General features: G+C 41.4%; 4 protein-coding genes across 5 annotated transcripts in view; 3 read left to right on the top strand and 1 right to left on the bottom strand.

The window, feature by feature from the left end:
- Positions 1 to 11,727, top strand: part of LOC142960030 (roundabout homolog 2-like) — a 72,642-nt gene extending 60,915 nt beyond the window's left edge. Inside the window, exons 15-23 of the mRNA XM_076101609.1 lie at positions 2,570 to 2,694; positions 2,797 to 2,968; positions 3,994 to 4,164; positions 5,390 to 5,429; positions 6,991 to 7,118; positions 7,761 to 8,033; positions 8,852 to 9,014; positions 10,252 to 10,509; positions 11,326 to 11,727. Coding sequence (XP_075957724.1) covers positions 2,570 to 2,694; positions 2,797 to 2,968; positions 3,994 to 4,164; positions 5,390 to 5,429; positions 6,991 to 7,118; positions 7,761 to 8,033; positions 8,852 to 9,014; positions 10,252 to 10,509; positions 11,326 to 11,554 — 1,559 coding nt within the window. The 3' untranslated portion in view covers positions 11,555 to 11,727. The remainder of the gene's footprint in view (positions 1 to 2,569; positions 2,695 to 2,796; positions 2,969 to 3,993; positions 4,165 to 5,389; positions 5,430 to 6,990; positions 7,119 to 7,760; positions 8,034 to 8,851; positions 9,015 to 10,251; positions 10,510 to 11,325) is intronic.
- A 13,067-nt stretch (positions 11,728 to 24,794) lies between these two features.
- On the bottom strand, positions 24,795 to 105,129 carry LOC142959875 (roundabout homolog 1-like). Its single transcript, XM_076101379.1, has 32 exons — positions 104,851 to 105,129; positions 100,394 to 100,531; positions 98,084 to 98,176; positions 76,224 to 76,550; positions 44,172 to 44,329; positions 40,648 to 40,768; positions 39,339 to 39,477; positions 39,108 to 39,235; positions 37,543 to 37,551; positions 37,109 to 37,233; positions 36,838 to 37,009; positions 34,289 to 34,494; positions 34,108 to 34,189; positions 33,839 to 34,007; positions 33,575 to 33,741; positions 33,354 to 33,475; positions 31,863 to 32,097; positions 31,506 to 31,627; positions 31,167 to 31,338; positions 30,704 to 30,901; positions 29,959 to 29,985; positions 29,078 to 29,117; positions 28,734 to 28,888; positions 28,215 to 28,580; positions 28,005 to 28,124; positions 27,774 to 27,912; positions 26,993 to 27,145; positions 26,423 to 26,880; positions 25,492 to 25,632; positions 25,179 to 25,400; positions 24,956 to 25,092; positions 24,795 to 24,809 (listed from the first exon to the last, which is right to left on the bottom strand). Exons 2-32 carry the CDS (start codon positions 100,485 to 100,487, stop codon positions 24,795 to 24,797), a joined length of 4,812 nt encoding a protein of 1,603 aa, XP_075957494.1. The 5' UTR covers positions 100,488 to 100,531; positions 104,851 to 105,129.
- A 5,683-nt stretch (positions 105,130 to 110,812) lies between these two features.
- On the top strand, positions 110,813 to 118,061 carry LOC142960328 (protein phosphatase 1D-like). Of its 2 annotated transcripts, XM_076102134.1 has the most exons (7): positions 110,814 to 111,487; positions 113,072 to 113,300; positions 113,460 to 113,584; positions 113,706 to 113,887; positions 114,038 to 114,265; positions 114,628 to 114,715; positions 115,704 to 115,842. In XM_076102134.1, exons 1-6 carry the CDS (start codon positions 110,986 to 110,988, stop codon positions 114,709 to 114,711), a joined length of 1,350 nt encoding a protein of 449 aa, XP_075958249.1. In that variant the 5' UTR covers positions 110,814 to 110,985; the 3' UTR covers positions 114,712 to 114,715; positions 115,704 to 115,842. The 2 variants fall into 2 exon arrangements, with proteins under 2 accessions (XP_075958250.1, XP_075958249.1); XM_076102135.1 differs by lacking the exon at positions 114,628 to 114,715 and having other exon boundaries at positions 110,813 to 111,487; positions 115,704 to 118,061.
- An 18,866-nt stretch (positions 118,062 to 136,927) lies between these two features.
- On the top strand, positions 136,928 to 141,413 carry LOC142960496 (T-box transcription factor TBX2b-like). Its single transcript, XM_076102352.1, has 7 exons — positions 136,928 to 137,283; positions 137,631 to 137,898; positions 138,108 to 138,254; positions 138,535 to 138,611; positions 138,732 to 138,895; positions 139,627 to 140,156; positions 141,075 to 141,413. The coding sequence occupies exons 1-7, from the start codon at positions 136,928 to 136,930 to the stop codon at positions 141,411 to 141,413; spliced, it is 1,881 nt and encodes a 626-aa protein (XP_075958467.1).
- Positions 141,414 to 144,179: the final 2,766 nt, after the last annotated feature.

The following is a 144,179-nucleotide window of genomic DNA, read 5'->3' as shown; positions in this document are numbered from 1 at the left end:
ATTTGCTTAATTGATGCACTCATTTGCATAGCAGGTTATGTTTACCACTTTTACACCCTGTATAGCAGGACATTGAACAGCTTAAGTGTCTTTTGTTTAATTGTGCAGCTGTGAGTAAAAACTGAAATGTTCCTTAACACATTGGAATCATTAATTGCTTTAAATAACTCTCTAGATACTGTGTTCTTCAATCTTAATAGAAGTATTAGTCACATTTAAGAGCATACTCTTTGACTTTTTCCGCTGTTCTGGCCATTTATTGTGATGTTATCCTGAGTCATTACTGGTATTGTAGCCATTATTCATCCTCGGGGGAGTGTGCTTGTAGATACGGAAATTGCAGAACTACACTTAATGCTTCCTGTCTTTTCCTAATGTAGACCTTTGACGGACTGGGCAAGATCCATCAGTTTGCGGGAACAGCGCCACATGAGTGATATTTGGAAAACAGGAGCTTACTTGCTTGATGGTGCACTCACATTTGCTAACCAAAATATGTATAGTAGAAGTTCTCCTCTAAAAAATCTCCTCTTTAGCGTGATCGTAGTTTGAACTATGTGAAACTGAATGCATATCTCTAAAGCAAAAGTCCGACAGCTTTGTGTCTTTGTATGATTCTTTTTGGAAAATCCAATCCAAATGATAAACTTCCTGGCTGAAGTTTTGTACACTCAGAAATGCTCCCAGACTGGTGGCAGTTTGTGCTCTATTGGATGTGTTTTTTTTTGTCTTTCCCTCAATAAGATTTATGATTGTGTTTTGATTTTGTGAAATTTGGCCTACGAAGATGACGTATTGCCTAAGAAATTATGAGCCAGAGAGTCCCACAGAATGTCTTGGTTTTTCAGAATGTTAGCAGGCAATCCAAATAACATGTAAAGGTTGACTTAATTCCACTACAGTCCACCTGCATCCTGCAGTTTTTTGCCCATGCCTGATGATATCTCAGCATAAATATATTTTATAAGTACAAGGATTTTACATTTGGCTGTCAATAAATGAGTCAGTTTTCTTTCTGAACAGTCGAATCATCACTATATTGTGACAGTACATCCGCATGAGCTGGTTTATCAGCAATTGCCTCATAAAGTCAATGCAGTCCAAATGGCTGAATATAGAGATCCTCAAACTGGGTTGAGTCAATTTGTTGAATGTAATAGAAATAAAGTGCCTCTCATATGGCGGATTTAAATCTTTTGTACAGCCAAGCTGTCAAATATTTTTTGCCGACATGCCATATCTGTTTAGAGCCTCTCTTTTAAGCAGTTAAATCATCCAGGAAGGTTTGTTCCATCTTTTCGACTAAAAACACATCCATTGTTTTGCCATCATTTATTATATGAGTTTACTGAGCCAGATGTTTGGAACTTCTCGGATGTCAGAAGACTGGCAGAGACACTTTTTCTCATACTCCTAATACGGCCTGGCTTTATTTCTCTGATCTACCGATGCAATCACACTGCTTGTTTTCTCACTGAGGCAATGTGCACATGTTCATTGCATTTTTCTCCCAACCATTTCCAGAACTAATTCCATCTGGAGAAGTCATGTTGCTCTCTGGCCAAGTGGCAAACAAGACAATCCCGCCATGGCCCACCTGCTTTGGCTTTTCCGCTCTGACGTGGCACTCTGCGCCTTGCTTACATGAACCCACTGCAGATAGCATTCTCTTTTTTTTTCAGTTCCTTAATTAGGTTCAGAGTCGTTATTTCACTCACTCAGTCAGAACATAATGATAGTTTTAATGGGAATCATAAGAAACTGTGTACTCAGAGTGGTCGTGTAGTCCGTTGAGTGAGAGATGATGATTTGCTCAGTTGCATAGGCATGGTGTTTGCCTCCTGCTGCCTGCATTCTCTTCAAATCAAATTGACAATCTGTGCATGCAGGTTATCAGGCCAGTTTGGTACATTTGGAGAAAAAAAAAATGACCCATTAAAGAGGGAGTTTGAATTTGGCACCATGAGGCAGGCATAACACCACATTTCTGTTGACAAGCCATCTCAGAATCCTCATTAGTGGACATGGAGACTGACTATTTTCATTAAAATAAGATATGCAAAATTGAATGCAGCTACTTTGAATGCATTTACATGTGGTCATTATGGTTCTAGTCCATTATGGGAATAATGTTAGCTGCTGGGCTCAGCCATTTTTCCTTTGCTGAGAAAATGTGTTGTATATGCAATTAGTCGAGTGCAATTTGGACCTCAAATACTAGGTGTGTATATTTTATGATGCCAGTAGGATTATAGAATCTTAAACTCAGTATAATTGAAGAACTGTGCATTGTTTTAGGTTCCAGTGCATCCCCACCCCCCCCCCCCCCCCCACAGTCATTAAGATAGGAAATTAAGATGAAGCGCTCTGGTAGCCATCTGCTACACTGGTTTAGGAAATACTTTGTTGTATGGCTGGCTGTATATGAGTTGAGGTAGTGGGTGAGACAAATCCTTCTTTTAAGATGATTAAAAAATACAGGAGGAAAAAAAAACATGCTAAATAATTTCACTCTTTTATGCATTTCCTTTGTTTCTTTAATATTTTGACCCCCCCCTTGACCCATCAGCACCTGGTGCGCCTCCGCAGCAAGTGACAGTGTTGACAGTAGGCAGCCATAACAGCACGTCCATCAGCGTTTCATGGGACCCTCCTCCCTCCGACCAACAGAACGGCATCATCCAGGAGTACAAGGTGGGATCAAACTCTGCACCTAATAAGCTGTACCAAATTGAATATTTTAGAAATGTACTGTACCTTATAATGAATTCTGTCTGGCGTGTCTGTCTCTGTCAGATCTGGTGTCTGGCCAACGAAACCCGCTTTCATGTCAATAAGTCTGTGGATGCAACCATCCGTTCAGTGGTTGTTGGGGGGCTGCAGACCGGAGTGCAGTACCATGTGGAGGTGGCTGCAGGCACCAGTGCAGGGGTGGGGGTCAAGAGCAAACCGCAGCTCATCATCTTGGGTAATCCACTCTCACACACACACACACACACACACACACCAAGTCTGGGGTCAAATGAAATGACTTCGTAATGGGGGACCATGGTCTCCATCACGGACTGGGGGGTCTGGAAAAAAGGATTTATCAATTTATTAGACTTGAAAAAAGAAGATTGCGCTTTACAACGCAGACGTCTACTGAGAAATCAATTGCGGTTCATTAATAAGCATAGTGTCTGGTAACACTGTGCCAAGTACTGTTAGTCATATCAATAATACTCTTCAATATGTGTCCAGCTGGCGCTGACAAAGTCAACAGTGTTTTTGTTGGAGCTTATCAGCCTATCACATCATATCAAATAGCTAAAGGATGCCCAGAGTATATAAGCCCAGAATCAATATCGGAGCCCAGGCCAGATGCTCTTCATCTGTGACTTTTGACTGATATATAATAACACCCTTAACGCACAGAGAAAAGGAAACACATGCGTGTGGACTGAAGCTTAATGATGGAGGGGGGGGGGGGGGGGGCGGGAGTTCCTGCTGGAGACTGTGAATCTAATTTCACAGCACAGTAGCTGCAACAGAAAATCAAACTCTGTCAGAGCTGCTCCGTCAATCTTGTGTCTTGCAGCTCAAGTTGATAACTGCACTGCTGAATTGATTTACTCTGCCTACATATTGGATGCACTGATGCCGTTTTTTTGTTTTGTTGTGCTTTTACCACAGTTGCCCCCTTGCGTGTTGTATTTCTTTTTTTCCCCTTTTATTCATGGTCTCATCTTTTAGCTTTTCCAGTGGTCCATGTGTCTTTAATGTACGCTGTCTTTATTTTCTTTTTAAAGTGAGCAACAATGAATCTTTTGCTTTTATTTAAAACATCTATTTATTTGTTGTCTTGTTTTGGACCACAGTGGAAATGATATTGATTTCATTTTCATCCCAAATGATTTTAAAACGCAGCAACATAATTGTTTGTTCATTTGTATCTTTTGTGTGCTTGTGTGTGGTTGTGTTTATTTGTATGCGGTGCCCCCCCAGGTGCAGAACTGAGGGACGTAATGACGGGATCGGAGGGCAACAATAGCATCTCAGACGTGGTGAAGCAGCCAGCCTTCATCGCTGGTTTGGGAGGGGCCTGCTGGATTGTTCTCATGGGCTTCAGTGCCTGGTTGTACTGGAGGAGAAAAAAGAGGAAGGGACTTAGCAACTATGCAGGTAAAAAAAAAAAATCAATTTACATGGTCCTGCACCAAGACAGAATCTCAAAAGCACACTAGGTCTCCCCAACAAAAAGCTGATGTCATCACTGATGTGACTCCATTTGAGTTGGCTAAAATGCAGAACAAAGGAAATGCATTCAGCACAGATGGAAATAGGCCCTATTTACTTTAATTTACTGTGCACTGATGTGCATCAACTGTGCTGAGTTCCATCAGCACAGCACCTCAACAGTCTAATACATTCATGCGAAATAAGTAATTGAACATCCCCTTCCACTATCAGACCATGGCTGGTGTTGTTTGCACATTAACATGAGGCGCGTCTAGGTTTACGTATAAAATACTCTTTTATCCCTCTGTGAGTCAAGCATATAGCTGCGTGCCATTATCGTAATGTGCATTGCAGCTTCCATTGCAGTGGCTTGGGGAGAGAGCGCTGTGATTTCCTAATTTAATCGGGATTTACATGATTGAGAGATGCTTCTCTCATCCCTTCTCTCAAATCAAATTGAGTTTAACACCAAAACATCACATTTCGAGTTTACTGAAAATATTGCAATATTTTCACAGGAATGATTGAAATCAAATACTTCAAAACCAGCATTATTAATTACCTTTTGTGTTGTGTTCTGAGGTGTCACATTTTTCAAGTTATGCACCATTTCATGTAAGAAAAACCTCTTGTTCGTCTCTCTTTTAAAGAGAGACGGACAAGAGGTTCCAATTCGTATTCTGGAAAAAAAATAATAAACAAAATGGTGACGGCGCAGATGCCCCAGGTCAAAAAGGGGTCAAATGTGTCACCTTCATTTGAACCGTTTCCCTCAGGGCATTCAGCGTAATTCAGAAGATGATGGAAAGGAGTGGTTAGATGCATTAGCACCCTTAGTTTCATCAAAACATGCGAGTGCAGACATATTGACAAATGAACAAGCAAAGCAAAGATGAAAGGACTAATTTCATAGTTCCACACCTTGTTTTCATGAATTTATATTAATTAATATTAATTAAATTATTTATACTTTATCCACTCTCTTCTTCTTTTTTTAATTGCAGTACAATCCTTCACCTTTACGCGTGCAGGTATGTCTTTACATTATGCATTATTTATTAAAATGTCCCAGTTAAGCTGCCTATATTCAAATTGATGGTGGTGCTGTACATTTTTAGACGAAATAATTGCAATTGTTTTCCCCTGTCCTCCCTCTTTTCTCTACAAGTTACATTCCAAAGAGACAGAGGCCTGATCAGAAATGGAAGGTAAGAATCTAAATTAATAAACCCTATAGCTAGAGCCTTCCCACTGACATTTGTGTGCTACGCAGCATATTGCCTCGTCTGCATTTTTAGTGACAAGAGTCTATTGTAATACCTGTAATGAAGAATTCTTTCATGATGAACGGAATTTGCATACATGTTCCAATATTTCAGTGTATGATTTGCACAGATGTGCACTTGATGAAATCATGTATCACTCCTTTGAAGTGAGTGCTACCAATTAATGCAGGTGAGGGCTTCATTCACTGGCTCTCTCTCCCATTTCAACCGAGGTTGTTGGCAGAGCCAGAGGTCGTGGTAGGAGGGGAGAGGTGATTAATGTGCTGTTTTAAAAAAAAAACTCTTGCCGTACAGTACACTCTGATGGCTTGCATGTGTGGATGGGACAAAAGGACTGCACCTTGAGACTCCACTCAGCAAGCTGTGAGAATTTCCTGACAGCTCAAAAATGCACACAGTGAAGGTTACCTTTTTATCCACCGATAATCAAAGTGAATAAGAGAAGGAAGCGGATTTGCTTTGCCGAAAGTAAAAGAATGAACGTCCTTGTGGTCTTCATTCTTCCCTTTTCCCCCTTTCCGTTTTGTCACACCTAAGCAAGCAGAGAAGCCCAGAGCAAATGGACTAAAAATAAATACTTCCTTGCCGTTTTTGTGTGTACGAGTGCGCTTCACCACATTGCAGACTCGCGTATGTGTTATTGTGTGTTTGGCACGTGTTTCTGAGCAAATGTATGTAAATCTATGTATATGCTTGTGTATTCTAAAATGGAAATTATTGATGTAATTGTTTGAACACCTTTGAGCCATCACCAAGTCAGCTGTGAACAATTCCCTCGGCACTTGGCGAATCAGCGGCAGTGTGAAAATGTACTGTGTAGCCACACATTAAGCAAACATATGTGAACAGGATGCACGGGGCATGTGAATGTTTTGCCATTTTTACAGCTGCTGATGCGAAGTGGTTGTGCAAAAATTGTCTCTTTTTTTTTTTTTGGTCCCTGAATTGCTGCCCACAACTTTCCTACCTTGAAGTCAAAGCCTGCATTCACGACCGTTGTATTTCACTAAGACAAAATGACACGGTAGCTTTCCTAAACCACCTAATGGGCTTCTGCTGTCTCTGTTGCTATGGAGACGGTGCACCAGTGTAGCCGATCTGCCAGAGGCTCTCCATGATTCTCAATTTAAAATGTAAATTTCTGTTGTGCTAAGGCTCTAAAGTGGATTTAGTGTGTATTTAGGCCTGCCTTGCTTCTCCGGGGAGAATTAAGGGTGGTGGAGTGAAGGGGAGAAAGAAAGCTGATTTATAGACTTGCCGTTTTATGTCTCTTTGTTGTTTATTGTCGCCCGTGCGCGGCTGCTCCACAGGCGAGAATATGCTGAATGAGTTTTCGCATCAATTTGTTGTTGATGCAGCAGGAGGAAAATGAGCAATGCTTGTTTCGCTGCAGCCTGGACATTTAACGATGTCAACGGTTCTCTGTCTTACCCCCCCCTCCTCTCCTCTCTTTGTCCACCTCTACAAACCTCTCCTCTCACAGCCGTCCAGGGCTGTTGAAAGCGGGTGACCCAGGCCTCCCCTGGTTGGCTGACTCCTGGCCCTCCACGAGCCTCCCAGCTAACGGCGGCTTAGGGAGTCCGAAGGGCGGCAGCAACTTTGGCCGAGGAGGTAAGAAACATAAACAGGCTCGGCCGGGGTGTTAGGAAATGCAGTTTTAGCAATGCCTGGTCAGACAGTTTTGATGCTCATTCATTGGGAAGCGCAGTGACAGGACATCACACAGAAGCATGCACACACAAACAAACACATACACGCAAATTAAAAGAGCCTTTAAGGGCTGTACTTGACTAATTTGATTTGACACGCCTGATATTTAACTTATATTTTTCATTCTTTCTCCTGCCCTGCCATTGTTCCCTTTTTTCCAAGGATGTATGAGATTGATAGTTTGAGTATATGTGTTTATTGTGCATTTGTGTGTTTGCGTGTTCTCCCAGCTTATTGGAACCCTGGTGAGCTGCAGGCTTTTTGTGTGCGAGACAGTAGAGCTGAAGGTTAGCGCTGTTTGAATATCCCTCATGTGAACACTCTACCGGCTCCCACAGCGTGTTGCATGCTAATTGTGGTAGCAGATAATCACTTTCATTTATATCAAGTCCATTTGAGACCTGTATTTAACTAATACAGAGTGCCAGAGCAGCAGGGAGTGTTAATGACCTTAAAGATCGTTAACTTCATGTCAACTTATCTCTCCATGTTGCCTTTTTTCCCCTTCCCGCCTTGCTTTGTCACCATCCTCTTTTGTCTCAGATGTTTTACCGTCCGCAGCAGTAGAGAAGACGGGCACCATGCTGTCTGATGGTGCTATCTACAGCAGTATTGACTTCATGGGGAAGGCAGGCTACAGCAGCCCAGCGCGAGGCAGTCAGCCCACCCCCTATGCCACCACTCAGATACTCCAGTCCAACAGTTTCCACGAGCTGGCTGTGGACAGGCCAGATCCCCGCTGGAAGGCTTCTCTCCAAGCCCAGCAGGAAATAGCAAACCTGGGCTACTCGCTAACTGACAGACGCCCTGGCACTGGTAAGTGCCCCACTGAAGATAAAGCTCAATTATGTTATTATTTTTCATTTTTTGTGTTGTGATGTTTGCACTCTTGTGTATGTATCGTGAGTCTCTATTGGTGGCAGTGTTTAAAATTCCAGAGAGAGCCCCATTTTGCAATAAAATGACAGGACGTTGTTGTTCTTTTCCTATGAAATCACTACAAGGGAGTTGAAAAACTAAACCAGAGGAAGAGGAAGATGAAAAGGAGGGAATTTATTTCCATATGAACTGAAAATGGACCCCTAGGATAATGTTCTTAATTACTCTTCTGTCTTCATCACAATTCTTCCCCGGGAGCTCATCTAGCCCAGAAATGTCACCCAATCATGACGCATTTCTTTTGGGTTAACTTGATTAGTGATGACGGAAAATCGCCCAGTGTTCTGAGTTATTTATGCCGTGTATATACATTTACTTAAAGTCATGGAGGCATTTCTGTCTGTACTTTGGTAGCTTTGCACAAACAGCCTGTGTGCTCAGCTAAATGTCAGGCTTACCAGAGATAGTAGAGCAAGTGGAGAGGCAACATAAAGTGGTTCGCCGCAGGTTTCGGTGCCTCTTTAAGAAATGTCAACATTTAGAAAAAAAAGCCCTAATGCGCCGCCAGGACACAAAAAGAGAAATAATGAACACTGGGTAGGAGACAGGTTTTAAAAAGTTCAGATAGCAGAGAAAGATAGAAGATGGCTTTTCAAGGTATGTGTTAGTGTGTGTGTAGAATAATATTTGTGCGTACAGGGATTAGCATTATGTAGAGAAGACTAAACTTCCTTTCCTCTTTACCTCCCCAACAGGTGCAAAGGTTGGCAAGAAAAAGAAGGTGAAGGGTGGAACGAAGGCCTCTAAATCAAATGGGTCGTGCTGGGCTAACATGCCCCTGCCTCCACCACCCATGCACCCACTCCCTGGCACTGAGGTTGACCTTGACCGTTACCCCCACGAAAACCACGGAGGAGGGTAAGATACATTCATTTCTCATCAGTCTCTGCCTCGGAACGGATGCACACAAACACAAGAACACACGTCGACAGAAGAAACGCATGCAAACACGGGGGGGGGGGGGGTCACAATATCCTGCACCTGTGCCCCGAGTGTGTGAGTGTGTGGGAGTGTGTGTTTATCTTCAGAGAGCTTGCAGACGAACTTCACATAGTTCACAAAATAGACCTATAGCTGCCTATTTTCCTGATATAGAAAAAAAAATGCATAGATTGGATTGTATTGAGCTGTTACACATTACACTTGCCAACAGAAGAAAAACTGATTATTAACATTTTGATTTAAACTAGAGTCAGATCAGTTTTGGAAAATTTGAAGCAGTAAATTCCTCAGTGCTTGCTATATTGACCGAGAAAGGGGAGACCCGGCGCTATTTTAGCTCCGATTTCTCGCCTCCGCCTCTGGGTAGCGAGGGGGCGTGCTTTAGATGCTGCTCAAAAACAGAACTTCCTTGTTGTCCTCGCGTGCATTGCACACTACCTAAGTTTCCAACAGCGAAAAATGGCATCCCGAAATATGAGTGCAGAGGATGTTATGGACGAGGATACATCTTAGTGTGTTTTAGCTGACGCCGATATTCAGCTGTATTTATTCGAGCCAGAGTATATGGCTGAAGATATAGAACTAAGAGAGGCCAAAGCAGTGGCCCGCAGACTGCGGGGCATCAGAAGCTCACTTGTAATGCATCCTGGTACATGTAGGCAATGCTAGCACAGCTCCGTGAATGCTACATTTACCATCATTTCCCATCACCAGACCACCAAACACAAAAAAAAATCTGTGCAATATCAATACACCGTGCAATACAGCAATTATTCTGTCTGTATGTATAATATTTTTAGTTTTTAGTTATGGTTATATTTTAGTTATTGTGGATTTTAACTTTTTAACTTAGTTCATATTCTTTACTGTTTATTACTTATTTATAATACTTGTTTTGAAACATTGTTTTTTACTATGTCTCTTGTTTGCACTATCCACTATGCTGCTGTAATCCTGTACATTTCCCCACTGCGGGACTAATAAAGGATTATCTTATCTTATCTTATCAACACTAACTGGACATCCACATAAAATATGGAACATTTTCCCTTGAAACTCTTACATGTTTCCTATCTTCTTCAACTATTTGCAATCGACTGTTCAGCAAAGTCAATGTGATCCTTAATATATTAAACATTTGTCCACATGCCAGATATGACAGCAACAGTTGGGCCCCACCAATGTCTGTCCAGACGTACCGCCACCAGAATTTGGACAATGAGGAAGAGGAGGAGAGAGGTCCCACTCCTCCCCTGAGAGGAAGATCCTCCTCACCGGCAAAAACCTCCTTCAGCCAGCCCTCATCTTCCTCTCTTAGCTCAGTCCACCATGATGAAATGCAATCCATTTTGCAGGCCCACTTGGATGAGCTGACCAGAGCTTACCAATACGAGGTGGCAAAGCAGACATGGTAAGGGATTTTTAAAGCTCCAGTTAACAACATTTTGAGACCGCCTTCCTTCTATAATTTGATGTATTTATTTGGCTATAAAAAAAAAAGTCCTGTGTGACTGTTAGATCGCTTCAAAGCTTTATACTGTGCCAATGCATTACAATTTTGTTCAAATATTGTTGCTTTGCACACTAGGAGAGAGATACCTGTAATTTTATTCATTTCATTCTGTTGATAGTTTGGGGTTTTGCATAGCAATGGCCAATGTTTGAGCGCCTAATAACACCCGTATTTACTTGTGTCAGCCAAAACCTGCGGACCGTGTTTCTTGCGAGCGATAAAAACGGCCCTCGATTGGTTGCACCTTTGATGGAGCATTGGGAAACTTGACAAGGCGGAGGCGACACGTGTTGGAGGGTAATGACTAGGTTTAGTCTAACATGCAGTTCTGACATCGGTAAATAGAGTTGGTAATTATGCATGCATCTTCTCGATGGCGGAATGTGAGCCATCATGGAGGACAGCTGTGGGGGAGATAACAGGCATGTTGGTGACAGCCCTGCCCATCCAGATATCCTTTATCCAGCCCAATTACAACTCCATTGTGTTAGCACAACACACACCAGCGCTGAGAAAGCGATCAGTGAAATCACTGCAGGCATTCATAGTCTCTTGCACATTGCATCTCTACCTTTCTTAATATGCACTGATTCTACATGATTCTACAAAGTTGTTTTGCAGTATTTATGCTCATTATCTGACCTCCATTGCTTTTTTTTTTTTTTTTAATCTGTTTTGTTCACTAATATACAGTAATTCCCCACAATGAATTAGGCACATGAAGGGCAGTCCAAACGTGTCGACCACCCCCATCCCTCCCGTGGACTTCATGTCCAGTACACTGGGCTCTGATTTGGGACCAACTCTCCTTTCTGAAGAAGATGAGGACTTGGAGGAGGAGGAAAGATACGCTGCGGTGTCAAAGAATTTGTGTGGCTTTGAATACACTCCTGGTCACAGCGTAGACAACCTTGAGGGCTCAGGTATTTCTCACATATGTTGAAACAAGTCTGACCGAAGGCAATGCTTTTGAATCAGTAGACCACCAGTGCATTGACCGTAAAAATTGTCTTTTTGTAAGGTAAAAATACCATATTGTTTTGAATTAATAGCTGGCATTTTATGTACTGTTGTTAAAGGTGCACCACATTTAGGAACATGGCTGTCTACCCAAATGTCAATATGTCAAATAGCTGTGGATTAATAGTGCAGACAGACTGCTTTTTCGCCTTCTATATGAAGCTGTTGAGACTGCAGCCCCTTGGCCCCTAGAAATTTCATCAATATAAGACGATTTTTACAGTACACAGTTTAACTCCCATGACAATGTCATGTTTCGCAGAATTGTCCAATATCAACGTTCTTGTCTGCCAATAGAGTTTAGACCACTGAGGTAGCAAACACGGTGCAGTCTGTTGTCTGGCTGAACTATCACCTACAGACACGCTGCATAGAACAAAGTCAATAGCCCATTAGATCACATGCATACAAGCCCCAACACACACTTGTCTTGTGGTTGTCTTCTAGAACATTTCATAGTATACCAGGAACATGTTTATGTAGCCAACATGGATAGAGATTGACATTTAAAGATAATGTAGAAACTGTAGTTGGTGCAAAGTAAAAAAAATGAATAATAATAATAAATAAAAAACGAGACTAGTGCAGTGCCCGTTTGGCCGATTGCACGGCCTCTGCTGTTGCTGCTTGCAGCTTTCTCAAGAACCCTTTAATCCAAACATCTTCACACTCAACACTTCACTTTTGTTTTGGGTCTTCTGCAAATACACCCACAAAGCGCGAAGCAGATCAGATGAATGGTTGTCAAGAAACTCGGAGGACATACATAGATAAAAACTTCCATTTAAGTCTTACAGTAATCATAGGTTCTTTGTCAAAGAGATATTCAGACAGTCTGTGAAAAGTAACTTGAAGCCGTTCTAGACATCAAAACCACAACATAGAATGTTTCAAAACCCTTTAGAAGTGCTCTATTGAAAAGCCACACGTCTAACATTTATGATTTGATGCATTTATAAATAGGGTTCTGTCTGAAAGCCTTTCTTTAGAGTGAAACTTGAAGTCTTCTCCCACAGGGACATAACTGAACCATTTTTAGACTCCATTGTTTGACAGGTTAAGAGAGATTGACTTGTGAATTGAGAATATGTGTTTTCAACACTTTTAATAACCCATTGCAGGGCAGAATACAGGTCACCGTGACTAAAAATATTTACAAACAATGGCAATGCAAACATTGTATCGTGTTCTGTTCAGCTGTCACATATTGTTATTGGTTGTATTAGAAGAGCCAACAGGCGGATTGAGGAAATAGATTTAGTCCAGTGAGACTAATCATGAACAAAGCCACTGTGGTGGCAGTATTTCCACAGGGGTTTCCATATTGTAGTTAGATGTTTTAAATGTGATGTTTGTTAGTACATCATTTCATAATGTCTCATTAAAACATTTAAACGCTCTTCGAGGTTTTGAGCAACGGGTTGCTTATATTGCTGTAACAAAGAAAAACAGTTCCTGAGGCCTTTTGATTAAAGCGTTCAGTAACACTATTCTCTAAGAATAGTATAGTTATATATTTCCACAAATATCCCATGTCATAGAAAGAGATTCTCAATCACCTTCTTGTGATCAATTGTTTTGTTCTTAATAATGGGTTTTCTTAGCAGCAGTTGAAACCGCTAATATTATTCGTTTTTCCTGAAATGGAAACAATAAATTGGATTGTAATCTAATCAGTTGGGCTTTACAAGTCAAACAATCTCAATGATATACGCCCCAAAAGGTGTGATAGCTGAGCAATACCAGAACATATGTAAATAGTCTCCTCTGACAGAGCCATGACATTTAGTAAATAAGTCACTGTCATTCAGTTTAAATCTAAATCCACGCTAAAAGTAACATTCAATTAGAATAATATTAAAACCTTGTTTAAAAATGTCACATGTACACTTGTATGTTCAACACAAGTTTGACACAATATCTAGCAATGAATCTGATTCCTTTAGTTTTTTTTTATTATTTAGCCAAATATGTATCTTCATTAACTTCCTCTCTGTAGGTAAAAGCTCCCAGCAGTGTCGCCCAGACAGCTCTGGCTCAGCAGACCACGGTGCACAGGGAACACATAGCCTTGGCCACAAGAGGGCACCACTGACTGGCCTCAAACCACAGACGGGCAAGGTCGGGACTCTGCCCAGACGAAGAGACGCCAACACTGACGGTAAGTCTTTTTGCACTCTTAGCCAGAGAATCCTCTATTATAGTAAATTCAACAAGGAGTGCCTCTATCATGATGTCTCATTTGTATCCTTTTGCCAAATTCTCTCAACAAACCATCCACGCATGCAGCCCACACACCGGCCATGCACAGCCTGGGTTCCCGCATGCACAGCTCGTGGGCAGCTGCGGCCTCAGACCCCTCTGAGGAGTGCATGGTGACCGTGTCGACGCTGGAGCGGCAGCATATGGCTTCCTGGAGCGGCACAACAACATCCAACAGGGCCACCCTGAGTAGGGGTTCCCACAAGAGACCTGGCACAGAACCCACCCACAACGGGCATCCTTCCACAAGCAGCACAGAGAAAAGGGAGCACTGTAGGTGTTAATCCTCACGAGGACATATTTCTGTGCACATTAAACATAATGAATGTAATTTAAGCAGGCAAATGTCACTCAGATATGCAGAGAGAAATAATATGCAGGCTTGACTGAAACCTCCTTGACATTTGCCTAATCCATTTTATAGTTTTATTCGGCTTTACCCTGATTGACAAAGATGAAGAAAATGCAGTTTAATAATTATAGACCACATAATAAATTATAGATTGTGGCTGTCACTTCTTTAACGATTCGTAAAGAAAGACAAGACAACTCAGATCTCCCTCTTGTAGTCAGTTGTGACAGCATCACAATGCAGTTATATATTGTATACCACTCAAAAGAGATTTAAAAAAGTCTAGATTTGGAAGAATTATGCTCCACCATTTTCAATAATAAGGAACGGTGTCGGATCTTACCAATTTGTATTCCAACGTGAGATGCATCCTGGGATTGTGAAATGGAGATGCAGTGAAGTATTCAATCTCACCCCGATTTCACATTGTTGTTTTTTTGGTGTGTCTGCTCTTCCAGAGTCTTTGTGAAGCATCATTCCCTGCAGTTGCTCCCTGTCCCAGGACACCTTGTTTGTAAAGCGCTATGAGATTTCCTCTCTGCGAGTGACACAGAATGATGTTGGGAAGACGGAGAGGAGACAGAATGGAGACGAAGGAAAGTGCAAGATAAAATGCAGAGTTGTAAATGTCATGTACAGACACAGACGCACCAGTCTCACAGTGTTATTTTCATCCCCTCTTCAAAAGAGTAAACGGTATGTTATTTGTCCGCTTCTTTTTTCCTGTCACATTGTGTACTAAAATTCACACAGTGGAGATGAAGAAGAGAAATCACGGCAGAATTGACAAACTAATATGAAAAAGGACTTGCATAATTTGTAAATATGTTTTTTAATGTTTTCTCCCTTATTTTGCTTTGCTATGCAAGCCAAACCTAATGTTGTCTCTTTTGTGATTTATTACTGTGAATGATTTTTTTTTTTCATTACTGCTCAAACTGTTAGCTTATTTTGATGAAGCTACTGTATCGTTGTACTTTTGCACAGAGCATTTTGGTGAAAATAAGCACAAGCCCATTGTCAGCTGAGCTGAGGCGGAGAATCATAATGGCAAAAAGGGACGTCTATGTTTAAACAGAACCGAAACAGAATATATATATACTTGGCTGTGCTATAATTCTTTTGAGAAACACGAAGATATTGAGAGTTACAAGGAAAAACACAGGTTAATACCTGGACATAATATGCCAATGTAACAAACTGAGTTTCACACTACTTGCTGGAAATCCTATTATGCATAATACTAACAGTGGTTCAAAGCAAAGGGTTACCGAGACATTGTTTTATGGTAACAAAGCAACACATCAGTTGTGATATCCAAAGCAAAGACATACAGTGACATAGTAGTGCAATATTGAAAGGACAGTATGACAGTAAAGGGAAATGTCCAGTCCTCGATGTCCTGCTGTCACCTGAAGGCAAATGAGATGCGATGAGACTAGATTTGTTCTTATGCATTACACTTTTGAATGGTTATGGATTTACACTGTCACCTTACAAAGATGTATAGACTCTACCAACTGCCAAATCTAGATCCAAGATCCAAGATCTTTTGAAAACCTTTTTCAGTTTCCAAATGCAGCCAATTAGTATTTTCTGCCAATGAGATTCACGATGCATTGTCTTCGCACTTGTTTGGATGGTTTTGTTCTGATCATTGTTCTGGTAATGGCTCGCCCTTTGAATAATCTTTACCTGCCAGATTGGTTTGCCCTCAGGAATATGCAGCCACATACAGTTGGGCCATTTTTCAATCCTTTGATGCAAAATAAAATGTGTATGTGAAAACGAACCAGATTTCTCCTAACACTGTCTATGAGTCTTTTACTCCGCTCCTTTTTTTACACCCGTCAAAGTTAGTTTAGCAAATCAAATATATCATAGATGTTTTTAAGATCAGACAATGCTTTAATAAATGACAGTATTGGTTTCGTTACATCTCAATTCCATTTTTTTGAGAATATATGAAATCACCTCCAGAAACATGGACACGAGTATATTATGTCGAAAAAACTCATGAATGAAGTAAAAATAGCTTAAGCTGTTATTGAACCCTGACATTGCAACATAACCTTATTACAAGATGGCACAAGCCTTACCTGGTGAGCTAAACCAGTTCATACACCACCGTTTGCAAATTAAACTTATAATATAGAGTAAAATGAAGGTCATAAAAGTCATAGTATAGCATGTCGAAAAAGTCAAAGCACAGAATGTCGAATAACGTCATATAAAGTCATCGTATACTATGTCCAAAACAATTCATTGTATTTCATGTAAAAAAAGTATAGTACAGTTGGTCATAAACGAAGTATAGTTTGAAATGAAAAATGTTATCTATGCTATAAAGTATGCTATACAAAAGTAATACAAATGTCTTAGTGTAGTATATCATGACAAAAGTAAGTAATAAAAACTCATAGTATAGTAAGTGATAAAAAAGTAATGAAAAATCATGGCGTAGTATGTCATAAACATTTCATAACCATTGTCATAGTATAGTCATAAAAAGCTATAGTACAGTATGTCATACAATTATATAGTATTTTTGTCATAGTTAAGTCATAAAAAAGTTAAAGTACAGTAGCAGACCTTTTTGTTGTTGTTGATCTGAAATCTTTTACATTCAAATAATGATTCATGGTCGACCAAAGTCCATTTACAGCCCAGCGCTCCTTATATGTGAGGATGATAAATGGCCTCCATGGATTGACTGTCTGACACAACGCTGACTGCTACGATGATGTCTTGAAAACATATAACGTCCTGGCCATAGTGTGTGTCACATAAAGTGTGAGTTGAACAAGTTGAACACAGAGGAGCCAGGAGAGACACAGTTAGAGATTCCATTATCTCTGCAATACAGCTCCCCTAGCACAGATCTGGACAGCAGTGGGGATGATAGCTTCATGCAATGGTGCAATTGGTGCTATGTGCAGCGTGGGAGAGCCCGTTGATATTGCTATCTGAAGATAGGCAGGGATTAGGATTGTCTGCAGATAGTGTGCAGAAAGCGCACCGTGTGCAGTCCACTATTTAAACTTTACATCCAACTGGTTGGGTTTCCAGAGGTGCTATAGAGACAGAAGATTTGGTATTCTGTAATAAATTCTATACTGACTTTGACATTATTTGGCTGCCCTATTACAGGGTTCACCACCCCCTCCCGCGGGGCCCAATTACAAAGCTCCACCTTATAAAGATGTAGTTTCATGCACTGGTTTTAGGATTGCGTGGTCACTTTCGGGGGGGCTGTGGTTTTAATCGGATGAAAAAGCAGTTTACTGCACTTATTATTTATTGTATTTTTTTTTTAGCACTCAGGGAAACAGTTTAGTCTCAAAATGCTGTAAATTCTGTCGAGATTGCTCCAAAGAAATATTTGTAGTGGGGGATAAGATAAGAGCACTAGTTTATGAAAATGACAATGAAGAATAGATGACCAAATTAATGATCAAATTAAAATAACACAATTCACACGCCACTTTACGAGCATTCGTGTGAGTATATTAATGATGGTGTGACAGCGATGACACACAAAACGTCAACAAATGGTTTTATTTCATTTCCTTCATCAGTCGTAAGTGATCATCTGGCCAAATATTAAAGCTGTTAATGTTTTAAGTAACTTCTTGGTGGTTTTGACAATGACGAAATCACATTATACATCTAAAGAAACTGTGTCTACCCACGTCAAACTCAGTTTGTGCAAGATAAAGATATTGAAATTAAAGATTTAAACAAAATCAGCCAGTGTTCCCTGCAAGAGGGGCTGTCTCATTGTGGATGCAGAAGAATTAAAAAGAATCCTCTGGGTAAATCGCCCTCTTATCTAGGTGAACATAAATAAATAATAATGGCAGGCTGCAGTTTACATGAACAAAATCAGCTTCACACTATTCAGACAGGAGACATGTTTATTCAAGATCTAACGACATGCAAAACAGATTAGCATACTTACATACATGGTATTCATATCCGTAGTGCCACCATCCCAATGAAGAGCCAATTTTAGACACATGAAATGTCAGAATCATACATTATCAAAGGAAAGTGTGATCCAGGGCTCCACTGTTATGAAACACCACCGAAATTATGAGCTGCAGAGAATGTATTTCATAGCATGATGTTCGCGCAAGAGACCTAACTGCATTCTTTGTACTGTACACTTTTCGAGCCTTTTCATATCTTAAAAAAACAGCCAGACTTTACATTCAGTACACAGTAGGCTGGATGAACTACTGTAATGTCTTACTCTGCAAATATTCAATTAAATAAGTGGCATGGAAGTAAAAAACAAAATGCCAAAGCATTGAAATAAAAAAAACGACATTATTATTCATTATTCATATCAATATGAATACTAACACAACATTAACATAACATAATGATTGTTATATAATAATGCATATGTTACATAACAGTTCCACATTCATGTGTGAGTCATCTGTCCCTCAGGTTGTGGTATGTTGATACATATTGGGCAGAAAGATATGCCTTGTCTCCTTCTCCTAGGAGTATTTTCAACTTTGAGAGGTCATTAAACTCTTTGAAATTTAGGATTACAGAGTTGAATTCGTCAAAATAAGTGTTCCTTATTTTTTATTGAATATTTTACATTTTTAGGATGTTTTACATTTTAGGAGGATTCATTATCGCTGCTTTAAGGGAAGGGAACCATTCCCTCTCCTTTCTATGTTTTGTTCCATCTCAATACTGCATGAGCTGCATAATTTCATGGAATTTCCCCAAAATGAGGTTGACAACCTTTTCAGTATGATTACATGTAACAAGCTGATTTCTGACTCATGACATTTTGGCTAATTGCAACATTCAAACAGTGTGGTGGTTTACATCCTCCCCATCTAATACTGCTGTCCCGATCTGTGGCCCAGCTTCCCTGAGGGTAAGCCAAAGGCCAGTGGGCTCCTTGGCCTTTAGCTCCCTCAGTGACCAATTTATTTTCATCTTCTTCACACTGATGGTTCATCTACTTCTTTTATGTTACCAGTTCACATTGTGCCACTGACATGAAGCAGGGAGGCCTCTCCTGGAGGCCTCTGATAGAGGCCATTTATACAGAACGGGCTTTTGCATAGCTATATGTATCTTTGCCTATACCTTCTCTCACTGAGTCACAGTTTCAGACAGTCTCCGGGTCTCAACCGAGACTCGCTCTACTGTTCAATTATGGAACACCCAGCTCTGGAAGTGGCTGGAAGCTTCCCATTGAGAGTGGAGTGGTTAGCCTTTCAAGTTGGGACACGTTGTCTCTGCACTATCGCCCCAAATAGTTTTCTTCAACAGCCTTGACTTACGATTTGTCCGCTGATGTCGTCACTGAGCAAGGGCAAGATCCTTAGAGCAGATCCGAAAACAATCTTGTGTAGAAAAAAATATTTTTGAAACCAAAATCATGGTTTCAAAAAGTCCATTTATTATCAAAAAAATTGCAAAAAAATGTGTGTGGACTTTTCAGTGAAGAAAGAAAAACATTTTGTCCAGTAGTTACAAAAAAATACTCATTCATGTATACTGGATTTTGAAATCGGGGAGGTTTTTAACGGGGTAACTGAACTTTTCTGTGTGAAAAAACAACCTAAAGCAGAATTAAAAGAACATATATTTTAGGTCTAAAACAAGTCTGGAGAGGAAATTTAAACACGGTAAAAAGCACACAGTGGTGGCTTGGCGGATTGTTTTGGATGTATTTAATTGAGACAGTATTCCAACGAATAAAATGTCCCCCTATACCGTCACCCTCGAAATGCAAGGGTGCAATGTATGTTTTGCATATCCTAACAAAAGATAATCGTTTTTTCTTTCAGTAAATGTCATACAATACTTTGTGAGTGATTTATTTTATGTATATAGTCCCCCGTCTCTCATTGTGCTACAGCACTAACATTTAGATTCCATAACGTACTCTCTGTTCGCCTCCTCTCTCCTGCTGCCAGATAGCGCCATGTCATCATCCCCTCTGCCTTGAGTCAATCAAGACAATCAAGCATTCCCTCCTCATCTGCCACAGCAAGTCCTCTCTTGGAGTCGTAGGACTGATCCTCCCCCCCCCGGTTCACAGTCAACTTTTATAGTGACAGACAGCGATATATTTCCATAAACAAATTTGAATTTACCACTGCTGGATCGAGCTCCACCTCACCACCAGATGCATTATCTCTGACACCTCCTAATTCCTCACCAACTGTCTGCTTTAAGAGAAGGTAATCTTCCTCAAACACAACTGCAATCAATTTGAAATCATAAATTCGCACTGCATTACCCCTGCCCCCCCCCCTTCACTCATAACTTCTCAACCCAACACCAGTGTCACCTCACCCTCAGCCTTCGGAGTATGTCAATGACACAGGAAAACATTTCCTCTCAGAGCTGAGCAAGGCAGCCTATCTCTGACGCCACCTGTTCGTTTCACTGCCGTGAAGCTAATCAATGTCTTCATCACCTCCAGACTTCGTTCCTGTGGCTTCCTCAATAAACCTAATTATGTAGAAAATCCTGCTGCCTGAATGATTACATGTACCTGCTCGAGAGGCCAAACGTGTGCCAGTTCTCCAAAGCCTCCAATGACTTCAATCAAGAACAATAATTAAAAGAATATTTACTCTTATTTTAAGAATCGGCATTTGGTGCGTGTTATAATCGGAGGGAATTGAACACCATAGATGACATATGGTGCGGTTCAGCTGGTAGGTCAGAGGAGACGTTTTCATTCGCAGCAGAGCACTCAGCCACTGTCTCTATAGATCTGTCCTCTTTATAAAGAGTTGTTCAGGGTTGACAGCCATCAGTTTCACTTTTTTCTGTCAGCCTCTCTAGCCACATTTGCTCTAGCTGTGATGGCCAGCTCTTTGTCAACAGATTGCAGAGAATCTGCTGGATAAACATGGCAAAATTGAAAATGAAACTTGGCAGCGCGCGCACACACACACACACACACGCAGTATCTAAGAAACCGAGGCAAACACTTGTGAATAACCTACTGTAGATCGTTGTCCTTGAAAAGGAAGAAAAGAAAGACAAAAAGAAATAGGTGGTCATGAAGGCAGCCATTAATGGTGACGAGAAGTATAGTTTTCAGGAGAAGGAAACAGCGTCGCACACACAACTGAATGTTACTAAAATTAAATTTGGTTGCAATCAAGTTATTGGAATAATTCATGAAGATACTGATTGTATGAATGACTCAATAAACATAATGTAAAAAACAAACAAACAAAAAAAAAAGTTGTGTTGCATAATTCAAGTTTCCATTAAAGTAATGCCCATGCACACTCCAGTTTTACAACCTTTTTTTTATCACCACCTCAGAGGCAATAACGAGTATTGATTTTCTTTTCTTTGATTCATGGGTTAGCTGTATGTTGATTAGAGTGGACATTACCTGCGCAGCATGAGTACAAATATCCCCCCCACCATTGAGTCACATCTGTGACGAAGATCAAATTTGATGTGATGATTGGACAAAAAAAAGTAGATCACACTGTCGTAGCTGCTGACAGCTGTGCAACTGTAAAGGTCAGCCTGTTTGCTCAAGGACACACTCAAGACGGCCCCACAGGTATTGAAAGTAGCCTTTGTGCCTCTTACTGTTTTATGTACACGTAATATAACAATAATCCATGTATTATGAAAGGTAATACATTGTCAGCAATTCACATCATACATACATCCTTGGCTCATTGTGTGCCGAGTGTTTTTTTTTATTAAAACTGGTGATCTTTCATACTGTGCCTTAAAAAGGACTTTGAAAAATTCACTACATAATACATTTACATTTATTATTTTCGTCTCCACCAACTTCTGAGGGAAATACCTGTCTCTTTAGCAGCTAAATACCCAACTATGTTCACCAGCTTGTTATTGATTGCGTCTCTCTGATGTTGGCTGCTGTAGGCAGGTAGTGTACGATTGAGGTTTGAGAGCTTTTGATGCTGATGAGAGCGTTGAAAATGAATGACTAAAACATTAGAGTTGCAGGCCCTCGCGGCCAAAACAAAGAGCTGAAAGACGCTAAAGACTTCATAGTGCTGTGGGGAACTTCAGAGTCAGGCGATTACTCTCTGTGGATTTCTTTACTACAAAAACATATTTTTACATATGTAATCTAAGTGTTTTGGATCATTTAAACAACTTCTAGCGGATTCATCCAGAACCTTGGTAGGTAAAATAAGCAATCTAATCCAAATATGAAAGCGATCAGACAACAATCATAATGGTCTTTATGATGAATACTCACCAAAGCCTAATTTGAAGGTCTCAGATTGAGGACAAGCCAGTTTATCAGGGCATCATTCCTGAGTTTGTCTTGTCAGTCAGATTTGGGTGTTATCAGATAATAGAACCACCGTGAGGTCGAAACGATCTGACATTAAGGGCCACACACGTCATGGTACCTACTCACCTCACTTATCACTGCTGGGTAGAGTTGGTTCAAAAATCACCGTCATTATTTGTGGAGGTTGCACCACTTACTGTGTGAGTCAAGGAATAGTCAAACTGATACTCACACGTGCATTGGAAGACATCTGTGAAACCTGTTTTTGTCCCCTTTCAGCAGCACACAGCTGCTCTGCTGATGAAGGTTTACCAGTGAGTTTAATTAAACAGCATGTCTCATCACATCCTCACAGTTTTCTTTCATCTTCCTCATCCTCATCACCTCACATCCACAGAATAGGACAGGCTTACCTGCGGGACTAAGTAAAATAAATACTGCAATTTAAATGTATTTTTGCTTTAAAAGATACCAAATGTCATGGTCTAAATCACTGAGGGTCACTTAAATACATCTTTTCCTTGATGCCACTACACAAAGAGTGCACAGTTTAGTTTATATTCTTGTATTAACAAGGGTGACCTTAGTATTATACATATTAGTGGTTCAAGAAAAAAGGAGGACATTGTAAAAGCCATACTATATGCACGTAAGGAACATTTGTTTTTTTTAATCCATGACATATTCAGGGCTTTCGTGTTATGTGTTTTCAGGCAAAAGGTGAAAAAAGGACCAGGACACATCCTACTCATCATACTTGTTTCTCTTTGTAGCTTAGGTTTTCTTAAAGTTCAAACTTTTGAAAAACACATTTGTACACATGAGTGAGATGAGGGAAAGGATCAACAATCATTTGCAATAAGCGTTAAACGTCTTTTCTAATATGTTCGTAAAGATTCAGGTCATTTCTGGTTATTAATGTCGGAAAATCAGGGTTTCAGTTGAAACTGCCAAGAGGATAAGCGATATAGAATTATATTAAAAGAATGAGTTAAAAGATTATTTGTTGTTGTTGCTCAAGGAACAGCAATATTTATTCAAACAGAGTATTTAAAGTGACATATTTGTTCCATATATAACTTACAGATTAGGGCTGGACAATATGACCAAAATCTAGAGCCCAATGCAAATTTACTTTCATAACTACAAATACACGATATCAATGTATTTTTCATCAATCATCACTTTCTGATAATCTTCACTTTCTGTTACTGGCTCTCTGATATGTGTCCATTTGAAATTGTATTTTCTAATTCATTGAAAATTGCTCTATGAGTGGATTTAGGTTGGTAAGAAAATCATGATCAGTGATTTGATAAATTAAGTATATTGTCCACCCCTGCTCAAGAAGTAAAGGTCAAGGGAACACGGGACTAAAGGAAATGGACTCAGTGGAGAAAGCAATGAATGGAACCAGTCCATGACCGGATTGTTTTTTTTATCATCCCAAAGGGAGGGTCAAAGCAGTCAAGATGTTAAGTAAAAGCCCCTACATGTGAATCTGCATGCAATTCTCTCAGTACACACAATAGATAGTTCAAATCTGAATGAAAGCAGCTCAAATGTACGCAACTTAATGCACAATCACAATCAACAATCAATTTCTCAGCCTAAAGTGAAACTGATGAAATGATTAACAAGACTCCAAAGACTGATTTCCTCCAGACTGAAATTCATATAAAAAAAAAAAAAACTTACAATAAAATCAAGTGATTGTGCTTTTATAACCAAAGTAGGACAAATAATACAAAGACAAGATGTACATCACTTATAAAACATTAACACTGTTATATAAAATTTGAACTTGAAGCACTTCTGTGGCAGTAAACAATTTCAAGAATTTACAAGATGGCTGGTAATGACTGAATAGCAATTATAGTAAAGTAACAAGACAACTGACAAGCAAAGATCATGTGCAGACCGCATCAAGCAGTCGCCATGGACAATATTTATGTGGACACTCACGACCGCCATCAAATGTGCATTCATCTTACTTTAAATAAGCAACCAGCGGTTCAGGCTCCTGGTCACCCCAAAAAGCAAACAATAAACAGTGCATCAAATTGAAGTCTACAGACTTAAACATTGAGGGCACTTTTTTTTCTTTTTTCCAACACCTAATGAGAAATTTGAAGTAGAAAACAACGGCATGTATTGTGCAGTATTTTAAGAGTCTTTTTTTTCCATGTCGAAAGGTCAAAGTCCTTCCTCTGAAGCAACAGTAGGATATTCCTTTCGTGCTCACATCGCTTCTTAGCTTTTCAGGAACTGTGGAAACAAAACAGTGTCAGGTTTCTCTCCTTGCAAATAACACACTTAATTGATGTTTAACTTGTGTCACAGTTAAGAATAGAAAAACCAAATGGCTAACAGAGAATTCTTTATTTAGATTTGTGTTCCTGATTTTGATTTACCTCTTCCACCTGTCCTCCCTGTTTGGTCCTTGAGTCTCCACATGACATAAAGCTGGATGAATTAGTCTCATCAGGCTCCCTCTGAGCTTGACCTGATGGGAAAGAGGGACGACTGTACAGAAGGACATCCCCAATTTCTGTTGAGCGAAACAAGAAAGCACATTTTAGTTGGCTAGTCATTACATGACTTATTCAAAACTGTGCAATATAATTCATCCAGTGCCTGAGTGCTGTCGGCTTTTGCTGCTTCCTTTTCCTCCCGGTGGAGTCTTGTGCTTGTCCTGGCTCTCCCTCTGCTCAACTGTAGCCTCCCTGGCCTTGTGAGTCCCAGTGCTGCCGCGTCGACCCCGGTCCTCCCCAGAGCCCATCCGGGGCAGCGTGGCCCCCCTCACTTTATAGTCGCTGTGGGACATCTGGCTGGAAAAATTCAGAGGCATGCAGGAGTCTGGGGACGCGGGAGAGAGATCCAAATGGTTAGAGTTATTAGGAGATAAACAGGAGTAAATCTCTTAACTCATTCTTGGTGCAGTTTTCACCATCATTGAAGACATCTTTGGGCTGGTAGCCTTGTGGACCAGACTGGTTCTGTTTATGCCTTCTGGGCCTTTTATGTGTTATTGCAGGACTCATGTTGCTGTCAGTGGACATGGGGCTGCTGGGCCGCTGGGGCCGCCGGCCTGAAATCATCACACAGATTCAGCGCAAATCATGAATTTGTTTAGATCACATAACATGTCACGTGTAAGAGTACCGTACACTTAAAGTTGATACACTGTAAAATACTAAGAGAGAAATGTTACGTTTTCAAACAGAAAATGAATCTAGAAGATTATTAGGGTCAGATAAAGTCATGATATATGACATTATAAAGTTCATGTTTTTCATATAAAAATGATATGATCTCCTCATTTAATTTATAGATCAGTCATAAACTCACTTGGTGAATGTAAAGGCCCTGAAAACCTATTTTTTTTCAATCGGCTTCTCACTGTGAGCAATGTGTTCGTCCATAAACACAACGTATTCTTTTAAAGTCGGAACATTTTATTGTGTACTGTTTGCGTCCGTGCTTTTATTTCTGGTTTGGAATGGGCTGGACTTGGTATGAACAAGGTAAAGTCACTAACTTTTGAGCACCAATCAGGATTTAGCAACAGCTGAAACGAAATGTGATGACAGTTGCCTAATGTTTCGCTTATGTTTGCCGGTACCCTTCCAATGAAATCTGATAAAGCTACACCCAAACAGTCCTGATCACGCAGAGTCTTACAATGACCAACTAACTAACTGTAACTGATTGTTGCTCAGGGACATGGTAACTCATGTATTTAAGTAAATACAGTAAATTATGAAGTTGCAACTCTATGCTAGCAGCTCTGTAAATGCTGTACTTAGGCACAGTATGGCTTAGAGCTAAATGCTAACATGTTAATGTGTTCAAACTTTCTTCCCCAGAAGTCTTCTCACCTGACTCCTCTGGGTACCTGCACATGCGCAGGCCCACAACATCCCGTGAGGGGGCTACTGCCTGGTTGAAATCGCCGTCTGTAAAGAAGGATCCTTCCGAGGTGCTGACAACACTGGACCTGCCAGATGAGATGTTGTCCTCAGATGCTGAGCCCCAGCTGTTAACCATGGACCCTGTGACCGATCTGTCCAGATCCCCCGTGCTGGAGGCTGGGGTCTGCTCCAGCCCATGGAGAAGCAGCTTGTGTGGAGAGGGGTGGTGCAGCTGGTGTTTGTGCTTCTGCCGGTCGTGGTGTTGGCTGTAGTGACTTTCAGCGAGCTCTGCGTCTGTCTCCTCCTCTGCCTCCTCTTCCTCCTCTTCTTCTTCCTCTTCCTGTACATCGGTGTCCATGCAGAAGGGTATCGAGCTGTAGGTGTGTGTTGGGGAAAGAGGGCGAAGGTGGCTGGCGACGTGTTGGCTGGAAAGTGCATTAAAAACATTTGTGCAGTCTTGTCACAACAAAAGAATGAAATGTATAGCGTCAGTTAAAAATGACAGAATTCAGTGTCAGGAAGGTTTAATCTGGTTACCTGAGGTGCTCTGTCCCATCGTGCAGGCCATTGCTCAGGTCTCCCTGTGATGTTGTGTTTGGTGGGTGACTATAGGACACTTCAGTCGGAGATGAGGCTGCCGCTCTTACTGGTGGGGTGGGGCCGCCCTCTATTCTCTCCTCTGGATCAAAACTGAAAAGAAAAGGACAACTGACATGAGGTAATGGCAAAAGGAATGAGGGGTGCTGGCAGTCCTGACACATTAGTCACAGCCCATTAGACCTGTGTGCAAATCCCTTGGTCCGCCATCAAACAACACATTTCCATCATAGAAAAAAAAAGTACAGAGAAGAACAATAGGCTTTCTGCACCATCTGTTTTTTATTGCTGAAATGCTGCACGTCTCTTGAATGCATTGTTTCTGTTATGTCCATGTGCATAGTATGAAGCAATTATATAAAACCTGTTGTCATAATAAACGGTCTGACAATGACAAGAATCTATTGTGTAATTAGTTTGGTGTTGACTGTGACTATAAGGAAAAGGGTTTGCAGGTGTTCACATCATACCTCCAATTATGCTTGTGTGAGTCAGATCATTTCAGCACAGTCTGTTTGTTTTTGTCAATTTATCATGCAATAGCTGAAATTGAACACATCAAATATATATTAGTCAAGAACAAAAAGTAATCTATTCAGTGCACATTTTAGGGCATTTTCAATCGCACTATTGCAGCTATCTCTTCCCAGACTCCAGCTTTGCATGTCTACGTATTAGTGTGTGCTGTAACATGCATCTGTGTGCGCCTTCCCCCGCATACCTCCTTTCCATCGGTAGGCTGTACTCATCACAGTCCCAGGCATTAGCATGAGGAGGAGGGGGCAGAGCTTCTCCCCAGCTTACTGCATTATGTTTTGCGATCTTTGGGGCCCGCGTTCCTTTCTTTTGATTTTGACTCCCTGAGAGGTGAGAAGAAAACATCAAGGTAAATGCAGACTTATGGCTTGCCTCATTAAAATTCACCACTGTACAGAGTAGCCGTTGGCCTTACCTGAGGTGCTGTTGCTGCCTCTGTCAGAGCTGTGGTGTGAGCCTCCTGTGCTGTGATCACGGGTCTGGTTATAAGGGATAGTTTTAGGATGGATCATTCCTTCACTTCCTTGAAAATGATCTGAAGACAAAGACGCAAGAACATTTGCAACAGCTTTTTTTTTTTTTTACATAAATTGTGTAAAGCAAATCAAATGCGACCCTACTTCACCTTTATTTAGCATGTTTTGCTCAAATATGTTGTACTGCATCTGTGCTGCCATCTCCTTTGGTATTGGAGGCAGGTTGGGGGGCTGTTTCCAGCAGGGCATGTCCATTTGCTCTGCTATAGCGCCGCCGGTGACTGCCTTATTCTTGATGCTGGCCTGGATTAGCTGTGTGGTGGCGTACGGGATGGGTTCGTATGTGGCTGCTGAATCTCCTCCTGGACTTGCGTAGCACAAGTTGGAGTTGTTGAACGTTTTAATCTCATTGAGCTTGTTGGAGAGGTTCACATCGCTGTAAATGGCCGTCTCAGAACCAAGCTGTCCCCCCTGTTTGTTTTCTGGATGGTTTCCATAGTTTGCTATGCAGTCAGCTGAGGATAAAACATGAGCATGAAACAAAGCAGCACATGAACACAGGAAGAACACAAGTCACAAAGCTTCAGCATATATATAAGACACACAATATGTACCTCAGAAGCTCCCACAGTTCCTGAACTGTGACATGAGCTCAGTCTTGCACTAACCTGGTCGGCTGTATGTTGTCATGTTACTGTCACTGGTGCCATTGCCATTGTTGCAGCAGTTGATGCTGCAGTCCTTGTGATTGGCACATGCATTCGGCCAATTGTCTGGCAGCCACAGCTGGTTTAGAGGTTCGCCCATGCTGAGAAGGCCAGGTCTGCAACAAGGAGGACCAGAGGTGCTGTCAATCAAAACCTGCCATTATCGCTGATGAATGAGCATGGGGTGGCTGCATGAAGGTTCATCATTTGGAGAAGGAAGACATCTCCCCCCAGTGTTTCCACAATGTAACTGCCTTTCTCCTGTGAGTCTTTGTATGTCACAAAGGGACAGAAATATCACTCACCTGCCAGCACTGCACACAGATTCTCCTCTTTGATACGCCACTGAAAGGAGATAAAGAAAAAACAACAACATTAAACCTTGATGAGCTGTCAAAAAGAAGTGCCAAAAGGCAGATAAAGTGAAAAAAAATGAAAGGCAGGCAGAGATTTTAAGCAAAAGTTTGCACTCACTTTAATACATGCTTCACTCGGTAGGGCACAAAGTCTGACTCTATAGTTTATTGTGCATGAACACGACATAAATAAGTTCCTGTGCCTTTACCTACCTCCGCATAACTTAAGAACTGATTTAGACACATTGTTTGAGACAGTTTCCCTTCTGCCACCAGTAAAACATCAAACAAATAAAAATCCTCAGAGCAGCAGAATTCTGTATTTTACTTATTTGATCAAATGAGCCTAGCCTAGTGAGCAGGCGGGCTTGGCACATCAGCATATAGATGATTATGCAAAAGCAGATTGTTGCATTATTGTCATCAGCTCAATCCAAAATTGTACCCAACAAATATATATTGACATGCTAGTACTTCAATCATGTACTGTATAGTTAGCAACATATACACTTCTTACAAAGAAAGAACTATTGGATCTCCCTTTTAGCTCATATTCTTGATGATGTTTTACTTTATTCACTATGTGAATACATTGTATGTTGAGCTGTTCATAAAATCCCACTAATTTGCTATTTTAGCATTGTGCAATCTTCCAGTTCTGCTTCCATACCTTGATATATGAAAATGACAGTGAAAAACTGAATTGCAAGAGACAGGATGCAGTTTCATCTTGGGATATTTGAACGGAATAAAATACAATAACTCGATTAACTTACTTGCTTTACACAATAAATATCACAAACATTAACAGAAAATCATACTGTACATACCTGCAGGTGTAAAGGTGAATGACGGGACTGTAGGGAAAGACAGGGAATGGGAGTAAGATGAGCAAACCGAAATCATTTCAATAAACTTTACTGTTACAGTAGCTATGTGCTTCGTTAACTCACACCATGAGATTTTGACGTGTCTATGCAAGCACTCTCTGCTGTGCGATGGACATCTCTTCATGTAAAAAAACTGTACAAACATTGAAATAACCGCATGCCATCTGCCTTACTGCTGCCTCTGTCTTTGAAAAGTGCCCAGGTGAAGGTTAATGGGGGGGGTGACAGGCAAGCCAAGAGAGAGTGGGAAAATAACAGTGATATCGCAGCAGACATGGTAATGGCAGGTTGACAGGCCTGTGTCTCTAAGACCTGTGCTGTGTAGAAGAAATGACACTCTACAAATGAACGGCTAAAGGTCAGCCTTTGCCTGGCTGCATGGTCACAATTGCAAATTTGTTTCTGAAGTCTTTGTGTCAAAGGAAGATTATAACAGTCTTTTTCAGCCTTTGATGTGATCTGCTCATTAGCCTCTTAAATGATTCCTTAATGTCACCGAGAGGAAGACTGCTGTTTAGTGAGGCGGCAGCGTGTCATTGCTCCGTCCCTTCTACAATCCTTCAAATGTTCCCACAAAAGTAACATGATAAACTGTTTTTGCAGATGCACACATGGCCTGTATGATGAGCTAACATACATTAATCTACCTGTCTAAAACACACACACACAACAGAGAAACACACACCCTTGCGGATGCCAGTGTATGTGCTGCTGAGGCCACTTCTCTTCTTGCGATGACGGTAGAGCCACACGCTGAAAATCATGAGGACCAGCCAGCAGGTGGCGCCAATGCCAGCAATAAAGGCCGGTTGCCTCACCACGTCTGAGATCTGAGACAACGTGTCTCTTTCCTCACTGATATCCATCATCTGGCCTGCAGAGTCTAACCAGCAAAAGAAGAAAGAGAGGAGACATTATACAGTACGTGCACGAGAAATGTTCAAAAATGTTGATGCAGCAGGAAAGATACAAGAGCATCGTTAAAAAAACTATATGAAGCTAAGTAACAGCAGGGTAAGCACAACATGGTGCTTTATTACATTTTTTTAAGATACCCTATAGAAGTTTCCACCATGAGATGCTGTGTCATTGTTTTGAGGCCTAGTTTTGTGACACCTAATTAAACGAACACTTGGGAGAACTTTCACCTAATTGAAAAAAAGTGACATCACTCTTGACCCCAGGTCCAGCGCCATTGCTGGCCGCAACCTCGACGCTGTAACGAATTCCTGGCGCCAGACTGGAGACGAGCACAGAGAAGGTGGCGCCATCGACCGACTGGTTTACGTGATACCGACTCTCATTGCCCAGGCACCAGATCTGTCAAGAGAAGGTGACGAGAGGAGACGAGATGACAGTGATTGAGGGACACATCCGACAACACAAGAGGCATCATCAGCCCCACAAAGGTGTCATTTACATTCTAACTGTTACACACATAATTCAAAGCATGTGTACAGGAGAGCGCGGGGGCCTTCTTTTCTTACTTTGTACTCCTGAATGACTCCAGCTTCTTCCCGTTCCGGAGGCGGTTTCCAAGCAACGAGGATGGCGGTCCCATTGGCATCACTTTTTGTCACTGTAACGCTCTGGGGTGCTCTGCTAGGGGCTAAGACAACGCAGTATACAGTTAACCATGCACACATGAATGAAATCTCATTTGATGCTGTCTGCATCCCAGTTGTGGTCTGCATCTCCAACAGGTCTGCACACTTTAAAAGCAATACCTAGCATTTAGTCCTCCAAATATATACTATACTATAAGTATTGAAAGAAATTAAAGAGTTGCACCGAAGTCTTTTAATTCCTCTCAGCTAATTATGTATGCATTTAATACCGCTCACCTTCTTCCAATGTCCTGACCACCTTCACCTCACTGTCAGCTCCCTGGAACTCATCAAAGAAGGGGCGCACTTTGAACTCGTAGATGGATCCTCTCCTCAGCTGACCGATCACCACCCCGTCCTCCCGTGAGGCATGCACCTCCAGGACGCTCCACTGCCCCTCTGGCTGGCCGTGCTCAGCGGACGCCCTGTAGAGCACCTTGTAACCCTGGATGTATGGGGACTGCTGCTCGACCTATGAGGTGCAAGAGATAAAACATGCCACATAAATGTCACAACATGTGACAGTGACGCCCTTTTTGATAATGAGCATGTCCTCTCATCTGTGAATTCTCACTGTAAACCATAATATGAGGTCATTGATAGTTTCCTTTCAACATGGCTGTGGTTAAAATCAAGCCAGGAGAGGATTTAAGCACTTTCCATTTAAACCGCGCAACTATGACAAAGATTGCCTCAGGATATTTCCGCGAAGAAGAACACATATCCAAACACAAGCATCCGCGCTAAAGAAATGTCGCAAATACATTCCAAAGATGAATTCACTTCTCTGTGCAGTGGGTTTGTGCTCTGCTGATAAATGCTTAGAGAGAAACCCACATGTAATTTCAGCATGAATTAAATCTTTTCAACAATTTAGTCAGCTGCACTGACTACAACAGGAAAGCCCTGCAGCGCATAGCGAACACAGCTGGAAGGATCATTGGTGCCTCACTCCCCTCACTCCCCTCCCTGCAGGACATATATGACACTCGCCTCACCCGCAAAGTGACCATGATTGTGCGCGACTCCAGCCACCCCTCACACAGTCTCTTCAGCCTCCTGCCCTCTGGGAGAAGATACCGGAGCCTCCGTGCTCGCACCACCAGACTCTCAAACAGCTTCGTCCACCAGGCTGTTAGGAAGCTGAACTCTCTGAACTCTCTCCCTCCTCTCTTTTAAGACTCCCCATGTCCAACTGCTGCTAAATACAGATTGATAGTTTTTTTGTTTTTTTTTCTCTTATTATATATATATTGTCTAAATGTTTTTTTAATCTATTGCACTGTATTCACTTTATATGTTTATATGTTTATATGTTGGACTAGAGAGAAACGTCTTTTCAACTCCCCTGTATGTCCAGTACATTGTGGAATTGACAATAAAGCAAACTTTGAACAATTTACTTTCACACAAGGCATTTTAGCCGAGAAGCTCCTCCTGAACTGTTCAGATCTCAATGTTTCTCTACATCTCTGTTGAACGTGTATTTGCCCATTCATCATTGATAGTTCACTTCTTTGTGTTGCTTTGTGTTGAAAACATATCAGAGAGTATACATTTTTTAAACCACAACCCCTTGGCTCTTGCATCATTTGTTGATATGCAGTATGTGTTTACATTTACTGGTTAAATTGCACATTTGACCTTTTCCCATATTTACTTTAACTCTGACATGTAGCAAAAATGTTGACTGTGTGCAGGACGGTCATCCTGGTATGGCCCCCTTACCTTCCACTGCACCCTCACAGCAGAAGATGACACGACTGTTGGTGTGTGCAGGTGGATAACCACGTCGCCAAGCTCCCTCTGGATGTGACGGTGATCCACTCCCTGCATGGTGGAAGTGCTGTCTGTCGGTACAAAAGAAAGCAAAGGAGTGAAATGGCAACAATGATGCATTCATTCGAATTGAAATTGGAACGTAAAAGGAATGAAAAGCCCACACCGACCTTGTGTTCTGACAGAGTCGGAGATTGGACTGGGGTCACTGAGGCCATAAGCATTCACCGCTCTGACCATAAAGAGGTAGACAGCTGCAGGCTTCAGGTTCCTCAATACAAAAGTCTGTGTCTTTACGTGCTCAGCTAGGGTCACCCATCTGCTGCCTAACGTATAACTGCAGGGAGAAGTGACAAAATGGTAACAACACAGATGCAAGGGAAGTTTCATCGAGCTTGATGGATGGCGATTACAATATACTACATGTGTCTAACCTGAATGCCTCGATCAGGTAAGATGTAGGTGCAGCGCCAGCATCGGGTTTCGATTTCCACGACAGATTGACAGAGGTACGGCTGACGTCAGTCACCTCAGGTTTAGATGGAGCACTGGGAATCAGGTTAGGGTCTATTGGCTGACTGGACTGAACAACAACTCCAAACTCTGGACAGAGAAACCAAGAAATGCATGTAAGTACACTACACAGGACTCTTCACCATGTATTAACAACATTTACGACTCCGTCTGTATTTGTGTGACCTACCCTCCACCTGTAAGTAAGCTGTCCAGGAAGCCTCTCCATTTGGACTGGAAGCTACACAAGTGTAGACGCCTGTATCTCCCAGCTGAGGAGAGGAAGTGCAGTAGCAGACATTAGTGGGCTGGCTTGGCTCAGTGCTGTCGCTGTAATTGCTAATTACTAACTGCTGTGTTACTCCTCCTACCTTAGCGTAGCGGATCTCCAGTGATCCCGTGTCTGCTACAGACATGCGGGAGTCCACTGGGGACACCACGACACCATCCTTCTTCCAGTGGACTGTAGGAGGTGGAGAGTCAGCTGTTTGGCAACCCAGGACCACTGTGCTGTCCACAGGAATGGTCTGATTGAGTGGGCCCTGCCTAATCACAGGAGGGGGGTGGTCTGATCCAGCTAATAAAAAAAAAATAAAAAAGTAAGGGAGTGAAAGACTAATAATGTTAAAAAATGCCCGGTGGCCTTATTACATGCTATGTACTTACAACATGTGTGTGGTTCATACTGGACACATTTCAAAATAAGGAATATTGAAAATTGGCCGTATTTTGAAATATACATTTTGAAATAATTGTCTGCTGAGAGCATAGCAGTCAACAAAACAAAAATATTTAGTGCTTTAGAAATGTTTTTATTTGCTTTCTGAGAAGCTTTCAAATTTCAGAATGCGTTAATATATGTTTTCGAGGAGACTCCAAACCAGCATTATTTTCAATAACATGCCAAGATGTCATATTTAACTTGCAATGTTCGTTCAAACTGAAATTATTCACATTGCACATGCGTTTTATGTTCAGCCTACAAGAGCCACTCCAGCTAAAACTTGTTTATGGTTTTTGGGGTCATGTCTAGTCACCTAAAAACATCTGTTTGAGGTTTGAGAAACAATGTAGTCAATATAAGGACAGTATGGGTAAAGAAAGGTTAGGGAAAGATCTCACTCTCTGGGGTCGTACACATGTGATTTGTGTGCTTAATACACTTATAAGAGAGCAGTTGCTCACAGGATGCTATTATTTCCTGTTGAAACAAAAGGTATATTACTTTCTTGTATTGAACTTCAGACTGTTAATCGTAAAAACAGTGGGGACTCCCGGTGTCTGTGTGGCTAAGATGCATTCCGTTTTAACTGCAAGGTCATCGGTTCGATTCTGGTTGTTGCCCTCTATCTCCTTGCATTCCCCTGTCTGCATATCTACTACCACTATCAAATAAAGGCAAAATGCCAAAAAAAAATAGTATTGTCAAAAGTATATGATGGAAGTGGAGATTGATGTTGACAAAGGATCAAAGTCACGAAGAGAGAGACAGAAATAAAGGTAAGAAAGATGAGAGTAGAGAAAATGAAACCCGAAACGTTGCCGAAAATGAAAGACAGCTAAGATGTGAAAGATATTGAAATGAAAATTGGTAAAGAGAGAACAATAGGTTTTGGTGGCTGTGCAGGCAGTGGAGGAAAAATAAATCAACTTTTCCCCTCCAGCGGAGAGCAACTAATCGTTCTTTCGGCAGTATACGTACTGCTGGAGCCGGCTCCAATCACAACGGCAAAGCCCAACTAATAACAATCCCACTTAGATAACAGAGCTCTTTTTGCTTCCCTCTCTTACATTTTAAAACCCTATGGATGGAGGCAGGGGTTCTAGATAAATAAATAAAAATACCAAAAAAAAGGTGATGGAAACACGCCTTGAAAACTGCCGGAGGTGGCAGTTATTTCCATACAAATGCACCACTCCAAATGGGGATGAGGGGAGTGTGGTGGGATGGAGATAATTTGGGGGAGGGGAGAGTAGAGAGAAACAGGTACCGGCGGGAGTGCACTGCTTTAGACCACTGGAAAAAATTACATAAAACATGACCCCATCTCTTATTTCCATTACCTGTAACAGATTTTTCACTGAGTGGATGCATCTCATTTCCCTATAAAGGAGGCTGCAGAACACATTAACCACACAGACAGCAGATTATCCTTTATAACTAATAGGGCTGCAGCACTGAACAACTCCGAAATGCAGTAACTGACTGTTAAAGCCTGAAGCACTTATCGTCATTAATTTATTTTATATGTACATAGTACGCAGTTACCCACACACATGTATTCGTGATCACACAGGTCATTTAATTGGGAGCTTGTAGACTTTGCTGGTGGTGTGTAATTACTGGCGTTGGCCTCCAAGCACATTTTAATTGCTTTTTTCTTTTAACAATTAACACAGTTATTTCCTCACCTAGGATTTGGATGAGAGTCCCTCAGACCACTTTTCATATAAAATTACCTTTAAATAATATTGTGTCAATCCTGCCCTTCACATATATTTAAAATAAAACACAGACTGTGTCGTATTAATGGAAACTAGAGTTACAATGGATAATATTAATTATATATATGTATATAGTCCTCTTAATTTAGATTACAAACGGTACTGTTGTTAGTTAGTACATTTTATTTTCAGAGGTAAGTCCAGACCCTCTTTACACACAATCACCATGGAAACAGATGCTTTTGAGCCCAACATGTGAACAACAGGAATCCTGAAATCCCTTCCCTGACAGTTAGTTGCTCTCACCAGTCTGCCACCAAGGCCAGTTTGTAGCCTAAGACACCTGCTCAACAATGGACAACTGCTGCAGCAAAGTAGTCTGTTTAGCCAAAAGACAAAACATTAAAGCTAGAAAGCTGCCCCCCCCCCCCCGCCCCCCTCCATCTGCCCTCCATCACACCTTCCCTTTACTCACAGTCTGTGACCTCCAGCAGTGCTTTGGTAATAACACTGCCAGCGATGTTGAGAGCCTGGCAGCTGTAGAAGCCGCCATCAGAGCGCTGAACATCGGTAATAGTCAAACTGCCCATCTGGGAGACGGACAGACGGCTAAAGGGCTGTGGTGGCTGGTAAGAGAACAGGAGACTCTGGAGAGAAGACAAAGATCGGAGAGTTAGAATCCCATTTATTTACTATTTGCAAAGAGTAGTGATTAATTGTGATGACGGGCCGAGTGTCAATCTCACCTCACTGCCCTCCCTCTGCCAGAAGATAGCGGGCTGTGGGTTGCCAGTGGCCTCGCACTGGAAGGTGACCGTCCTGCCCACTGCCACCACCTGGTTCCTGGGGCGTATGGCAAATGCCGGGGGCACTGCAGAGGAAATGAGGCCCTAATTACCTGGCAGCCTGATACATTGTCATCATTCCCAGTTTTAGAACATCTCAGTATGCATGAAAAGCTCAAGGAATAAAGGCTAAGTGTGTATGAAGCAGGAAACAGACATTATTTACCTTCTTTTCAAATGAAAACAAACCCCAGCACATATCTATTGATTAACCAGCACATAACGTGAATTACATACTGTGTTGGTGGATGGATAAACAGTGAAGAGGACAATGACAGGGGCTTAAGATTTCTTGTTGCTGTCAGATGGTGGATGAGGGACGGATGACAACTTACCAGTATTGACTACAAGGGAAAAGACACACAAAAAGAGCAGTTGTAATGAGTAATGAAGGCACACACAGGCATTATGGAACTGCAATGATGCACTCAACAGTATTGACACGCACGCTTGAAAGAGTGAGCACAATGGAATTGGTATGAAAGAACAGTAGACAGTCAGCAACATGGGGATGCAAGTTCAAACGTATCTACACACACACCAAATTCAAATAATAACAGGTGTCAATGGACAAGGGATGCTGTTTAGCCCCGATTAGACCCGACAGACTAGTTGACTGTAAGGTGTGAAAGGTATATGTAATTGCTGCTTTGAATTATAGGGCCAGACAGCCTTGAAGCGTATTTGGACAAAGATACAATCCTCATACATCACATAAAACTGTGAGGGGTGAGGAAAGAGCATTGTGTCTGGATAGAAGGTAGAAGCGGGAACTGCTGGTGCTATGCAGGGATTTACTGCACAAAAAAAAAAGACACATTTTGAGATGGGAACTATTGTACATCTCAACATCTGTAAACTAGATGTAAAGTAAAAAGAATGGCTAGCTGGGCAGCTGTTTTTTTTTTTTTCAACTACTGTGAGAGGATGACAGTGGTTATTGTTCAATATTTGTTGTGTTCAAAAATGTAAATCACGTGACTTTTGAAGAAAAACGTGTATTGCGTGTGGGAAATTTCATGTTGCATGCTACACCTGTTTCAAATGGAAACTGCTTAATATCAACCAAATGTTCTAGGTCAGAAAAAATGATTCCACGGTTAATAAGGCAAAAGCTATGATTGCACCTGCCAGAGTTTTTTTAAATTTAATTATGAAACATACATTAACTTAGGCAGCTCGCTGTTTCCTCTCATAATACACTCCCGCGTATTCCTGCCCTTCTCCATTCACTGCCCAAATTAGCTATGGCCCCCCCAGACACTCGTTTTCTCCGTTTTTTTGGTGCGAGAGGAAGACGATGTAATTGGAACAATGTCGTTTCCCAGCATGCAACCAGCCCTGTCTTATCTTTAATTAAGTCCTACTGCCCTCACAGGCTATGTCACCCAGTGTGTCACTGCTGTGTGTTTGTGTGGTTATGTGTATACACATATATATGGGTCTGTGAATGCAGCTATCTCTCACTGCTCATTTTCGGTCGCTGATTCAAGAACTAAAAGGTGTCAATGTGGCAGGACCCACAGACCAAACAAATCCATCGTCTGCAAGAAAGTAAACATTTACTTTGCATGCTCTTCTCGGTTTATACAGGACATTACCATGAAACGTACTGTAAACAAACTGCTGTAATGTCCTATACTGCTTGTTTTGTATAATTACTGCACACATTATATGACCTCCAAAACTCTGCCTTGTCTGTAATGTGAAGGAAAAGTCACTGCCTGCTAATTTGTGACACTATAAGACAGGATTAGTTCTCCTGTTAAGCTAGAAGCAGCTGTGTGGCAAATTCCTCATCCATGAAAAGGAAATGCGAGGCTCTGAAAAAAGTGTATTTAGAAGAGAAGAAGGCACAATGCTTAGAGGACATTCCATGAGAGGGTCGGGTTGTACTGACCATGTACAGTGAGCGTGGCGGATGATTCAGACTTTCCGACCATGTTCTCCACCACACATGTATAGGAGCCCTCATCTGAAGAGCTCACTTGGCGAACAATCAATGTATGGTCCTCTAGGATTTCAAATCTGTAGACAGAACGGACACACACAATCAAGAGATGAAAGAAAAAGTTGAAACACCGTGTTAGCGTGGTAAATGAATGCGCATAGAGGGCGTTTTGTGCATTACCGGCCCTTAGGCAGGTCGGAGTCATCTTTTCTCCAGCGGACAGTGGGAACGGGGTCTCCTTGGACCACACAGTGGAACTCCACGCTCTCCTCTGCCAACACCACCACACTGCTGGGCCGCTTCACAAAGGTTGGGCGCTCTGCAGGGGCACCAACGGACATAAACAGTCATCTAATCATCACTGTCATTATGTCAAAGAGGGCTCTATATCTATATTCCTCCACTTTTGACGTTAATATATTTACAGTTTACATGATTTCTATTCTTAAGAAAAAAACATTTAGATTGTCGTAATTTTTTCTACCTCTTTGTGTAGTTACTGTAACTTATCTAAATGTCACTGTACCATACAAGTGTATTGATGGATTGCATATTGCTTTGGAGTAAAGGTTTCGTTTTGTTTCAATCAGTTTACAATAACTTGCACTTGATGCAAGGAACTTGTGCAGGGAATTGCAGCAAAGTAATAACATTTACTTTGGAATCATTTATTGAATGTGAGTGCAGACAGTCAACTATCTGGTGCGGAACAGAAAACATTTTAAATGTTTACGTAACTAGGACTAAGCTATCGTGTTGTTTTTTCTCTAAATACAAATACTGTCTGCTCCCACGACTTCAACTAATTGCTTGGAGATTTTTCCCTACGAACCTCCCCTCCCAAAAAACCCACACCACACTTCTAATAAAAAAAGGAAACCCAGCAAAATATGCAAAGTAATCTACATATTGCAATTATCATAGAGTTTGGAAACATTTCACATTCTACTGGAAATCATCCGTCAGTCTCCGAAGTCATTTATTATGCACAACCTGTAGAATAACATATTTTGACCTAGTTCTGCATTCAGCAAGAATATTCTCACAGCCTTGAATGGCTCAATGATGCACTGTACTCTATACTTCCAACCTCAACCAAGGTCATCTAACCCTGTGATACTGATAAGAGCTCTATTCTGATGGGAAATGTTGGGAAAATAAGTGGGGGTTGGAGAATTGAGGCTGGAAAAAGGCTTTTGGGACCGGGGGCGGAATGGGGAGCTCTTGTACTGAAAGGTTTGAGGGGTTGTATAGCATTGGATGTAACAGCGGTAGATGTTCAGCACTTGTGTGGAGGGAAACCTCTCCAAAGCTGGCAGACTGGATGGCAGTGCTGCATAATCAATGTAATTAATGGGTTATTATATCCCAGTAACAAAAACCGTGCATAGCAGACTGGCAAACCAAACAACTGCGAACTGAAAGGGTACTTAGACTAAGTGAAGCGCTCCAACATTGTGAAATGCAATCACTAAGCCGCAAATGTTACCTAGCACAGTGAGTTCAGCGATCTCGCTCTCCCGCTCTCCCACCATGTTGGTTCCAACGCAGATGTATTTCCCCGCGTCGCTCTTCCTGGTGTTGGTGATCATCAGCTTGCCACTGCGGATCTAAAAGAAAGCACAGGAAATAGTTGCACAGCTGTTTTCTTGTGAGATCTTTATCACCCTTGTGTGCACTGTGGTTGTGAGTTACAGAGGGTGTGTGTGTTGCACTTTCATAATGGACATATTGGCCAAAAAAGTGGAAATTGAATGATTAAATGTGCCACAGCTCAAGTCCTGCATGTAGTGTTTGTGTGCATCTGTATGCATCTCTGTATCTAAGGAACAGAATGTTCACTGCTTTTCAAGCTGCACAGAAGGTCAACCATTAGGAAATTACATAATTCATATCTAGTGCCACATTAGCACAAAACCCTGGGAACAAAGACACTTTGTAGAGACCTTCCTCAGATGTTCAGTCAGCCGTCTTTGCCTTTCCCAAACTTTTTATCTCCTCTATACTGAAATCTGCACAAACACACACACACACACATATACACACACACACACACAGATACCTACACATCAAAGAGGTGGAAGATATATATGCACTCCATACTGTTTTCATTCTTTTCATATCCTATACACCAGACGCCCCCACAGACTATGTTAGCTGTCTTTATAGCTTTCAATGTGTGCTACTGCACTGATAGTTTGCAGCTACTCGGTGCCAGAGGTGATACCAGAGCAGCACTGAGCCGGCATGATACTACAGCGGGTTAACATGACACCAACCACCAGGCCATTCCCTGCACATAGACATCTGAAACCTTCTCCCTGGAATTCAATTAAACTTTCATCCTCGTTATTGTGATTTAAGATTGCTTCCCCCCCCCCCCCCCCCCACTCACACTAAGCAACGGAATCCATCTATTCATATATGCCTACTAGAGACACACGCAGCCTGGAATAGCGCGGCTCTGTTATTTCTTAACAGAGGCCAGAGGTCAAGGCTGCCTACAGTGCTGCGTCCATGCAGCAGGCAGGGGACTTAGCTTCATGCTAGGCAGCACCTGGCTGGGTGAGCACTCTCCACTCGCCAGCATACAGATAGAATGCATCATTAAATTGCTGCTGCAGGGATGAAACCAACAGCCTTTCATGTATTAGTCAGCCTCCTTCAGGCGAACCTTACGCTTACAAATAGCTCACACACTGTACAGCAAATAAATAAAAACTAAGCGTGGCCTTAACTATGGCTGACATTCTAAATGTGTTGCAAATGATGTGGTTTTAAGAAGACGGTTTAACAGACTGTGGTGTGACTTGAGGTCCCGTGTACTTTGCATACAAGAAGCCAACCACTAGAAATAGCAAAGCGCGGGGAATTTTGGAACTGATATTGCAGATTCAGCCATTCCTATCAGTATCCAGTGGATTTGGTTTGGCTGTCTGGACTCACATTAGAGTCAATGCAAAATGTTTCATATTTAAAAGTATTTTATTGGACCAAAACAAATGCATATCAAAATCCAAAAACATTTTGTTGTTGTTGTTGTTGTTGTTGTTGTTGTGTATTATACAGTTTAGTTTGTGTGTGGCTTATTTGCACATGAACGATGAGAGAACTGCTTGAACTCATAACAGTTAAATGACATTAATAAAAGCTACATGGTATAGCAGCAAATATAAAATAGGGTAACCTATGACATGTAGACATACAATAAAGGATTTCTTTCCAATTACTTGAATGTCAGTGGATAACTGTATCATTGGCTCATAATCTTTCCCGCACTGTAGTTTTCCATTTCATCGAGTAAGAACTAACATTTTCATTAAGTGCATGACCGTATGAAAATCAGTTCACTGAGGTCATCCAGTTGAACCTTGGATTAAGAGATTCATGTCTTAGATTCATCGGGCATCCCCGGGCACTTGAACTGCTGAATCTGTGTTATAGCTGTTCCTTGACGAACCAATATCAAATTTTGTGGCAAGTAGCGATGCCAGTAAACGACTCCTCCAGAATTGAAAAGATGATCTGGTGCAAACCAATGCCACGGACTAATGCTATACTTGTGTTCTGCTGTTTGCTGTAAATAGTGCTGCACTAGTAACTTTAGCAGCTGATTAAAGAGCAGACCAAGAGCTTTTTTTATTTCCTGGACTGACCGCTCCTCCTTTTTAGCAGCAATTCCATTTCTACGAAATCCAAAATGTGGTTTGTCTATCCTCCATCTCGGACACTGAAACCTCAGCTTTCGTTTCTGCTCTGTATCAATGTCTTCTCTTTCTTCTTCACATATAGCCTGAGATGCCCTGAAGGCCCACACAGTCTGAGGCTGCTCACAGTGAGATCTATTTGTTCCGTATAAAAGCACTCTGCTTCTTTTAAAATTAAAATCAATACATCAAACTGTTCCTGTGCGTGAGAGTCTTTCTAAAAATCATTATTAAGAATTAACCCACAGCGTTATTTACATATCAGAATTAATAAATGATGGTCAAGGCCACAAGGGAAACTACTCAAAAAGGATGGAAAGTAGCTATGAATCACTTGTGGTGGACTTCTTTGGTCTTTGTACAGTAAGTGATGTCTTGGAGTGAACTCTCACTGCAAAGACATATTTCCATATAGAGAAGATGATTGGGGGGGGGGGGGGGGGGGGACAAAGACAGGCACGCAGAAAGTACAAAGCAGAAAGCAGCCTTTGTATTTCCCTCAGAGGAGCCTCCCCCCCCTGGCTCTGATCCATGCCTCTCCTTAAATCAGAGATAGCTGCTCTGTCCATCACAGTCCCCCAGAGAGACTCTACCTGTCACTCCGCACTAACATGAGCTTTGAATTTGCTCTTGTATGTTCCCGGGGAGCATGCACAAACATTCAAATAAACAAATCAACACACACACACACACACACACACAGAGGGAATCATCTGAGTTGCTAAAACATGGTGCTATTATTCAGTTAAAGGATGGAAAAGCCCGTTCCTACTGGCCTGACCAGTCATACGCTTCCGGGTCTGAAATCAGTTGTGTGTATACAAAAACATGAAAAGGAAATCACTGCTGTACTGTACGCCACATGACAACCTAATATAGCAGATTAATAACATGCTGTAGCTCACATGATGACACTTTCAAGTACCAGCTTCTTGTTGTTTCCTATTGTTGTGTATTTTTGCCACCAGGCATATACAAAAAAACATACGTTTTCTTCTTATGGTTAGCAATTTTATCTCCCGGCAGTCTCAATTCTGTGCTGGGAACTCAAAGAGGACATGGGTACAGATGATGTTATATATAGTGTTCTCATGACCACAAAGAAATCATTTTGTGATCCGGGTGTGGTGAAGCCAAGTGATAAATACAGTAGAGTAATGTTTTGAATCATGTGGATGTTCCAACTGGTGATCAGTGTCTCGGACATATTGGTAAGCAATGACTAAATGTACATGTTTATGTGAACTATTCCTTAAAAAGTCAGAATGACGTGTCATAGTTAAGAGGTCAAAGTGGAATCTCTTACTGTGATGCGTTCGTCTCTGTCATCTAAGTTGGCACCGTCTCTCCTCCAGGAGATCGTGGGTTCAGGGTGCCCACGGGGTGGTTGGCACTCCAGGACTGCCGGCTCCCCCACTGCGACCATAACGTCTACTGGGTTCTGTCTGAAGTCATCGCGCAAAACTGGAAAACACACAGCAAAGCAAAACAGTCAAACAGAGTGGAATTTAAGGATGTTTGACTGTGATTTGACGATGTAATTACAATATTTGCTCATGTTGTTGGTGCATCCAAGAGGGGCTGTATTCATTGTGTGAATGAGAAAGCTGACTGATGTGGTATCCAGCTTTCACCTGTGGGAATTGTAAAGCTCTGGATTCAGTAGTTGTGACATACTGTATGCTGATGTTTTCTTTTCTTCATGTCAGCCCAGGGAAATTGTTTTTTATTCATTCATTTTTTGTTGTCTACCCCTTTCTTATTTCTAGCATGGCAATGACATGAACAAAACACTAAATTATCGCCCCTTTTGTGAGAGGAACAAGGCCATGTTGTCAATCACCTAGCAGAGGCGTTCTCAAGACTTAAACCACCTGAATAGCAGGATATTGTAAAATATATGACGCACAGCAACTCCTGCCCAAAATACCTTTTACATCATAAATGTGATATATCCTTCATGTAAATCAGCACTGTACTATAAGAGACAAAAGCTGCAAGGATTTCTCATGTGATTACTCCCTTTCTCAAACAGGGGGTTTATTGAGACAAGCTGCTGAGAAAGCTGCTTGTCTCAATGACAAGCAGTAAGACAAGAAGATACACTGCTCCAGAGCAACGCAGAAAGGTGAGCTCCAGACGGCTCCACTATATAGCAGCCAGCGGAAAACGCTACCACAGCAATTTGTCATCTCTCCACAACGAGTAGCGTGCGCACAGAAGTAGGGCCTGCGAACCAGAAGCTGAACTGGAGACAAAGCAAAACTTGCATCCACTCCAAGAAGCCCAACAGAAAGAGTGTGATTTCTGGTGGCCACAGGCGGCTCACTGCCGTCTCCACCACGGACTGTGTATAAAGGGCGCCACTGCACAGCCTCGAGCCCTAAACAGCATGAGGAGGAGCAAGCGAGGGATTCTATTAAGTGTGTCAAAAAGAATTCTACCGGAATAATGTCAGAGTTTTAAACTGTAGTATGGGACGCACTTTTGCAAGAAAGAGAGCGAGGAATTGGGGGTGTGTTAGAGAAAAAGGGGTACATCATGAATGAAAAGCAACCTTTTGTTCTCTACAAGTGAGAAATATTCTGCCTCTGATGAGGTGAACAACATGTGCTAATGTAGACGCCTCTGCATGAGTGTCTGCTGTTAAGCATTCCCAGTCTTAAATTACATGGTGGGGGGGGGAGGAGGCTTAGAACCTGAACAAGCCAAGGGAGCGGAGCCAACAAAGAGAGAGCAGTTCTCAGTCGAGCTGGGTGAAAAGACAGGAAACAATGAGGAAAAGGCATAATGACTCCCAGATGGCGGCAACTCGTTCACCTCTGGCTCTGGATTTGTACATGACACTGGACAAGCAGGCCTGAGACGCCTGACGGGCACCGTGGATATGAGAAAACAAATTGGGATGACCTTCTAATTGGAGGCATTCTGGCCCCCGCACTTCTTTGAGCTCCACTCCGCTGCTCTGCCCCTCTGATCCTCTGAGCAGGGTTGCAACTGGATAACTGCAGTTGACTGAGTGCTGATGGGAAACAGCTGTCTGGCGACCCCCCCCCCCCACCCCTCCACCGGCAATGTAGACCGGCAACACCACCGTGTCACATGATAAAAGGAATTCCTCGTGGGACACAAAAACATGGTTGAGGTTACTTCAGACAGGAAGAAAGTGAGACCATCACAATTGTGCGTACAGTGTGTGTGTGTGTGTGTGTCTGTGTGTGTGTTGATTTATTGACCGATACTATCTTATTAGTCCAACAGCAATCGAGTTACACATCTGTTTTTACTATCGTGTGAGGTCCAAATGTCTCCATAGGATTTGAAAACCTGGAATATTTCCTCAAACCCCTTTTGTTAAAGATTTATTTTTGGTGATAGCACCGGAGTTAGTGTAAGGCATAAGGCAAGGAGAGATAAGGGGTTAAAAGCAAAGGAAGCTTATGAAGGTTAGTGAAGAATGTTCTCATAAGTGTGCATGTTTTGGTGTGTATGTGAACAAGGGAAAGTTGGCCCATTTGCGCATGTTATATTGTTTTGCCAGGTAAGCACACAAATAATCTGGAACATGTGCTTCTAAAACTGACAATGTATCAAGACATAATAAGAAATGATGCATGCCCAAGTAAAAACCATGCAAGCATACACAATGTAAGCAATCCTAAACTATGCTAAAACTGTTGTTTTGTCTCCAATTCCTAAACATTCCTAAATTCATTGTCTTTAAAAAATGAATGCTATCCTGATAATCAGTAAACGTATCCTGACTATAGCTATAGTCTCTCGGTCTCTCGGAGTGATGTCGCTGACACTGCTGTCTAGCCCACAATCGCTTGAGTCAGTGGCGTTTGCAAAACCAGGCTCCATAGATGAGGGAGAATGAGGACAAGCATGCTGGATGAATATATTAAAATGTTGCAGGCTGATTAATAAAATGTGAACATCCTGCAATGACTGCCCTGATTTTAGGGATTAAGCAGAGGACAATCACCACCAATTGAACCCTCTGTCTTACCTCTGCTTTAAAAATACTTTTATATTACAAACACAATTTATTTGTTCTCAACCCGCTTTGATTGCAGAAAGATTAATATTTCTCCTGTATCTCTCAATCTGCTTCAACATATTCTATTTAAATCGTCTACTTCACTTGCATCTTTCCCTTCTTCTCTTTCACTCTTGCGTCGGTAGTTTAAGGCCGTGTCACGTCTCTCTTGTCATTTTCAAATCATACTTAGTTATTCCAGAGGTTGCACCCATGTGAATTTCACAGGTATTTGAAGCCATTCATAGCGTGTACTGTGAGCTCTGGCTTCTAATAGTGGAACCCACCTCTACAGCTTCTGAAGCCAGCCCCCAGTTTGTCTGTTTAGCTGGAGCTTTGCACCTCTCGCTGTCTTCTTTTCACCCTCCATCTGATCCCTCCAGATGAGAATCTCGTAGCCCACTTCAAAGCATCTGCCCTTGGCCTCACTACCCTGGATCTGACAGTGTCTGGCTTGTTGTTAGTCCTCTGGAGCCTGAGCCATCGCTTGAAAGGCCTTCTGCAGCCGAGCTCCATAATCCTCTCTGCAGAGTCCAACTGGACCAAACGTGAACACAATCCAACCCCACAGACAGCGGCGGCATGGGGCACACGCAGTAACCTTATCACATCGCATCACCGCATGAGGCAGCCAGAGGCCCCTTTTGCCACCATGGTCAAACTAACCCCTTGGTACTTCATTGTTTTATACTCAAAGTACTTTTATATACTGCACATCCAGCTGTACAACTACTTTGGTACAGCAATCATCAGCATGTCTCAAAGTCAACATCAACATCACTTCGAGGCACTGACGCTTTACTATCACTTTTAGCTTTGCCAAAAAGCAGGACAACAGCTGTGCGCATGCTTCTGCCTCAAACTCATCTTATAGTGGAGGAATACGATTAGCAATCAGCTCATAGAAATGCCTGTTTAAAGGCTACTGGCAGATGAGAGAAGATGAAAGTACTTTGGCATTTTACACATCATTAGTCTGATGTGTTTTAAATTTTCATGTGTTTTCATTTATCAAAATCTTCATGTAAAAAATAAATAAGTAGAGCCTAATTGAAAGAAGGGAAAATCACCGCTGACTCGAGGAATTAAATACTCAGAATGGGAACACATTTTCACAGCAGGGTTTGAGTTTGATAAGCATAATTAGCTGCCAACTGCACAATACATACAGTTTTCATTGTGAGGGAATTAAATAGAGGGAGCTATGACATTTTCATAAGACAAATTTTTAATTCAGTTGAGCAGTCCTCAATTGCCAAAATATAGCCTCTTTTATCATGAAAGGTTATACTGTATATGGTTTTGTCTTTGACATTATAGGTGGAAAGGAATAGTTGACCAATTTGGGAAATACTTTATTTGCTTTCATTGCAGAGAGTTAGAAGAGATAAATCTATGTCTGTGCGCTGAATATGAAGTGAGTGCCAGCAGCCACTTAGCTTAGCTTCCAGAAGCACAAAGACTGGAAAGAGGAGGAAATAGCTAAACTTGCTCTGACCGAAATAGAAAAAAAAAAATCCCCCTTCCATTACCTCTAAAGCTCACTAATTAACATAATATGTTGTTTGTTTAATCTGTACAAAAAGCAATGTGTTAAAATGACAAGTTGGGATTTTAAAGGGGGTTATGAGCTGGTCTTTTTCTTGGCCGGGAGCAGTGACTTTCTGGAGTCTCTGCAGTATTTGGCAACCTCACGGTGATGACAAGACTCACATGATTCCCAAAATGTTGAGCTATTCCTTTAACCAAAACAGAAATACAGTAAAGATGTCTACCACATGTACCAGAAGCTTAATGTTTTTTTTCAGTAAAATGAAAAACAATTTGGAAAAATTAAATAAGTAACTGTTTGGTTTGTCTGATTGAATGTCATTTAATGTCATTTCAATTCTAAATCAATTGGAACCCCATACCTTATTACCAAGTTACTTATCGGAGCACTCACACACAGTGGGCTCCTCTAAAGGGCTGAGTTGTGACGGGAGAAACATGTAAGTTTGATGAAATGCTCCATAGGAAATAAAGTTAACAAGAAAAAAATCAACTTTATCTCTTAAAATGACTGCCCATACTCATAAATGTTGTCACTACTGTGTGACTCATTTTCTTTTGCTTTGCCAGACCATGTCAGTAATATGTAAATACTAAAATGGAAAAAAAAAGGCAGAGGCTGGAATTATGGCTCCCCCTCTGTTCCTTGGCACTCTGGACTGAGACCGCACTAAAACACATTATTCCAAGAGTAAGTAATAATAAGTAAAAATAAGTACTGGCATATATTACACTGACCTGAAGTCTTAATGTTTCTCACTGCTTAAAAATAAAACATTCATTTCAGCTTAAATACAAACCACCCTTCTTTGACTAATACACCCCAGAGCACTGACTTGAAAATATAATAAATACCCAAAGCTAGCCTTAAAAATAGAGCTATCATCAGATATGAAATCCTTGACTTTTCTCACCATCTATCTCCTGACCTTTCCCTACCCACCTACCTCTCTGCTTCTATCCACCTCCCCCCCCCCCCCCCCCCCCTTCTCCACCTCCATCACCTCCTACTTTTCTTCTTCTCCCTACTCCTGCAGAGCTGTAGTCTGGAGAGACAGAAAGCTGCAGGAGAAACAGCTGCTCCACAGAAAAACCAATATGTGCGGCTCTTGTAACGTAGCGTGGTCAGATGGATCGAAAAAAAGAGACACACACACACATACACGCTTACAAAGGAGGTCCAGTGGGCCCTGTACCCCTTTGCAAGCACACACCAGTGCCAATATCTTAATATGAACTGCAACCAAGCAAATCCAATAAAAACAGAGGGTCCTGCACATACAAATTAGAATACGCGCATTAGCTCGGTCTCATAACTACGCCACACGGGATTTGTGGAATACACACTTGCAATCCAAAAGACACCGCACACTGCTTATAAAGCAAACAAAAAAAATCCTTGCCTGCCCTCCTCAAGCACCCCTATTTGAATTTTATTTTCTGCACAGAAATCATTACTCACCAAAGTCCCAGGGCAAAGAGATTTTTTTTGCATTCAGGGCCATAAATCTATCTTATGTTTGGCGAGCCAATTAACTCAACATAGGGGCTCACTTACCGGGATAAAGCTCCCGGTTATAATATTTGTTGGGCCAAATTTTACACTTTAAACTCTTGCTCTCTTACTCAAAGAGCCTACTGCCATGTATAGCTCTGTCACAACCATGGCATAAGCTTTATACACATCTTTATGGAAGACGTGTTAGGAATGCTGACCCGCAATTGACCTGCTCGTAGTCAGTAGATAGTTTTTAGTTTTGTCTTGTTTTCCATGTCTTAATTCCAACCCACATTCATGTTTTTTATGTTACATTTTTGGCCGCTTTACTAAGTCTATTAAGTTTCTATTAAATTGTGCCATTTTGCACTATTAAAAAACAGATAGGAAAGGCAGAATAAATGATGGTACACGTGCAATGGACACAACCTATTAGGAGGCACTGCATTCTGACAGGGGGTTTATGGGTACAATGATGCCGCGTGAGTGTGTGTGTAAGGATGGATGCACCGGTTCATCGGTTCTTGGATGTTCTGACATTCTAATCCTGTTGATGTACGTACGGAACATATCACTCGTGAGGAGCAGACATTAAAACCAGCTAAAAGGATTGTGTAACCTCCATTTTAATCTCTTCCACTCATCCTATCCCTTAGTAAGAACGAAGACAGGACAGAGAGAAAGAAGAAAAAAAAGAGTTGCTGAGAATCAGGAGAGGTCAGATACAGAGAGACAGACAGACATGAAGCAGATTAGGATAATTAGTGAGGTGGCAGAAGAGCTGGGTGAAACAGCTCTAGTATGGAAATTGTCAGTCAAAAAGGCCTACTCAGAGTTCCTGTTGTTGCCTAAATGGTATTGATTTCCTTATGACAATAAAGCAAAACACTACATCAGTTCTCAGGACCAGATTTAACAAAGGTAGTGCCCTTGAGTACATACGGTACACAGTATAAATCAAAACCAATACTGAATCCTTTGTGAATCAAAATATAAAGATAAATACAGGTGTACAGACATTATGTTGTGTTTGGTTTTAAGATTTAGGAATCAGTGCTGCAGACATCTTTATGAGCTGCTGAGAGTTTCATCAACTTAAAGGCTTTGTGAGAGGTTGAGGGGAAAATATAGGCCGACAAGTTGTTACACATATTCAGAGAAACAGACACAAACGTGTTCTTTTGTTTAAGGGATACACAGTGTTTTTATTGAAAACATTCCCACACATAACTTATGCTCATTTACTCTAGGGAAAACACCATGAAGCCGGCCTGCTCTGCCTGACCTACTGCAATGCTATACAGTAGGTGTAGCTATAGTGTGGTATAAATTGTTTAATTGCCATGATTCAACATCGTTGTTGCCTTCTGTACAGAGGCTCAGTGCCATACCACTGCAGGTAATAATTAGGCTGTTTATGGTAAATAGTACAGGGTTCAGATCAGTCTGTTCTTAGATTTGAAAAGAGTGTTAAATGTCAACCTACCAATCAAACTTAGCCAAAGATTACTTCTGCAAAGCTCACGAATCCTTTCCAAATCTCTCTCGATACCAGAAAGAAACTTTTGTTTTTTTATAATTTCATAACAAATAACAATAAACTAATTTACAATGTTTACAGTATGACCAATATGTCAGCAAAGAAAATAAAACTGAGGCTGCAACTGGACAACAGAAGACTGGAAAAACATTTCTGCTGCGACATTCAGATAGTATAGGGTCAGAATTTAGCTTAAATAACATGAAAGCATTGATCCATCCTGCATGGTATAGTTCAGGCTGATGGTGGTGGTGTAATGGTGTGGGGGATAGTTTCTTAGCACACCTTGGGCCCCTTAGTACCAATTGAGCATCGTTTAAACGCCACGGCCTACCTGCTGACCATGTCCATCCCTTTATGACCACAGTGGACCCATCTCCTGATGGCTACTTCCAGCAGGATAATGCACCATGTCACAAAGCTCAAATCATCTCAAACTGGTTTCTTGAACATGATAATGAGTTCACTATACTCCAATGGCCTCCACAGTCACTCCAATTCACCACCTTTGGGATGTGGTGGAAATGTGCTCTATTGGTATCAAGGGTGCCAAAAAAAACCATGATGAATGAGTATGATGGAACCATGCTTACGCCAAATTTTGGGGGTTTATGCAAGTGCACATGTTATACCCAGTTGTTCTTACAATAATTAGCTTACTATGTAATAAATTAGGTTATAGCATCTCAACTATCTATTACTTCACATTTCTGAAACAATGACAATAAAGACCTGTATGTCACTGGAAGGTGGGAATAAACCCACAGGGCACTTGTTAGATCGGTGCCCTCTCCTTGAATGGGATTACTTTGCAATAAAAGTTCTGCTCTTAATATACGTGTTATATTATTTCTTCTATCTCAACGTAGTACAAAAAACTAGAAAATCCTTCAACATGCTCATCACTTTTAATTCATTTTGCTAGGGCTTCACTATGTCATTAAAATCATGGCACGCAATGCATGTGGAAGGACGCAGTTCTCTGAAACATGTTAGCAAAATAAGGTAGAAAACTTGCCATCCTTTGTCATTTCTATGCAGACTTGTATTTGCAAGGACTGAGCACTTCTTGAGGTCTAAATAAAATGTGTACATGGTGGTGGGTGGTGTTATTTTATAAGTAGCCTGTACACCATGAGCTCTTAAACCCATCGCTTAATTCATATAACCACCTCAGCTAAACAGTCTTAACTGCGTGTTGTATAACTAAAGTCATCAAGCATGTCCTTTACTTTAAGCACCTGTCGCAAGCTTTTAAAAAAGTGTGATTGTGAAATGACCTCGTGCTCCAGTCTCAAAGAAACTGTCCTTCAGCTTTTTCAAACAAAAACTGGAATTCCTTCTGGTTTGAGTGATAATAGAAGGCGAAACGACTGAGAATGCTGTGTGGGGGACACTAATGAGCGACAGGCAGGGGGACACATAGAGGTGTATGACGGTGTGCTGTCAGTTAGCAAGCTGAAATGGCGATAGAGCAGAGGCAGTACCTGGGGATAGTTGAACTCAAAGCACAAAGACCTACATACTGAGATCTAACAATACCTCCCCATAGGGACCTGACCTCCTGCAAGGAGGTGGCTCACTGTCTGGTCCTGTGGCACACAAGCATTCCTTTATTACATTAAAGGCCTGTTCTAGGTGTGAAGCAATGCAATGGCTGGTTTACGATACAAATCACATAAAACCTCACAAATAAACGACACCTGAATCCTTTAGAAAGCAGGAAAAGCAATGAGCATGGGGGAAATTGTACAGAACCAAATCAAGTCCTCTTCTTCTGAATAATGGAGCGAGCTGGAGGCAGTAGAAACGTGGCCCTTTCTCTCCGGGGCAAGAGTTCTTCACATGAAAGCAGAGAAAAGCCACCCGCACGCACACACACACACACACACACACACACCACCCTTTAACCCTCTCATTAGTGTAATCCTGCATGAGAAGAGTAAATTGTCATGAATAAATCCACTTAGAAGCCAGTGAATGAAAGACTTTCACTTTGAGATGGTAGCATTACCATTTCAATAAGCGTGCCACGCTGCAAAAACATTGGCAGTGTTTGACAGAGTAATTGGGAACATTAACGAGTAGATAAAGTATGGTAAGTTATAAGTGCGTGTGTCAATTAATTTTTTTGCACAGACAAAAAAAAAAAAAAAAACACTGCGAGATTGTTTGCACTAATAAGGCCAATGAATCCCCGCTGATGGAATGAGATTGTTGCAGGCTTTGTTTGACAAAAGAAAAGAACTGGAAGGCAGACAGCAGTCAGACCTTGAGACAAATGTATTCCAGTTTACTGGCCCAGGGAAACCGTTGTTTGAGCAGGATGACCTTAGCAATGGTGTTTGGAAAATCTCCCTGGGCTGAGCTCTAAATAAGCACCTTCGATGAACTGTACACAAAAAGCAAAGAGGGACAAACTCTGGGGTATGTGTGCAATTACACACTGCAGACATGGCATAGATCTGAAGCTTCGTGGGCTACTCTTTGTTTGAATGAGAATCTACCCTAATTCCTAACCTGGCCTTTGTTTGTGAAAGAAGACAGAGTGGGGTAGAGGTAGAAATATTAAAAAGCAAAACCCAGGAGAGATGCTCCACCGGAGGAGTGCACCCGGGTCACAAAGAGAGGCGATGGAGAGGAGGAGGATGAGGAAGAGCTGGCGGTGGGGAGGGCGATGCATTGCAACAAAGAGAAAAGTGAGCAAGACAAAGACACACAAGCCTGGGTAGAAGTAGAACTACAGACACAAAGAAACAAAGAGCTCCGGTGAATGCAACACCGAGCGAGTCGACTCAACAGTCACTGCAATGTAGAGTTTTTTGCTTTATGGAGAGGCGAGGTGCCAAAATAGGCAAAGGTATAAGTCCCTACAAACACACACGCAAATCACACAGTACACACACACACAGCTACAGCTATGTTCCGCATCCTAATGTACCCCGAGGTGCTCTGGTCCTTCCCCTGTCATCAATCTGAAAGACAATTCATGGGCCCAGGAGAGAAAGAGGCTATGATAGGTTTGTAAGGCTCTCCGGTGTGACAAAAAAAAAAAAAAAAGGGTAATAAAAATCAGAGATACCAAGAATCGTTGGCCGTTTTCACACAGATATCTGGGACTACCGCATTATATTCCAAGCTATATTGTTGTGATTGACAGGCATCCAGTCTGCAGTGAGATACACAACATTACACAACAATGCCTTTATCCAACCAGGGAAAAATTACATTATTGTAAGAGGAAAGATGCTGAGAGTGCAAGTGCAGATAGCAGAATCACATGGCTCCCAGGCATGTATAGAGACTGTATATTTGACACCATACTACACAATATTTTCTCAAAACTGATGGATATGTGAAGAGATACAGATTAGAGGTATAACAACAACAACAAAAACTAATGAATGATTGTCTGATTTAGAGTCATATTGTGCTGCATGTCAGATGTTTGGTACTGATAATAATGTGTGCAGGCGGGGGTAGATGTGGTAAGCACAGCACCACATTACTGATACTCCAGAGCAGATGGTATGAAACAACCACGGCTTTCAAGCATTTTGTTGTATTCTCAATTCTCAATCATTTCTCACCCTCCAAGATGGCTTCCAGAGATAAATTCTGAGCTTGGTACAATTTATACATGCACCATACAACCATCAACTTCAGGGGGATTTCAGGAATTAGATAAGTGATCATATGCAAAGACACATCGATACAAATTCATACGCGCTATTTAACGTTACAAAACCGCCTTGAAAAAGTAGTCTTTGGCACTTATAAACCCTTAAAGTCCTGGAGACGCTAAAGACGGGTGAAGAAATTGAGTACAACAACAAGCTTGTTTGGTTTGGACCGAGCTGCACCAGGGAGGAATGAATGGAGAGGGAAATGAATGAGGGGTGAAAGATGAAACTTTAATGATCCCTCTGGGGAAATTGGGTCATTGCAGCAGCATGGAGAAGGGTGTAGATAAGAAGAGAACAAATGCAGGCTGTTGTAGATAATACAAGTAATTAAAGCAAGGAAAACATATGACAGAGTATTCCACAGATAACTGCATACAGTGAAAGTGTTCTTTAACACATTTAGATGTTAAATTTATGTGTCATATTGTCAAATAAATTAAAATGTCAGATGGGAGAATTTAGAAGGTAAAAGACACATGTGGCAAATGTGCAATGATCAAAAATTGCAGATGGAGCAAACATTGCAGAAGAAGGGAAGCAGAGAGTGAAGACAGATTGAGCAGAGGAGGGAGTGAGACAGGAAGGATTGTGCTGAAGCAGTCCCCAGCCCCTTTAATTGGTAGGAAACAAGAGGTCTCTGCATAAACACCCGCCACAAGAGAGAGCCTGGCTCATTTTTCCCCTCCTCGCGCTATACCCTTCTTTTCTCCCGAGTCGTTTAACTGAAGCTAACTCTCAGTCGTGTTCCCCTCGACGCTCTCCCTCCTCCTCCTCCTTTCTGCGCTTCCCCTTCACTCGTCACCAGCCCCAGCTGTCTGTCCTCCATCGTCTCCTGTGTATCCGTCTGTTGCTGGGACGACAAACTAAACACCGTCTCAAGATTTCCAAATATAACAACAAACTGCTCTCTAGGATCCCTCATGTCTGCACCTACACCACTCTCTATCTGCGTCTCTCCCTTTTTTTTTTTTCTCCCTCTCACTGCCAACTTGCAGCCTTCCCCTTATTTCTGCTTTTCTCCCTAATTATCTCACGGAGGACAAGGTAGCCCCCTACCATCCCCCACACCTCTACAGCCCGGCTAGTGAGAGACCCTGATGAATAATTTCACGTTTCTCTAGCCTTCTCTTTCGCTGGTCCTCAAATTGATTATTGTAAAGAAAGCACAGCTAAAAGAGCAGCCCACTGGGTAATTTGTCTTTCTGACGAGGATAGTTCATGGATAGGTATGGGGGAGGGAAAAAGCAGAGGGCTCGAAATGATATGCAAAGGAAGAGAGAAAAACGTGATTATACCAGAAAAGAAAAATGATATTGGATGCTTCGCGCAGTCTCGTCTCTGATAGCTCATTCCGTTTGATGTTGTGGTCAGAGGCACAATTGGGGAGACTTTATATTTGCATTTGAAAATGTTCCTAGAAAAGTGAGCAAAGTGAGAGCGGTACGTCCCTGAAGAAGCATCTGTAATTACATGAAGCACATTTAGAAAATAAAAGCTAATACTCTGTTATCCTCTTTCTCCATCCCCTCTGTGTTATTCTGCAAAATCCCTATCACAAACACCGCCGCAGCACTGTGGCTACAAACACTCATCAGTCAATGTTTGAGTTTGCGTAAATACGGCTGACTGATGTGCTGTTGGACGCTGCCAGCCTCCAGGTGTTTCCAATCTCTTTGACAATGACACTCCCATTGGTTGGCGTGCGAGTCCCCAGTGATGACAGGGACGGAGGGTATCATTTGGGGCACCACAGGAGAGATCACTAAGTGTGTGTACAGACACCCTGCCTTATCATTAGTATGAGGTATGCCATGAATAAGCTCCGTGGAAATGAACGCACCTACCTGACTTGGCAACATTACGTGACTCACCTGACTTAATGCGTGTAAATTAAGAGGCCAAGATGAGGTCAATACTGTGCGTCATTGTTAATTTTGGTTGAGGCAAGTGCACACCTGAATATACACCTAAGTGACATTTGGCATTCTTGTAGGCTCCACCAGGCAGCTTTGATGCTCCACCATTGCAAAGTAAGCTAAATCAGCCCCCCCCCCCCCACCAGCTCTCTTCTCATCTCTTTCTTTCCCTGCATGTACAGTACTGTACACCCTCATCACTTTTCATTCTCCCTTGTGTTTTCCTGTCTTCCAGCTTCAATCTCTGCTTACTCTCATCTCCTTTGTTTCATCTAAGCCATCTCACCATCTCTCAAGGCTTTGCTCCTCCCCATCTCCTTTTTCCTCCTCGCCTGCTTCAAACCTGCTCTTAAGTCTTTCAGCTATGCTAGATTTTCCTCACTGATTTTCTTTGGGCCCACACGCTTCCCTCTCTCTCTCTTTTTTTTTTTCTTCTCCCAGTCCTGTTGTGCATTCTACACCCCCACCCCCTCAAACCCTCCTAATGGATCCCATGTCAGCAGAATACCAAAGTAAACCACACAACTGCACTGTGGCTTCATGTCTGCCTCAACGTCGCCCTCTTCTATGTATGAAAAAAAAGAGAGAGAGAGAAAAACTGCTGGATGAACATTACAGTGAAATGACTCCAATGATAGTCTACTCACTTCACAAAGCTGTGTCCCAAAAAATAACACTACAGGTGCACATTTGGTTGTAAAGTGACAAACACACATTGGTCACTGATTACCTGTGAGATTCTACTTTTGTATATGTTTAAAGAAGACTTTAACTCATGTTTGATGATAAGAGGTCAGTGCTGCGGTGCTTTCACATTTCATTGGGTTTTATCTTGCTGAAGTTTCCATTTCCTTTGCCCATCCATGGAAGCTATCACACAACATGATAATTACTCACTTCTTCTAGGTTACTGCTGCTGTTGCTTCTGGTGAACTCAGCACTTACTGTGCATGAGAAGATTATTTCCCCCCCATTTTGTGCCACAACTTGTATCCCTGAGGAAATTATAGGGTGAATGTGCTTAATAAACAATCCTGTCTCCTAGAAATGAGACAGGATTGTTTAAATTGCAACAGAAAGTACGTTTTGTTAGAAACATAATGTCGTCTGGATTGTAACATAATGAGAAAAAGTGTTAATTAACGTAATATGTTGAGGTGCAAATTGTTGGTACTGAATTGATTTGCAAAATGTTCGCTGACAACATAAAATATCCGCTCCTGCAATACAAACTGTGCTTGTGGCGACTACAGCGTGATTCAACTTAATGGTTATGTTTGGGCAACTCAAAGCACTTGGTTAAGGAAAAATCGTGGTCTGGGTAAGATATTGAAAAAGTCAACAATGTCAGAAAACTGAAGCCACAATCATTTCCTAACATTAACCAAAGGTTAACCACATGCAGGACAGATTTTTCAGTTACACAACAATGGCAGTGTCACTTTCTTTGTGTTTGTGTCCCTGACACAATGACACAATGATTAGAGGCACTGAGACACAAAGGGCTGCTGAGGAGTTTGTTTCCCTTTATTTCTTGATAATGCATTTTAACAAAGGATTTTCAACTAACTGTGTCTGAGACATCTCATCCTAAGAGGCTGAAATGCATGCTGTGAATGAACCATTACTTTTTGTCAATCAATTTCTATTTCATGAACAATGTGCTGTAGTCTTTAAATGAAATAAGGTCCAGTAAAAAAAAAAGAAGAAAAAAAAATCATGCTGTGCAGTAATAAAAGACTGCAAATTATAATTTCCACTTCAATGCAAGAAATGTGCACTGATTCTCTGCTCAAAACAATGTCACTGTTCTTCTCTTTCAGGATGTGCTTTCCAAGCTTCATGTAGCTCTTCAATAAAGCCACAAACTCAACCAGTGATATCTTGTTGTTGTTGTTTTTTCAAAGGTATAGCTCTTTGCTTTGTTCCCTCCTTTGGTGTAGTGAGCCAGTATTAGTGTGTGCAGGGGGCTGCAGCAGGCTCACAGGGACACGTGTGATAGACGACCCGATAAGGTACTGACGGGGACAAACTGACACGTCCCTACTGGGCTCTGCACTCCACAGGTACACGGCATCCACGGCAAGGCCAGGCAGTGACAAATGTACCCAATTTCCATTTATTTATCTATCTGTTGTGTGGACCACAGAACACATGCTGGTCTGCCCCCCCCCCCCCCACAAATCTTTATCCTGTTAACACAACACCAATAAACCGACACATTAGCCCTCCCAAGCAGTAGACTAATCAAGCATACCGGCACAGAAAATCAGCACGTTTGCTGTGAAACAAACATCAAATGGACAATTACAAAATCACTGCATCCAGGGGACCTCACTCGTCCACATCTGCACCTGCAAATAGTAACCAATGAATACATTTAAAAACAACAACATTTCCTACTAAACAATTCTGGCAAGCAAAATGGAAAGGATGCACCCAGGAGAATAAATCTGGGGCTAAAGCCGCGACTTACAACACAATAATAAGTTTCTGCGGTGGAGATGGAAGGGGCTGGTCTAAATCCACAGGCAGTGATGGGGTCATGGGTGAGGGAAGGCACACATTTATACTGCTTAGATTTGATAAGGCCTGGAAATTGCTGAGAGAGGCACCCACTTCTAGCAGCCTGCCAGTCTTTCTCAGTGACTCCAGCAGGGTTGACTCTGTGCGGAGGCCTCGCGTGACACGGTGTGCCCTCTGCTATTAACCCTGCAGACAAAAGCTTCCCTCTTACACAGACGTCATCTACAAACACTAAACTAGATTTAATATTTCTGTCTCTGCAGGCCAGCTCACTCCCTCTCGCTACTGCGCACAAACAGCCTCAATCGCACCCCCTTCTCTATTACTGACATTAACAAGCAACCCCATAGACTACCCCCCCCCCGCCGCTTTTGTCATATTACCTGGCAGAACACCAACAGATTTTTTTGCTCTGGTGCCAAGCAGCCAGTCGTGTGAACGGTTGAGCTGCTGGATTTAATTAGTGCTGCGCCCATATGGATTAGCGAAGAGACAGCCACATGCACAACCAGAAAGTATGTCACATGCCCACCTGATCAGCTCTTAACGTTGCCCTTGGTGGCATGCATACACAGACGCACACATGAATACACACACCAGAGGGAAAGGGTGGGGGCTCCGTAGATTTGTAATCAGGTGATTCCTTTGCCGTAAATGTAATTGGTTTTTGCAGCAGTGCAATGAAAACGTTGAGGTTGGCTTGCTGCACCATGTGTGCAGAGACAGCTGCTCTGATGGGCAGGAGGTAAGAGGGAGGGGAGTGAACGTACTGCTAAATGGATTATTTTAAAAATCAGCGAGGTTGATAAACAACATACTGTCGTCCTCACAATAAGGAGATGGGAGGAAGGACACGCAAGTACTTGCATTATGCTCTGTGGATATGCACTTTGCCAGTGAATCACACTTTATATCACACTTTTCGAGGACACTGCATTGTACAAAATATTTTTCATTAGCGGGACACACTTGAGATTCGAAGAGAGTGCAGAAGTTCCCACATGACAGACGGTTTTAGCTTTTTTGATTCAACAAGCTCACTATCTCAAGGCCATACTCTCACACTTAGTATGATAACTAGAATTATTAGTATCAACTAGAATCATCACCTCTCGGTTGTATGCCTCTGTGAAGCAGTCAAAACAAAATGTCATCAAAATGTCAAATCAGATCATCCTTGAGTCCAAGTGGACGTACATGCCAAATTTAAAGTAGTTCCTTTTGTCACGATAATGGGACGGACGTGAGGTCACACTGAGCTTGACCTTTGACTTCCAAAATCGAATCAGTCTTCCTTGAGTCAAAGTGGACGATTGTGCCAAATAAATAAAATAAATTGAAGAAAAGGGCGATCCTGAGGCATCACATTCACGTGAATGGAGCGGACAGATAACCCGAAAACATAATGCCTGCGGCCAGTGTCTGCCAGGAGGCATAAAAACACGAGATCACATCTGGTTTCAGTTCAAAGTGAAAATACTATGAATTGGGCTGAAATCAAATGTGACTGTACCTCAACACCTAATAGCTGCTCTTTGCAACTTAACTTGTGCAGCGGACCATTGATCTACTGAAACCGAGACAGACAGTGCAAAGCAATGAAGAGAAAGCTATTTTCCAAAATGGTATTTTAAATGGTTTCCTTATAACAACATTCAATTCTCCTATCATATAAAAAGAGAGAGTAGATGGAGTATAGGACAGGGCTATTTCACCAGATCAATAAGACTCTAGTATTTGCTCAATGATTTCCTCCACTAAAGTGTCTCTTTGTCATCTTAAGGCCAGCCCAGAGGTCAAATCATGCACTCCTCCAGGAATTAGTTTCACTGATTGATCTGCTACCTGAATGGACCATACCATTTCTGCCCAACAATAGCCTGAATGCACCGGCCTAATGGACTCATCAATGATGCGTTACAGACCGTGAAAAGACCTGTAATAGGGTAATAGAGTTTGGTTATTCTTTGCCCTTACCAAGGCTCCTTAAACTGAAATGTGGTATTTAGTTTCAGCTGTACAAACAGTGAATAATACACAGCGCTGTATGCTACATAATGTGATGGTGGTTCAGGCATTTTGTGTAGTTAAGCGCTGTATGAATAATGGCGTAACCCACTGCAATTATGGCAAGATATCTTATAATTAGCTCACTGTAATCCCTCCAGCTGTCTTCCTCTTAGTAGACTCAGCACTGTCTGGATCCAAAAAGGAAGAAATGAGAAAGAGGGACGTTAGGGATAGGATAACCTTTTTGTCTGGGAAGTGAGTGCTGGCATTGTGGACTCAAATGAAATGTTGTCCTTCACAGTCTATGGCGAGAGTTTCTTTTGTGTCTCTAAAGGCATGGAGAAACAAAAATGCCGTGTAGAGGAGAGGCTCAGGGTTGACTCGAGGTCAGTGTTTATTACCATTTCCGCTTCAGTCAGTAGTGTTAGCATCTCCAAGTCCCACACAACAACAACCACATTATACCAAGGTTTTCTTTCTATTCATGGTTCACTTCCACTTTCTTAATTCCAATTCACTGTATCATATGGCAGCATGTGTCCAAATTAATTGGTTTGTTGTCGGACGCACTGCTTTTTTACGCTCTGCTTGATACAAATATGCAGCTGCTTGGGGGTTCGATTGAAAAGCGGGAGGTCAACATACATTTACGGTAGACAGTAATTTACAAGACGGAAAACAGTGAGATTTACTGGGACTGAAACCCTTGATTAGGCCCAGTAGGTGTCTCTGCTCAAGGTAGCCCATGTTTAATGGCATCCATTGAAGCATACTGGATAACATGCATGGGCTGTTAAAGTCCCGGTGTTTGTGAGCTTGTCGTTCTTTCCAGGAACCAAACGGGAGTGACGGGGAGCACGATTAAACATGGCAGACTGTGTATACTGTAAACAACGTACAGCACATTCCCTGCTGTGTGTTCATGGGAGTGTGAAGCTTCATGCGTTTCTACCTCCCAGAAGCAATTTGGAGCAGGAATCATCTAGCTGTGCTGCTACTCCTCACTGCACAAACAGGAAGCATTCATATCCATTACTGGTATGTGTCTATTCCTAATACATATAGGTGGATTAAATAGCAGGGTTTTATCTTCGCAAAAAGAACTTCAACAACCACCCTCGTTCTCCTTTCAAAGGCCAATTCACTCAAATAACAAAAAGCTTTTCTCACTTAATGCCAGTTAGACAGGACGATAGTCTTGGTTTTATTTGCCACGGTTCAGTGATATCCGACTCTACCCCAATACAGTGTATAACAGAACACTGTTTCTGAATATAGACGTCTACATTGAACCTGACTTTGTGCTGTTGCCCTCCAAAACTGTGCTGTGACGAGCCGGTTCACCAAAGTTACAAAATACACGAAGCGTTTTAAAATTCTAGTAACTCCACAAACAAAATTTCATTCACGTACATTTGATCGGAGTGAAGACAGAAATCTCAGAAACAGACATCTCAAAACACGGATGTATAAAAGCAAAACTATCAGAATGGCTAGATATCACGGTGAGCAAAGAAATATCTCAAATGTTTTCATTTGGGTCAAAGGACCCTTCAATTCATCTGGTTCAAATGGATAAACGAACAGTTGCAAAGCTCCGTTTGACCTGAAAACACACAATTCAATTACAGCAGTAGCGAAAACTAGGAGCATTCATGGCCGGTGGAGTCAAAGGGCTAATCAAGCAGACAGGGTTTCATTCATATCTGTAAACTAACGATGGATACTCTCATCCTTTGCCCTCTCCCCTATTTCTTCCTCTCTATCCCTCCCCATTATCCAACACTAGCTCCATCCCCCATGGCAACACTATCCGCTCTATTACAGAACCTCTAGAGATATCTGCCTTCTCAGCGTGCAGCGGAGCAAGAGACGGTAAAACAGATACACACACATATTCACACACACACACACACACACACACACACACACACACACACACACACACACACACACACACACACACACACACACACACACACACACACACACACACACACACACACACACACACGCAGGTCTGAGATAATCAATGCCGACAGAGCCACAGCAGATATAGAGAGTGGAGAGTGGAGAGAGGTAGACCCAAGGCCAAGTTCTACTCAAACAAGCAAAATCCAAAAGGAAAATATACTCAGATGATGAATATGAATGAGTGCCCTGACCCAAACATATTTAGAATTCCCTGCTTATTAAAAAGATAACACGTGGAGGAAAAGGCAGAGAGTGCATTTGAGAGACCAGGAAGCAAAAGGCGAAATAAGATGACAAGTGAATACAAATGAATATCAATAAAATGTGCTTCAAGAAATAAATGCTTGAAAAGAAGGTACGAAAACCTCTAAGTGCATCTAATAGGATGTCTCAGTCTCTGGTTGGCATGCATGCCAACAACAACACATTGCTTCGGGTATATATATATATGTATATATATATATATATATATATATATATATATATATATATATATATATATATATATTCTAATATCTTCTTATATTCTTGCTGTCACCTCTCTCTCTCACTCACACAAAGTGCCACTTATAAATAGTGTATGCCGAAGAATATAAGACAACAGACTGACAGCATTCCTACATCACACTCGCTGTCTCTGCACATGCTGTCAACAAACCTCAAGGAAAAAACTGGCAAGACACGCAGGTGTCCGATGGCTATCAGTGTAAAAACCTCCTCTTCTGTCAGTGAAGGGTAACCAGTTAGTGAAGCAGCTGTCAATTAAACATCTTCAGAGGCTTCTCACACCCTAAATAGAGAGTGTGTATGTTTTATCGCCTGTTGACATTCTGGTGCAAGACCTTTAGCATAAGACCTTTAGCAACTCATTTCTCATGGCATATTTGACACGTACATATTTTTGTTATAGGCAATGACAGGGTTTGTACCAAAAACGTCAGCAAGCAATAAAACAGACAGCAGAGGTGATTGTTGTGTGCAGAAATCCTGACAACAAGCATGACAGGACACAGCACACAATGAAAAACAGGCTAACTTTACTGGGGCATGATTTTAAAGTTCCATAGCAACACATTAGAAGAGGGAGGTTTGCTGGAATCCCAGTACCTGATTAATCCAATTATCAGTTCAGCTATGAGTCCCAGACATCACTCACTCCAAATGAAACTAGTAAGCCTATAATTAGCCAGCTCTGTTTGGAGACCATGGGGATAACATATAGGATTGGAGCCTGGAAATGAATACCCTGCTTATGTATGTCTGTGAATCTTTCATGAGAAGAAAAAAAAAGAAGAAGAAACCGGCCAGGTTACCGTCAATAAACTAGTCTGATGAAAATCTGATTCTGTACCACGAGACACATTCAGATCCAAAATGTACAAAATGCATGGTGAGATCTGACAGAATGTACATCTCAAGAAAATACTAAAACTGTCAAACATATCTGACACTCGGAGAGGATGAAATCACTTACTTTAGATGGCACTATCTGTCTTCCCTCACCTCTTCAGCTGAGGAGGGGAACGATAATCTAACGGTTAACTATGAGGCTGGAAGGAAACGCTGGATGCAACGACACTCAGGTAGCAATACAATCAGTAAATAAACCACAAAAGGTGACAAGCATTGTTTAAATGTGCTATTGCTCCCATTAAATTCGCACAGAAAAGTGTTGTTTTATGTCATTATTTCATGTTATTACAAAGACATGAGTTCTTTGCTCTTTCCCATTTTAGTTGTATTTTGTTTCAGCCTCTACATTTGATCACACAAACATTTAATGAACACGTGTAACCCGCCTTCAGCGCTGTATTTTATTCCGAGTGTTGTAACCTCACTGACCAATAAGAGGGAAGCAATTCTTGGTTTGACACCACCATTCTAAACATTGAAATAATTACATCCCATTTTGATTCAGAGAAGTTGTCATTTCTGCAGGCATTTTCCAATCCCTCAAGCAGAGCAGTAGTGGTCAGACAGACAGCTCCATTCTTTCGGTGGTAAACATATTATTCTGGTGGCAGACCAGTTGCTGACAGGTTGTCAAACAGTCAAATCAGCTGTTCTTCCCGCTGACCCCAGAGGCCTGGACAGAACTGCTATGATTACAGGCCCTAGAAACAACCAGAGAGCCCTGAGCTTCACTCCATCAGTGCAGGGCGGCAGTGTTAAGTCACGCATGAACAATGGGAATTACATTACTAGAGAGAGGCTGATCAATTCATTTGCACTGTATACACAATACCATCCAAACCCCCTTCCATTCTTAACTTTGAACACATATTATATTCACATTAGTCTGATATATGTGCGAGTCTCTATATACAGATAGTGAAAGTGAACACCACTAGATTCCAACAGGAAACAGTTTCATTAGTATAATGCACATATTTAAATGTATGCATTAAAACTAAAAATGAATATGCAAATGATTTAATCGTTCTCCTGGAAATGCTATATATTGCATTACGCCAAAATAATAATTTCAGCAGCACAATAGCATATTTGTCACGCTTGATTGTGATAACTTGCCAGTAGATTGCTCTTATGAAACTGATTTGAATCATGACGTGCTTTGCATAACTAGTATTAAAGATATGGGTGGGGAGGTAACAGATTCATGTCCTGAATGCAGCGTGAAACAACACATCTTTATCTGGTTTTAATGTACGTGAGTGGAGAGGCATTTATATGTGTGTAAATGGATGAGACGTCCCAGTGCTAAGGGCTATATCACTCTGAAGATCGTTTTAATTATCTACAGTCCCTCTTCAGTGTCTCTTGATTTCCCTTTACCTCTCAGCTTTATCCACTCCTTCTGCTCTCAATGCCTCATATCGTGCCGTATGTGTCTGCGCTTCTTTGTTATAGCCTTGGGAAGTCTGGGAGGAACAGTAAAAAGGGACTTTTCCACAGAGAAAAGCAGCGATTGAGTGAGGTTGTGCAAACAGAGAGGATGGTTTTATTGGCAGACGGAGTTTTGAATATTCTATCTTTTCATATTCTATTGCATTTGAAGATAGTGTACTTTATTATATTTGAGAGGGTGAATGAAATGGAAAACCTACTTGTAAACATCTACCGTAATGGTGCTTGTAGATACTCATACTAGATTGAAGAAGGTTCTCTTTCGTCACACTGTCCCTGCATCGCATAATAGAACTGAGACCTTGAATATCGGCCTTGATAACACAGGGATAAAAAAAGGAATGTGTTGTTTCTGGGTGTGGAAGGAAGCTGCCAGCTATGCAAACACAGAGATTGTGAATATTAATTATGACTGCATCCACAGCAACACAATTAATTGGAAAAAATATTGAAATTCCTTATTTGAATCCTGCAACGTCAACATCACAAAAGGCTGTTGATGTTCAAAAGATAGAAGCTAGACAAAGCACGAGACAAGACAAGTCCAGACACAATGTTTAGCACTATTTTTCTTTTTTTTTTTATAGAAGGTGCTGAAAAATAAATCCAATTGAATTAACTTTTTGCTTTTTTTTGACTCGTGGAACAAAATTAGCATTAAGAATTAAAATAGCACCAGTTGTTAAGTAAAGGGCCGCATCAAAATGAAAACAAATAGACACACCCTCGTTTTTTACTGTCTGTCTACTACTGTGCACCTTGCACAAAAAGAAATACATACAATTTATATATACTGACAATAATGGGGAACACATCACTGGTCATCAAAGCTTTCAGTATAAGCAGCTTCAACAACAGCGGCTCCATCAAAAAACTGTCTGAAAATTCTAAAGTATTCCCGAAGGAGCGAGATGAAGCGATGCTCCAGAAGGAGGAGGAGGAGGAGGAGGAGGAGGAGGAGGAAAATGGCAGAAAATAGGGGATGCAGAACTGACAGCCAGGCAGGCACAGAAATGGTTGTAGTGCCTTGGAACTCTTCTCCTCATTTCAGCTCTCCATTGAGGAACCACTCCTCTCTCCCTCTCCCTCGCTCTCTCCCTCTCTCCCCTATTTCGCTGCATGTTGTATATCGCCACATCTGCAGCCTATTACAGAAGATACCAGAATCTTTGGTTGTGGCGGGTAAGCGGTAGGAACAATACTGCATAAACAGCCTAATACTCTGCTGCTGCACTGGCAACTGCTCACATCTCTGATTGCATGTGTCTGTGACTGCTTCTCTGTGGTGTCATTTTCTTGAAGTAGGCCCAGAATATTGGAAAACAGCACTCGGCGAAGTCTGGTACATCTCAGATTGCCCTGAAATGTTTCTAAAAATTGTCCGATTTCATTGTTATTCATCAGCAGCCTCATTATTTATGTGTGGGGTGCTTCTAGGCTCAAGTTTAGAATGTGATGTTTAATCAATATTAGGTTCTCACCATATCATAATCTATGCAGATGACATGTAGCTTTATCTCTCAGGTAAACCAAACTATTTCATCTGGTTGGCCACATAATATTGATTTAATGAGCTTAGATTGATTGAATACATCATCTGAAACCTGTTAAGTAATATAATGTATATTGACTGCCAGCCAGCACCAGGTTAGTTATTTTAAAGTCCAAATTAATTCACATTTAGTCATCTCTACTTGCAGTCAAAAATAATGTCTGTTTAATAAATAACTTGTTGTCAATAGAAGTAGCGAGGAGTAAGGACCACACCAACAAGTGATATTTTCAGGAAAGTTTACGTTCCGTTTTAATGTGCTGCAGCTGACCAGCTAATTATCTATCTAGCCTGCATGCTGACGTTAGCAGTGCACTTTTCCTCCGGGAATTTGGTTGCTCGACAATGAGCTAAGGTGCAGAACAAGACGTGTGTTTATGTGTGTTAATTAGATAAGGACGCGACTTCAGCAGGGATGCTGATGTGGGCTGCTGTTTAAAGTGTGTGGCTCTTGTGTTGCGTAACAGGCTGCTGTCTGGTTTTCATTCAGGGCATCTGCTTATGATAGAACGCCGACATTACAGCTTTTGGTTATGGATTGTTTTACTCATAGGACAAAATAAGACATGCATTTTCACAAGCAGACATGGAGATTGTTGCAGAAACTAATCATGCAATTACATTTTTGTTGGACTTTAACTGTAAATTGGCAAAAATCTATTAATACATAATACAGTAGTGTATTTAACATTGTGTAAAGTATATATTTTCATCCTTGCAACACTTAATGCACCTTTTATGTTTATCTGGGTTCAATTGTGTAATCAGCTGATTAGTGACTTGATTTTGACACTAGCAATAATAGTTTAAGTTTAAATTGTGAATATATGAGGAAAGAGCCTCTGTTTTTGTGGCGGATACAACAGCAAGAGCAGTGCCGTAAGCCAAAAGCAAGCAAAGCATCTAAATCCAATGGCGTTATTTTTACTTTATTAAGCAAAGAGTGAATGTTCATTAAAAAAAGGACATGTTTGTCCATATTGCTTCAAAACCTTGTAAAAACAAACACTGAGTTCAATTTCCGTGCAATTTAGCTGTCTGGTATTCATTCAGAATGTTTGATATGCTGGCAGTAACAAAGCAAAGTGTCCGTCTCTTCTAGATCACATATGACTTTTGATTAGTGTAATGGTAGTCTAGAAAGTTGACATTTTAATCATAAACACTAACAAACAATCATCAAACCACAATTAGTGTGCATCTGGGAGAGTGCTCATTCTTCATCTTCACGCCCTGAAGGGACTGTCAGAGTTGTACTGAGCTGGTATTTTTTTTTTTTAAACAGAATTGCAGTCAACTTCTACCGGGTGATGGGCGGAAAGCTTTGGGAAATTACAACTGACACAAGGTTGAAATGAAATAGTGACACAACCTTTAACCCCTGGGGAAGATAGCATTAACCCCCGAGCACAGATATGGCTGGTGGGTGCTGTTGACTGTGGCGTTATGGAGTGACGGAAAGAGGATGGATAAAGCTAACATCTCAGCAAAAGCACAACCATCCCTCTTCCCTCAGTGACAGCAGGATTACTCAACCACGCTGTAAGCTCTTAATACTTTACTTGCACACTGACAAATTCACAAGTAAAATATATGGCACACTAGACATATCATAGTTTATGTCATTACAGGGTTTGTTGCAAGTTGTGACTTGATGATAGGTTGTCACTGTTAATTCATTTCAGTTGCAATAAACACGTCTAAGCAGCTAAGCACTTAAGTCCTGGTTGTTTGGCCCTCCGAGAGGTTTCTCCTGCCAGGTTACAAATCGGCAAATGGGTGAATGAAATATATATGACATCAGAGTAACATGACACAGCAAGCACGGAGGTTTATCGGAAAGGGATGAAAATCTGGCTGCATTACTGCTCCGAGGCTGCAGGGAAATGCAACCGGCACCGAGGTTCAGTGCTGAGCGGGAAAGGGGGGGGGGGGGGGGGGGGGGGGGTTGGGGGGCAAACTGTGTCTCCCCAGCAACAACCAGAGCAGAATACATTCCTCAGAACAAAATGATATCCAACACGATTTGGAGGGGTGGTGGTGAATGTAGAAGAAATGGAGAGACACGCAAAGCGTATAGATAGATAGATAGATAGATAGATAGATAGATAGATAGATAGATAGATAGATAGATAGATAGATAGATAGACTTTGTTTCAGACTCAGGGTCCATAGAGACAAATACATAAAAAGACAGACACAAACAATAAAAGTACATAGGCCTAGCAATGCCTTACAAAGAGACAGCTGTACCAATGTCGCCACAGCTGGGACTGGTAGCGTGTGGTGCTAAACCTTATGTTGGTTAAAACAACTATGATCTCATTTTAAGTCGTCATTCAGTCGACAGATGAATTTATACATGAGGTCATGTTGGAAACAGTTTGGAAAGTGTTGACTCATGCAGGCACAAACATTTCACTAGCACTACTCCATCTCGGTCTCTTTAAAAGTATTATCATGGCGTCATTGTAAGCTACTTGAAGTCTCTGTAAGCTCTTTTTTCTGTAGTTTGACCACAAGTGTGCAGTGTAGAGTGGTGTACAATATGCTCTGAACGGAGACATCTTCACTCCATCTGTACACATACCAAACTTGCGTGAGAGACTGTTTGCTTGTGCATACATCATACGACATTGCCTAGAAATGTCGTTATCATCAGTCATGTGTTCTGTTATAAAATGACCAAGATATTTTACTTCACCACAGACACCAAGAACTTATACATAATATCGCCCACATATGGGCACACAGGGGCATACTGCAGACTAAAGTCTATCTTCAACAGACAGATTTGTTGATTTGACTCCCTCAGGCTGCTTTTCTCCTCCTGTGGCACGTCTGTCTCATCTCGTCAGCAACTTATACTCCCAAGATAAGCACAGAAAGGGAAAAGTGGGAAGAAATACATGGCCAACAAAGAAGGCGTCATATGCCTGTAGAGGAACTTTTAGCAGTGGAGATATTTCACAAAGCCTGCCAGCTTATCATCACACATAGAGCTAGACATTTATTGTATTTTTTTGACAAAGCTAAAACGCATCCCGACTGCAAATTGAAAACTACTTTTGTAAAAAACAACAACAAAGGGAGTTATAATTAACGGTATAATTCAGTAATCTGCCAAAGAATGAAAAGATGTGAAGGTCAGTTCTTTCTGTAAAAGTAGCGCCTGTTGTTTCAGTTAAGACACATGTGCATACACTACGATCCTGACACAATGTACACACACACACACACACACACACACACGCAGAAGGAACACGTTACATTCTGATAATATTGCCACACACCCAGGAGCCATATGGTCTTTGTCAGAAGCTCTTGAGTACTTCCCCTCTTTTCTCCCTTCGCAGTGCCGCTGCGAGCCAAACAAACTCTTCCCCTACGTCCTGACAACGCTCAGCCGAGGGGAATATAGCGACTAAAATTGTTTAGATAATACTTGCAGTGCACTCTCCCCAGTCTCCAGACTGTAAACACAAACCAGCTGTCCCCGGAGTGCGATACGTATTCACTGACGGATCTAACCATAGGCCAACTGGGAGAGAACAAGGCAGCGGAAAACCGGATGAGGAACAAGAGGCCGGCGCCGCATTCACAGACTGTCACAGGCAATTGGGAGTCAACACTGATATCTGACGCTGTGGCTGTGGATGAAGAGCATTTTGCAATGTGTCAGTGTCTGTCAAACAATACCACTCCTAGTCCTTAAGGAGAGAAAATGACAACTTTCCTGAGACGTACCGCTCCACTGCCACTTAGGATCTTTTATTGCTATTATCCAGAGTGACTACAGACAGGATTCTGTCAGTGACAGTGACAGCCATTGGAAGTGGGGAGCCATTAGTTAATGGATAGGGGCAGGCAGAGGGGAAACATGACCTCTGAGAATCCGCCTCTCTCTCTACGCTGCCGTGTACATCTCCTGCACCCCGCTCGTTTCCAACATAAGATTACAATCAAAGGGGAGCACACAGGGAGGCAGACCAGGGGTTCCACCTTAAGCTGTCAATCTCCCCGTCTGGACTGAGCTGCGCACATCCCATGATCCACTTCAGAGAGCGTGGTGTTGCAATGAACACGTCCGTCACGTTAATGCATTCATGTAATCACCACACGCCATCACATGTCTCTGTGACTGTCACTGGCTTTTCAGGATATGTATAGGCAACAAAACTGCACACATTTAAGATGACGAAATATGAATACATTTTGGAGATGTATGCTTTAAATAAACTATCTAAGAAACATGTATTTGTAAGTGCCACATTGAGATCTGAATCTTAAGTGGATTTATCCACTATTACATGTCACTGATCTCATTTTAAGCGAAAACACTGAGATGACTTTTCTCATGTGAAATATTGAATTACTTGGAGAAACCATGAGACAGGGAAGCAAACTTTTATAGGGATACAAATCTGGCTTGAAGCAACTGTGGCTACTCTGCCTTCTGCAATGTGGTGCACAATCGAACCCAAATAAAGTCTTCCACATAAACATAATGTATGCTACCTGAAATGTAACATGTAACAGGTGTATATATATATATATATATATATATATATATGAACATGTACAGTTTGACAACTGTGTCTTTCTCGTCATACGCTCTTATAGGTGAGCAGTCATGTGACCGGCTGTATCGTTGTCTTTCTCTGTGGCTCACATACTTCATCACTGCAGTGTTGTGGCTTAAGCTTAAGTCCTGCAACAAGCCTTTCCACTAGCAAATGGCAGTGTCCAATTAGTTTATGAATATAATGTATTCCTCTCCCTTACTGAACCTAAAAACAGGTCCACTATCCAATAACCTTTGGAGTACACCGGCTGTGACTTTGCCTTCACCTCAATAAAGCGCTCCATGATTGAATCAAGTGGCTGAGGTCAATAGGACATATGTTCATTTCCCAGGGTCCTCCAGGGTCCCCACAGGCAGAAAAACATATGCTGAGTGTCTTCTCTGACATTTATTCGATAGGAACTAAGTTATATGTCTTTTCTCCTTTTTTTCCCTCATTTCATCTCCTTCACTTTCAGAAAGGGCTACACTCGTCTGTGTGTGTGTGTGTGTGTGTGTGTGTGTGTGTGTGTGTGTGTGTGTGTGTGCGTGTGCACGTGTCTGTGAGCATGTTGTGTGCGCTTACACAGTATTTCAACCCCGTGGTCACGCTTCAGGCACCAGCACATACTACATCTGTCACTGTCTCCACCACGTCGCCTCAATTTTCTGCAAACTAGTTTCACTTCTGTGCCTTGAAGGACAGACACTTCTTCCTCTCTCGCTTCTGTTGCCGTCTGTCTCTGTCACTCCTTTCCTGCTCCCATCACTTCCAGCCTGCCAGCCTGTCTTTTGTCAGCCGTCTCCCCACGTCTCATCATCCCCCCCTCCCCCTACTTCGCTTCAATCAAAAAGCCGTTAGAAAAATGTATAATACTCTAAATTCATTTGGAATTGAGTTGGGGCTTTTATAAGTAATTCATTTTCAACTGCAGCTTTCACATTTACTTTGTTGATAAAAGATCAAATGACGAATGCTGCAGTTTCTTCCCTGCCTGGGTAGCCGAGACCATGAATTCATCATATAGATATAATGTGACAAGATATTCGAGACAGCCAATCATGCATATTAACTATACTCTTTAACGTTTAACTTTGGGGACAGGTGAAGTGCATAAATTATTCATCGTATTGACTAACGTCACCATATCTTCAGCAAAGTATTGTCTACATGCAAACATTGAATTAGGATTTGTTTAATGAAAACAATTCTTGACTTTAGCATCATGCGTGCATCTAAAGACTAAAACTCTTAAGACGTGCTACCGGCTATGTGAGGCTGTTCTTAGGTGCAGACGTGCTTTCAGCTAAATGCAGTGTGCAAAAATACAGGGTATCTCGTGGGAGTACCACACCCCTTGATTGTCTGCAATGTCCAGCAGACTTGATTATTCAAATTGCAAAACAGACATTCACAAATGTGAATACAACAAAATATATTTTTTTGTGGTGTTTCGTTTTATATTGTATCGAATACCCGGTTGTTTCTGGTAGGGCCTTCTTCCGTGGGTGGCGCTGTTGGAAGTAGTCAACAAAGCAAATGTGTAGTTTAAAAAACCCAATGTTACCCTGATGTGACCTGAAAAGCAGAGGATCTTTATATGATAAGATTGAATGTTTTCACTTGCATGGAATTTGGTCACAACTACAATAATTTGCAAATAAAATGTTGACCTGGTGACAGTGCTATGTGGAAAGTGAAGGGAGAACTTTGGGGGGGGGGGGGGGGGGGGAAATCGAATTCAAAGAATTTAAAGAAGAAGAAGAAGAAGAAGAAGAATCCATGATTCTGCTCCATCATTGTGTGAGTGTTATCACACAGTATTATTGCCTGAGTGATTTTGAGTGCCAAACATAACAAGTGAGACATGATGATATTTTATTTGGTGTGTGTGTGTGTGTGTGTGTGTGTGTGTGTGTGTGTGTGTGTGCATGTGTGTGTGCGCGCACAGGCTGTTTGTCAAAGCAAATAATTCACGCAAAAGAGCAACCAGCAAATGTCAGCTCAAGGGTCATTATTTTGAATCAAGTTCTCTTCAGCCAAAGCAGCTTTTAAGCAATGAAAACTCTACACAAAATTAACAACTATGCCATTAACAAGGTCTATTGACCGAGTGTGGCCCACAACACTCCCCAGATTCTCAGTCCTCTTATAAACTCCCTAACTCAGCAGCATTTGCCAAAGGGGGTTCTGTTTTACTATGGGTGACCCATGAATCTGTGTGACCTCTGAAGGACGAAACAGGGAGACATAATTCATCCAGGCAGCTTCAACAAGTCCTCTCTGTGTTCCCCCTCGCCCGACCTTAAACCTGACAGTAAATTTAGTGAACTCCAAGTAATAAACTCTCCCCCTAGAGGGCTGAGCTTCTTAGGGTTAGAGTGCTGATCTAGCATTTCCGTGATACGTTTGACCGTCGCTTTCATTATAATTCAAAAGGTGAAACGGATACTAGAGGGGTACTATTATTCTAAAACCTTTTTACGAAATACCCTGTTCTGATGGTCGTAAGCCCTGACCCTTTTGCCCTCTGTCTGATTCTACCCAAGCTTTATTCCATCAATCTAACTAACACATATATATATATATATATACATATATATATATATATATATATATATACATATATATATATATATATATATACATATATATATATATATATATACATATATATATATATATATATATATATATACATATATATATATATATATACATATATATATATATATATATATATACATATATATATATATATATATATACATATATATATATATATATATATATATAGATATACACACATACATATATACATTTGGCTGTTGCATGCAACCTGACAGATTCCTGCCTCAGACATACTGCAGTGAAAGGCTGTTTAACTGGCAACACCACACACTTGACACTTACAGCTCTACGATTCAGCGCGTTGACACTGTCACCTGTTGTGCACTGAGCACTTGTTTGAACCTGGAGACTAAAGCAGACACACAGCTGCTGCGTGTCCGACAGGTGGGTCGCATAGTGATCTTCCACCTGTCCCTGCACCGTAAAAATGACCCATATTGGAAAGACAGTAACACAAGTAAACAGGCTTTTTAGATTCGTTCTTGTCAAATTAGATCAATGCAATGGGTTGAGTGAAAGTAAGAAGACATACAGTGCGAAGTAAATTTAACAAAGACTGTGATACACTTTATGAAAGTTATTCTTTCTTCAGGATTCTATGAAGGGGATTATCTAAAGGTTATATTGAGGAAATATATTTCAAAAAAGCTGCTTACTTTCTTTGAAGATGGATATTAAAATCACCACTTTCATCATGCACTTTGACGGATTGTGAAATCAATTAAAATGCTGAAAAGAGCCGAGGCAATTATTATCTGTATATCTGCATCTTGTGCTTGGGTATTAGAGATAGCTTCTTGGTTATTCTTGATCAAAGACTGAGCAATCTGGTACACTTTTGATTCTAATGTTGGACTGTGGCCATTTATATATTAGGTGCATTTGCGGATGATCACGCCCTGCTGGAATGTTGTACATGTGTGTGTTGCGTCATTTTGAACATCAAAGCTATAAGCACTATAACATGTTAACACTAACACATGGGGCAACAGAACTTACTGGCTACTTCCAGGGATGCATTGTGACTGATCGCCTGGCCCAGATAGTTTCGGGCCACACACACGTAGCTGCCATCGTCGGGCTTGCTCCGTCGTCCGTGGATGATACGCAGGAAGAAGAGGGACCCGCTGGGCAGCAGCATGCGGTGGGAGCGGGGGTTGTCGCGGTCCGTCTCGACGCGCTCCCCGTCTTTGTACCATTCCACCGTTGGGGTCGGACGGCCCTCGGCCTTACAGTTGAGAGTGGCCGGTTCCCCTTTGGACACAATGAGGTCAGAGGGGTGCTCCACTATGCGGGGAGGGAAGTCTTCCTGGCGAAGACGAGACCCTGGAGATGAAGAGAGGTGCAAAGGTGACATAAGCAAAGAGGAAAATGAGTTCCTGGTATACACTTTACTGCTGTATTGCTGTATAATGCAGTACATGGAACTTACTGTATTTGTCAATTGAACACAAAAAACACACCACAAAGAGCCATAGTAAAATGTATCAAATAATCCTTCCATGCAATAAAGAGGAGTATTAATCAAAACAGCAGCGGCTCTAAAGGAATTATACAAGTCACGGTATTATTGCTGTGCAAGTGCCTCGTATTAACAATAATCCAGTTTGACAATATAATTACCACACAATCGCATGTCGCTCATAAAATATTTGGCTTTTCTTTCAGCAGTTGGAATCCCATGAGGCATTGTAAATTAAAAGAAAAAACAAAGCTGACATGTGAAATCCTCGGGAAGTAATATCTTTCAAATACATGTCTCCCCTTAAAACATGTATTTGCAAAGAAATATTTATATGCGGTTCTTGAGACGAGCTTCAAGGCTGAATTATAATAGGATTATGGTGTTATCTATGGCTCCACAGACACAATACTATAGACAATGTCTGAGTTATGTTCACCAATTTAAATATTCAGTTTAAACATGTCTGAAACTTGCACTACCATAGGTAACAATACAGGAAATGTATAAGTCCCCAAATGTATTATGATTGTTTCCACACAGTACACTTCATTATTGACAAGGGAAATAAATATGGTGGAAAATCTCATTATAAGCAGTGTATTTTCCATAGATGCCAGTTCCGATATTCTGAGCAAAATTGAAAGGATACCCATCCTCATCAGGAGCCGTCTGTCCTCCACCCTACTGGAGTATACATTTATTTATGCTTCGTGTTCACCATTTGGAGCCAATTTCACCACAGCCTCGAGTCATTAAACCGGCCAAAGAAATACGAATCAATACCACCAACCATACTCACACTAACGACCACAAAATCACCTCTAATCCCTCATACACCGTTGAGATGTCAGTCATGATGGTCTTGTCAAAGAAACTGTGTAACAATGAGTCCCTGTGAGGCAGAGGACAAAGCAAACCTCCCTAATGAGATCCAGGTACACAACTCCAATGCCTCTGCACATCTTAAATTCCTTCCATCTCTTTCCAAGCCCCCAACACAGTAAAGCCAGCTCCAACCCTGTCCCAACACACACCCTCAGTCATTTTTCCTCCTTTTTGTCCCTCCAGTATTGTGCGAATGCTGGAGAATCTGGTGTGGATTCCACAAAACAGCTACAGGCATCAGTATTTTTCCAGAAAAAAACAAATTTAAAATCGCCTTTAATTCTAAACTGAAAGGCAGAAGCAATTTTGCTAAAAAACTGCTTACAACACGAGAGAGAGCGAGAAATAGAGAGAGAGAGAGAGAGAGAGAGAGAGAGAGAGAGAGAGAGAGAAGGAGGAGACGACACAAATGTGGCATTAATGTCAACCACTGTTTACTTGTTTTATTGCTGTGGGAACACTTCTTTCATGCCCCTGCAAACACTAGCTTACACAGCCTTCAGCAGGTCACGCTTTAATGTGCCAATGGTCCTGTAAAGCAGATAATCACCACCGTGCAAGACAGTGATGAGCTCCTACACTCCCGCTGAAACCAATAAATCCCACACAGACAAGTGTTTACCCAGATAGATAACACCTTGCACATTGTGAAATGGGTGAGAATTTGATCCACTGCATAGTGTGATAGATGTTTGGTGTGTTTGCACAAATCTATATTTACTATCTTTTCCAAAATCCTATTAAGGAGAAATGTGATTGTATTTAAGAGGTAGAGTGCAACGTACCTCACTTACAAAAAAGTCAGGAACAGCGTTTGACAAGTGAAAGTGGAAAACTGAAAGGCGCTGACATTTTAATGTTTTGCATTCAAAAGCTCCATATTACCTGGATGGCAGCAGTCTGACTTAATGGATGTGGACTGCTGAGATAAGCCCTCCCACTGCCTGACTATTATGTTCAGTTTTGGTTTTTTTGGGGTTTTTTCCTACCATTTGCTTCCTTGGTCTGCTTTTCCTTTTAATGCTGTCAAGTGGTCGACCTACCGTAAAGGCTACATGCTGATGAATACAATAAACTGCCAAAATGTTGAACTGGACATGCAGGTAATTACCCTCTATAAAATGCTCCTTAGTAACACCTCCGAGCACTATACAAAAAAAGCACCAGCAGGACCTGTCTTTGCCCCGGCACAGCATGGATGGGCGATACCACATGTTTCTATTTTGATACTATACCGATGCCTTTTGTCACAGTTTTAACAATACGGATGCCGATCATTTCCTAAATGGGATTGTGATTTTTTTTTTAAATAATGGCAAATTTTTTGAAAAAAAGAAAATATATCATTACACTCTCAGGGAATTCACACCTCATATCAGCCATTAATAACACATTTATTACAAAAGCAAATATAAGTACAATTCAATTAAAAATGTTTGTGCCACTAAGTATACATAAAAAAAAAGTCCAGTATTTTACAGAAATACAAATAAATAACAGGCCACAGTATCGATTCATATGTTCCTATGTCACAGTGCAAATGCAGCTTGAACTTCTGTAAAGATAATACTATTGGTTGTGACAAAATGTGAGTCATTATGTCAGCAAAAATGAAAGTTATGTTTGTAAACAGGGGATCACTTAAGTTGTTAGGATTCGTCCTCTGGGTATCAATATCTGCACCACATTGGTAAGCCAGCCGAGCAACATTTTTGGGATTGTGAGCAATACATTTGGTGAACAGATCTCTTCAACAGCACAAAGCCATGTTGAGACCGTGCTGCCAAGATGTTGCCTGAATGAAAAAATTACCTTTCACTTATACTGCAGATAAAGTTCTGAATCATTTCAAAAATGAGGAAAATAATCTTAAACCACATAAAAAAGCAATATGTAAGGCTCTCTAAACCAAAAAAAGAATAGAAAGGCTAAACCACCCATGTAGCTTCGTGCAAAAATAGGCGTAAACATTTAATTTAAGTACAATTTTACACAGAGTCTTAACATTTAAACCCATAACCGAACAATATAAACATGGTGGCCACTGTGGCCTTCGGTCACACATGCTGCCTACGTTTCCTAATTGTGTTGGGCTGATGCCTAAGGGTCCATGCAGCTCCCTAAGCTCCCTGGCATTACAGAAAAGGCAATATCAGCCCACCACAAGTGGGCCCCCAGAAGACCGGGCTTTATCTGCAAAGGGCCAGCCGCCAGCACACAATCAGTATGCAAAAACATGCCCGCAGATGCACAATGGAGTACATACGTACACACCAAAGGTCATTTGTAGCACCTGTGCCCCTACAAATATGTATTTTTCTGTCAGTCATCCCAGAGGCAGTTCTGTTGTCTTGTGAAGATCTAGAGAGAGAAGAACAACCATGAAAGAGAAAGGAGCATGTCTGTGTAGGTTTGTGTCAGTCTGTGAGAAAGCAGGTGGGTACAGAGTCTGTGTTTCTTACTACTGTGAGTCTCTCTCTCTTGAGAATTAACTAAAATGAACAGAAAAAAAACGTAGAAAGCCCTAGTATGGTGGAATAACAAGCTAGGTATTTTGTATTTTATTCCAGTAGGTTTGGTGAATAAGTGAGTAAAAAAAAGAAGCCACGAGGGGATAAATTAGAGGAGGAAAGGAGAGGTGATAAAGGGGTATGGTAGGGGATTTGAAACAACAAATCATGCAATCTGAGAATCTAATAACTGAATGTAACAAATGAGTGTAATTTAGGGCAACGTTGGTGGTCTTGGATCGACCTACCCCCGTGTCATTTACAGTACAGTGCTGCATGTGTTTAGAGTGCATGAAAGGAGGCTACTATGACTGTTTGAAACCAAACCAAAGAAATATACAGTGAAAATATCAAATATCACAATCAAATTAGGTTGGTGCACTGAGGTCACACTAGCTGTCAGCTCAGCGTGAAAAATGATCCTTTCTAAAGGTATAACACTTCAGAGAGGCTGACAGACGCATGGACACACACACACACACACACACACACACACACACAGATATACACGTTGCTGAAGCATCACTTGTAGACTAGTTTTCACACTCGGACTCAAAAACCTTCAAATTCACATCTTGAAGAATGTGCAGAAGTGGCTGTCCGTGGTTTTCCCAAATGTATAAGTACAAGAGAAGCGGTGAGCGACATTTATCAATGCAAAATGCTGTGGACTGCCACCCTTTGGTGCTGCTGACATCTGTGTGACACAATCGGCTTGCTCAGTGACTCTGAAACCAAGCCTACCAGAGCCACAGTGGTGGAAATGGTAAATCTCCGGCCGAGGTACTGTGGGATTACCTGTGCTCGAGTGCCACTGTGAAAGAGTAGCAGTCAGGCACAGCACAGGCCGATTTTGTTGGGAGGCTTAAGAGTGTGCAGTAAGTGGAACAGCTACGTCTTGTTAAGGAAATCCCTTTTGTTTCAGTCTGTAAAAGTAATTTAGTGTTCTGTTTCGTGACCCGCGGGCTAGATCGCGGATCAGCCCACACTTTTAATGGCGAGACAGAGATTTCCGGAAGCTTCCGAGTTCAAAGCAGTACTCTTGTAAGTCAAATGACACCACATGTTTGAACAGACAGCGATCCAAGGCCAGATGAACAAGGGAGATATCAAGACAAGACCCAAAACTAAGATTTAGAGGCTTACAGATCATTTGAGAGACAGAACTGACAAGTTACACAGCGCCAAAGAGCACTGCAGTGAAATCCTCAACTGAACTACCAAAGTTGTTTTATGTTTAGTTAGCAGTCAAAAATCAATAATGTAATTTTGAATTAGAACGGCCAGAAAGTGTTACGACAGATGTTGGCACTTTTCCACCTTTGTCCTGACGTACAATGAGAAGAAAGTGGGTTGAGAGTGACTTTATATTGCAGAATAAATCATGTGTCTGAATAAGAACTGAATGCCGTCAGCATTTCCATCCTAAAATACACTTCACAGACCCAGACTAGACAGCCTTCTGACTCTGTGGAACTTAACTCGCAGCAGCAAAGTATTAGTGTGACAAGCGGGAGATATTATGCAAGTGTTGTGCATCACTGCACCACCTTTGGTATTTTAAGCACATCTGATTATACAGAAATGTCAGCAAAACATCCAACAGATCCTCCCTTCTAAGGCCAAGTTCTGATTAATGTGGATTGGGCCCGACATCAAAGGGGCTCCGAGGGAGACCAGAGACCTGTTTTATGACACTGTGCAGAGTCTGTAATAAAAGGCTACGCACACAAAAAAAGCACAAAAGATGAAACGATAGTAATACTTATTTTAAAAACCACTCGCATGCTAACGAAAATTGTTCTCAACATTGAAGCAAAATTAGCGGGAAATATTGAGCATACAAAGCTCCCCGGCTAACTTTAATAAATTAGGAAATAGTGTGCATCAGCTGTTTGCAATATGCTTCACCAGGATTGGCTCATTCAAAGCTGTGTGGCTAGTCATGTCCAATCGTATTGGTGCAGGGCGGACAGTATAACCTTACACTTATCACTGCTCTCCAATGATTATGCTCAAACCCGTTTGCTGCAGAGGCACCCTCCACCACGCCAACCACCTCATTATGTGGTATTTCAAGTTGACTTCACTGAGATTTAATGTCCGTGCATTTGTTTATTAAGGGGGGTTTGCTGTCTCAGCACAATCCTCATCGCTACTCAGATACATGATCGGTATAAATGTCTGCTGTGAATATTAACCAGCTATTAATATTAACCAGCTTGCAATTAAATAACTTCATTGGAAAAGTTATAATGCCAGAATACACAGATCAAAAAAGAAAAACTGCACAATGGCTTTTGTTGCTACGAAGGCTGAGCATAGATGGTCTACTGTTCTGGTGGTCATAACCATTTAAACAGTGGTTTTAATGAAAAACACATCATGCCAGTCGAAATTTGAGTATAAATCCTCATAAAAAGATCACGTTTTATATTTCTACATTAAAAGAAATAGTTCAACAATTTGGGAAAAACAGCTATTTGCTTTCTTGCAGAGAGTATTAGCGTCTGCTGGCTTTTGCTTCATTTCTTTATTGTAAAGAGAGAGTGATATCTATCTTCTCATTTAACTCTCACCATGAAAGCGCATAAGCATATTTTCCCTAACATTGGGTTATTTCTTTAACACAGAAAAAAAAAATGGACTCATTGGAAAATAAACCATTTGTGTTGCTCATCCCTTGGAGAGACATATTCCAAACCTGCACGCACACTCATTCATTTGTAAAGTAAATCACAGGGAACAAAAAAAATGCCAGACATTCTTTCTCAGGCTGTATAAACTACAATTAAGTGGAACAGTTGAACACTGTCATTCACTCAAGTATGTAGGGGAAGGAATGTGAGTGCTCTTCTATGTCTGTGTGTGGCAAGGAAAAGGTGTGTGCAACCACACTTTCTCTTAGATTGCGCTGACGCATTTGATCAAATGCAATTTATCTTCTTAAATTGCATTTGTAAAGGGGATTTTAATGGCGTGGAAGTTTTGAAAAACTTTAATGACAACACTACGAGGTTCTTTCTTCTGGCACCCTTCTTAACAACACAATGCACAATGACGCAGTCTGCAGAGAGGAGAGTCAAGGTCGTGGACGTGATAACACCTCCCAACTGCAGCACACCCAGATGTTCAGGGGAAGATACCAACTGAGTGGGAATGCACCGGGAATGTGCTCGCAAGCTTTAACACACGAGTGGCTTAAGATTTCAAATTAAAAGATGCAGGGAAGGATTGTGAAAGAGCTAAATTCAACTAACGACTGTTTTCAATAGCAATTCATCTGTAAAATATTTTTTAGGATGAATCCATTTAATCGTTATCTATAAAATGTCAGAAAATAGTGAAACATGGCCATTACAATTTACCAAAGCCCAAAATAATGTCTTCAAATAACTTGTTTTGTCCAAGCAACATCCCAAAACAAAAAGATTTCCTTTTTTCATTTACATTAAACAGAGGACAGCAGCACATCCTCACATTCTGAAAAGCCTAAACAGTAACTGTTTAGCAGTTTTCCATAAACAATACAAAAAAAGACTGAAACGATTAATACAGTATGCAAATTGTTGACGATTATCTATCTGTCGATTGAATAATTGATTCATCGTTTACATTAAATTGCTTTATGAAGCTCCTTCTTTGAGAATTGTGTGCAAATATTTATGTTCATTTATGATTTCCTGAAGTCGGTCACCTAATTGTTTTCCTTTTGTTTTTTGTTTTTTACTGCGCGGTAATATAATCTTGTGAAAAGAAAATCTACTTTGTGTTGTCAGCTGTTAAATGCTGGCGGGGAAGGTAACAAGCAGTGAATTCCCCTGGGCAGATCCAAAGCAGAACATTGCTGGTACACGATAAACATCTGAGCCAACTAGGTCACCATGGACACTTTAACTGGAGAATAAATCCATCAGGCTGTCAATGACGCACAGGCTGTGGTCTCAGTTTGTTTTTCCAAACCAAAAACAAACTGCATTTTTCATCCTTGAAATGTTTAGATTTGCTCAAACTTGCCTTGAAACTGACTTACTGGTCAAGTGTGCACAACATATCCGCAGCTATGATTGTGTCAAAATGTTCAGCATTCTCTACATGTTTTTTTCATAGTGTACCTTTATTTCAAATAGGAACAGTTAAGCTAAGCGTACCTCTTGTGTTTGTGATGAGAAACACAAGTGTCTGGAAAGGCCAGCAGCCCATCTGAGAGGCTTATCCTCACTCCATTAAATGTTCAGTGGAAAGTAAAGAGGCGGTATAGGCCATTGATTATCACTCAGGCAGAGCTTGAAAGTCAAACTTCCCATGAATAGACACAGAAGTGGCCAAGGATTAGTTTGTTGTTGTTAAAAAATAAATAAAGACTATGGGTGATTTAATATGTTTGCCTTATCTTTGCATCAGTTTAAAGTTACAGTATTTAATATAATCGGTCAAACCGACTGTATAATGTGTGTTTGACCATCTGTACTTAATCATGTTTCCTTCATCTCCTTCGAGGCATATAAAGTTATAAAACTGTCATTTAAAACGTTTTTGCAGCACTAACGTTAATACATTAATATTACATTAGCTTCATGCTGCGTCAATGCATGTCACAAGTGCATGTCTGCATGACCTACATTTATTTTCGGTCTTAATTGCGCCCCTGGTTGTGGCGGCCTAGATGTGAACCGACTGTCACACTGTGAAGGGAGAGAGACTTTGCCCTGAGCACAAAACCCATCAACAAAACTGAGGCCCTCTCCCAGGACCTCTTCTGGTTACCGAAGTCCCACTTCATGAATATGTGCATGCCAACAGACACAAACATTTATTGGATTACACAGCATCTCAATACCAACAGACACACAGTATAATATTATTGTATAATATTACAATGTACAATATTAGCATAATGGTCGAAGAGGATATTGATAAGAGGGTGCATTCATCCACAGGAGACTAGACGTTAGTGCTGTGTGGGTTCACTCAAACTTTGCTGGCAATGTTAGCTGACCCTTCACTAAGACCCGCCCCTAAAACGCAGACTGGCCAATCATCTATCTTTCTAGTTGAATTACATTTACAACTGACTTGCAAGTAATAGTTTGACACTTTGGAAAACATAATCGCTTCCTTGCATAGAGTTAAAAGAAGAAGAATGATACCACTCACTGTTAAGTGTGAAGCTAGAGCCAGGAGACAATTAGCTTAGCTTAGCATATGTCCTCAAAGATTATAAAAAGGAGTAAAGCAAATTTCCCCAAACTATTTATTTAAAAAGGCATGTTTGGTTCCTCTTTCTGATTAGAATTGCAGATTGCAAAGAACATCACACCCTCTTGTGATACTGATATCCAGCTATGCGAGCTGCCTGCCACCTGTTTCACTTCTGTGCGCTTCTTGGTAACATCTGTGCACAAAGAATTTATGCAGGGTAAATAATATTTACACATGCATATACAAATGCCTCTCTGGCCACATCAGAGATAGCCTGACCGACACATTCTTTTAGTGTCCAACGGTGTCCCCTCGCAATCAGAAGTAATGAAATGTATCAACGCGAAATAGATTCATGAAGATCTATGAGACGTATGTGTGGCATTTTGCACAAGTAAACACACTAACCTGACATTGCTTACAAGGAAAGAACACTCAAATGTGTTTTGTTGTTTCTCAAAATGGTTTCAATTCTGAGGCAGCAGTCCGACTGTTTCAAACGCCGCAGCGGGTGTCCGACACACTGGCAGCAGTCGAGCCAAGGAGACGAATGCAAATCTTATCAAAACACAGCTGCTGCTGCTGCTGCTGCTGCTGCTGCTGCTGGTGGTGCCACATTGCTACCTTTTGGAAATAGTCTTCATTTTAATCATTAGATCTTCCTGCACTTGCAGCACTCAGTGCTTACAAAATATACCTCTTGATATCACCCATTCCAAAGATTCATGTCTTAAAATGATGATACGTATACCAATCGCTACAGATTCGGATCATCTTCATGTATGAACGCAGTCTATAAGAGGAAACATCACTCGTAGAAAGTATGTGGTATATATTTTTCCAGACACTAGTCTATCAACACTACCTGCAGAGAGTGGCAATAAAGCACTGCAGGGGGAGAAGAAGTCAGAGTTCAGCGTGGAAGAGAAGCGGCTCTAGGCAATCCATAATATTCTGACCTCTCTTTTCACCGCAAACCTGCTCGTGTCAATCACTTCGACTGGGCAAAAAAAATCGTTTTAACTGTGTCTTGACAAATTGCTTTTCACTTCGTTTTGCTATGAAGGAATGAAGCGTACAGACTTCAATCCCTTTCTCTATGAAAAGTATAAAAGCTTAAACTCCGATAAGCTTTTCCAACAGATTTTTTTTTTAAAAGGTGATTAAAACAGCTCATCTGGTAGTAATTTCAGAATTTATCTGTATGAACAGCTTTTTATTTGGCTCCATTCGTGGTTGGTGCTGTTGATCACGCGTGTTGGCTGGGGTTGGTTGTTGACGTGAGGGATACAGTCAAAGCCCAGCTTTCCAGCTTGGTTTGCTGTGTTGTGTGGACTGAGTTTGAGGGTACATGAGGTGTTTCTGTAGTAAACTTTGTGTGCTCTAATAAATTGCTTTAAGGATGAAAAACTGAGCTTGCAATCCGAAAACCTTGGCAAAAGTTGTAATGATCTGCTGCTTGAAGAGAGGGTCCACTCGACTGTTAAATGTAATTGCAATGATTTGTGAGAACAAGCTGAATTCAACAATTTCTTATACCTCTCACTGCCAAACCAACACTGTTTGGAATAAAGCAGGCATTGAAAGTCTGGCTACAGTCCACACTTGATACCAATCTTGCATGTCACAATAAAGCCGCTGTTTGAAGTGAGCAAAACAGTGCATTTGGTTGATTGGAAGTAGTTCTTATTGCAGTGGAAAATCACAGGCTACGGGAACGAAATGCCTGTGAAATGAATGGTTGTCTGGAATTTCGTTTTATCTCCGTGTTCATACGTACATATTCTGAACATGAGATAATTACTGTATTTCATCACATAGCCACCAAAGACTGCAGATGTCTTCCCTCTTCCTCTTCCCTCTTGACACTATCCCAGTCCACACTTTTTATCCCTTCTTCCTCCCTCATTAACCTGAGACATGTAAAAAGAATGAATAACATGATGTCATTGGCTATAGTGCCACTCTGCAACCTCTAATATTGACTTGCAAAAGAGCGCCTCCAGCTACATCGTAACCCAGGACGCATGGGAGACATGGACTGTAAGAAAGTACAGCCTGGATTCAAGATGCTTTTTTTTTTTTTTTTTATAAAATAAGTTGTATTCACAAAGATTTTAGAGTTGAATTAGCAGATTGAAAATTTGTAGGATGTTGATGACTGTGGGGTGGAAATTAAAGATGAAATTGTTCTTGTGAACTGGTCAGCGTGACATCAAAAGTAGCATGGGTAATAAATAATGGTAGAGGAGGTGAAAAACAATCAGAAAAGCGTAGGATATTGCAAAATTGCAGTTACTATAAATTAAATAGATCATGCATATCATAATTCTATTACATACTGTTGGATTAGCTCTTAAAACGTATTACATTGCTTGTTAGGTGCCAGTAATCACTGTCTCAATCAAGCCAAACACAAATGTCTACTTTACATGATTAAAATGTCTCTTCAATTCATCATGCTGAATGAGGAAATTAGCTTTAGATACTAAGAATAAACCAAACTGATAAACAATGAATACCGGTATCTGTCTTGGCCAATATCTCCTTTTAAATCTGCATTCATAGTGTGTTCAACATCATGCCATTCCTACATAATTCAAATGTCTCCCACTGGCTCTCCCACTAGCTAACGAGACTGTATGTCAAAATGCTCAAGATGCTTTGAGAGACATTCCAACGCCAGCCTCTGGTTAATGAAGGTAACATTAGGTAGGTCCTCACACTGTAATAACAAGGTCAGTCCTGAGGGCATCGTGCTCTTACTGGCTCGCTCTCTTCATCATCGCTGAGGTTCTTGGGGTCTAATGAGCCAAGTGAAGGTCTGGGTCTGGTTTGGATGTGTTCTGATCAAGGCTGTCAGAATAAATTACCATGTAAGAATTTCAAAGACATGTCATGAAAACAAACCAGTTCAATGTGTGAAAAAATGATTCTTGATTAATTATTTGAGCGGTCGTTTGAACTGAACGCACCAGTGGCTTGGCTAATCGATTCTATAAGCCGAGTCACTGGGAGCATATTGATTCTATTGACTATTAACCGCCTGACTGGAGAGGAGATGAAACCTCGAGAAGCATCTCTGAGGTTACAGTATTATTATGACCTTTAAAGCTGTCCTTTCAAAATACGAAGTCTCCCAATTACTCTCAAACCCAAAATCCTTGAGGGACTACAGCATCACCCTTGAAGCAACTACTGGAGCACCTCAATCGTTGCCAGCACGGATAGAAAAGTTGCATAAGGCCACAAATGAACAACAATTTGTTTCAGAGACACAGTTTGTGTAAGAAAGAAAAAACGTCCATCTCGATTATCAGAGTAGGAAACAAGACGGATTCATAAATGCACTTCATGTGTGGGATGTCTTCACAATTAGCCTACATATAAAATCCCAAAACTAGAAAGAGCAGATTTATTCACATCAGTAATTATCCGAAGTGCCTCCGCACGCAGCCATAGCTGGACACTGGCCTCAGAACAGTAAACTGAGGCCAAAGGAGTACAAACAGCCCGGAGAAAACCACAAACCCACGGGAATATCTGAGTTTAGAAGCTATAGTCTTTCCAGACGATCATGGCTATTGGTTCACTATTTAGGACAGATTATTGTGAGGAACTAAGAGCAGCGCATATGGGTGCCAAAAAGATTTAATAAATAAAATAAAGCTCACAAATAATGAAGCAGAGCCATATCAGGCCCATCGGCTCTTGTAATGTGTGGTGTTGGGTCTGTAACCTTAATTTAGTTCCCACAGTAGTATGATGTGATCTGTCTGAAAGAGTGTTAGAGCAAGGCACAAGAAAGGAAAATGAGGAGGAAGATTATGGTTGAACTTTCAGTATTACAGCCAGGCATTGCATTTTAAAATAGTCAAAATGTTGAGAATAAAGTTGAAATGTAAAAAATTAAGTCGAAATACCATTTTGGTAAAAATGACGAAAATTCAGCAAACTGTTGATAATAAATAAATGAAAACTTCTAGCGTTAGCGCAAAACTGAAATTTCGACTTTATTCTCGCCATTTCGCCATTATTCTCGAAATGCTAAATAAACAATAAATCTTCCTCATCTCATTTTTCCCTTTTGTCTGGCTCTAATGCTAAGTAGTTCCGTGACGCAGGGCACACAACCACGTTTTATCAGCATGAATAAGAAATACTTAAATGACAGAATAATTTGGTCAGTACAAATTGTGTCTGCTTGATGTAATGCATTGTTGAGGTGGCAGTGACCATGAAACTTCAACTTTAACATTCTTATTCATGCTCAGCTTCATGCTTTTATAAATGTATGGTAAAAAGTCATAAATTTGTTTTTATCCTGTAATTTCTATATGAATTGGTTCAGCTCATGCTGGAGTTGTTGTTGCACCGAATGAAAACATTGTGCTGTAATAAGAGCTTGACGATGAAAACAATTATAATGGCAGAATGAACAAATGAACCGTGATTCTATTTTTACAGAGATGAGTAGAAAAGGTTGAAGGATGTAGTCTGGGTGTGGGAGGATCCTTCAGGCAAGGAACTCGCTACCTTTGTGGGGCAGGCAGATGGTTATTGATCCTTCTCAAAATGAGGAATTTTGTGTGTGTGTGTGTGTGTGTGTGTGTGAGCGTGTACGTATATGTAGGTGCCTGTGAGAAGGTGTGATGACCTGTGAACTCCAGGCCCGCGGGCGCTTGTTAAAGCTCTCAGTAGCTTCCCTTCCCCAGGGTTGGCAACCACGCTCTGCCTCACAGCGCCACAGGAAGCCGGTGCGTAAACAAGGGAGGCAATCGTGAATCACAGCTTTCGGTACACAATCCGAAAACACACATTAAAAACAAGCTCACGCCAACACCATTACATATGCATTCATGCATATTCAGTCGGAAGCAAACAATCGCAGCAACATCTGCTGGGGTTTGAGAGACAAGAGAGACACGGCCTCAGTTTTCTCTACCAGAACAGTTCCCGGGGGACGAAGTTCTCATGAGAGTTTGTTAGGTAATGATGACCTTAGAAACACCTGTGTCAAACAAATATTGCTTTGGCATGACTTCATCTTAGACATAACACATCATTTAGGGGTTTACAGGTGTTCGGCCCATTTAGCTCTTTAAAAATAGAAAACACAGAAACGGCTTTCAAAGTCAAGACATAAACCTAAAACCAGGTTTGATGGATCCCTAGAACGGGTGAGAAAGAATGTGAATTGCTTGAAAGCCTTAAAGCCATTCAAAGCTGAAAAAAAAGCATTGTGTGCCAGGGTCACTGCCAGCACTAAAGAATGAAAGAACACATGCTAAACTAGCAACTCGTGCACCTTTCTTTAAAAAAAACAGAGTAGTTTCTGCAGATTCTCAGCCAGTGTGAGTGAAGCAGAGAAGGGCCACACCCTGAATACATTTCTTAAAACTCTATTCCTTATTCCTATCCTTCACGTTGGTGTGTTCAAAGAAATAAACAACATTGATGAAGATGCTCTATAACCAATCTGTTCTCCAGTGAAGCTTGTGAGATGCATTAATTCCAAGGAAGAAAAGAAGGAATTTGACAATTTCATCCAACCAACAAAGGAATTCTCGTCGGCGTGAGAAGATGTCCCATCAGCCCCATCATCCATGGCGAAGAAGTCCTCATTAGCAGCGGGACTCGGCTCATCACTGTCACCACCACAAAGACTAGAGGGATGCTTGTTAGCTTGGGAAGGGGGGGGGGCGACACAGCAGGCCGGCTTCCCCCAATCAAGCCATCATCGCTTAAAGTCCGGCGCTCTGTAACAAGTGCCGTGTGGCATTTTGGGTCGCAACAACAGTCAACCTCTTGCAGCCAAGAGTGTCAGTCTCCCAGAGCACCATGAGTAGGTACATGTGAACTCTAACCTGTGTGCAACTAACTCCAGCAGACCGGCCAGATGTCTCAATCAGACGGTTCCCAATGGGGCTGCTGCACACACCAGTGATGGAATTAGGCTGTGTCCTGCAGGTCTCTGAGCCCCTCTTGTACTTACTTCTTCACTGATAACACATGGACGAGGGGGTCTGTAAAAGGTAAAATAAGCCTCAGAGGGACCTTGGTTTCTTATTGCTAAAATAATTAGCCTAGTTATTAGCTTAGGTGGGATGGTTTTTATGAAGATATTAACCCTATTACTGCCAGCAGAGCTGAGAGGGTTAACTGAGCCTTCAAATCCTGTCTCCTGTTTGAAAGCACAGTTGAGACAACCGTGATAACAAAGAATAACAGGATGAGCCATTCTTTTATTTTTCCCATGGTTCCTTTTTAGGCAGTGTTTACAGACCATCAAACAACGCAGGTAGAATGGCAAGGCAAGTAACAGCATCACTCTGGGGATGCATAATTTACATCTGTGGGATGAAAGGGACAAAGCCATCTCGACACGAGCATATGCTTTTAATGGCCATCATTTAGATTATTATGTATCATCCAATTACCGACGGCAGATTTATTATGCGAAGATTAAACTCTCAACGAATGGGGAGTTCCAGGTTTACCTTAGTTCCGAGTACGGTGAAGTCACTTAACAGCGCAGCTTTAAGAGCTCGGTTTTGTGATGACGGGCGGTCATGGACCACTGTACGTTTTTTAAGCTACAGTCAAGATGCCATACAAGTGGATGAGTTACATTAAACAAAAGCAGGGTGGAAAAAAACATGCAATCATTCTGATTGCAATTTGTTACGCATGGATCATTTTCAAAGGACAGGCATGTAAAAACCTGGCAGCTATCCCAGATATAATGCATAAGACTCCCTGTAATCCATGGTGGCAAAGGGATGTGGTAAACACACACACACACACACACACACACACACACGTTCACGGGTTCAAACATGGCCATTGCATGTACATTTCCTGTCACCTTAGTATCTGGGCTTCATGTCAAATTCACATGCTCACGTCATGCTGAAGGATCAGAGAACTTTAGAAAATCACAAATCTCCTTGAGTGCTCTTGAAATGCTCTGGATTGCATGTTAAAGCAAGTGTGTCAGTTTGGAAATTCAGAGACAACAAACTGGAAAATTGGTGTCATACACATTTTCGTGCTCTTGGCGGCAATAGGCAGGCCTTCATACGTTTCCTTTTTTTTTTTTTTTAAATGGCGGTATTATATCCACATGTTCATCCTTCTGCTTCTGGTCACAGAAGCTAGGGGGAACATTTGGGGCATTATCTATGGTTTGGAAAATGTTCCATGAATAACATTCATAATATGTTGACTTTAAAAAATGGAGTCACACCCAAGAATGTTTAACCCACATGTATTCTGAGGAGGGCAAGACGATTTTCAGCTCTCAAAAGAGCTGCAGCGTTTGAAGAATCAGCCTCTGCACTGTCAAAGAAAGCAAGTCCAGCACTAAATAAAGCCATCACTCTGCTCTAACGCTGAAAATATGTTGTTCTTTTGTCAGTCTGTGGCCAGTGTTAATGTCACTGACAGCTGTCTTTGTCTTACAGAGTGAACAAGACTGGCGCCAGTAGGGAATTAGAGGGACTCTTGAAATTTCTAAAAGTATTTGTGATTTCTAATGTGCCCTTGCCTGTAGTTCCAAGAAGAGATGCGTTGATTTGTTTGCTCAGTGTGCCTTGGGCGGGGAGAAGGTGATTCTCCTTCAATGGATAAAGCACGGTGAGGTCTGCTGCTTGACTGGAAGTGGAGCACGGTGGCTAATGTGAACAGTTATCGAGGCAAAAGAAAAATGCGTTTGAGCCAATAAAGCCTTGTGGAAAGTAAGTATGTTGTCAGCACTCCAACAAAAACTTTTCTTTGCTGATGTGCCAACTCCACCTGCAATATCAGTGGTATAGCAATGCTATGCTTGGCTTCATTCTCCAAGAATGCACCTTGACCCTCCAGCAAAAACACAGCACAACATGTATAATACAAAGCTTTTTTTTTTCTCTCTCTCTCTGTGTCAGATGATGTTTGAAAATGCCTGTTTGCCCAACATACATGGCGTGCTGTGCTGGAGTTGGCCCACTCAAAAATGAAGTAGCTAAATAAAGATATGAAGTAAACTTGAAATATCAGTGCATGGGAGAATATTAAAACAAAAGAAATGCATGACATTGTCAGAGCATGGAGCCTGTTTTCCATCCATTGAAAGAAACACATCCTCACTGGTCTGACTGTCCAAGTGAAGTCTATCTGTTCCTCGTTAACCTGCAGCTCATGTAATAAATCTGCACCCACTGAGGACTGAGGATGATAACCTTCAATGTCCTACTTTGACTCATACATAAAACAACCTACTCTCACATAAACCTCTTTTTTTTCTCTCTCTCTCTCTTTGGACACTTACTGTGGCAATTAATCCCCACAGGTGTGATAAGAGCTGCTTGTAAAAGGCTGCGTTTCTCTGGACTGCAGCAGAGCTCAATAGATAAATGGGTCATTTTCAGCAAGCAGGCAGCACGCAGCGTGGGTCAGAGGCCACATACAGATACTGCGGGCTACAGAGAAAAGGTGACCGAAATACCCACAGGGTGCCATGACGGATCAGATTTGACATATACAGTATATGTACAGTATACACACACATACATATATATATATACAGTATATATGTATATGCATGCAGGATTAGCTATTATGTTTTAAACTTCCCATCCCACAAACATTAGGGAAGCAATCTTGGCAATAACTCGTACCTGAACAAATCTGTAGAAATGCCAGTAGACAGTAAATCCCCGTCAGGCAGGTAGGCATCATTCAATAGCAGCTGGAAAACGGTGTAAATCCCGTTAGAAGGCGCTTTGTTGTCCGTCTCATCTAAATCACAACTTATACTGCAGCGCCGATGATGGGGATCCGGGTGGAGGAGAGTTCCTGAACTCCGCCGCGAGACAGACACTACTGTTCAGAACTGCAGAACTGAATTTCTATTTGAATCAAAGTTCAGATCAGTCGGAGGCATCCTTGCAGGGTACTCGAGAAGTAATCCACTCAACGCCACTTGGATCCCCCCTCCACTCCGCGATCGGACTCCTCACTTCCAAATGCTGATAACTTCGCGGAATGCATCTGTGATCAGATACGCTATTATAGTTCCACTTCAGGTGACGCTTTGGCGCGGCTGAATGGAAAGCGAGAATCCAAAAGGGTAGAAGCATCCAGTTTGCGGCCACTTAAATTGTTCAAACGTGTAGTTTTAGCCCGGTTTCGTGGGACCGGCGCTGGTTGGATGAGGCGCCGCGCGTCTCTGCGCTCAGCGCTGGTTTGGTTTCCCTAACCAGTCAGAGGCTTCTCTGTTATGCAGAGGAGATTCCAGCGAGTCAGGCACCATTTAACCGCATAAGGACACATTCACAACACGAGGCTCCACTTTGCATCGAGCACGTCCCTTGTAAAAAGAAAAAAAGAAGAAGAAAAAAAAAGATCCAGGCTACAGCAGCCTGATAAATGCGAGGGAAAAAATCGAAATGACTGCAAACAGCGGAATGTGGGTGTTATAAGTTTTCATATCCAATAAAAGATTATCACGTCCCATAAATCAAGCTGGCCCTAGCTAAATGAATGGCAGCAGTCTAAATTCAATTGGCTGCACCATTCAAACACTTTGTTTTAAGTGTCCATCATTATATGTTAAGAAGAGCCTTTTATGAACGCCAGAATTCCCCAACCAAAAGTGTACTTAATATTTCAAAGTGTGACTACAGTTGAAAGTGAGCATAATTTGACCTTGATGAATGATTTATAGTAGTATTATCCACCCATCAAGACAGAGGGACGTGCACTTTCACTGTGTCCTTATTAAAACCTAAAGGGATCAGCTCAGGCAGTATTAAAAAAAAAAGAGCAGTGCATTCCTAATGAGCCAGTAAAAAGTGCCTCCATCCACACCCGGCAGCAGCAGCATTGTGATTCTTCTTCCACTGACAAAAATCGATGAGGTTTTCACCCTCTGACCTCTCAACACACCACTGGGAAATGAAATGGCATTTTAAGTGCATTAGAAATGTGATGCCTAACAATGTCTTGATACCAAACACAGTGAAGTACTAATCACACGGCTTGAGTGAAATTCTACTTAAATTAAATACATCTTGAATTATGGTGTGACTGACCCTTAAGTTAATAGTAACAGTGTAGCTGTGACTTACTGAACCTCAAATGTGTCTTCTGTTGTCTAAGGAGGTCAGCACTCCCTCTGCTGGCTGCAGGGCTGCAGTACAGGCTGGGGGTTACCTTTTTTTGTTTTAAACTATTGATATTCAAGGTTGAAATTCTGTCTGTATTAATTCTGCCCACTCCACGCTGATACCTCCAGACCCCCCCGGGGGAGTCAGCAAACAGGCTGCATGACACTACAAAAAATATGCCAAGTTAAGTGCATGCATCATTTCTACAACAAAAAGCAGCTACTTACAAATTCCTTCAGAAGTCCAACCAAATTTAGTAACAGAAGAAGAGAGACGATAATTATGTATTCAGAGGAACTTCAACCACTCTGTCTCACTTACAGAAAAAGCAGTGATGCCTCTCGTATTTTAAGTCGCATTTAGACTGAGCAAAAATTGACTTACTCGGCCCTCCCTGTCCCCGACCTCTCGCCTCAAATCCTTTAATTGCCCATTGTGGACCACTGGTGGCTCTGCTGAATGGGGCCTGCATTCCAGGCTGAGACATCACGGTTGGTAAACAACCAGGAAGAACATGTGAAATTACAGTCTCATATAAAACATGCGCTCTATCTTTTTTTTTCCATTAAAGAACACCTTTCACTCCTTTCTTTGCTTTGTTGCATGGTCTTATTTGTCCCGTGTCCTATTCAATTGTTGCACATTGCTATTCTGGGTCTCTGTTCACATTTTTCTATTTCCTCCAAGTAAATATTATCCCCAATGTATTATCTGGCAGCTCGGTGGGCAGAGACTGAATGACTGCTAGCACCATGATCGTAGTATTGTAGAGGACAATGTGGTCTTGGTCATGTTATGTCTTTATAAGTCTCATTTTATAACATTGACGGATATAAAATAGCTGAAAGCTAAAGCGTAAATGACGAGAGGGCAGAGGTTCAACGGTGGGGCTCTTGCTTTGTGCGTGTGTGGCCTCAACATAACAACAGGTGCAGCGCTAAATGCAGGGTTTGTGAGTTCTATCGTGCATTTCACAATTGGTCACAATCCAAAGCATCTCCAGCACCGATTTTCCAAGAGCAGATGGCGAAAAATGGACACAAAGACATGCGCGTGTCTTCATGGCAACAAAGCACATAAAAATGGCAAGGATTTCAAGGAGACAGTGCCAAGTACTGAGACCTATTTTTATTTATTTATTTCACTCCAAAGTAGCTCTCCAGTTGGTTCTGAGCCAGGGCGGAAAATATCTCCAAAAAGCAGCAAAGCCAAATTTAAAAAAATATTTATGAAGGAATAAATAATTTGGAACCTCTACAGACCAACAAACCTGGCCTCAGCTAGTCTTCTATTAATCACTGTTGACTGCTTTGTCCAAGCAAAAAAGACATGCATAGACAGGAAATGGAGATTTTAATTACAGGAGCAATGTGGATATTTTTGTATCTAACACATATCGCTGCCATTACCTGTGATTTATGCAACATTATGTTTCCCCATTCCAGATATTATTAGCCATGCTGATTCTCTACTCTCCCTGTTTTTATATTATCTGTGACAGCTCTTTGACTTTCTCATTTCCCTCCACTTGTTTATATCTTTGCACATTTGTCAGCACCTCTCACTGCACATCAACTATAATTGCTCCAGATCATACAAAGTGTTGAAGAAAATAAGAGACAGCCTTGGCGTTCACCATCACGCAGTATGAAAAGATGATGCAATAGCCATTCCTCTGCTCTTCTTGATCTCTCTGCAAATTGGCAAACTGGCAGCTAACCCAATGGTCTTATCAGCGACTTGGACATCCCTTCAACTTCTCACAATCACACTGTCATCTTTTTCTTTCTCCTGCTGGGCCACAAAGATTTTAGGTATGAAAAAAAAATAGGCTTCTTATCATGAGAGAAGAAACAGAATGATAAAGAATCCCTCTTTCAGCCATTAGCTCCACTACGTCAGATGGAAGCCAGTAATAGCTTCAATTTAGGTTCCACAAAAGAAAAACACTTTTTTGATGCTGCCCATTAAAGATAAAAGTCAAAAAAACATCATTATTTTAGCATCTCAATTGCTTCTTCTTTTTTGACTCCAGGCGTCAGAAAGGCTGAGCACAAAGTCGTATTTTGTCATCCTCCAAAACCGAAGAGGCTATAAGGAGAGAAGTGCTAAACGTTTAGCTTTATTCTATATCAGTACAACCCAAAGTCAGAGCCTAAACCATAAAATGTCAAAGCAAAGGGAGAGGGGATTGAACTTTATTGGCTTTGGACACAGCACTTGAGGTCTGCAGCTGCTGAACTGGCATTAAGTGGTATTAGAGTCTTTGTCAGCAAAAGGAAAACATTGTCCTCTTCCTGGGAATTGGGTTCAACATTGTATTTTTTTCAAAGGACAAATTCAGAATCCGCACAATCTGGAGCACCACTTTACAGACTGCTGGCTTATTCAGGGCTTATTTCAGAGACTTCTTTAAAACGGTTTTACAAGATCAGACCAATTCAAAACTAGGCCGCTTTGAAGTAGAGCAGAAATAATTGGATAAAACCCGATCTGTAAGTTTGAATGATGACAAAATTTGAAGAACAGTAAGAGCCAAACTTCATCAACTCATCAAAACCCTCCTTTGGTTTGTTTAAGAGAAGTGTGGTTATTGTTTTTTATCGACCACAATTGCACAAATCACATTTAGCACTTGGACCGTACCTTTGTATCCAAGGCTGTTGTCTTGTTCAGATGGTGGTTCGGATGCAGGTGTTTGGGAGATGACCTCACGGTTCCCTCCGTGTTTCTCTGTATCTGTTCGGATGGGGACAACAACAGTAGGTAATACAATTAAAAAGAAAATGTACTCATCCATGTGCAACATTAACATCTTATTTCCTGGAGTTTAACCATGAACAGGAAACTAAGTTAATAAATCTTACTGGTGGATGAATACTGTGGAAATGGGCAGGTCTTCTTGTATGGTAACCTTACTATACCACCATTAGGCTCAAGTTATTATTTTTCTATTTATTACTTGCCTTTAGTTAAACCACAACAGAAAACAAAATCCAGTTTTTATTTAGTATAAAAAAACTGCAAGCATATACTTGTATTTCATTTTATATGGATGTAATACAGCATTCCTACTGATGCTGAAAATTGGTGCAAAATGGCAGAAATCACAATAACATAACTATTTACGTAAGTTGCCTTCTTTTTCTCCGTATGATTTGAAGTCTATAATTTCTCATGCTACATTTTTCTTTGGAGGCACATTGAGCGCCAACACTGTGGTGAAGTATTTATGAACACATTCACGTCTTAGTCGCAGAGAGAATATGATCTCTTCTGTCTAAGCACTAAATGCAATGCAACACAGGCAATGGGAATTCAGCTAAGCAACCAATAAAACCTTTTGTACAGTTTAAAGTAGTCCGATTGTCATATCCTCGATGAACACAATCTGAAAGATGTGATTTATGCATAATGTTCAAACGCATACGTGCAGCAACAATAACATTTCCATTGATGCTTTATACACTGGCTGGGCGCCTGGCTAGTCATGGAAATAGTCTAGAATTATACCACTAGAGGGTGCCACCACTTCATCACAGCACTGGATTTAAAGCCAATGGCCCAATCCCAATGTCCCCCCTAAGGCCTTAAACCCTGGACCCTCGAGGATTTACTGACGTCATCTGGTAAATGGTTGAGTGTGAGAGACTGTGAGGGCTTAAACTGTTGTAGATACGTTTCACTCCCTGATTTGAACGTCTTCCAGGCTCTTTCCTCACAAGATGAGAGGTAACTTCAGATAATCTACTTTTTTTTGTCAAATCAGCTTCAATGACAAAATGAAATATTTGATGAATAAATAAATAAATATTCTCTGATTTCATGTGGTTTTATGTTCCATCTTTAACTCTTAATGTTTCTGTGTACATTTAATAAGACAGGCTGAACACACCTGTGCCGTCCTCTTTGTTTATGTCTCCATGCTTCCACTGGTTACCCCGTGTTTAATGTCACATTGCAATGAATTGTGGGTAATTCCCTTGGGCAAAGTAAGCATCTAATGCTGACTTACGGAAAGGGTTCATAAAGGGCTCAAAATGTCTGCGAGAGAACCCTCAAACACTCGACAGAGGGACAGCCCTAAACCCTCACGGACTTTACGGGAGTAAAAATGTAAAAGCCACGTAGAACTGTACTGCATATCAATGTGTCCAGTGGAATGTACATAACAGCTTTGACTGTGGCCCCTGTTTATATTGAAGTCAATAATTTGACTTAAAACCAAACATGACTATGTTTTTAATCATCTTATAAAGTCAGACAATAATCCCCTCAAAATATCACCCATGGATATTACACCTGACCTTTATTAACCCTGTTTGTCTCATCAACATGCACATTTATGTAACACTGAAATCAATTTGATCGAGAATAAATGAAGGTAAAGGGGGAAAAAACTACTTTGAGCTCAACTAAAGGGAAAATCAAGTTGGGGAAGCTCTGTTTTATGGATATTACATTATTAATACATATGCTGAGTTCTGTGTCTGTTTTCAGCCTCAAGAGGACAGTATAACTGCACCTACGAGGTGCTGACATTATGCTATTAAAATAGTATTGGTGAATATATGTTTTCATTCTTCTCTCATTCACACAAACCCAAAGATGGCATATGAGTGGCACCTTGCAAAGCAGGTCTTTCGACTATATCTTTTGTTCAGGTATTCAGAATGGCTGTCAAAATACCAGAGAGGGAGAGACATTCTGTTTAAGAATGTTCTTTTTCCACTCAATGGAAAAACTGTCCCTTACAGCCTCTTTAGTAATAGTCTGCAGTCTGCAAACTACTGTTGTAATTGGACACCAAACTAGGCTTTTTGAGTTAATGCAATCATTTCATAAAGTTTCGAAGTCATCTAAACACGATCTCATCTTAAAAGAACAATAAATGAATACAACAACGCATGAAGGAAGACAAAAAAAGTGAAATAATAAGTACTCAGAGATTCTCACCTGATGAAATGTCCAAGGCATGGCCCGGCTGCAGCTGGCTGACACAGAGAAGGCTGATGAGAAGGAAGAGGGTGGGTGATTGTACCGCCTGCATGGTCCCCAATGGCCCGGTCTGCCTTTAAGAAGGTCCCGATAAACCTGGAACCCAGAGAACGACATTTATTGGGACAGCACAAACATGTGAGCTGAACTTGAGACATGCTGGAGGAAGAAAATGATCAGTATACACTGTGCCCCGACATTAGTCAGATAGCATCATTCTTAGCTTTTATTTTGGCCTGATGCTTTTATTAATTTGAATGGGAAAATTTGAGTTAAAACCCCTTAAGCCCTTTTCGTAAAGGGCTTATCTTTGTGTCATTCAACATTGAGTATATGTATGCAAATAACTTTTACACTATCATTAGCCAAATAAAGTCCCATAATGGTTTTTATACAATTCCTCTCGCTAAGTGAAATCACACAAACCCCTCGTTTACCATCTACCCTGCTGGCGAGCACCATGCAAAACAATGTTCCCGTGTGAAATTCCACTATAAAAGAAGAGAGGAAGCCAGATGGACTTTCCTCTGAAACCCACCCTGCACGCAGCCAAACTCTGAGTCTGTTTCAGTCTGATCCATCCACACATATACCCAGGGACTGCAGATCACTATGGCTTCACTTCTGCTTTTCTTGTCGTATTCAACACACGGGTGAGCATCTGCAGCACATCTCAAGCATGCTCTCTGTGTGTGCTTTGTGTTTGCATTCAAGTGCTCCATCAAGATTCCATGAGCTCATACATAATCCAAGTCAAACAGCAGACAAACATTCTCGCATTTACCTGCTGCACCTCCCGACCTTAACTCCCCCCCCCCCCCCCACCCCCCCAAACAAACACACACAACAAGGAAACAAACACTCTTGCTCTCAAGTGGGAATGGTGATGGAATACAGTGACGGCGCCAAGTGGGAGAAATAGGAAGTCACTTGTACTGATCAGCCATCTGTGGCACAAACAGCCTTGCAACTCATCCTAGCTGTCTGATGGACAGCCAGATTCCTGGGATGTCTTGGCACCCTCTGGCCACCGACTCTATGCCCCACTTTAATTGTTCTGAGAAATGCAAACCAACAGCCAACATTGTAAATATGCCAAAAGCTTGTGATTGAGATTTATCTACCAACTGTATGATGTGTTGTTAGCAACTACATTTTCTGTATATGAAACGTGGAAGGAGTAACTTTACATGTTTAATGTTTGGGGTTTGTTTTATGATATCAATCTTTAATGGACTGATGTTCTACAGCTTCAACCTGGCTGACTTTATTTTAGAACCTTGGAGTAGAAGTCTTGATAGACCAATCTGAATATATACAGTTTATCATTACATTGTAATGTCTGAAATGTAATTATACCAGGTGTGTGAATTCTTTACTTTTATCTCTGCTCTACATTCTGGATCGGGTTTACGATAAATTGTTGAAAGTCTACGCGAGCTTGGCATATTTGTATGCATTACACGGCAATAAAAACTTGATTAGTCAAATTACCTCCACTGAGATTTGAAAGTGTTAGGCCAGTATAGTAAAGATGCTGAGGTTTCAAAAGATATGAAAGCCAGAAACAATAATATGACATTGTAATGTAATTTTCAATATGAATAACGTTCAACATTATTGACATCTGCTGCACATCATCTAGGGAAAGATCTAGGATACATCACTAACATAATGAGCAAGGAAGATTGCATTTTCTAGAGTGCTGAATATTAAATGTGGGTGGTAATGACAACATTGCATTGTTTAGTTGTATCTAACATGGGAGAAAACAGAAAGGAGAGCGGCAGAAAGTGGGGGTAGAAGGGAAAAAAAAAATCCAAGATGTAATTTAAAAATATGCCAGTGGGAGATATGAAACAGGAAAAGCATCTAAGTTGATGTGTAAATATGCTGAAAACTGCGGTATTTACTTTCACATCTGAAAAAACTGAAAAGACTAATGAAAACTACTAAATTCAAGTCAGGGGGTGCACTATGTAAAGATTAGAAGTATGTGTAGTCATGATATAGTACATAATCTATAATGCATTGTTGTATACATGTATACGTTCAGCCAGTAGAGCACTTTGTGTTGGTATCATTAGCATTGGTATATCCGAATTAACATGCACGCACCCTGTGAGAGCATCATACTGTGTCATACACAGTATGATGCTCTCCTCATAACTAGAAAAATGCACACGTGCATGCACCAGCACTCAACACAGGAAAAGTCGCCCATAATAAGGAATGACAATACAATATCTGTTGGAGTCATCTGCTCTGAGCTAATGGGGAGAGTCTCCAGATCGAAGGAGACGGGACTGCTGATTTCCCCTTCCTTCTTGTGTCTACTGGGGAATAATCACAGCTCACCATCTAACATATTGTCAATAAGACCGAACTGTAGAGAGCAGTGGAGCGTAAAAAAGAATCAGCCTCCAGCATCCCCCTCCCCATCCTTTCTCCCTCCAAAATACAATCCCCCGTGCTCAAAGAGACAGCCATGTGAACTGCAATATGTTACACCATGTATGCCATGTCAAAAGGTGCAGGAGAGATACTCAATTACAACAGACATATTTACTTTCGATGCACATTGCAAGGAAAAGCAGACATATTTCACTGCACCTGTAGCATTTGCTTGAATATAAAACGAATGCGCCTTTTGTAGATTAAATATCGTGTTGGCTTTTTAATATAGGGCCAAACGTATTGAAGCATGTGTACATCTATGCCCATTGCAGACTGAGATGTGATGGTTAATCAGCAGCTCTGTCGCACAACACCACAGGGGGGTCTGAGTGAAAGCCGGGGGCACAACCAGGAAGTATGAGTCACTGACTTTTATTTTCCCTGCACAATAACTGGAGTCTAAATCAAGACCACAGAGTGTGGAAGAAGTGGCACACAAATCACCTGCTTATATTACTGTCAATCAAGGAAAGCCATACATCACGCACTTTTCACATTGTACAAGGCTTACTGTCTCCTCATGTAAGACTGAAGAGTTCTTATCAACACCTGGCAGTTATCGCTGACATGTGGCTGTGTCTTTTGGGGGAAATGGATGGGGAGACGGATACAAGGCTTTCATCACTGCCACTATAATGCATTACGGGAGCTATCGGAGCAAGACAAAGGATATTAAAAGTATGAGAAGCAATGTCCGGGTCCCTGTCAGGGCTCATGGTAACAAGTCATAGTCGGCTGAGTCGGCATTATGGAGGAGAAAAACTGGTGTGAGGAGTAACAGATGATGCCATGGACTAGCCACAAGGGACAGTGACCTTTGGCCCCAGAGGATGAATGACCCCGATATGTCAGCATCAAGAGCCATTAGCTGCATTTGCAAAATAATGAGGAAAATACACTGTGTTTGGTGTGGTATAAACATCTGATTACGAATTTAGGTGTTAAGCGGAAAGGAAGAACTACTGATGACCACCCAAATGACCGCACAGCAAGTTGCCTGGTGCAGCTATAACCATTGTTTCATCCCTCCTTGATAAACACCTCAGGCCCACTTGAAGGCATTTACAGATTAAGGGATTCATTGGGGAATGAATCCGCTGAGTCCACTCAACTTGGCAAGTGATTTTTCAGTCAATGCCCTATACTATAGAAGGGTCCTCATACCTCCCCACTGTTTGCTGGGAAGAGAAACTCCATACCCTCCCTTAATTAGGCCGGGCAAGTCAGTAAAGGGCAACGTTCTTTGAGTTGATAGTACAGCCAAATAAACGAAATCCACCAGATTAAGTGATCCTTTAAGATACGAGTTGCAGTTGCTTGAATGTGATTCAAGCAACAGTTACTTGTACATAGCTTAATCCCTTTAGTGTTTTCAAAACCACTGAAGGATTTCCAGCACCAGGATCTTAGAGAGAGAGAGAAAGATGAAGACTTCTGATTTTGTAGAAATGCAAACTGTAAGGTATTTTACCTATTTTTAACGTACACGACTGGTACATTCATTGGATATGCAATTCAGTAAATGCATTGCAGCACATTCCGTACCACTACATGATTACTCAGCAACAGGAGTTTTTATTAAAAGCCATAACCTTTAATACAAAGTACAATAAAAGTAATTCTATGATAATTTCATGATATAGACTTGACTTTTAACTTCTCTTCATTTTACAGTATATATTCAAGGATACATGTTTAAGAATTAGAGGGTAAACTCAGCAACCATTGCTTGTTTGGCAACATGCAATCATTAGATTTCAAATAGCATTCACTGCCAGTAACTTTCAGCACCACAGCACGTGGACAGCATCTGCTCCTGTGTGAATCAATGGGCAGGGAATGGATTCAATTCCCTCTGAAGCCCCCTTTGCCAAAAACATGCACACACACAATAGTGAAATTATCAAGAATACTAACCAAGCCTCACTAATATGAATGAGTACAACTTTACAACTTACCCCTCCAGGTTATTCCTCCAGCATTATTGTTCCATTTTTCTCTGGTGAAGCCAAATCTCTGCCAGTGTGTTTTTGAGGCATCCAAGTACCCAACAATGAAAGCAGAGACAAAAAGGAAAAAGGAAGATACAATGCGGACCTGTAAAAAAAAAAAAAGGGGGAGAGAAAATCAAAAGAGGGAGCCTATGCTGAAGGAAAAGCCTAAATAATCCATCTGTGATCCAGGAGACGCTATCAGATGGGGTGCATACAAATCACAAAGCTACCTCTGCAGCAACCTAGGTCCAATATCCTCAGGGTCCTAAGGCTGCACTCAGACAATTTACTCTTACAGATTAAGCCTGGTACCTCACACACTTAAGGACGTTTTAAAATGGTGAATTTCAACAACAAAATTAGCATTTCGATTTTATTTTTCTCAGACTGAGAAACAAGAAAATGTCTTTTTTTTCATCATTTTCCAATTTCCACTCCTTTTTAAGTCATTGAGGACCTTGTGGACAAAATAATATATGTGTGGCAAGTTGAAGACTATTCTGAATGCTTTCAATACGTGTACTGCTAAACCAGAGTGTTCAGTAAATTCTGAATGTATTTGAATAGTGTCTGTCTTAAATATGGCAACACATTATCTATTATAAAACTATTATTATTATAAAATGAACTGTTATATTACTCATGGTTTGTCACAATTGTGTAGTCCAGTGTACACTTATATGTATACGACTGTACATTTTCGAAGGTTTTCCAAATAATCACAGCTCAAGCTACCTGCAGCAGCAGAGAATCACAGTGTGCGTGTTGCTGTAGCACGGGGGACACGTCTCTGCATCGTGGTTCACAATCTGCAGAAAGGCATCCCACTGGGTCTATGTTCACCTGCAGCAAAAACCCGCCTGCCTCGGTCTCTTTCACCGAGTGAAATTGAAATAGTTTCCGCCCTCTTATTTCTGCTACCTGCTCATTCCCGTTCGGGTATAAACACTGGGGGTGCCGGAAGCTTAGCATGCATAAGCCACAAGGCAGGACAACACCCTATTCATCATGGAGATAGAAACGGCAAAAACACGTTTACACCAAAAGAAATGTTCGATTTTTTCAGTCCACCTGACTTGCATGTCTGTGCAGCTCTGCCCTTTTCTCTCCCACTATACACCCCTCTGTGTATTTTTCATGCCCAGATTGCCTGTGCTCACTTACAAGTAACAGTTGTTTACAATAATTGATTTTTTTTTATGTTATTGTATTGGAAACAATGTCCACAATGACGGATGAATGCATCTTCTTCCGTGTAATGATGTGTGTAACAAAAGGAGAATTGATCCGCAACATTGCTCTGCAGCTATTTATTCAATTCCATCTAATGGAAGCCTAAGACCTGCACAGTATAATGGAGACTCAACACACACATGAGTGAGGTTAACAGCATTTATAAATCCACAAATGTAAACTTTTAGCTCTTTGGCTTTTGGGTCTTCTTACATGCAATTCTTCTAAATAAAATTTAAAAAAAACTATGGTTGAACGTATAGAGTCTGATGCTGCAATAGAGGAGCATCAGAGACCCAAAACAATTTTCTTTTCAACTGCACTCTTATCTGCAGCACTCTTATCCAGATCCTTCATCTAACTCAGCGGTGCGGTTTTGAATTAACCTCAAGTCAATATCATGGTCATCTATCACGCTGGCAGGAGGAGACTTGTGAGTGCGACATTGGAGAGATATTCATCTCAAGAGCAAAAACGTGGTGACCTCTAGTGACAATGTTGCTCAGGTGGTCAGAATAACCAAGTCACTCGCGGTTTGAACCTGAGGTATGTGACGGCCAATCGTAACAAAATAAATATGTTTTGTATCTGGAGAATGTAGGATATCGCTTGAATACATTGTTGTGAAGCGCAAATGAGAATTACCACGCTGTCTCTTCGGTGTTTAAACGCAGAAACATTCTGTTGATGAAGCAATTTAGAAGCAGCATTATCTCTTTTTTATTTTACAACATCCAATCTTTGCTCTTTGGCGCCTTTAAAATGAACGTTCTCAGCCACGTCCGCGCTGTAATTGTTATGATTACTGCAATAACACAATTCCCCATGAATGATAGCCGTATTCACATCAAGCTCTGGATGCAGACTTAACTATGTTATCAATGTTATTCAGTGATTATGTTTTCCAATTCCCCATCAAATTATTAATTTAAAGCTATTACATGGCGAGAGAGAAAAAAACCTCATTACTGGTGTTTGTGAGTTTTCACAGAAAACATCAACAATCACAACATAAGATTTATATTTCAATTATCCCACAACAACTGTAATTACAGAGCATTACAAAAGTTTTTTTTCCAACAACTTTTGTTGAGATATACCTCGTTGCATTCATTCATTTTCAAAATCAACCCTTAAATCGTTGTTCTTCTATCAGCCACGACCTTCAAAGAACATAAATAGAATGATTTATGAAAGGCTAATGAGTAGACATATGCAGAGATCACCTCCACATATTACTAACAGTATACAGATAAGAGGTAAAAGTCTCAGGGTAAATATGGAGAATATTTATAATATTGATATCTGTTGAAATGTTTTGATGTTGAGAAATAGAATGTCTAATCTATTTCAATTCTCACAATCAAGTAACTTAGGATGCGTGTACTGACCTCTGTGAAAGATTTGGCAAAGAGCATTTTCCTGGTGCGTCTTCTCTCTGTTAGAAAAAGAAAGATTTGAGTTGAAACCTGTTGACCCTTGGTCCTCGTCTCTCTCTGCCCCGTTACATTATTGGTCTTGGTCTTAATATCTGTTTCTTTATCTGTATGCTGAACCTGTCACAAACTAATGGCCAGCCCTGAAGTCGCCTGAGGTCCAGATATAATCATTTCACCATGTACCTCACCAATTTATCATTACACTTACTGTGTGGTGATGGGGAAACAAATGCCTTCATTAGGAGTACTCACACACACACACACACACACACACACACACACACACACATAATTTAACTGTGATTTGCTCATATCAAAAAATGGTTATATTACCATACATTCATATGGTAATATTTGGGTCGCTATCCTTTTCTCCTCTTTGGTTGGGCTGACTGACACTTCAGCATCTACACAGTCTGGGAGCCAAACAAAGCTGTGGATTGACCATTATACAAGAGCTGCATGGAATGAATGTGCGAGAATGCAACTCGGGTGTCATTGCCCCTTGATAATCTCGCTCGTCTTCGGGAATTCATTTTCTCAGCAGCTTCACTTCAAAATGACATTCTGACACCATTTACATGGAAATCACTTCGTCTGCAATAGTGGCCTGCGTGCAGACAGGTCCTCTCAGAGGGCTAGACTATTAATGGACATAAACGGTAAAGAGAATGAAGGAAGGAAGGAAGGAAAGAAAAAAGACAGAAGAAGGAAAGAAAGAAAGGAAATGTAGAAGATGGTGGATAGTAAAAGATGGGCTTTTCAGGTTTAAAGTCAAGGTCAGAGCTTTGAGTATAGGTGATGGAGACACTGAAAGTATAATGTGGGAAATTCCTTTTTCTCCCCTTTATCTCACCCTCTCTCTGCCTCTCTCACACAAGAGCGAGATGTAAAGATTTTCCCTGAAAGAAGAAGAGAAATCCACCATCAAAGCTCACAGCTGAGTAGGTCTTGAGGGGAATGCATATATAGGTTTCATCCTTTTAGTTCACACTGAGAAATAATGATTACAGGAATGTGCCCTTATTTGAAAAGAGATTAAATTACCATGCTTGCATTTTATCTTCGAAGACAATTTCTTGTCAACGTCAATCATTTATCTGTGGAGTTCATCACAAAGTAAATCAAGGATTTAAATAAATGTCTGTGAACTTCAGCACCTGTGTTTGTGTAATGAAGAGCAATGTTTCAGTGCAATCCAAACAACCACGTCTTTAAAGTCCAAAGATGGCACGTCTGTAATGTACACACACTGTATGCATCTGCATCTGCACTGAATAAACTGTGACACTCGTGACTTCAGGCACAAATGAATAATCAAACACACATTAGCAGTACATATGTAAACATACACAACGTTGTGTTGTAAACCATAGGCGGGATTAGATTGTCAAGACAAGACTTGTGTCTCGTGATAATATGGACTCGTGCTGTCATCGTGCCTTCTGTGAAAATTCCTCAGGTAGACAAATGTGTTCAGCCACTGTTAGGTTGCTAACGTTCCTTCGAATGCAGTGCCACAAAATGGTCAGTTTTTTAAAATCCAAAAGTGATTTGGGAGACAACCCTGCCTCAGTAAAAGCTCCGAAGTGTGTGGTGAGGAAATATGACCCTGAATACCTTAAATGTGGATTCATAATGGCAGGCAGTGAGGGGTGAGGGTAAGCATATTTATTCTGGTCATTACAGCTGACAGCAATGCTGGACAAGAAGCAACTTGACAATGGGGTGTTGGCATGGACGATGTGACAATTTCATGTTACAACGACCCTGGCCAAAATAATTGCGATGCACAATTGCATATCCTAAAAACATGCTTAAAACCCTTAGAATGGCACTAAAATATAATGGAATAATTTTGTCAAGAAACGATTATTTTGATTGCATCAAAATCTTTGTTTGGTGAACAACCTTTTTAGTGAAAAAAAATAAAAAAGAGATCATAAACCGTAAGGTTCCCCTGCATGAATAAAATATAAAGAAATAGCAATACTGTGTGAGTCTGTTCTTTCTTACATTATAATTCCTGTATTTTTGTAAATCAGAGTCAGGATCTATTTTTCCACTTCTCTGCCATGACAGCAAACTATATATTAAGAACAAGGATGACAAACAATCACACCTCCACAACAGCTGGGGTGTAGATTGCTGTCCCGAACACTGGTGGAGGAGCAGGAAAGGCCTTTTTCACAGCCGACTCTAGACTTGGCAGAAATAGAGCAATTGTTTCTAATAACGTTAATGATGGTTTCATTCCATTCCGGTGGCCCAGTAAGCCATGGCAGTGTGACAGTGTGTGATGAGCCTGCATACACAATAGCAGGACCTTGAAAATAATGCAGCTATGACTTTCCTGCAAACATTGTCAAAATGTCCTTCTCGAAAGAGGCCCTTAGCCTTGTCTTGACCAACAATTCAGTTTTAGGAATTAAGATGAGACAAGTTTAAGTCTGAGGGTCATTAAAGATAACTCCAAGTTTTAGTCATGTGGCTAGCAGGTCAGAGTCCAAAGTCTTCAACTGCATATCGGGGTGCAAGTATTTTAAGTGTCTAACTATGTTCACCATTAAAATTACACAGCATTTGAATATTTATTTCCATTATTTTAAACCAGTTTTTACCTAATTGAGACCTTGCAATTAATTGTACCTCATGTTTTAAAATAAATAAGAAGGTCATGGGGTTTTTCTAAAGAAAGAAACACTTGTTTGCTTGTTACCTGTAGAGAATTAATTGAACGTTATCATTAACGTTGCAGTGGCTGTGAGTAGATAGGTTTATAGTTAGCTTAGTTTTGAATTGGCTTAATTTACAGTCACGATTATGTCAATTTAATGGCCAACTTCCCAATATGAGCGACACGCAAGCATGCACTATTGCTTCTGAGAATATGGACACATTAGTGGATGATAGACTCAGCTGTCACATGTTTGAATGTTTGCTTACTTTGGCTTCACTTTTATCATACTGGAGTGAATTCTGCTCAAATGTTGCGACGTTGGGGTCTCCTCATTTCTGCATGAGTCTATTTTTGAAAGTTATCTTGTGTTGCCATACTCATGCGAAATAACTGCGATTCTACAACGACAAACAGTCATGAAAAGGGCCATATTGAAGCCTATTTGCAGTTTTGCGTGGTCTGTAGCTTGCAATGTGATATCTACATGAAATTTCCAATTTCTTGCAGTGCCCGCAAAGGCAGCACAATAGTCCGGCGTGCCATGCGTAGCTGCAACGTTGATAGGTGGAAAGAACATGACGTCATTACGTACAGCGGGACGTCTCGGAGAAGATAAACAAAAAGGAAGGAAGCCTTCGGCCATACAATCGCGGCAAAATCGGTTCAAAAATCTAGCTTGCGCGCTACAGTTAGCAACTCCATGTGCCATTATATTGCTTAAAGCATTGCTATTCAGCGTTCACGGTCATGGACGAGGGGATAATATTTCGTATGAGTGCATTTTCCGAGCAAGGGGGGAGGAAATACATGGAGGATGTTGTCGAGATAAGAATCGAGTACGAGCCGACGCCAGTGGAAGATTATCCAAAGTCGCAGGGACATGGAGGACCGGGGAAAGCCGGCAGTGACCCTACAAAACAGCCTGGGAAAGAGGCACGCGACCACGACGTTGCTGCCGAGTCTGGCCCAGCCTCTGCGATGTGGGTCGAGAGTCTATCGGAGGAGGGCAGCGACACACCGGCACCGGAGGAAAAAGTCGCAGAGCATGCAGTCGACACTCGGAAGTCTGTGGCGTTTTTCGCCGTCTTCGACGGCCACGGGGGTCGAGAAGCGGCACACTTCGCGAGAGACAATCTGTGGAATTTATTAAAAAAGCAGCGCGGGTTTTGGTCGAAGGATCACAGCGAAGTGTGCGCTGCTCTCAGGAAAGGTTTCATCGCCTGTCACCACGCGATGTGGAAAGAGCTGCGTAAGTCGATCAGAGTGGAGCATACTTGTGTTTTTTTTTTTTTTTTTTTTACCTTCACGGGCCTATTTTATCGCCGCCTATTTGCTCACGATTCGTGCCGTCGCAGGTCGAGCAGCAACGCTTGAGACGGCACACCGTGTCACGTGAGGCATCCTCCTCAGCTGGTGTGGTGATGCCCATCCCATTACTAATTAACAACACGGCGTGCAGGGTTGACCCGGACCTTTCAATGCAGCTGTGGTGAATCACAGCATTAGATATAAGCGGACAAGAAAGACATGTTCAAATTAACCTAAATAACTTAATTTAGTTGTGTGGTCTGAGTCTGTGCATTATACAAACACTTTCTTTCAATTTGGGGTTATATCAGGTTCCAATCCATGTTTTTTTTGTTTTTTTTAAATGAAGGTGGTGAGCATGTGTATTTTGTTCATCAATCTCTCAATCTAGTAGAGGCACAATGTGTTTTCCTCTAATATGAAATACTGTGGATAATATCGCATATTTCTGCAGAAAGGGTTTGTAGAAAAGTGGCACTGATTTCAAAAATGGGGTCTATAAAGGAGGCTCCCAAAAGCATTGTAAAAAAACAAAAGTCCTCGTGAGTGCCAACAGAAAAACACAGACATCAGACGTGAAGCTTAGGTCACATAAGTTCACTATGGAGAACAGGTAGAAGCACGGCAAACCTTTACGTTCGCGGCCACAGAGCGGCACACGTTAAACCTCTGCTCTGAATGATTGCGTATTAAAGTGGGAATGGACGGAACCAAGGAGGACCTTTTGCAGCATGTTGCAGATATCCGGTAAACACGAGTATGGAGGAACTGCGTGCAGTGATGAGGGACTGCCGGGGTGGGATTTTGGATAAAATGCTTGTGTGTTTCATTCTGGTTAGTAGAATGTAAAGCTGGTTAAGCCTGAGCTGAAGCCAAGTCTAAAAACGAGCCTCAACAGCAGGGGGGGGCTATATTTCTGTGGCAACATGGGTCAAACCTATTTAATCCTGCCTTATGAAACTGAATTTCTCAAAATAAGCCAGATTTGAGACTCGAGTAAGCGTGGCTTACGTGGTCGTCATGTTTTATGCAACAGCTCTCTGATCCGTGGCGAGCAGACTGTTATCTTCATCAGCAGTGCTGTGTGACCGGGATAGAGTTTACACTTTGTGTTTTTCATCAAATCAATGTTGTCCTTGAGTATAAATGTGGAAAAAACGGTTGTTTCACCTGTATCGGACTGTTGCTGATGCAGTAAGCTTCAGTGTAATTTCCTATGGTTGCCCTTAAAGCTGTGTAGCTGCTGGGAAAGTGTCCGTTCGGCCCAGACTCGCTTCCAGCTGTCAGTTAAAGACTGTTTTAAAGACTAGGCTTCCTGACCCGATGAGACAATGTCAACGGCTTCCCAAGCCAGATGGAAAGGCTTCTTAACTGTCTTATTCCTTATATTCCTAATCCAGTACTTCCACCTTTCATTCTACTTGGCTCCGATGTATCCTCTTCACTACTTGTTGCCAGTGAAACTTTTGTTAAAATGTTACTCATGTCTTGTATCTAAGAAACCTAATTTTTCTCCCCCTTACAGCGGAGTGGCCAAAGACCATCACCGGCCTGCCCAGTACATCCGGCACCACAGCCAGCGTGATTGTGATCCGCGGGGTCCACATGTACGTCGCCCATGTGGGGGATTCGGCGGTAGTGGTCGGAGTGCAGGAGAACGACTCTGACATCACGCTCCAGGCACTCGAAATAACACAAGACCATAAACCTGAACTTCCCAAAGAAAGAGAAAGGATTGAACGCCTGGGTGGCAGGTGAGTTGGTGAACTGGACCTCAGACAAATTACATCCCACTGAGGGCACATATCTTCTTCACCTTGTTCCTTGACACATTGCTGCGTTCCCTGTTGAGCTTGAAAGCTTCGCCTTTTTTTTTTGTTTTGAAGTGTGTTGTATTTGTCTTTTAACTGCAGTGTAATGAAAAAGTCCGGGGTGAACCGTGTTGTGTGGAAGAGGCCCAGGCTGACCCATAACGGCCCGGTGAGGAGGAGCACGGTCATCGACCAGATCCCCTTCCTGGCTGTGGCCCGATCCCTCGGTAAGGGTGACACCCCCGCTCGTTCGGGTTTAGTGTCCATAAAATGATACCGTACATATTCGTTGGAAGTATTTTTGTATTATTCCTTCAAAAGTGCTGACATTACGTCATCTTTTCAAAGGCGATCTGTGGAGCTACGACTTCTACAGCGGAGAGTTTGTGGTTTCTCCAGAGCCCGATACCACCGTGATGACCCTGGACCCCAAACGGCATCGCTACATCATCCTCGGCAGTGACGGACTGTGGAACATGATGCCACCCAAGAATGCCGTCAATATGTGTTCCAGCCACGACAAAATGGTGGTACGTAACTGTAAAAAAAACTAGTCATTTTCTTATCTTATCTCAGCAGTAGCAGTAATTATCTTCACAGCTGTCGGAGCCTGGAAGCTTTAGGATTTTATTAAATCATTTTATCTCTTTTCCGTCTGCTGTTTCTTTTTTTGCTTCCAGGGACCAAAGGGGATGTCTTGCGCCCGCCGGCTGGGATGCACGGCCCTACTGTTTTGGAAAGAGCGCATGCTCCGCGCAGACAACACGACAGTGATCGTCCTGGCCCTGCAGGAGCGCGGCGGGCCCCCTGTCCCGATGCATCGAGACGAGATTGTTGTCGACATGTCTACAGGAATGGACCATGTTCCCTTCCCAGGAACTACTTATAACACGTGTGTGGTCCCAAAGGTCAGTGCCATGGCTTTGCTGCATCCTCCTTTTTTGTAATTTTTAATCAGGATGAATCATTTAAATCATAAGGCGAAAGGACATATTGTAGGTTATATGTTTTCCAAATGTAGAGACCTCAGAACCTCTCTGACAGTGGAACAATATACAGAATATTTGTGTGTGTGTGTTTTTGTTGTTTGCTATTCGCTGTATTGTCCTTTTTATATATCCCAGTCCATTTTGTTTAAATACTGTCACCACTAGTGGAAATCTGAATGTTTGAAGTCACCAATGGCGGATGACTTCAGGTCACACCAACAGTCTTCTATCAGTGGACCGCTGGTTTCAACAAATCAACTCTTTGTTTTCGGGGCCAACAGGAGGAGCATGAGGATGACATGTTTTTTGGAGAAGATGAGATATATGGAGAAGAACATGAGGGATGGCCGTGCCTGGAGTGGTAGTGAGGTGACTGCTCAGTTATAAAAAAAAAAAATGTGTCAAAGTGTCAGCAATGTGACCAGCCAAATGATTCATATGCTCTATTGTTGAACCTGGTGGCAAAAAAAACATCTTTTTTTTTGGGATATCAACGTGACAAACTTCCCTTACAGCTGGTTGGTCCTCTCTGCTCGGGAGTATTGATTACTGTGGTATGGACGTTGTGCTGCTATAAGAGGGCTGTAGATCACTTATTTATTTAAATGTGCTGTCCAGTGTTTGGAAGTGAAAGCGAGATAATTAATTCCGGCACATTAAATGACTATTAAGTCACAGATGGTTACCTTCACCAGTGTCACCTTAAACCTACTTCCCACTTCATCCAGTAGAGGGAGACAGTGACATTAAACTGTTTTATTCACAGTCCCAACACTTCTTACAGTCTTCAGGATATCACAGCTGTGTCTTGTGTTCAGTCTTCATTTACCAAGTGAGAAAACGGTAACATCATAAAATACATTATCAGGGTATTAGATGAACAAATGGAATAATCAAAACTAATTCTGACTCCTCATCCAGTTTTCATAAAAGAAAATATCTGAAGACTAGATTTGTACTTTCCATAACTCTTACAGAGGATAAGATGACCATTTCATCTTTCTTATTTTGCCGTTAATACTTTTGAAAAGACCTTTTGTATTTTTTTTTTATATAAGTAAATAGCTCCTATAGACAGAGGAGCGCTGAGAATGCTCTGTGATCCACATTATCTCTGGGCCATGCAGCACACATACAACCTAACGCAGAGCCATTAGAACACATCTTAATCCAGTATTGTGTGTCAAACAATTGTTGTAGTCTCTGTCCATTTGTACCGGCTTCCATCTGTGTGTTTTATCCATTTTCAAATGATGAATAGCAAGTTGTGGTTTTATTTCTTGACAAAAATATGATTTAACTTGAATAAATAAATAGATGTGTATTGTAATATAACACGTTATTTGTTTTATTTCAGCGGAGCGACGCTGCAGACGCTCCCTCCCCAGTCAAAGACAGTTCCACGGCTCTGTGGCAGGCACTTGGGCTGTACGAAGCAGCTTCCGGTGCCGCCGCACAGCTGCTACCCGACGCCGACTCCGCGAGGGCCGCTCTGCCCGCCTCAGACGGTTCAGCGAATGATTTCGAAAAGCAGGACTCCGCAACCCAAATGGACTGCGCTGCTCCCGCTCCTCCCTTTAAAAGGTCTCGCCGTTCTCCGCACACACCCGCTGCACCGAGGGGTCCCCCCCGTCGGCTCGGCCGGTCCTCCGGCAAAAGTCTCCCCCTGGAGACGCCGGACAGCGATGTACAAAGTGAACATTCCGGTCAAAAGACGAGCTCCTCTGAGGAAAGCAGCATCCTACCACAGCTGATTCTTGTCTCGTAGAAACTGTGTTTTTTTTTGCCCTGCGGCGAGAAGGATAATCGCTATCAGGTGTGCCACGGGGGCCAACTCCTAGATGTATACTTTTTATACAAAAAGTCTTCTTTTTTTGTAAATATGTGAGAAATTTGAGATTGTAAATGTGTTGCTGTTTTAACCTTTTTCTTCTTCTTCTTCCCCCTCTTTGAAATTTAGTGTTTTCGCAGAAATTTAAAAATTCATTCAATCTATTTTCATACGTATAAGTATGTATAGTATAGCCAAAAGATGTATTTTGATGGTGGATAATTACAATCTGAGATGACGTCACAGTTCACCAAAATAGTGACACGTGCAATCTTCCAGTTTAGATTTCTATCGAATGAATTGACGGTGTTTGAATTGATTTTACTCGTCTGATGCCATAACATCCCAGTCCTTCCTCCAGTGGAGTCAGTACCTCAGACCAGTTGTTCCATAGATGAAATGTGCTGCCATGCCATTGTTAGTGTTTGTATTTAATCGGGTTCAATAGAAGCCCCTGTTAGTGGTGATACTGTGTGCAAAATAATGGAAACGTGTGAAAAGCAATGGTCTGAGGGTATTGATTATAAATCTGTTACTTGTTTCATGTTTACCAGTGGCTAATTATGTATGTGTCATCATCACAATTGCTACTCGGCTAATTGGTGTATCTTACGCATAGCTTGTGAGGAGGCGTTAAAGGGTCTGTTCACCCAAATCAGTCAAAACAGAATATATCCTCTCATTTTCCCTCGTGGTATCTCTATCCATGTACATAATGTGTGATGGTAGTGAGCTGACCCTTTGATGGTACTTTGCTGGACATTCTTTTCTTTGCTGGAGAGATCCATCTCCATTTTTGATTTGACCATAAGGTATTGGGTGCTGATGTGAAAGCCAAAATCAATACCTGTGCCTCACTGGAAGGTTTGGAGTCTGCTTCCTCCTTGACTTCTCTTTATTTTGAGTTTCCACCGGACACCAACACTATTCCAAAAGCCCTTTTCATATTCTTTTCATATCTTGTATCCTTGTGTGTGTGTGTGTGTGTGTGTGGTCTGCCCCCATAACTTGTTTTTTAATCTGCACATAAAACACCTTATGGTACGAATGAAGTGCCCGTTTCAATGTCAACTTGCGTTAACAACATGGCAGCTCAATTACTGTTTCAGCCGATTTGTTTACCTTCTTTTTTTCCATAATAGTGTCATGGTTGCCTTAGCACAAATGAGTCAGAGGTGCTATTCACAGGTTTTCATTAACGGGTGAGAATCTCGAGGATATGTCAATGTGAGTATAGGGGCTCACCGTCCACACTCCGGTGGATGGTGAGCTGACAGTGTGTTTTGTTGATTTTTTTTTTGTACAGCACGTCAATATGCAATAGAAGTTTGTACAGTACATCATTATGCAAAAATGATTGGGTTTTTCAGGAGTCTGGCATGCTCTGAGATCTGCTCTGTATGTTGTGAAGTGTCCAGAGGTAATGGATGTTAATGGGCATGTGTGTTGTTTTTTTTTGACGATGACAATACTTTGTGTCTGGCTTTATATCCACTGCAACCAGTTTTCAGGACTAACTGTTATAAGCTAATGGCGTCGAAAGTGACTGGATATACAGCGTCTGTGTGTGGTAATAAAGTTCTCATTTTCCAAAATCGGTGGCGTTAAAACGAGTCTGTTGCGGTGTCTGTGTCGCCCAAACGACGACATCCAGCCCAGTGTGTGGAGCCGTTGTCGTGACTATGATTAATGACTAGCATGTTTCTGTTTCGAGAAAAGTAACCTGTTCGTCGACTTTGTTAATGGAACCGTGTTTTTCTTCAGCTACTGTGTAGCTTGAATACAGAGGCAGCAGGCGATGCTCGTGTTTTGTGCGGGGGTGCACCGGCGTTATGTTCCAGTAGATGGCGGTGGTGTATTAAACAGTTGTGTCTCTACAGTTAACTAGTCTCTTGAATGTCTTCTTACACACACACACAGTGGTAACAGCAGTAGGATTATCACAGGAGACACTGATTGAGGTCTAATCAGCTGATGAGTATCACCTGTGCGTTGCTGTAATGCTGGGCCTGAAAGGCATTGTTTGCCATAACTGGTGATGGTGCACAAAAAGTGCTACATGAATAAGACGCTCTCAGTCAAAAAGTGTGAGTTGTATTTCTGAAATATCTTCATGTTGAGCAACCCGAGACTTTGCTGAAGATGTGGACATTTGTGTGAATGAAGTAAAACATGACGGAGAAACCACAGTTTTCTCCACGGTTGAGTTTTTGCTGAAGTTTTTCGGAGGTGAAATAACATCACAGTCGAGGAGAGAGCTGAAGGGCTCTCTTGGTGCATTGAGTCAGAAAATTCAAAAACTGTAAGTCATATTATTAGGCGATTTAAAATAGGAAAAATAAATATCTTGGTTTTAATGTATTAATCATGTATATGAAGGGAGATTTGTGAGGTTTATAGGTGTGAAATGTTGGTGTATAGCAGAACAGCTGAATACACAGCCCCACGAATGTGAATGTAAAACACCCCACATTTATTTATACCGCATCCCAAATAGGCTTTCCAGAGCAGATCTGAGTTTGTGTTATAGGAGACACAGAGATTCCTTTCAGTTCATGCAGAGTGCACATTTCGAAGTGGAAAATTATGTCTGAGGGCTACAATTTGTAGTCCAAACATGTGTTTACTTTATTTATTTATTATTATTATTAACTGCCACCAATGGTGAAATGTAAGTAAGTAGGCTACATTTACACAAATACAAAAAGAAAATAAAAAAAATGTAAGGATCAAGTGTGCCTTTATGGGTTGAAAGAATTCTCTTCATAGTAAAACAATGATGTTGACTATTCTGCAGAATGAGCACTTATTTTGCATACGTTAAGTAAATATATATAAACGTTTTTGTCAAAAAGAATGGATCTTTATCGATTTTCCACCCTAAGTGAGCATAAGGAGCTCCTGTACGTCGCATGCTGTATTATGTTCAAGCTTTACTCTTTCAGAAGAGAAAGAAGCTGCATATTATACTCGAGGTAGATTGAAAGAAATGAGGCCAGTGCTAATGTGATTACCTCAGCCTTTCCATCCCTGCAGTGAGGTGGGCTTGAAAGCTTGACGTAAATAAGTAACCTCCCTGGTCTTTTTTTTAATTTTTTTTCGTGATGTCATGTCCCTGTGACATATAGGCCTACTGTACTTTAGGAACACATTTCTTGTGGTCTGTTTCTGAGACATTACAGACATCAGATCCATGATTGTGTCTTGACTTGAATATTTCATTGACTGTCAGCCCAGCATCTGCTGACCTGCCTAACATGCAACATTCCCCTCTTACTGCAGACAGTCTGTCACTGTGCATCAGCCAGTGGAGCGTATCATTGTCCACCACCTCTCCCTCTACTCCCCCTCCTCGTATTTCCTGCAAATAAGCATCATCACTGCAAACTAGTGCAGGGACTCAGAGAGCAAATATAGTTTTGACACCACATTGCCAAATGTGAAACACCTTTCTTTTCCCCATATTCATAACCATTTCATATTCCATAGTCACACTCCACACACTGCACGGACAGGCACCCCCCCCCCCCCCCCCCCCCCACCCCCCCCCCCCCCCCACCGAGGGGCGTGTCTGATGGTGCGACCGTGCAGACACCCATGTGTCGCGACCCTCGTGGACCCACCCAGCAGTCGCACACACACCCCACCCAGGTTAACACTGGTATTACTGTTGCCGATGTTTGCACCGTTAGCTGCTAGTTGCTGCTCAGCCATCCCCATGTTGAGAGCCGTGTGGATGATATGCCTCAATCATACGCTCTGAATTTCAAAAATTAGCACCTTTAAATGGTGGATTTTATGCACTTATCATTGAGACGTTTCATTCAAAACCACACACATCAATGTCATAGTTGCACTTGAGAAAAAAAATCAGAAGATCACCAGTGGATACATCCTCTGGGGACCACGAATGTCCGTAAAAGCTCTCATCTAATAGGTCTAATAGATTTCAAGTCTGGATCAAAGGGGGTCTCTAGGTTTAAGACATTGCTGTATTTGGCTTTAAGTTACATATAACTTGTTTCAACATTTTGTTTTTCAACTACAACATTTCAACGTGCAGCGGATCTGTTGTAGAACCATGTTAAAAAAAACAGATGTAACAAATTAAAAAAAGATCTTCCTTTCATTATCTAATCACCCAAACCATTCTTACTGAGACGGCGCAGCAGATACAAACAGGAGCTTGTGGTGGACCAATGCCTTACCTACTCATCACCCACCTGTTCTGACTGCTCCCCTCACTCTTCCTTCTGTCTTTGTAACCTATTCAACACACACACGACATGTATGTGCCGCTTCATATACCTTGCATCAATGTCCCATGAAATTTTGATTCTTAAATTAGACCGCTGCTCATCTGGCACCTTAACACTCGCTCACTGAGCGTGTGAGAGTCGCAGGCTTTGGTGGAGCCCGCCTAACTTGTTTCTTTCCATGTCTCCTGTCTCCTTCTGACAGTATCAGTAGTGTTTCAGCAGGACTTTAATGGCTTGCCCTCTGCCACTCTTGGGAGGCTCTGGAGTAAGTGCTATGAGGAGGGAGACTTCTCCGGATGATGGGAGGTGACTTGCCCTCCTTTTCTCCCCTTGCTCTGACTCAAAGAAGGCATGCAGGGTTGTTATCAAATGCTGTTTTCATCATAAAAAATTATTATTTGTGTATTTTTCACTCTTGCAAAAGATTGGAATCAGTCCTTCCCAAACTCACAACCCTCCTTTCATTATTATTGTATTTATGTCCTTCCTGTGTCCTGTTGTAATAATAACTCTCCGTCTCGGCTTCGGCTTTGTGGCATTGGTGTGGCTTTGACATGCATCTTGTGATGAATCAGTGTGTTTCTCGTCACGCTCATTGCAGTGGCTGATGTTGACGATAGTTGCTGAATAGGAGGGCTTGTTGCAACATAATGACTTCCCTTTGTGGTAGGTCATGAGGTCTGGCTCCACACTGGATGGTCTGTGTTGTTGACCGGGATCACATGGACGTTCCCATTTAGCACTTCAGACAAGAGTCACTCATTTAGACGGCTTGCACCTTCTCCCCCTAAAAGAGACATCATCACCTTCCCTTTCCACTTCATCATGGTCCAGCGCCTCCCTCCGCAGCCTCTTTCTCTCGCCCTGATATCTCAGTCCACTCACTTATTCACTCTCTTCCTCAAAGGCAAAAACTCACAGGGACACTCACCCCAATTGCCCGGAGCTCAAAGTCACTCTTCTCTGCCTGTAGCAGCACATGTGCATGGAGTGAACGTAATCTGCGAAAGTGTCATGGAGTGAACTTAATATCCACACTATGTCCAACAAAAAGGACCATAACGTTTGTTTTAATGTCATATTTTATGTTACATGGTCATTTTTTAAAATGTTTGTTATTTACGTTACTTATCTATTTTTGAACATTCAGATGTTTTCAATTGCTCTGGCGAATCAGGTTGAAACTGGGTGAAATTATCGTGGGAATTAGCTACATGCTGTCACCAGAATTATGGTAATGATGTAAATTATCCCGCCTTGAGTGCAACAAAGCTAACAGGAAACAATTGCCTAGAAAACCATTCTATCTACTTCTACAACATTCGCTATCCAGCTGCCTGGGGTTTTTTAATATGGAGGGTTGGTAGTGCCAGAGGCCTGCTAGCAAAACAATGAGCTAAAAGTGGCTAAAAGCTACAGAGTTGGCTGATGATTTTCAGTGGGTCCAGCACTGGCAGCACTTTTCACACGACAAGGCGCCATTTGCTTCAATAGCATATTGCTTGGAGGCGCTTTCAAAACACTAGCTGCACTGCAACAGTCTAGAAAAATAAGTAATGACTGACCAGTCAACTAATCAGCACAGAGCCAGTGCAGAGGAACAATTATGACGTTATGGGATGGAATGGCTTTTATTAGGTTCCGACAGGGTTCTCACGCAGGTAAAATAAAATCCAGCTAGCTCATATGAAGAGGAAAGAAAAAAACGAAGCCGCTAAGTCACACTCACTTCTCATAACTAACCTTCTGCAACTCAATATCTTGGTCAAACCAGCACAATGGAGTTGGTTACATCCTTAAAATAACATTATTTGTGACTGGATAAAATAAGCAACTTTTTTTCGGCATCCGTGGGCAAAGGGATCCACTAAAACCTCTGGGTCATCTAGATTTAGAATTAATATGATTAATATGATGCCCTATGCCGCCGTACTCCGATCTCTCCACTGGCTCCCTGTAGCATTTAGGATACACTTTAAAATTCTCACCCTCACTTGCAGAGCTGACCTACTTCGCCCCTTTTCACCCGCCCGCGCTCTCAGGTCAGACGTTTTAGGTCTTCTGTCTGTCCCACGCACACGCCTTAAGACCCGTGGTGACCGAGCCTTTGAGGCAGTAGCACCGAGGCTGTGGAATGCTCTGCCTGCACCTCTACGCCTCGCAGGTTCTGTGAACACTTTCAGAAACCAGCTCAAAACGCATCTCTTTAGACTAGCGTTTAGGTAAAACCCGTGTCCTAGACCTGATTTTAAACTATGTTTTAATTTTTGTATTTTTCTGTGTGTATGTAAATTATTGGCCCTATGGTCACAGTGTGTTTTTTATGCTTGTAATTTCTGCCCTGTTAAGCACTTTTGTCTGTGAAAAGCGCTTTATAAATACATATTACTTACTTACTTTTTTACTATAGTGCTCGGGTGGTGATTATTTCCACTAACCCTCTCCGTTGGCGGTGAATCAATCTTGTTAAAAATGCCAATGAGGGAGGGATGACCCGCTCACCTGGTAGAGCACACCGGGGTTTGAATCTGACCGACCGCCCTTTGCTGCATGTTCTCTCTCTCTCCCCTTTTCCTGACTATCACTATTACTATCAAATAAAGGCAAAAGTCAAAACAAAATAAATACATTCCTAAAAAGAATGCCAATGACCCCCTTATTTACACTCTGGTGACACATTTTAAAAGGAAATAAAGGAAAACCTTTATTGTTTCACATGATTGCAGAATGTCACTCAATTGGTTAAAAATTCCAGTCACTTGAATACACCTAATAAATCATTATGTCAAACTATTTCATTCACACAGATTGGTGAGTATTGATATTGTTAATAAGATTTTACTATTAAAACAATCTACGAAATCCGATCGTACTGAACATTGTTTGTAAAGCTCAACACTGACTGACACTTGTGCTTTTTAGCAGCTCATGGTTCAGGATGGCTGCATGAACTACTATTTTCTTACGTGGCGATTAATCTAAGCTGCATTTGGTAGGGCAAACTGATCTTCTGTTGCAACCGTCTTTTTTGAAATACAAATGACAAATGTATCCTGAAATCACCATGAACATTGTTAAAAATTCCTGCCTGTAAAATTAGGAATACGGATTCCTCGCAGGCAGCAAATGTCAAAATCTATTAATAATATATTAGACACCCAAAAAAAGCAAGATACAGCTTGCTTCAAGTAACTCCATTTTCCAGGAACGATTAAACAGTTTGAGAAGGTTAATCTGCTGATCATTAAATCCATTTAATTTTAAGCCAGAATGTTCAGGTGACACTGTCGCCCACTACAACTATCTATTGCTCCCATCACATTATGGCTGACTGCAAAGTGAATAGCGGCCACTAAGAGTACTTTATGAAGAACCATCATCTGTGAAATGACACATCAAATAAGTTCAGTTTACTACGTTTCACAATTCTACTTGTAATACCTCTCAAAGTAAACTGCTACTCTGGACCTTTTAACACTGGACATTTGGACTTCTCAAACACAGATGTAAATAATAAACTAAGGCTGCTTTCCAGTTCCCCAAGACACGGTCTGTCTTTTTATACAATTTTAGACAACTGCCGTGACATTGAGCTTACTGTGATCAGAGTGCGAGATGGGGCCCACGATTGTACGTACTCATTTCGGAGCTGGATTTAGAGGTGTGTTGAGGTTAAGATTCTTAGCCGTCTTTAAGTCCTGTGGCTGTTACCCTGAAAAAAATCTATTTCACCTCCTTCACATAAGGTTTAAAGCAGATTGGCACGTCAAGTTGTCAGGATGGTGTTAGTAATCCACCAGTGTCTGAGAGAACGTGATCGCACAAATATAGTTAACGTCTGTTGTATTCTATGTGTTACTGGTGAATTGAGGGAAGAACGAAGCTGAGTCAATTAAGTTTGGAATAGGTGTGATTCCTTTTCATATATTATCTAACAAAGAATGGGCATACTCATTGATTTCATTCATGTTTTTTTGCTGGCGTTTTGTTGCTTATTGTATTTTTCGTTACTGATCTTATGTACTGTTAGGTGACTTTGAATTATTACAAAATCTTTCAAAAGTTAGCTTTTACTTCCTTCATTTACTTGTTACTACAAAAGCCATGATGATTACACATTTTGAGAAAAATGGGTTAAAATGATAGAAAACCCCTGACCCAAGCTTGGAGTAAGGCACAGTTTTATTAAGCTCTCAAACCGAAGAAGATGTCGTGAGGAATAGTGTGACACAGTGATTAGCCATCCAAGGTGTGGTTGCTAAGACGTTTATAGCGTGTGAGGGGAGTACTCTTCTCTTTATTAAGGCAGTTTTGTCACCATGTAACCTTGGCAATAGAACAGTGTTTAATCCTCTGCTAATGTGTCTTTGCGAGCCAACATTGCTTTCAGACGCCCATCTGACCTCCCATACCTTATAATGCTCTTACTCTGATCAAACCTCTGAAGCCTGGATTATAACGCCATAGAGGGTCATCGCTAAGAAGCAGAAGTGAAACATGTTATCTTGCTGATTTCAAAGGCTGATGGTTTACTGTTCTTGAACGAGACACCCAAAAAGCAAGATACAGATGGCTTCAAGTGGCTTATTCGCTATCCTCGGGCGCTCTATCCTCGGGCGCTCTATCCTCGGGCGCGCTATCCTCGGGCGAGCTATCCTGGGGCGCGCTATCCTGGGGCGCGCTATCCTCGGGCGCGCTATGCGCATGCTCCGCTTTCCAGTAGGAGGTGAACTGTTTGTTAAGGTTTGTCAGCTGATCATTAATTCGGAGCCAGTATGCAACACAAATGTAACACAGTGCTTACTGGGTTTTGTGATCTATGAGTAATTCCACTGACCCGTTTAGTGCATGTTAGTGCATGTGAGTGTGCCCCACTGGCTAGGTCATACGCTGGTTACAGCTGATAACACCGTCGCCACGGAAGCAAATGTTAGCTCTGTCCGCATCGTTGCTGTTGTTTGCACTGTTAGTCTTGTTTGCACCATTAGCTGCTAGCCACGGGCTCAACCGTCGCCATGTTGATAGTAGTGCGGTGTCTAATGCTGTGAATTTCGTATTTTAAGCACCTTTAAAGCACATGCAAATGACACCAGGTTGTAGCAATATAACCACTCACATTGGATTATGGGAGCTAATGAATCCTGTGCGTTCGCAGCCTTTTTTTCCATACATTCATTGAATGCATCACAAAGAAAACAGTGCAGAAGAAGGTAAGATATGATGTAATTATTTTCAATGTCAAATACATGAGCCTACAATTGTGACTGAAATAGCATTGGATTGATGGGATCATATGAACGGCTTCACCAAACAATGTTTTTTTATAATTCATTTTTATCATCATTGTACTAATTAAATGTTAAAAACTCTCCCAGATCATCCAGACAACAATAAGTTAAGATTTCCGGATCTTTCTATTACTTGAGCTGTTGTCATTATGCATCACTGTTACAGGTACAGCTGTTTCAGGGCGACAAAACCAGTGATGTAACTGACTGAAAGCATTTTCATTGATCACCACACCCTTCGATTTATATTCAACTTTCACTAGCCTTTTTGAACTTTAATAACAGTTTCCCTTGGAGACGTCCAAACTGTCCAAGATCTGCCCAGGACCTATACCGCTTTGCATGTGTCGTTATTCGAATAGTGCCCTTAGTCTTAAAGGAAAAGAAGAAAAGGTTATATGCACAAAATTCTAAAAATACAAATAAAATAATAAAAGCCATAGTTTAGTAAATGCTTCTAGGAACTAATTTGATGAGACAAGAGTGTCTGGTTTTCCTTGCTGCCGCTGTTTGTTCGTACCGTATTCGAGTACGTGCACAAATGCAGATGCTCACAGATGCAAAAAACACAGCGGGGAGAAGTGAAAAGAAACAGTTGACTCATCTCATTCCTAATTCCCTGCTGGCGATGGAGGCAGCTCTGAAGTCACTGAATTTGTGTTGCTATGTGGTGTCTTTTCAGTTTGGATTAAGGTGAGAGTGAAGGCAGGAGGACATGCCGGAGCCTGGGAGCTGTCCAACGCCTCCTCTGTCACTGCCAGTGCGCCTGCTGCTTTTAACGGCAACAATTTCACTATACGCAACGCTGTAAAGGCAAGCAGACTCTCGCTGTACAGAGCCCAAAGACACGCAGACACGCAGACACACACACACACACACACACACACACACACACACACACACACACACACACACACACACACACACACACACACAATTCCAGCTAACCTGCAACACTATTTAGCTGTTGACATTGGCACAGCCTTTTGCAGAGTAGCCCAAGAGTTGGTGACAGGGTGAGACTGAATGGGAGCTGCAGTCACACACAATCTTGGCACACTGGTAGATAATACAAGATGACAAGGACAATGGATTGTGTATGTGTTTGTGAAAAGATGCTTGACAATTAGGCTTGCCACTGTTGCATGGAGATAGCGGGATTCCTTGAGAAGCTCATTGGACTGAGCCTGAGCAGCAACAAGATCATTTATGTTTGTCAGATGTGACAAAATCAGATTGGCTAAAGCAAGACACTGAAAAGTAATCTCCCTATTTAAACTTTCACTAAACTGCATGTTGAATCTATTGTATTTTAAAGTACACTCTTGTGTGTTTCGGTTGTACATCCTCAAAGGCTGGCTGAATAGAAAGAGTTTGCCATGTGAATCTTAAAATAATCTTGTTTGGGGGAATGCAAGGTCACCAATGGTCAATCCCCGGAGCACAATCAGGAGCAAAGTCAAGAAGGCTCATCACTTAGACACGAGACGGATATTGAGCCTGACAGGACACAAATCATCTCATCCAATACTTACAAGTCGTAACTGAAAGTGAATCAGTTCAATTTCATTTTAGGCCAAGGATAACAAGCCATTCATAATCTCAGTCTTGAGGACAACTACTCAACTCTGAGGTCCTCTCAGTTCACTGAGCTTTTCGTCCTGTAATAGACCAGGAGCTAAGATCGGCTACCTCAAAAAGACACCTACATTTAATCACCTGTGTTTGTGATGTCTTCGCAGCCAAGTCTGAATAAAGTTTCCTTGGCTCAGCGTAACAATGTAGCGTAACAATGTAGCGTAACAACTGTAACAACGCAACTAAAGTATTGTTGCAGTCCTTCAGTCTGTCTTTATGTCGGCGCTTCGGCAGTCTCTCAGCAACATCTGCACTGCTAACATCATTACCGAGCCAACAGGTTGAAATAAGTACACGTGCACTAACACGCACATACAGATGCAAGCCATTTGTTGTTGCCATCTGCCTATCAGGACTGCCTAATCATTCAAATCCCTTCATACACAACAGGCACAGCCTACGAGAGCAATTTGGGGTTAAGTACACATCGACCTGGCCTAGCGGAGCCGGGGATCCCTTGATTGAAGGACAACCTGTTTCAACTACAGAGCCACAGTCGCCCGTATCAGTTAGTGTGTGAGTCTCTCGCACAGCCGATGCTTCTCTGCCAGCAGCGCAGCAGCCAATCACATTCCAAACATCACTTGACTCAACAAGGAGTAAAACGTGGTAATCAATTAGCAGGCAGGGATTCTGCAGCATACTGCAATTCGCAACACAACAAAGGAGCACTTTTTATACCATGAGATATTATTTATAAAGTAATAAAGATCCTCCGCCCTTTTATTTCATTTCCTTCCTTGATTTCATTAATCTAACCATGTCCACGGCATGCCTCTGTGGGTTACGTTGTTTGGTCGCAAAGGTTTCCCACTTTGATCCAGACTGAAATATCTTAAGTGCTAGATGCATTGTACAAAACGTATTCCAGACATCCATTGTGCCTAGAGGATGAGGATCCCTTTACTTTGCCTCTAGTGTGCACCAGCCAGTCAATTAATATCTATTTTCATCTACTGGATGAATCCCTTTAAAAACACATTTGTGATGCCTTTGTTTTTAACTGCCACCACGAAGTCCACAGTTGTGGTTTTGAGTAAAATGTTTCACAATGACTGGATGGATTGCCATGGAATCTGGTGCAGGTATCCACGTCCCCGACAGGATAACTCGTAATCACTTTCAATTTCAATTTGTCCAATACTTTGGACTTGACCAAATACCTGCATAAACAACAGCCTGAGCTGTGCTTTGTGTGTAGTGCTCATTAGCACATGTCAGCATAGCATACTAAACTAATACCGGACAGCAGGCTGAGCATATGACGCGGAACTGGTGACGCATTAGACCCATTCTCATCAGGTATAGTTTGACTGCGGGCAAACCTGCGTCGTCACAATTCACATAAGACGTGGGCCCACGGGTCTGCTCGAGGATTTCTGCATAGATCACATGATCATCTGACATCATCGAAAGTGGATGTTGTTTGTACTCTGAGGAATGAGCACGGTGGGCGAACAATGTGGTGCTGCTCCAGGCAAGCATTGATTTATTAGGATTCAAGTTCTCGATGCAACCACCTTATGGAAACAATATACTGCACCAAGCAATCTTCTGAGCTGTGGAACATCTACAGAGAGAGAAATGTGGAAAAGAGAAAGAAAACTAACATGCTGAATTGGCATCCCCATTTGCAACCATAACAATTGTATTACTGCATTGTGTACGTTCACAAAAAACAATGTAAGACACCAGGAAGGTTTAAAAGAATACAAAGCTACGTGTACTGATGTATGCACAGCATAATCAGAGACTGTTACATTGTAGCTTTTCTCTGTAAAGTGAGCTGCAGTGCCTCACAGCTACACTGACTGTCATGTAATATTGAGTACTGGGGAGCCCTCTTGTCATCTCAGGTCCCATCCACCACTGTCAGATGCCCTTAGGCATGGAAGCAGCCTTATTTGGCTATGAAAGGTCCCTTAGTAGACACTTAGGGCCCTCATACTGCTACCAGGGGTTCCAAAAGACTTTTAGGCGAGGCAGGGTAGAGATGAATTCTACAAAAGTCTTCTGCTGGCTGTCTCTGCCTCTCTGATGGGATACCTGACGCGTTTGGATCCCAGAAGGTGCACAGGAGTGGCAGGCTTAAAAAGACACGGAGTAAATGATTTAATAGCAAATCTGACGCAGCAAAGCAACCAGAGAGCTGCGGCATCCCACGGGAAATGGTCTAAACCAGTGGTTCTCAAACTATGGGTGGTATTACAGGTGGGGAAATGCAGATTTTTTTTTTTTTTTTTTTTAAAGTAATTAATAAATACATGACGAAATGCCTGTACTTTCGTGTAAGTGTTTACGTTGCGCCGTTAACAGGTTACGCTTGCGCATGCGCGACGGCCATGATCCTTGGCGACTCACATGTGTGGCTTAGTGTTCCAAATGAAGAGACATTTGGCAGGCGGGAACAGAAAAGCAACCGCAAGCGATGCATCCGAGACGAACAGCAAGCAGCCAAGAAGAAAATATGATGACGCCTATCTTGCTCTGGGTTTCACAGTGAACGTGGTAGGAGATGAGGAGAGACCAGTCTGTGTTTTATGTCTGAAAACTCTAGCTGCGGATAGTATGAAACTTGTTTTGTTTAGTTTTTCACAGGTTGCACTTTATTATCTTGAAAAGATGTTTAGTGCAAAACAGGTTAATTGCAGCCAATTGCAATAAGCTATTTTTTGCCAAATTGTAGTTCTTTTTTGCACAGATTGAACTTTATTTGCATTGTTCTAACAAAGCGATTGCACATTGTGTTTGTTTTTGTCTGATGGAGCGATCTGGTTTACTTAAAAGTGATTGCAATTTTCTTTATTCTATTATTTGAAAAAGCACAGACGGAGGAGTCACAAAATGTTATTTCAATAAAAGTTCAACATAGACCATTTTGTTACAATTTTGTTGGGGCGGTGGGGCATGGACATTTTTCTTCCTCCAAAGTGGGGCGTGACAGAAAACGTTTGAGAACCACTGGTCTAAACCTTTGTTACAACTAATGTCCTCAGTCAGACATGACCTTTTTTATTGTCTTCTCCCTTTCAACATGTTTTTTTTCTCCCCCTGAGTTTATCCAAAGTTCAATATTTCAAAATATAATATATCCAACTGTTTATATCCAAATGCATAAATGCTTTAAAGAGGTTTCATCGTGATAAGGTTACACATTCCATGATAATTACTCTGTACCACATAGAAGCAAGCAAATCACATCTATACGGTCCTGACAAGGCTTTCTTTATTATTGTTGATTCAAATGTAGTTGATGATTGGTTTAACAACAGCAAGAAAAAACAAGTAAGAGAAAGGTCTGTCGTCTTGAACGCCACTATGTTAAAAACATGAATGCAAGAAGCTTTCGCAGTTGAGAGCCACGCACACACACACACACACAGCCATCCGTCATCCCCTCTGAAAGCACTGCTAAATGAATTTGTAGGAAAACACGTCTTCCTGTAAATCCAATAAATCTAAACAAACAAAGTTATAGTGGTGCGACGGTGCCTCAACAGGGAGTCAACTCTATTAAGCATGAGGCTTACTTCCAAAATAAGAAGTCTGTCTGCCATGCCAATGAGTTGAATGTTTAACTTGTTTAGGAAGCAAAAGTATTTCCTAATTTCATTAAGGGAACAAAGGATGCTATTTTTCAGAGGCCACTGGACGTTTTGTAGCCAGTGCCACTTTGCACTGGGAGTTCACAAGGCTTTAAGATGGTTAGAATTGACATGGCGTCTCTTACAGCGTGTCTATTAGGCACTGATTCAATTTGGGGCTGTATATTTATAGTCCCTGAAGCAAGAACAATGGCATGGCCCTCTCTTTATAATTAGTTGTGTCTCTGCCTGTCTGTCATTAGATTAAGTTGGAATCAGGCGCTCAGGGGCTGCGCTTGAAACACCACCACAAATGGGTTAATGCAACCCAAAATGCATGACATTAGGTTCATCTGGTAGACAACACGTCTCTCCCTCAGGTCAGTGGATACACACACAAGCCATTCACTCTAAATTGCATACGATTTAAAATGCTGTCAGAGCCGTGTGTCTCTGTCTTTGACTCTAAGTTCAAAGCTCTGAATCCATTCCATTTACGCCATTCACTGAGCTCACTTGAACCAACTCACTTGGTTTGTTGTGGTGTTCCGCAAAGCTACTGCATGGATGAATATGTTAAAATCCCATCCAACTTGGATCACAATATATTATTTGCTTCAGCGGGCGGAAAAATACGACAACCGTACGGTGGGATGCAAGGCAATACAATAGCCCTGCAATATCAGCAAACTTACTAAAAATGTTCATTATTTGTTGATACTTCAGTTTTCTTTTGTGTTAAATCAGTTCTGTTTTGGGGGCTATACTTATGAGGCAATAATGTTGTGCTGAACTGAATTACTGTGTATTGGACAGTGTTATACAAATTTTAAATTTTAAAATGTAAACTCTGGTGGTGCTAGATGAAAAGATAAGTGGTCACCAACGTAAATAGCCAATCCATCTACTCGTTGGTGAGTCACTTCTAGAACTCTCAACCTCATGGTGGCACTAGAGGATACGTCAGGGAATCACCAAAGTCAGCATGTTTCATCCTCTGGGGAACATGAATGACATCTATGGCAATCTATCCAATATTTGTTGAGATATTTTAGTCGGGACCAAAATGGTGACCGACCTGACCAACAATGTAATCAAAGAAGCCACGCTGCCAGCTTGACTAAACACCTAACAACATAGTAAAACAAAGAACACGTCTCCGTAACGCAGTGACACATCGCATACTCATTTCTATAAATCCATTCTACTCTTATTGTATCATTCATTTCCTATTTCGGTCTACCATTGAGCTAAATAAAGCTCAAGGGATGCTTGTAAGGATGGAGGTCGAGCGAGAGTAATATCAACCAGTCTGCATCTGTGTTAATGACTTTCGACAGGGCTGATAATGCTCTGCTTCAAGCAGATCGGAGGCTTTCAGTGCCGAACAAAGGGTAAGTGTGAGTACGCTACACGGCAGTACAGTATGCATGTTCATGTGAAACTAATGGGTCAGTTGTGTATCAAGCTAGTTTTGAGTACCCTGTGGCTACTCAAAAAGGTCTGACAGTCATGATTAAAGATGATTGCCGGCCGGAGCATCACGAGGGAAGATACAAAGTGTCCCCTTTTATGGATCAATGACATTGTCACGTGCCTTTATTATTAAGGTATCAACTGTATATGAGTTGCAACCTAATTGTGGTGCCTAATTGGCAACAAACTGTTTAAATGTTTAGCAGCTAAACTAGCCAGTTGATACTGTGGTAAATGGATGGCTTGAGTAAATTCTTCACCCGATGATCTCTAACCTGAAGGACTTCAGTGACTTGAAGTTTGACTTGTAGCACAGTCTTGCAGTCCCATCCATAGAATATACTGTATATATCAAACTGATATAGTCACCGCAGTGCCACCCATTGGTTTGTGGACTACGGTTTTGAATTCTCGAGTCAACATCTTGGTTTTTTTAGTCGTCGCCACCTTTTCTTGGAACCTGAAGTGACACGAGAAGGTGAAGATAAGACCAACAGAACACTGAACAATACATTTGACGGCAACCAAAATGCTACAATTAACACGGAACATCATGCTTTGTTGAAACTAGAGTTTAGAAACCATAAACTCATGTTTACAATGTTTACTCAGGTAAAAAGTACACAAAAGTGTACACAAAAAAAAAATGAAAGGCATTTAAAGCATTTTAACCTCATTGGAGTTGTGCTTTTTCTAATCCATTACAAAGCCAGAACAAAACATATGCCACACGTCCAATACTGACTTACAGCATTATATTTGCTCTACGTTTTTGCACTGATTATCTATATTACATATATTTTATCGATTATGTGGTGTAAATGCCTCCCACATATGCAGAATTGCTCTTCAGTTATTCAATGTTAAAAGATGTCCCTGAATATATTTGTTACTGTTGAAAATAAAATTACATTAAAAAAAGGAAAGTTAGGTCAAAGACAATAAATGCAATGTCCCTTCCATGGCGTGTGTATCTTCTGCAAATTCTGTGTTTTGTGCAAATGCCCTTGTAAAAGAAGAAAAACAGAGGAGTGTTAATAAAGCGTAAACACTGCATTGACAAGATGGTCTCACTCTGGAGTTCTTTCTTTTATTTTTCTTTAGAGTGTATGGAGAATGTGCATGTAGCCTGTAAGCAGCGTACACGGTATGGTGTAAAAACATGCAAAATCTGGCACGAAAGTGAAATGGTCTGGGAACCAAAAAGCATAACAAAACAAATGTGGGAGCTCTAAGATGCAGAACAAAGTGTTCAGCTCTCTGATAGAGTTTATCATCTTCACCCCTTTTGTTGTAATGAGCCACATTCACATTCCACTCTGCTGGAGCTCAGAAAGTAGACCAAAGTCTGAGCTTTAGAAAGTGATATCATCATGAATCATTCCAGATAACGATGGACAAACATTTTCACATAACAGCACATGTATGATTCATATGTCATGAAAAATAAATGGAGGCAGAGGGAATCTTTCCTGCGCATTACAGGAAAGATATACTCATAATTGAATCCATAAATAAGTATTTTTGTGGTGATGCTGCTCCCTGCTTTTGGAGTTATAGTACTCCCAGCATCTATATCTTACAATCAGGATAAACAAATCCATGTGTTGTGTCTATTATGTTACCAAGATGATGTCATGATTAAAACAAGGCCCTACAGAGCCCAGACAACACTTAAGGTGACCGGTCCTTAGACCTCTCTGCTCGGCCTAAAGTCCACACTTAAGTTATCTTCTTGTCCTCTTCCTCCCGTTTGTCATTTAACAGTTGCTCTCCAACCTTCAGATGTGATACTTACTTTACTGTCTTGCCCTTTGGATGACTTGTCAGGAACCCTCAGTGGCCTAACATTCTTCTGAATTTGTCCCAGGTGTGGACTGTGACCAGAGAGGTGAAATTCATGCACCATCACTCAGATTGATTGCCTCCTTCCTGTTCTGGCGCTTCTCTCGAACAGTCGGCTGGAGCTGCACCAGAGAAAAATGGTGGCATGTAGACCATCCCTCTCAGGAGTGCTGAGTGAGGAAAAGCAGACCCAAACACCGCCACTCCCCTTCGTCAACCCCCACATTTTTCATCATTGGCTGTGTTAGAAAGGCAACATCATGCACGCCATGTCTGGGAACGTCAACAGAAAGGGGGTGGAGAAGGATGTTTCCCTACCGTCTTCTCTGGACCATGCTTCTCTGAAATCCTCTTATGGCTTTGATTACAAGTTATTACCCTTCACTATCTCGGGAGCCATTGATCATTTGTGAGACCTGTGAGATCACTTCCTACCCTGAGCCTTTCCTGCCTTGTAACTGTCAAGCGGCACTCCACCTCACCTCGCACTCATTGAAGTCCAGCCCTTGCTACAGCAAGGAGAAAAACAGCAGACTGGCCAATTCGGTCAGTGTGTGTAGAATATTGCTGGTTATAGGCCTGGAAGTTGTCATGAGAGGGAACATCATGCTTCGCTTTAACTTCTGCCAGAAAATAACAGTTAAGTAAATGTTGTCATTGAAGAAACAGCCATTTGATTTGCTACAAATTCCACCAAGAAAAAAACAATTGTGAGAGTGAGATCATCATTGTGCAAGTCCCAATGAATTGTGGAAGGCAAATGAAAGCATCGTAACATTAGAGCTATTATCTAAAATATAGAAATTGGAATGGAGCTGCTTAGATTGATAGCTTGAGGTGTGTGTGTGTGCGAAGGAGAGAGAGAGAGAGAGAGAGGGAGAGAGAGAGAGAGAGAGAGAGAGAGAGAGAGAGAGAGAGAGAGAGAGAGAGACCCATCAGGATCACAAAATTACAGATGTTTTGATAATAGCTTTAAATTCAGTTGCCATTGAGTTGTATGGGACTTACTGGTGCAGGTATAGTGTTATCTGTGGATATTGTGCTGTTATTAATGTGTAATATGATACGATATATGATATAATATTATAAAAATGCACCTGAGAATGGAGCCGGCAGACAGAAAAGCAAATAGAAAACTAAACAAACACTAATCAATTAGATATTTGTTTAAAATTACACCACTATATCACATTGCTGAAAGGGAAACATGTTTTTCTGAGTTGACACAACCGTTCTTTGTTTTACACAGGAGCCTTGCAATATTAATATGGTCTTTAATATTAATGAACCCTTTACTATTGCTAGTGAATTGAATCGTCCAATAAAACTATTATTGAAAACTATACATTTTCGTGTAAAGTTACAAACTAAATTTTTAGTGTTAATATCACAGATTTAATTAGCTCATTTTTCAGTGTTAATTCAAATTAAAAAGACTCCCCCCCCCCCCCCCCCCCCCCCCCCCCCCGAATTTCGAGACTCTACTCAACAATTATAATTAATGTATGACTTGTTAAAAAAAGATTACAAAAAAGTATAAAAGGCCATATTGTCCCAAGTTGTATCTCAAAACGCCAGTTCTTTTAATAGACAGGTGCTGCTTTCATTTAGATCCTTGCCGTTTCTTTTCCTAACTCAGGTTTTCTCCTGTTCACAAAAGCATAGCCTGACTGCATTGGCGAAAAATAACTGGAGCAGGCAACTTGAGGATTTGGAAAGTTGCCTAAATGTGAAGTGACAGGAGAGAGCTTTTGGCTCTTTGCGTGACGCCAGCGAACTGGCGCCGAGTCCGCCTTAATTAACAGATCCATGCACTTCATCAAAAACCTTGGGTGTTTTCAAAAGATGGATAAGTGAATGAGTCACGCAGCCTTCCATGAATTCAGACAAAGAATGATTTGTATTTTTACATTTAAGGAAAACATTATTAGTATTATTATTATTATTTTTATTATTAGTAGTATTTCACGTATTTCACACAAAATAACAACACCAACATTAATGAAAAGCTGGGCTAAAAAGATGAGTCTTCACTCTAGATCTAGGTATTATTCTTATTCTCATTCACTATAACGGTATTTTTAAAAAAAAAAGCAAAGTTGCTAAAAGTAGGCTACTTTAATTATGATTCATTCATGGTGTGCCACTTATTAATGCTGTTTATCCACGATGCTGTCGAATCCACTAAAATCCGGCTGTGTCCCTGTACTCTGAGCGGTTAAAACCACGCCCCCCCCCCCCCCCCCCCCTCGGTAATTGGTACGGACAGTGAAGCGATGTCAAAAATATTTGGCTCATTATAGCGTATACCGGGAAGGACAGACGTGCGTTAACACCATCCATTGGAATCTGTCTGTCCTCACTCCTCTGTACCATTACTTTTCTTTCTTGTTTTAAAGCTTTGCGCATGGCCCCAAAGTGCGCTGTCCTGTCGTTGGCGGATCTACCAGTGGACAAACAAAGGACCATCATCACCTCTCAGCGTCTACTTCTGCAAATTTGCATCCCCTCCATTATTTGATCTCTCGGGCATGCTACAAAACTCTCAAACTCTCAAAAAGGTTTGTCTCAACTGGATGCAGACGCTCGCGCGCCGTACAGCAGCAACAGCATGTTGGGCTGAGACTTTATAGAATCGACTTGTCCGATCGGATACCCTGATGAAATATCCAATTTCCACAGCGGCTGCCATGGCTTACAATACTTTCCAAGCTCATCCACCAGGTGCCTTGCCATTGTCAGCCTTCTTTGCTGCCACTCGGCCCTCGTTTTTCCCCTCGCTGGCTTTCCCAGACGTCGCCTCCCTGTCCGAGCCTCTGTCCGAGCAGGCTGCCTCTGACGCGGGGCTGCGCGCCGCTCTGGTGCGCCAGCATCAGCCAGTTCAGCCGCGGTCCTGTAAGAGCCTGCAGACGGAGGAAGGGCTGGAAGACGACCCGAAAGTCACGCTGGAGTCCAAAAAATTATGGACTGAGTTTCACAAAATGGGAACTGAGATGGTTATTACGAAATCGGGAAGGTACGCGAACAAAAATGTGCATATTGGAAGTGTCATTGCAGTCACGTGTTTGAAATGCCATAATTGTATTATACAGTCCAATATGATTATTATTATTACTATTATCATGGGGTCAGTTTGTGATTTTCAAGATATAAATACATCAGGTTGGGGCCCTTCGCCTTATTTCAGAGGTCCAGTTCAATACTTTTTCAATTAGCTGTTATAATAAAAAATAACTAAATACAAGTAAATCGTATAGCCTCTATTATTTTAACAAAAAAAGCGAAGCTCCTTGCATGCAAAACTTACAAATCAAAAGTTCTAACGCACGAATACATCGATGTTTCATCAATTCTTTGCCACAGGAGGATGTTTCCGGCGTTTAAAGTGCGGGTAGACGGGCTGGTTGAAACGTCTAAGTATATCCTGCTGATGGACATTGTCGCAGTTGATGACTGCCGCTACAAGTTTCACAGCTCCCGCTGGGTGGTGGCTGGAAAAGCTGACCCGGAGATGCCAAAGCGCATGTACATCCACCCGGACAGCCCGTCCAAAGGGGAGCAGTGGATGAGCAAGCCCGTCGCTTTTCATAAACTCAAACTCACCAATAATATTTCGGATAAGCATGGATTTGTAAGTAGATATGATACTTTTTTTTAATTATTGTAGCATATGGGACTTATTTTTGATAACCCATTTTTTAAATTAAACTATAACTAAAATCCCATATCAATGAGATCACAATAACCTATACAATTTTAAATATGTGTCACTCTGGTAAATCATGTCCCTTACTAGCCAAACACACTGACGTTCGAATTTCTTTGTCTTTATTTTTCCAGACAATTTTGAATTCAATGCATAAATACCAGCCCAGATTTCATATTGTGAGAGCCAACGACATAATGAAGCTTCCGTACAGCACCTTCCGGACTTACGTTTTCCCGGAGACGGAGTTCATCGCTGTCACTGCGTATCAGAATGAAAAGGTACCCCCCCCCCCCCCCCCTCCCTCCCTCCCCATCCTTCCTGCTCTAACCTCACATGCAAACACAGCAGACCTAATGCACTTGGCAACAATTTTTCGGTGATGTTGATATTGTGTGTGTGAAAAAACACAGTTTTGCGGCTGTTGGGATGGTTTGGAGACTAACAGGAATACATTTTAGGGTTATGGGCCCTCATTAGTGCAACATATGAGCTTTATGGACACTGGAAGCTGTGTTTTTGCAATGATTAACTTGCTGATGTGTCTTCTTTCTCCACAAGATTACACAGCTAAAAATCGACAACAATCCGTTTGCCAAAGGATTCAGAGACATGGGAAATGGGAGGCGTGAAAAGAGGTATTTGCTTTGCCAGCATGATTCATCATAATATTAAAGGACATATCCGTATGTGTATATATATATCTGTATATATACACATATATATATATAGACTTAACTTCAATTTGTGATCCGCAGGAGTAAGCAGTTAAGCATTTCTTCAATGCATGAGAGCCAAAACAAAGCGGACCCGGACTGTGCTGATTCTGATGACTCATGTGAACAACCCAGTACCAGTGATCCATTTTATTCCCCTCGGGAGCTGGTGAGCAGCCCTCTGATGTCCACCCCGACCGGTCAAGGTGGGTGAACTCACAGTCGACTATGTCATTAAAGAGATAAACATTGCAGTCACTAAACAGAGACAATGTTCATTTATGATTCACAAACAACTGATTAACCTTTCGGCTTTGGGCTGGACGGCCCTTCAGTGTGGAGTCTGCATGTTCTCTCCGGGTTCTCCGGGTTCTCCGGGTTCTCCGGCTTCCGGCTTCCACGTGGCTTAGGTTAATCGATTGCTCTAAATCGCCCGTATGTGTGAATGTGAGCTTGAATGGTTGTCTGTCATTAAGTGTTGGCCCTGCGATAGTCTGGCGAAGTGTACTATCGCACACTGTGTAGACACACTCTGGGTCTACACAGTTTTTCATTAGCTTTCAACCACATATCATGGTCTTCATCACCTAGTAAGCAGATTTTTGTTTTGTCCTATTTTCAAGGTCAACAATAAACTTACACAAATGAGGCGGTCAGAAGTGTACTATGTTTTAAGATTTCGGGGACTTTGAGGATTGTCCACATCTCAACCTCAGTTTACCGTGTGACTCAATTTGGCAATACAGAAATAGCTTTGCTTTAAAGGAATCAACTGTATTGGCGCCTTCGGGTTCGTCAGAAATGACCACTTTCTCGCTCATGGCTTCCAGATGTAACCAAGTCATCTCTGTCCCCACTGTGTTCTAATAATATACTGCTCTAACAAGGCAGAAATATGCTCATACATTTAATGAATATAATGTATTTTTGCCCACAGGTGAGGACAATATTGAAAGTGATTCAGATATTGATCAACAAGATGATGACATTGCTGAAGCCAGCCGTTCCAGCAGTGAATATATGCTTTCTTTGAGTCAGAAGAGCGAGGAGATACTGCGGGACAGGCCTGCTCTCAGTAAGAGCAACGGCAATCAGGACACAACCAAAGAAAGAACAATGTTTAGATCATCAGATTTTATGTACTCCACGGAGAGCGATTCTTCAAGACAGCACATGGGCGAAATCCAAGATGGCGTCCTGCCGATGATGTTGCAAGCGCAGAGCTCGTCGCCCCTCAGCGCTGGTCCCTTTCAGACTTTGGATTTCTCAAGTGCGCACAGCCAACAGTTTCTTAAGCTCGGGGCACCTTTGTTGTTTCACCCGGGACAGTTGTCGGTGAAGCCAGAGGGTATGGGACGTCTGTTGCCTTCTTTGCCTGCAGCAGAAAACGGAGGCCTGCCTTCTCAAAGCATCACCTCTCCATCTCCCTTCATGTTTCACCTTTCACAGCACATGCTGGCATCTCAGGTACGCTTCTTATATCACACATATTTCTGATGCACCTAGTGAACAGACACCGGAAGCCGGGGGATGCCGGCTCCTCAAAGGGTACATTCATGTATATGAGCACATGTTTTCCTCAGAGAAACGTCTGTCACCACTCCAAGGGGAATGGAATTTCATTGCTCCTCTAAGAACTTGAATTTGGCAGAAAATTCAGAGATATTTCTCCTAAAGTAGAACTTATATTTTTGTGATTTGGGTGAGCTGACCCTTTAAAAATGTCTTTCTGTCTTGGACAAAATAATGCTATCAGCCTCCAGCCAAAGCTGTAAGATCATGTTTGTAATGAGCTCTAAGTACTCCAATTTTAAGGCAGCATGCACAGAAATTATGAAAAGCAATTTGTGTTCATTTGAGATTATACCTTGACGAATTAGATAATTGTACTTTTGCAATTATATGTATTTACATTATGGTCCTTGACTGCCAAATTGTGACCATTAGTGCAGTGATGCCTTAGAAGAAGAAGACATACGTTATTGATCACTGAGGGGAAATTCAATTTGTTATTTTTACACATTACACACACACACACACACACACACACACACACAGGCATGAAATGAACACACATGCCACAACGAATAATATTATGCATTTTTTTATTTTTATTTTTTTTTACAGTCACACCAATATGCTAATCCAGACCAATTTTCCCCAACCTACAAAGGGTCAAGGGAAGAATCTTAGTGGGTGCAAGATGACTACCGGGTAGGAAATAATAGGAAAAACAAAACAAAAGACTTTTCTCTATAAAACCACTCCTCTGAACTCACAGCTCATAGACATGCAGCTGCATGTGACGCTGCTGTACATGGAAATGTAGGAACATCGGAAAGTCTATGGTGTTAGTAAAATTAACAATTGTTTTCTTTCATGCAGGGAATCTCACTGTCACCCTTTGGAGGATTGTTCTCCTATCCATACGGCTACATGGCAGCACCAGCTCTCCCCACCTGCTCGGCAACCCCTCAGTTGGCCAGAAACCCCTGTTTCCGCAGCTCTCGGCCTTGGTTGCGATTCAGCCCTTATCAGATCCCCGCCTCTGCCCCCTCAAGCCAAAACCTGCTTTCAACCAGATCAAACTCGCAATCTGAGGTGTCCAAGTCAGGGAGCAGAGAGTCAAGTTTAGTGCCTGACAATCGCAGTCACCAAATCAAGGCCAAGCAGAAGACTTCGCCACCGAAGAACATGAAGGGTTCCGCTGCAAAGCACACATAACCGGGTGGACTTGATAATCAACTTTATCCACAATACACTTTCTTACAGTATATGTTGTTTTTCATCCTACACCTGGTGGATACAGTGTGGTGGACACAGACAGGTTTATGAAGTTTCACGTAATAATCACTAAAAATAAGTATTTTGTCAGAAACTGCATGTGTTGCTGCTATTCAACTTGTCGTTATATCATCAATAATCCTGCCTAATAAACACTGATTTAGTGATTTGCAGGTCAAAAGACACCCACACATAAACCATTAACACTAAGCTTCATTGTATTTACTGTTTTTCAGTGTGAATATATCGTCAAACAACAGTTATATGCAAATCAGGGAGTCTTTGGATTTGCAAACATACCAAATCAATGCTTATTGGAAGTTCTAAAGAAATAAAAAATATATAAAAAATATGCTAATTGCAATTCCTTTGGGGAGATCGAGCTATGCAAAACTATAGAAGGACAACAATGTGCTTTAGATATGAATAAAACACATTTGTATTGCTTCTTTGTGTATGATGGTGTACATATCTTGCTCGTCATGAGGAAACCGTAAACCACCCGTTCACTGTTTCACATTGTGTTGATGTACCAAAGCCGCTGAATTTGAGGGGAAACTCAGGATTCTATTTTTTTATTATTTTTTTTTACCAGCACTTAAGAAAAATGTCTTCAGTAATCTCGCAGGTTGTCTGCCAAATTATTCAGGTGAATTGTTTTCGCGTGTGTGTTTTTTCACAATTTAAATAAAGATGTTGTTCACATTCTCTTCACATGTTTATCATATACAAAGTATTGTTGATGTTGCACATTAAATATTCATATATCACGTTAGTGTTAATTCAGAGATGCACTCAGCTGTGTTATCACCAGCGGCATCTACCAGCTGGGTGCCGGTCAAGAGTAGTGAGTGAGGAGTCAACAGGGAGTAAATGCCATAAAACAGGCAAAGTGTGAGTCACCGCAACCACAAGAGGTCCTTGAGCATGCAGCTATGACTGGCCAGCCAAAATAGTATGCAGTTCGCTGAAGCATAATACGAGATCAGCCGTGGATGGACACTGAAGTGCACACGCACTCACTCACTCACAGACGCGGGAGTTATTATTATTTAAAAAATGAGATAAGATACAATAAGCCGTTATTTGTCCCAGAGAGGTGTCAGGTGTTACAGCAGCCCAAAGACAGAAATAAGTACAAATAAACAGAGTAAAGTAAAAGAATAAATAAAATATGTATCCGAATAAGTAAAATATGATTTAAGTTAATATAAAAAGTTGTATGCATATGTTATTGAAAACATGTACACATATTTAATAAATGAACCCAGATAAATAGATTTAGGTGGACTGAACAGGCTCATCTTTTTCCGAAATAAACATAACGTAGGCTAGCCATTCATTTCAGATTTAATATTTTAAGTAGGCTGCAATTATCAGAACAACATGAACATTCAGGCTCCCTCTTGTGGCTCAAATGTGTACTGCAAATATAAATGTTTAATAAAAGACAATGAAATTCAGCAAATTTATTTGGCGACCCTAATTTAATCTCCTGTGACCCCCTGTGGGTCACATGACTCCCTCATGTCTGTGGGAAGCACTCATGTCAACACATGGACACATGTATTATAGATGTGTCAAGAGTTGGATTGGATGCTGGATTCAATTAAACCAGCTCATCCGGCGCGGGATCAGGGTCTGTCAGGCACAATCCTTTAATTAAATTCATTTGACTAAATTAAGCTTTCAGTTTCCTTTGTACCTCCAAATACTGTTTTGGCAAGGTCCGCCCTATAGTTGTACCCTTCCTGGCTTGTCACTAATTCTCCGTGTGTGTTCCTGTTGTAGAAGTACTGTGCCTTGGCCCTGGCTGCCTTTCTCACCATATTACTCACTCTGCCATCTTTCTGGAACTGACAGTCAAACGCATCATCAGGCAAAGATTTCTGTGAAACAAATGATCTTAGTTCTGAAGTAATGTTTTTGGAACGCAATCTTAGGAAACATCTCAGCACCGCTACTCCATCTCTTCAGGGATCAATAATGATATTGTTTATTTTTAATAAACGTGTCACTTAAGTATTTCATTTCAGCAATGTACCGTTTGTTGGAGCTTCGCAGCAAGCTGAAAGTGGTTCTATGCAACAGCTGCTGCCATGCCCTTGGCCATAGCAATGGTGGCTGAGCAATAAAGGTGAATGAGCGGTCCTGTGCACTTCATTCCGTATGCATGACTGCAGCTCACTGCTTGCTGGGGCAATTCCCAAAACATCTCTGCTTGTGACAGCAAAGTTACACTTGAGTTGCTAATCTCTCTGCTCGTACATCTGCTCAAGCTGCACCGAAAAAATACTTTTTTTTTCTGAATACATAAATGACATATCGACTCATATGGTCGATGCAAGGTGCTTTGAAATATGTCTCCGATTTTTAGAAGTGTATGACCTTTCCACACACTACAGCTTTCACACAGATTTGCTAACATATGTTCATGCAAACAGTGGAAGTGCCTGATTTTACAATAGGGCTCACAAAGAAGAGCTTTATCTTAATTTCATGTGAACATTAAGAGGAGATACAAGGAACGGCTATGCCTCCGGACGAAGAAATGTTCGGAAATACTTTAGCTACACTTTTACTGTGTTTAATATACATGACAGGATAACGTCGTAGATTAAGGGGCAGAGAGAACAATGAGCCCCCCAGGAAAGCTTCACAGGGAGAGCAATGAAACCGTGCATGAGAGAGTCGTGGTACATTGTG

This window comes from Anarhichas minor, unplaced genomic scaffold (assembly GCF_050575085.1).
Source record: "Anarhichas minor isolate MPS153535 unplaced genomic scaffold, ASM5057508v1 ptg000027l, whole genome shotgun sequence".
NCBI classification, from domain to species: domain Eukaryota; kingdom Metazoa; phylum Chordata; class Actinopteri; order Perciformes; family Anarhichadidae; genus Anarhichas; species Anarhichas minor.
The sequence above is the reverse complement of the archived record's forward strand: the minus strand, read 5'-3'. Positions and strand labels throughout refer to the sequence as shown.

Coding starts and splice junctions, on each gene's coding strand:
- LOC142959875 (XM_076101379.1), bottom strand. CDS start 100,487: ATGCAGGCGGTACAATCACCCACCCTCTTCCTTCTCATCAGCCTTCTC. Junction 37,010..37,108: donor GGCAGAGGGAGGGCAGTGAG/GTGAGATTGACA, acceptor TCTTCTCTCCAG/AGTCTCCTGTTCTCTTACCA. Junction 26,881..26,992: donor GATGGGACAGAGCACCTCAG/GTAACCAGATTA, acceptor TGCACTTTCCAG/CCAACACGTCGCCAGCCACC.
- LOC142960496 (XM_076102352.1), top strand. CDS start 136,928: ATGAAATATCCAATTTCCACAGCGGCTGCCATGGCTTACAATACTTTC. Junction 138,255..138,534: donor CTGCGTATCAGAATGAAAAG/GTACCCCCCCCC, acceptor TTTCTCCACAAG/ATTACACAGCTAAAAATCGA. Junction 138,612..138,731: donor AATGGGAGGCGTGAAAAGAG/GTATTTGCTTTG, acceptor TGTGATCCGCAG/GAGTAAGCAGTTAAGCATTT.
- LOC142960328 (XM_076102135.1), top strand. CDS start 110,986: ATGGACGAGGGGATAATATTTCGTATGAGTGCATTTTCCGAGCAAGGG. Junction 111,488..113,071: donor CGCGATGTGGAAAGAGCTGC/GTAAGTCGATCA, acceptor TCCCCCTTACAG/CGGAGTGGCCAAAGACCATC. Junction 113,301..113,459: donor ATTGAACGCCTGGGTGGCAG/GTGAGTTGGTGA, acceptor TTTTAACTGCAG/TGTAATGAAAAAGTCCGGGG.